Here is a 138492-nt window from a genome sequence, read left to right as displayed (position 1 = left end):
AGAAAGAAAGAAAGAAAGAAAGAAAGAAAGAAAGAAAGAAAGAAAGATAGGAGGGAAGGAAGGAAAGAAAGAAAGAAAGAAAGAAAGGAGGAAAGGAAGAAAGGAGGAAAGGAAGAAAGGAGGGAAGGAAGGAAGAAAGAAAGAAGGAAGGAAAGAAAGAAGGTATAAGATAGTAAGTGAAAATTCTGAGTAATTGTAATGATCAATCTAGTTCTCTACGACTGATAATGAAACACTCTCCATGGATAGGTAGGAGAAGGGTCTATGGAGGCAGAATGCTGCACGTGTTGCCAGACAATGTCCCTGTCTCAATTTTTTCTGTTTAATTTTTTTTTACGGGAGATGATGGGAGAGGGGGGAGAGGGTTAAGGAGAGGAAATATATTCAGAAATAATTATGATAAAAAATTAATGGCATCAATAAAGCTTGTTTCAAAAAACTGAAGGTAGATTGAATGAGACTTATTTTCTATTGTCTTCTCTTTTTTTTCCCCACACTCTCTCCTTGGGCATTTTGAAATATGAGCAGCAGCTTCTGGCATTGACTACCACAGTCACTGCTACCTATGGCCCTGGTGATGCATTGAGACAAGCCCCAGTGCTGACATTTCAAATCCCAACCTCACAACTTTTAAGTGTGATGGGATCAAACAGTGGCTTCAGGGATACATTAAAGCTGTAACTGTATACCAGAAATCTCCCTAGAAGACAGGAATTGTACACCAGGAAAGTCATAAGAAACATTCTTTCTTTTCAGGCTCAATGGTTCAAGCTGTGTGTTATTTAGAAGATAAAGCAGCAAATAAGAGCCAACAGGTTTTTACTAATAAATCACAAACTGTGTTTCTGGATTGCTTTTTTTCACAAATTGAACTAAAAAATATTAATTTCAAAACTCCATATGTGTCAGGAACTAAGAAAAACATGGAAAGATTTGTATGAACTGAGAGAATAAAACAAACAGTTGGTACAACAATATAAATGAAAATATCACTAAAAGTAGTCAAACTGAGTAATTGGGAAAAAACGACAATAACAATGAATAGGGAATGAAATGTACTTCTCGCATATTCACTGGGAGATGGGGGCATTGTTACAGCGATCAAAGAGTCTGTTATTTTACTAAATGTTTTCCTTTGTTACCAGTGGTGAAATGGATAAAGCTCTGAACTTGGAGTCAGGAACACCTCAGTTCGAATTCTGCCTCAGAAACTCACTAGCTGTATGACCCTGGGCAAGTCACTTAATGTCCCTGGGTCTCAGTTACCAATCTGTCAAATGATGATGAAAGTGGCACCTACATCACAGGGTTGTTATGAGGATAAAATTATTTAACTTATGTAAAGCACTTAGCAAACTTGAAGACATTTAAACAAATGCTAGTGATGATTATTAAGGAAATGATCAATGAGCAATGATGAAGCTGAAAATGACTGTGATTAAAATGACCATGATAATGCTTTTATGAAATAAAAACAAAGGCATCAACAACTTTTTAAAACTCCATATGGATATATTTGTGGTAATTATAATTAGTAGATGGCTTTGATTTGGTTGTATGTCTAAAAAGTAGCTAAGTTAAATCATGACAGAAAAAAAAAAGCTTGAATAGTATCTCCCCTTAGCCCAACTTCCAATCCTGTTTTCTGTCCCCTGGGGGTAACTTATTGTTAGGCTGTGCTGAAAGAGAAAGAAAAAAGAAAGAAATATTTTCTAGCATGAAAAATGGTGACAGTGTTTTATACCATCGTATGTTGCTCTTCTTCCAAACTTCATTTTTTCCATATTGGCTTCAAATCCTGCCTGAAAGGGAACATAAATAAAGCTGAATGGCTAATGGACTAAAAACACTTATGATCAGGTTTTCATAACTAACGTTATTGATAGCTTCTCTTGCACATGCTCTCACACACAGTGCAATTTTCATTTCTAAAGTAAGATTTAGAATCCTATTTGCAATAAAAAAAAAAGGCTAGCAAATGCAAATAAAGAATGGGAGAGTGAGGCACCATGTGAGGTATTCGTCAAGGAAAAGAAAATGCCTCTTTTCCAGAGCTGAAAGTCTAGAGAGGGGCTTTAATTGTGGAGCTACTGATTACCCATTTCTGAGATAAACGTAGATACTCTTTCCTTGTCCCCTTAATCAGAGTTTGAAAGACCGGTTATCAATACCCTGAAACGAAAATCAGCATTCTATCCTATTAAGGTTACATTAACATTTGTTTTTGCCAGTCCAAATAGATTTATGTGTCTGTGTGGCCAATCAAAAAACAAAAAGCATGAATAACACATTGAAAACATAACCTAAGAAGAGATTGACAAGATAGAAAGCATTCCAGTGCTTACCATAACTCTCTTCATATGATATTCCTGGGGATGTACCAATATTTTTTTTCTTTAAAGATTATATTCTACCCAGGACAGCAGAATAAAATTTATCAAAAGTCGGGAATTTCAATTGGCTTTTAAAACGTAAGATTTTCTTGGGAATTAACTTCAGACCATACTTTTATCATTACCATTATCATAGTCATTACAACTAGACCTCTCAGGAACTGTTAGTACAATTTGACGTTAGAGGTGGGGGTGGGGGAAAGAACACAGATTATAGAAAAGGGGTAAAGGGAATAGATAAGGTAGTTTGGAGGAGGTGTAGCTGCTCGTTCTTTATTTTAATCCTTTTTCTGTCTTGTTGAGAGAAAAACGCATCCTATTTTATATGAAAAGTAGTTCCTAACGAAACAGAACTAAGTGACAATAGAAGAAACTTTAAACCTGTGGCAATTTCACATATAAAGCATTCTTTTAATGAGTGGCACAATGCTGTAGTGGATAGAGAGGACTGTCAGTCTTGGAGTCAGAAAGCCTGAGTTCAAGCCCTACCTCGAACACCTAACAGGAGAATATGCATGTGCAAATTTCTTAACCTCTCAGTGTCCTGGGCAACTTTTGAAGATTTTAAGTTATAGGCAATGGCTGATTTGCATCAGTGAGGGAGTAAGTTCTCTGTACTGATGAAATCAGAAACCCAAATCAAAAAATAGCACACACTTTTTTTATTAGTTCCTTTGATATTCTTGACCTTTTGTTCTTTCAAATGAATTTTGTTATTTTTTTTCTAACTCAGTAAAATAATTTTAACTACAAAGGTCCTATGAAGTAAGATTCTAATTGCATCCAGAGAATGAACTGATAAGTAGAAGTATGCATAGATGATTTTCCATATATATATATATGGAAATTCCTTTTAAATATATAATGAATTGAAAGTTGCACATAATAGATTTGTTGTTTCATGTGCAATCATCTTTTTTTTTCTATTCTACTAGATTATGGAAATGCTTGTTTTATTTTTTAAGTTCAAAGTAAAACACACACACACAAAACCTTTTAAGTAAAGTGAGATCTCCCTCCCTCAAATTATAAACGGGATTGGTGTTCTAGAAGCTTATAAAGGTCTTTGTGGGCAACTTAGGTGGTTACATCAAGGAAGAAAAAGAAAATAAACAAAGTAAAAATTATTCAGGAGGAAGAAAAAAATATGCCTAGGAAATTACACAGGCAAAATATATTTTTTCTTGATTTTATTCTGAAATGAGCAAATAACAAAGTAAAGCAACATTCTAGTTGTGGATAGAGATTTTCAGAATCAAGGACACCACTTGTTTTGTGAACACAACGCTCATGTTCTGCTTCTGATACATATTGGCTGTGACCTTGGCCAAGTCATTTAATCTCTCTGTCCTCAGGCACTAACCCTCTTAAAAACTGCTGTATAAGTTGCAAAGCAGATGGTGGCCTGCATGAGCGCAGGGAGTATCCTCACCAAGAGATTTCTTTCTTCCACCAAATGAAGTGAGGAAGAAGGAGAGGGAAGAGAAGGAGAGGGAAGAGAAGGAGAGGGAGAGAGGTGGTCTCCCAATTCACTTTTTATAGAACAGAACAGAGGTGGGCAAACTACTGCCTGCACGTCAAATTCTACCTACTTCCTGTTCTTATAAGTCTGCAACAATGGTTTTGATACTTTTATGTACAAAAACAGACATTCTGCCAGATTTGACCCTCAGGCAATAGTTCAACACCCCCCCCAGCCCCCACCCAGGTTCAGACAGTGGGGCTGCTCTGATGAAAAGTCTGCTCCCCAGAGTTCTAATCAGTCATCTTCAGCAGTCCCCATCACAGGAGGTGTCTATGTAGTTTAACTAGGGCTCCTGTAGGGATGGGGAAGTACCCCCTCAGATTCCTCGAAATGTAGTTCCATAGTTGATAATCTCATCAGACTGATTAAGGAACTCATTAAATTGACAGCCTCCCTCCCCACCCTTACATGTGCAAAGGAAAGGTCCAGTGCTTTAAGAAATATGAAGAGGGATAAATCACTTTAAGCTGGGAGGGAAGAGGGGTTATCAAGAAAGTCATCAAGGAAGTATAGCACCTGAGGTAGACCATGCACATTTTCTAACTGGGTAACCTATAGATGCTACTGTGCAGTGAACTCAGGAAGTCAGATTCTTACTGGGAATAAAATGTTTTTCTAAGGGGGCAGTACACCAAAGTGTCTTAAAAGCTAGCCATGTTTTAGGCAGAACAAAATGAGCCAAAAAATATATAAGATCATTCATCTAGAGCTGAAAGAGACCTCAGAAGCCATCTAGTCTAACCCCTTAATTTTACAGTGAAGGAAACTGAGGTCTAGAGAGGTTAAGTGAATTATACAAAGTCACACAGGTAATAGGCCTTACAGATTCGTTCTGAACTGTTACTGACCAGCGCACTCTCAAGACTTCTCAGAATCAGAGCACCACTTGCTTCAACAAAGCAGTTCACCTGTACCATGGGCAGCTGAAACTGGAAGGGACCTAGCAGAAATACCATATCCTAGGAGTTTTTAACCTGAGCATCCGTAAACTTGTGTGTGTGTTTTTAAATATATAGATACATATGTATATATGTGTATATATGTATGTGTATATGTATATGAGTATATGTTTGTGTGCGTATATATATATATATAAAGCTTTCAGTGTAATTGTTTTTTTAATCTTATATATTTTATTTTATTTTATGCTTATTAAAACATTATTCTAAGAAGGAGTCATGGGGGAAAAACAGGAACCACAATCATTTCAAAACATCTTGATGGACTAAGAATGCAGAAAGCTTCCAACCATCTGGTGGCCTAATAGTGGAAACTAAGGAGAAGTAAAATATAACTATGCAAGGGCACAGTAAAGTAGATGATATTGTCCACTGTTGTGACAACTATTTGTTGTCATTGGATAAACTCTGCCTGCTGCATGGCAAATACTCCTCCAAAAGCCCTTCCCTTCTCCTTGGCTGATCTTTCCACCCCCAACCTTCCTCTCCTGTGAAAGATATTACTTATCTATCCTAAGTTGCTGCAGAATGCTGTGATCAGCTGTTTGCTCTAAGTGGGCCTGAAAAATTATAAAAATCAAATCTGTACCTTGGAAAACTGATGCCACCATCACTGTCAGTAAAAACAGCCTTTTTTGAGGCAACTAGGTGGTGCAGTGGATAGAGCACCGGCCCTGAAGTCAGGAGTTCAAATTTGGCCTCAGACCAAACACTTGACGTTTAACTGGCTTATGACCCTGGGCAAGTCATTTAACCCCAATTGCCTTAAAAAAAAAAAAGTCTTTCTTAGCATGCTAATAATTTTTTTTGTTTGTTTTTTGCTTTCAGGTTGGCCTCCTATCTTTGACCCACTGTCATTGGACCCCGCCACTCCAACTGACAGGTATGGCTCTCCCAAGAGGTCTCCCAAGAGAATTACTCACCAGAATTCATGAACATCACTAGACTGCCAAATGGAGTCCATAACACAAAAAAGGTGAAAGAACTAATGATCTAGTCCAACCTCTCCATTTGGTGCATCCAATAAAGAGCTGGTCTTGGAGTCAGGAAGACCTGAGTTCTCATCTGACATTCAGACACTTCCTAGCTGTGTGACCTTACATTTAACTTCTCTTAACCTGTTACCTCATCTGTAAATGGAGATAATAATAGCACCTTCCTCTCAGAGTTGTGGAGATGAATGAGACAATATATGTAAAGTGCTTTGCAAACTTCAATGTGCCATGTAAATGCTAGTTATAATCATTTTGCAGTTGAAGAAACTGAAGGCCAGGGAGGTTAAGTGCTTTGTCCAAATGACTTTTCCTCATTGGAGTTGGGATTGCTGACTCATGTTGCCAATTTCAGCAGACTCTATTTTTTTAGAGGGATCCTTGCCTCTAAAACGTTTCATAGGGGGTGTTGGGTCTGACACATCTCTACCTTGTCCTTGACTACCTCAGCCTTCTTTTTATTATTACTTGTCTGTATGTATCTCAGCCTTCTTTTCACTGATATCTTAGACAGAATCTTCAGGCAGAATGGGCCGTGTCTTATAGCGAGGCTAAGGGTCTGCACCTAGCATGTAAAAGCAGCAGTGTTTACTCCATAAACATATCAAGAACCAAACGTGTGTTTACAGAATAACATAATCAGCCTTTGAGGTTCACCTAGGTACCCTCCTGAGTTTGGAGAGGAAATGAGTTAGTCTGGACCATCAGGTTTTCTTACCATTTTCCTCGAGTCCTGAGTCCTTCTCTAATTCCATACTAAGCAGAGTGAAGGAGCAAGAGCAGCTGATTGATTTTTCAGGGGGCAGATTGCTATGGCAGGGAAATAGATAGATCCAACTTCAGGCTAATTTATGCATGCCAAGCAAAGAATCTTGACCCAATGGAAAGAAAAGAACAGATTTCCTATTGCATTTAATTTTAATGGCTTCATTGATGTGTTCTTACATAACAAAGGTAATTACTTTTAACCCAGAAGAGGTAATCAACCGGCCCTCTTTGCTCCCACCCACCCATCCATAGAGATTCATCAGTCACCTACTACTACCCTACAAAAGTTGGTTGGTTGGTTGGTTGTTGTCCTTCATTCTCGAAGGGGACCAAAACCACATCACTATGTTGGAGTCAAGGTAGAATGTGTCTGATTGTGGCTGATCAGACCAACAGAAGCTCAGAATGCCATACCACAGGTCAGGCACAAATAGTCCACATGGACATTTGGAGTCTCTAAATTTTGTGCATCTCACATTTCTTTTGAACTGCTGAAATTCTGTTTTGTTCATAGCACACCAAGCCTTTTTTGATGTTCTCTCCTTTTGTAACCTCATCCATTCCCAGCCACTTGCTAGTAGTGATTGTTTTAATCTTTGTACTTGTGTCTTTGGAGCCCAGCAATAGGAACTGGCACATTGTAGGCACTTCACAAATAATTACTGATTGAGTGATTGATTGACCAGGACAAAAGTAAATCCATTACATTATAATGAACATCTCCATAATTAGTAGTTTGGTTCACAGATGCCACTGCCCAATATGGGACCCATATTCAAAGACTTTCAAGCCTGGTTTAACATTGTCAGAACTTGAACTCAACTGGTGTAGCCTTCAAAAAGTCATAATCATTTCCATGTAATGATGAGACATCAGAGTTAGACTTTTCTGAGGAATAGTAAAATAATTGATTTAAAACATGTCAAAATTGTAAATGACATACAACTACATTATTCTTTTTTATTTAGCTTTATTATAAGGGAATAAAAACTAATAAAATGTATTTCTGAGGTATAGCAAACTTGGGATTATGTGGAATGATAGTTGAGAGCATCATGGTTATTCCAAGACAATGAAAAATATAAGCATTTACTTCCTCTTGGCTTTGAAATATAGAGATCTGTACTCAAACATGTGGACTCTTGCCTTCATGACAGTAGCCAAGTAGCTTACCCTCTCTGGACCTCAGTTTTCTCAGCTGTAAAATGAGGGGTTTAGGATAGATGACCTGTAGGGTCCTCTCATCTCGAAATCTATAATTCTATGAGCCTAGTAACCTCTTGCATTTTTATAGAATTAAGGGGGGGGCAGAAACTATAGAGATCATACAGTCAAGTTAAGTTCTTTCTTTTCACAGATAAGGAAATTGAGGCTAAGAAAGGTTAGGTGATATGGTGAAGATGGCACAAGGAGTAAATAGCAAACCGAAAATTCCAACCCTGGTCCTCTGACTCTGTTGCAACAATTATAATAGGCAATGTTTAGCACTAGGCACTGAAGATATAAAAATGAAACTAGGAAGTCCCAACCCTCAAGTAGTATATAATCTAATATGGGTATAAAATAAATACACAGACAGGAATGATACAGCTGCCAAATAGCTATCCCTAAAACACGAATCTAACCATATCACAACTTCAATCAAAAATATTTAATGACTCCCTATTGTTGCTAAGATAAAACAAAAAGTCTCAACCTGGTATTTAAAGCTCTCCACAGTGAAGTTCCTACCTATTTTTCTAATCTTATTTCATGTTATTCCCCTTTGCACAATCTCCATTCCAGTCAAACTGAATATTTCCTTGTATATGACACTCCATCTTTCACCTCTTTGCCTTTGTTTAATTGGTCCCCCATGTCTTTAGTGCATGCCTTACTCACCTTGGTCTCATAGAATGCCTAGCTCTCTTTGTAGCAAAGTTCAGCTGCCACATGCTTACATGAGGTAATTGGGCAGTTAGATGGTACAGTGGATAGAATGCCAGACCTGTAGTTAAGAAAAAACCCTAAATTTGAATCTTGCTTCTGACACTTAGTAGCTGGGTGACCCTGAGGGAGTTAACCTTTGTTCATCTCAATTTCCTCATCTGTAAAATAAGGATGGGGGCAGCTAGGTGGCACAGCGGATAGAGCACCGGCCCTGGATTCAGGAGGGCCTGAGTTCAAATCCGGCCTCAGGCATGTAACACTTACTAGCTGTGTGACCCTGGGCAAGTCACTTAACCCCATTGCCAAAATAAAAAAAATAAAATGGGGATACTAACCTACCTCCTAGAGTTTTTGTGTGGATCAAATGTAATATTTTTAAAGCGCTTTGGACAGTACCTGTCGTAGAATAGGAACGCTATAAATTTTAGCTATTATTATTGTGATGGTAATGATGATTTTTTTGATCCCCTCCTCTAACCACTTCTCTTCTTGAAATTACTATGTATTACTTTGCATGGGCCTTATGTTTTATCTGTCAATGTTGATGTTGTATGTATGTAACTATACTTCTTGAGGGCAGGGGCTGTTTCAGCTTTTTGTCTTTGTATTTTCATTGCCTGGTATAGTAACTTGTATACAGTAGACTCTTAAATGCTTATTGGATTGAATGAAATACAGATAATGTGATAGGTGCATAGTAAAGTCCAATTATGAAAATTTTCAGAAAGAAAAGATCCTTTATATATGAGAGGGTCTTGTACAACCCAAGCTGGGTCTTGAAGAAAGAAAAGGACTTCAAAAGGCAGAGAAATGGAAGGAAACCATTCCAAGCATGGAAAAGGGACATCATATACAAATGCAAAGAAGTAGGGATTGGAAAGATATACTGGAGCATGGCAAGTTTTCTGGTTCAGCTAAAAAAGGTTGCATAGATATATGTAGAGCCAAATAAATAGCATCAATATGTAAATATGCATATAGTCAAGTATATATAGCCTACATATATGTATATATGTATGTGTGTGTATGTATCTGCATAGCCAAAAAGCTAGACAGAAGGCAGTTTGTGAAAGGCCTTGAGTATCAGACTGAAGAGTTTTTTATTTGATAAGTTACCCACTGGAGATTTCTGGGCAGATGTGTGACATGGTCATACCTTTACATTAGGGAGATTACTCTGGAAGTAATGTGAAAAACAGACTAGAGAGGGTGAAAACGAAGATGCAAAAAACTATCAAATAGTCTAGTCAAGAGACAATGAGGGTCTTCTCTAGCATGGAATAGCGGGCACATGTGCAAGAGGTAGAGTCAACAGAATATGACAACTTATAGAAAATATATGGGGAATAAAAAAGGGGGAAAAGTTTAAGATCATCTACAGGCTTTGAGAGGGTGGCTTTGAGAAGGCAGGTACCACTAACAGAAATGTTCACTCTGTTAAAATCTGACCCTAATCATCTCCTGTTTTGACCCTTCTATTTTGTAGCCTAGTGTCAGTGATAACCAGATGCCATTCAAAGATGTTTTATAGGAGAAACAAGACTACAGTTGTGGAACATGGCTGTGCCCTTCTTGCAACAATACACAATGGAGTCATTTGTCAAAATAAGAGCACATGAGCTCAGGGGAAGGTCCTGCCCCTCGTGCCAGACATATATATTGCTGAGCTGGAGAGGAAAGGCACAAGCATTGATTGGAAGTCAGTCAGTCAACAAGCAGTTACTAAGTTCTTACTCTGGGCCAAGGGCAGCTAGGTGGTACAGTGGGTAGAATTCTGGGCCTGAAGTCAGGAACTCATCTTCCTGAGTTCAATTCTGGCCTCAGACACTTACTAGCTGTGTGACCCTGGGCAAGCCACTTAACCCTGTTTGCCTCAGTTTCCTCATCTGTAAAACGAGCTGAAGAAGGAAGTGGCAAACCATTCTAGTATCTTTTCCAAGAAAACTCCGAATGGAGTCAAGGAGAGTCTGGAACAACTAAATGACAGCAACTCTGGGCTAGGAATTTGCTAGGCACTGGGGATACAAAGCAAAGCAAAAGATGGTTCCTTTTCTCAACATTTTAAGGGAGGAGACAACATGAAAACAACTATGTACAAACAAGGTATAGGATAAATTGGAGATAATAAAGTGAGGGAAGGCACCAGGATCAAGGAGGATTGGGAAAGGCTTCCTGTAGAAGGTAGAATTTTAACTGGGACTTGAAGGAAGCCAGGGAAACCAGGAGACAGAGATGAAGAGGAAGAACATTCCAGGCATGGAATATAGCCAATGAAAATGTCAGGAGATAGATGTCAAGGAAAAGTCTTACATGTTACTAGATTTCAAAGTATAAAAGTGCAAGGGAGTAAGGTATAAGAAGACTGAAGAGGTAGGAGGGAACCAAGTTACAAAGGGCTTTGAACTCCAAACAGGATCTTATATTTGATGCTGGAGGTGATAGAGAACCACTGGAATTTATTGAATGAAGGGGGGAGGAGGTAATATGGTCAGATCTGTGCTTCAGCAAAATAATTTTGATACCTGAGTGGAGGTTGGACTATAGTAAGGAAAGACAAGGCAGGGGTTGACCCAAGTATGCCATTAGTTCAATTAGTCAATAGTTATTTGTGCAAGTATGAGGGGATGGAACAGGGAGATGAGAATGGCAGAGGAGAGAAAGGGGTGAATATGAATCTTTACATACAGGTGCTATAAAGACATGACAGCAATTTATTTTCTTAATTCTTTTATAAAGAACACTCATAGTGTTAAAAAAAAACTTATCTTCTTTTAAAGAACTGTTGTATTTTAATTATTTGTTTAACTTCCTGTTTCCCTACCTAATTTTTTCTTAATGATGAATTAATAAGTATTTATTTTAAATTTAGCTAATAATAGAAGAGATACAAAAGAATGGTAAGACATGATCTCTGACTCCAAAATCAAAACCTAATTATGGGGATAAATATGAAATAGTAGCAAAAAGAAGAGACAATATGATTAAATGCTAAAAACTTTGTGATAAATAAATTATTTAAATTATCTTGTCTTCAGTTTGCCCACCTATAAAATGAGAGGTATTGAACTTGATGACTTTAAAGTCACTCCCAGCTTTAAATCTATGATCCTAGGAAAACTGCTGGTCACTCTTGGTTTGTAAACTATATTAAGCCTCCTTGAAAGTATTTTAAAAAAACTTTTTTTAAAAAAGCACATTTAGACAGCTTTATTTGCATAAAACCGTGTGTGTGTGGGGGGGAGGGGTGTGTGTGGGTGTGTGTGTGTGTTTTGATCTGGACTTGTGCTTTTATTGGTTTAGGAAACTCTTCAGTCAATCAGTTTACAAGCATGCCTACCTGTGCTAGGTGTTAGAGATACAAAGAAAAGAAATAGTCCTTGTCCTCAAGAAGTTTACATTCTAAGGGAGACTTGGAGTGGGCAACAACATTAACACATATAAGAATACACAAAATAATTTCTAGGTAGAGGCACTAGTTGCTGGGGACATCAGGGAGGACTTTTTTTTAGGGGGTGGCATTTAAGCAAAGCATTGAAGGAAGCTGGGGATTCTAGAAGGCAGAGATAAGGGCATATCATATTCCATGCCTGTACAAAGACACAAGGATGGGACTCTCGGCAACAGAACTCCCTCTTCATTATGCAAATTTGCCACTGCTCTGCCACTTATACTTTTATTTATTTATTTATTTATTTATTTTTGGTGAGGCAATTGGGATTAAGTGACTTGCCCAGGGTCACACAGCTGGTGAGTGTTATGTGTCTGAGGTCAGGTTTGAACTCAGGACCTCCTGACTCCAGGGCTAGTGCTCTATCCACTGCGCCACCTAGCTGCCCCCACCTATACTTCAGACAGTTGCCTGTGGCACTGAGAAGTTAGGTGACAGTCTCCAAGCCAGTATGTGTCAGAGGTAGGACTAATTATAAATTGTTGTGTAACCATTTGGTGGAGCTGTCTGGCAGGGTTTGGAAGTTTAAGGTAGAAAGCAAAAATAAAAAAAAAAACTCACTTCCTTCTCTGGCCCCCAACTTTAGCATACAGGCATCTCTACTTTCCCTGAACTATACCTCTTACCCCTAGGATGCAAACTGATTCCCTATCATTCCTCCATGGAGCATACCCAAGGATGGACCACAGCAAGGCTCATCTGTACCCATTGCCTTCACCAGACTGAATAGCTAATCACTTTAGCCTAAGGGCATAAAAACTCCATATTCAATTTAATTCTGATTTTTTTGCGGGGAGGGGAGTAACTTTGTCAAAACCATATATTCTCTCTCAAATTTTAAGCACAAGAGTTCCTTGTGCTTAACCTAACAAGAGTTAAGCACAAGTTGGAGGAACTCTCACTTCAATAGTCAAACATAAAAGTTATATTTTCATTTTTGTGCAATGCAAACCCGGCTTTTTCCCTTACAGTTTCTCTCTGCCCCTTCCTCCCAACCAAGTTCACAATTAAGGAAATATATACCTCACAGAGAAGGTATAATTTTGTATCAAGTGTAAGCTAGCTTAGTGCTTAGTACAATGCCTGGCACATGGTAGGTGCTTAATAAATGTTTATTGATTGATTTTAAATTAGTACACATCAGGAATTATGAATAACTTAAAGAACAAAGGAAAATCTTAGACTAAATGACTACCATTTTCAGACAGATGGGAAGGAGAGTTAAAACACTTCACCGACTTTCATAGAGCTTCTGGACCAACAAATCAGCCATGGCCCTATTTAGGGATTTGAACAAGGGAGTCAACAAGAGATGAAGTGAACAACTGCCTATCACATCCAGTCTCTATTCTCCAGACTCCCATTGCAGAATATTTGTTAGATTTATTTTTACCTTAAAACTTAATATTGTAATTACTGTATTTAGAGAAAGCCTGAGATTTTTGTGCTGGACTTAACAGAGTCAGTATTTTGTTTTTGGCAGCTATGCCTCCTGGGTCGTGTGCATCAGGTAACATCATAGAAACAAGGGGGGAGGAGTCTCATCATTTCTGTCCCCACAGAATTCTGGAGGGGTTTGGTTGAGGGAGTCCCTGAATCAGAATTAAGGAATACAGAATGATGAATTTGGATTTAACAGAAGTTGAAAGGAATTTTCTAACCCCAATTGGTATAATTGGCTAGGGTCAAGGACCTAGAACGGAACCAGGAGGAAAACCCTTCAAAGAAATAGATTTAATCTTAGTCTGAGGCACTCTGCTGGCTTTTCCTGGTTACTTTGGAGAGGTGTGGAGACTCTAAGGGCTCTGAAATGCACTAATAGAATTTAGCTCTCCATTGCCAGGCTTAGGAGTGACTACGTATCTGGAAGACAGAAGAAAAATGTAGCAGATAGCCTTGAACAGGTCGAAGATAAGCAGATGGTATCAAAGTGGAGCTCAGCAACCATGAGATGGATACTGACAGCCAACAGAAAGCAGAGATAGAATGCCAAGCACAATGACCGTTTTATACCGTCCCTTATTGGTAGTATTTGGAGCAGCCAGGTGGCATTGTGGCTAGATAGCTGGGTCTAGAATCAAGAAGAGCTGAGTTCAAATCCAGTCTCAGACTTAACAGTTATATGACCCTGGGCAATTCACTTAACCCTGTTGGCCTCGGTTTCCTCATCAGTTGGACATGACTGAAATGACACAACAACTGGTAGTATAGTAAACTATGAAAGCATGTACTTTTGTGTGCATGAAAGAACTTTTCTTGTAGCTTAGTTCACCATGCTTTTTGATAAAATGTCTCTTGCTTCGAACTGATATGCCCTCTGGTTGGCTGGTAGAAGTAAACATATCTGTGGAGGCATGCTAGCTCTGAATTTGAGTGGATGCTGACTCATAGAATGCCTTGAACCCAGGAGATTTTCTCCTGACCACGTAATAGAGATCCCAAATGCTACATATTATAATGGTAACATTATATGGCTTCTAGGTGGTACAAGAGATAAAGTGCTAGACTTGCTGTCAGGAAGACTTGAGTTCAAATCCAACCTCAGATATTTACTATGTGACCCTGGGCAAGTCACTTAACTTCTGTCTGCCTCAGTTTTCTCCTCAGTGAAATAGGGATAACAATAGCACCTGCCTCCCAGGGTCACTGTGAGGATAAAATGAGATATTTGTAAAGTACTTTGTATGTCTTAAAACATTGTATAAATGCTGGTTATTTTCCCAGTGTTTAGTACAATGCCTGGCATATAGTAGGTGCTTCATAAATGTTTGTTGACTAGATAACATTAATATTTATTGTGTGTTGAAAAGTTTTTACCACATGATTAGATTTCTTTTCTGGGGCATATGGGGTGTTCAGGGAGGACTAGCACCTCTAGAGCGTAGGCTTGCTGAACCCTTTTCAGGGCTGCTCATCCACCTTTGGTGTCTACCTTTCACCCAACTCTCACCTGCGGCTCCAAGAAGCCGTAACATGAACAAAAGACACAGCCCGGTAAACCCCATCTTGGCATATGAGCTAAACCAGAATAAGGGTAACCAACAGACCTTAAACCTGTTGGTGAGTTAGGGGAATGTCTACCTCAAACATGTAAACAGTTTCAGCAGTGGGATGGGTGGAATGGGTGGAATGTGAAATGCTTAGAGCTTGGTCAGGCATCAAAGATTCGAAGGTCATCTACTGTATCCTGGGCCATCGCCAGACATCTTGACTTTTGTCCTGCCACTGGACTTTAATAACTCAAGAAGAGAGGGTGAAACTGATGACTTTATATAACTCTGCCTCACTTAAATCCAATTTGTTGTGCAAGTCAAGACATTACCCATGATGTTGTTGGGTCATTGGTCCTCTTTGAAAATGAAGGTGAACAAGGGTACTGAGAGATGAAGTGATTTCCCCCAGGGTTACACAGTCAATATTCATCAGAGATAGGGATTTCACCTAGGACTCCCGGACTCCAAGATTACCCTTTCTATTCATTATATCTTATGGAAGCCATTCGGTCATATGAAATAAGAAAGGATTAAATTCCAGCATATGAATTGTTGAGAATCAGGTGGAACAGTGTATAGAGTATTGAACCTGGAGTCAAGAAGGTGTGAGTTCAAAAAAAAAAAAATGGTGTGAGTTCAAATCCAGCCTCAGTCACTTATTAGCTATGTGACCCTGAACAAGTCACAACCTCTGTCTGCTTCAGTTTCCTTATCTGTAAAATGGGGTTAATAATAGTATCTACCTGCCAGGGTTTTGTAAAACTTAAAGTACCATATAAATGCTAGCTATTATTATTAATAAATCAGTCTCACAACCAACAAGGGACATTGTTTGACCTTCACCCAGAGAAGCCTTCACGTAAGATAGATAGCCATCTTTGTATGCTTCATCTGCCTGAAGATAGGAGACTAGAACTGATGACCACTTGAGATGTCTTCCAACTCTCAAAATCTAGCCCAATGGTAAATATGTGTTGTTGGAAAGGCTTATTGAACTACCATAAAAGAAGGGATGGTGGTGGTAAATCAATCACTGGTAGCTAAGGAAGCTTGTTCTCCCTTAGCACAAATGAGAGTTTGACTGGATCAAGTTACTCCTCTTTTCTCTTTTGTTTGCTTGATCTTTCTGAAGAGCTGGGCAAATCCTGTCATTCTTGATGAATTCTACCTAAGAGACTTTTAAGTCCCAGAGTGAGGTGAGTTTCTAAATGGAAAGGTTTTATGCAAGGTGGAATATGTCTCCTTGATGCATGATAGTACCTATCTCACTAATGTAGGCTCTGAGACCAGGAGTCCAAGAGTAATTTGTTCAAATGAAATAAAACCTATTAGTCTTGCCAGAATTCATCTGCTCCTTTGCTTAACACCAGCTAGATGATGTAATCTGTATCTTTCTTGTTTACAGGGGTGTTTTCTGTTTCAAAGAGGCAATAAAACCTAGGAACTGCTGTTAGTTCAAAGTACACAGTCTGGCCAGGGATAATGAGGTTACTACCTGGGTTTTAATTATAAAGGAAGCAAGTAAGACCAGAGCCCCATGAAAGAGGTAATGATGAAGACAGAAAAGCTGTTTTCTTCACGAGTGTTCCAGAAGGACTGAGAGGCTTACTCTATCAAGAATGAAGGATCCTGGATTCAGGGCTAGCCTTATGAAAGGACTAAGACATTTTTCCTCTTGTAAGTTTTACACTTTCCTTCAGAGTACAAAATTACCTTGTCTGTGAGAAAATGACTTTCTGGTGACTTGAGCCTTAATGGATCTCAAAAGCCTTTAGGTGACACACATGAAAGATTATTACAAGCAATTTCTTCTGTCCTAAGGGTTAATATCCAGAGGAGACACAGGACACCATATAGTGTGTCAAAATCCCATAAGCCCTTGTTTCTTTTAAGAAAGGTTATTTGCTGAGTTGAGTCATATTATCTAGACAGAATTTGGTTTTCATTTTAATTTCAACATTTTAAAAATTATGTCTCAGAAAAAAAAAGGAAGGCATGCTATTTTTTTTTTTTAGTCAGATACTTTGAAGTGAATAGGTCTATTTACTTCATTAAGGCTTAAGAGTGCCTGACTTTAGAGGGGGTGGGGGACAGTGGAAATGCTCTGGTAACAGAAAGCTGTTGAGTTCATCTATTTATTGTATAGAATCATCAAATCTAGAACTTAATTTTAAAGATTATTTAGTCTAATGCTTTCATTTTGCAAAGGAAGAAACTGAGGCTCAGAGGTCTTGAGTATCTTTTGGAAGATCAGAGAGTTTAGCAACAGAGCTAGGACTGGAGACCAGGTCTCCCAACACACAGATTAGTGCTCTTTTCATGTCAATCTGAATGACAATTATGTCTCACTACTTCATGGAACTGTATTGTACTCATTTCACCCACAGAAATCACACCCCCTTTTGAGAGCTTCTGTTGTCAAAAAAACTCATCATCCCTTTAATCCTGTATATAGCTTTTCTTTGTATATATTTGTTGACATGTTTCCGCCATTAGATTGTAAGCTCCTTGAGGGCAGGGACTATCATTTGCCTCTTTTTGTCTCCCCAGCACTTATCATAGTATGTGGCACATAATAGGTACTTGATAAGTGTTTATTGGTTGATGATTCATTTATCCTGTGACCAACCCAAAAGTAAGATTCTCTGAAATGATTCAGGCTAGTTCTCAGATGACAAACAGTATTTTCTATCACAGTATTTTCCAGCTTTATAGAACCTGCCTTGTCCTCCTGTAGATGAGCCTTTGAGAACCCAGAGAGCCCTTCCTCCTATTATGTGTCTTCAGAGGAGGACTTTAGAGGAAGGGGTGACAGTAATGTGTAAGGAATTACAAAAAAACACCAGAAGAACAAGTGGGAAGCAGTGTGGATATATAGTGAAAAAACCCTGGATTTGGAGTCAGATAATCTGGGGTCAGCTTCCAGCTCTGTCATTTCCTTCTGTATGACCTTGGGCAAGTCATTTAACCCCTCTATGAACCTCAATTTCTCATCTATAAAATAAGAGAATTGGGCTAGATGACCTTTGAAGTGTCTTTCAACTCTAAGTCTAAGACCTATGGTCAGTGAGATCTTTAATTTTTCCCCCTTCTAGTTTATTGTGAATAAATGTTCTGCCTTGGTCCCCCCAAGTTCTTATTGTGGTTCTACCCTTTCTTAAGGTTTTCCCTGAATCTTTCTTTACTGCCTCAATGGGGATAAATAGCTTAAGTTCATTTTTTTTTAGCTTATCTTATTATTCTCATCTGCCAAATGGCTATTGTATTGCATTGTATTGTATTGTACTACTTAGTGAAATGACTTAAGTGCACCAAAGCTTCCTGATAAATATCACTACAGAGGCAATATTGCTATTCATAAATTTCAAACTTCTTTTGAGCAGAAATCTGGGTTCTAAACCAATCCTTTTTTTCTCTAAAAAAAAAAACAATCAATTTTTTTCTTTTATTGACTGACTTTCTTTTCTTAAGTTGTTCAGTTATTGCCTTCTCTTTTATTTACATTATTACTAGAATTTGAACTATGTTATTTCAGTAACTTGCTTAAAGGTTCTTAAGTCTGATTTCTAAATGTTAGGAGCTTTATAAGCAGAAAAAAGATATTCTTCAAACTTGACATGAATCTCCCACCTCCATGCATTCACGCAATTCTGATTTTTCTGTAGTTTAGAATCCTTAATGAAAAGCCTCCATATTCTAAAGTTTATAAGTGTTACAAAGACATATTAGTATTTTGTATTTCTGCGTGGTTCAAAATCAAGTTCAGGAAACCATTTATTAAGTGCTAAGCTATTGTTTTCAAGGCACTTGCTTAGCTGTTGGGGCTGCATAGAGCCTCCCAAACAGCTAGTCCTTACTCTTAAGGAGCTTACATTATGATGGAGAGATGATCACGTACACAGATGAGCAAATACAAGGTTATTTGAGAAGAGAGAGAACACCATTACCTGGGACGAGGGGATGTGAACCAAGGAAGGCTTCACGGAGGAAATGGTATGTGAACTGAGCTTTGAATAATGATAAATAATCTGACAATCTTTGGTAAGAAGTGAGTGTGTTAATGGCATAGAAGAAAACTTTTGTGAATGCATGGAGGTGGGAGATTCATATCAAGTTTGAAGAATATCTAATGTTCCAGTTTGGCTATGATATAAAGGTGTGAAAGGGATCAATAAGAAATAAGACTAGAAATAAAGACTACAGCCATATTGTGGAGAGGTTTAAACGACCAGTTGGACAGTCTATATCTTATCCCAGAAGCAATAGTGAGCCAATAAATGTTTTTTAACAGGGGAGTGATATGGTCAAATCAACACCTTAGGAAGATTATTTTGGTTGGTGTGTGGCAGATAAATTGGAGAGGAGATGGAAGGGAAGGAAAGTAATTTGAAGGCTATTTCAGTAGTCTAGCTGAGTGGTGAGGAGGATCTATACTAGGCTATTTGCCTTGTGAGCATAGTGAAGGTGACAAATATGGAAGATGTTGGGGAGATACATTGGCCAAAATTGGGAATGGATTAGATATAGCAATTGATGGGGAAGGAAGAGTCAAGTATGATTCTAAGTTTATGAACTTGGGTAACTTGGAGGAGAGTGTTGTCTTCAATAGAAATAGGGAAATATGGAGAAGGAGAAGTTTGCTAGTGGAAGATGATGAGTTCTGAATTCAGACATAGTGAGTGTGAGATGTCTCAAACATCTAAGTGGATGGATAGGCAATTGATGTCATGGGACTGAATTCAGGAGAGAGTCAGATGCTGGATATGTCAATCTGGGAACTGTCTTCATAGTGCTGACAATTAAAACAATGGAAACAGATGAGATTACCAAGGACTCTCCCTTGGTGTAGCAAGCGAAAAGAAGAAAATTCCAAACAACCTCAGAAAACACCTAAAGGGGTAAGAAGATTCAGCAAAGTAGACTTAGAGCAATCAGACAGGTAGGAAAACCAGGAGAAAGCTGTATCACAATAGCCAAGAGAGAAGTGGATTTGGGTGTGTGTTTGAGGGTTGGTGGAGGACGGGATAAACAGTGTCAAAAGTTGCAGAGAGGTCAAGGAAGATGAAGATTGAGAAAGAACCATCAGATTTGATGGGATTGTATGCAACAGGAAGAGAATCACTAGATAGAGAAAAATTACAGATGGTGAGCATAATCATTGGGGCAAGTCTCCAGCCTGCTGATAGGAGATGGAATTAAGGGCACAAATATAAGGGGTTAGTTTTAGCAAGCAGAAAGACCACCTCTTCCTCAGATTCTGAAACAAAGGAGGAGAACATAGGTAAAAATCCAAAGAAATGTGAAAGTATTGAGTGGGGGAAATAATGGAACTTGTGAAAGATGGCCTAGGTGTTTTTTTCACTAAAATAGCAAGTAAAATCATTGGCTGAGAGGCAAGGTGTTGGACATGGCATTGGGATTTTGAGGAAAGAGGATATTCAGAATAGCTACTTTGGGATGCAAAGGGGTTTGAGATTAAGAAAACCTTCCTAACAATTCAAGCTGTCCAAAAGTTGAATGGGTTCCCTCAAAAGGGAGGGGATTTTTCCCTCATTGTGGTGAGACTAGGGGGCCTCTGAATTCCTTTTCTAACCATGAGATTCTGTGATATTCTAAATCTTGTGAATGACAAATCTGGGACTAGAACCCAGGTCTTTGACTCGACTAGCAAACTATGTGCATCTGGTTTTAGCTCATTAGTGTCTAGCTTTTTTTTCTTTTGGTTAGGCAATGGGGTTAAGTGACTGGCCCAGGGTCATACAGCTAGTAAGTGTCAAGTGTCTGAGGCCAAATTTGAACTCAGGTCCTCTATGCCACCTAGCTGCCCCAATATCTAGCTTTTTATCTTCTTTATTTTTATTTTTTTGTGAAGAGCTATAATTTCATCAGTGTAGAAAGATCAATGATGAAGAAATTTTGTCCACTTATGTAGGTGAACCAGGGCTCTCCTACTTATAGTCTTAGAGTTTTTTAGACTTGGTTGGTTGGTTGTTGTCCTTTGTGCTCAAAGAGGACCAAAATGACAACACTATGTCGAAGTCAAGGTAGAGTATTTGACTGTGGCTGATCAGACCAACATGAGGTTGGAAGACTACCACAGGTCAGGCACAAATACTCCATGTGAACACTTAGAGTGGATATGTCTCTAAATTTGCACATCTCACTTTTCTTTTGAGCTACTGCAATTCTGCTTTGCTCACAGAACACAGTGCTTTCTTTGATGTCGGCATGCCATGCTGGGTAGTCCTGTGCCAGTGTCTCCCATGTCTCACAATCAATTCTAAAGTTCTTCAGAGAGACTTTGAGAATGTTCTTCTATTGCTTCTTCTGACCTCCACGTAAGTGGTTGCCTTGTTGAGTTCTCCGTAAAATAGTCTTTCAGGCAACTGTACATTTGGTATTTTAACAACAGGGCTAGCCCATCTGAGTTATGTTCTGTATAGTAGAGTTTGGATGCTTGGCAAATCAGCTCAAGAAAGGACTTCAGTGTCCAGTACCTTATCTTGACAGACTACGTATACGTACACACACACACACACACACACACACACACACAATTATATAGACTGTATATGCACACTTAGAGAGTTATGTAGACTATCGACTTACAGCCTATAGAGTTTTTTGGATCACTAAGTAACTTGCCCATGGTCATGCAGTCAGTATGTGTTAGAGGCAGGAATTGAACCCAATACAATTCTAATAAGAATAATTCATATTTCTCTGACTCCTTAACAACACAGTCTTCTTCTTCTCCTTCTCCTCCTCCTTTTTCTGCCTTTCTTTGTATCCCTAACACTTGGCACAATGTTTGGCACATTGTAGGTACCTAATAAATGCTTATCAACTTGTCTTGACTTTCTCACAACAACTAGGTGAGGTAGATATTACTAATATTATTTTCATTTTTACAGATGAGCAAATTGTTATCTCAAGTAAGTGACTTGCCCAAGGTCACAAGGCTGATGAGTAACAGAAGTGATGCTAATCAAACTGTGGTGATTATATGAATCTGATTTAACATTCCTTTTTTTTTTAAAGTATATTTTCCCCTTAATTTCATGTTTGAACAATTTTAACTTTTTTTTAAAAAATCTTGAGTTCCAAATTCTATCCCTTCCTCTCCTCCCCCATTCCTGAGATGGTAAGCAATTTGATACAGATTATATATGTATGATCATGTAAAACATTTCCATATTAGTCATTTTGTACAAGAAGACTTGAATGTCAACAAAAGAAAGAAGAAAGAAAGAAAGATAAAAATGATATGCTTCAGTGTATATTCAGACAATATCAATTCTTCCTCTAACATGTTTCATCTTGAGTCCTTTAGGATTATCTTAAATCATTGTATTTCTGAGAATAGCCAATTCACAGTTCTTCATTGCATAATGTTGCTGTTACTGTGTACAATGTTCTCCTGGTTCTCCTCACTTCACTTTGCATCAGTTCATGTAAGTCTTTCTGGGTTTTTCTGAAATCATACTGTTTATTTCTTATAGCACAGTAATAATCTATCACAATCACATACTACAACTTGTTTAGCCATTCCCCAATTGGGCATCCCCTCAATTTCCAATTCTTAGCTACCACAAAAGAGCTGCTATAAATATTTTTGCACAAGTAGGTTCTTTTCCTTTTCCTTTCAATCTCTTTCAGATATAGACCTAGCAGTGGTATTGCACAGTTTTATAGCCCTTTGGGTATAGTTCCAAATTGCTCTCCAGGATAAGATCAGTTTACAACTCCACAAACAATGCATTAATGTCCCAGTTTTCCTGTATCCCCAATACGGGAAACTATTCCCAATACGGGAAAATATTGAACATTTTCATTTTTCAGCATGTTAGCTAATCTGATAGATGTGAAGTGGTAACTCAGAGTTGTTGTAACTTGTATCTCTCTAATCAATAGTGATTTAGAACAATTTTTTTCATATGACTATAGATAGCTTAGAATTCTTTGTCTGAAAACTGCCTGTTCATATCCTTTGACCATTTACCATTTGGAGAATTAATTGTATTCTTATACATTTGACTCAGTTCTCTATATATCTGAGAAATGAGACCTTTATCAGAGATATTTGTTGCAAAATTTTCCCCTGGTCTTCTGCTTTCCTTCTAATTTTGGTTGCATTGGTTTTGTTTGTGCAAAACATTTTTAATTTTATATGATCAAAATTACCTATTTTATATTTTGTAATTCTCTCTATATCCCATTTGATCCTAAATTCTTACCCTAACTATTGATCTAACAGGTAAACTATTCCATGTTCTTCTTATTTGCTTATAGTATCACTCTTTATGTGTAATGATTTATTATTCTTGATGAGACCTAGAAGGCTTATTTTAAATACTGTACATTTTAAATACTATAAAAAAAAAAACAATACTGTATACCCAGTAGACTCTCAAGATTAATTAGTGTTGCTTAAACTGCATGTGTGGCACCACATGACATTTAGGAATAAGAACTGAAAGACAGGTACAGTATTCATATATATCAATAAGAACCAAGAAAGAAATTGTTTATTAGTTAATGTGTTTGTGTGCATGATTCATTGTTTTGACAACTAGTTCATAAACTCCTTCTGGGCAGATGTCCTTACAACAGGATTTGAATAAAAGCTTGCTGAATAAATAAAACATTTTTTTTTAAATAAAGACTAAGTTCCACTGTCTTTCCATTATTTCTCCTCAACTTTACTTTTTCCAGTCCTTCTCCCAAGCTTCAGACCACCACTGAAGAAAGTCATTCATTTCATCTAGGCAGGTAGGTAGAGAGAATACTAGACTTGGAGTTAGAGAGAACTGAGTTCAAATCAGGCCCAACACTTTAACAAGATGTGTGATGCTAAACAAGTCACCTAACTTCTGCCTACCTCAGTTTCCTCACCTGTAAAATGGGTTTTCTGATTAATAGCATTTACCTTTAGTGCCATGAGAATCAATTGAGATAATCATTGCAACATACTTTGCAAACGTTAAAGTGCTATATGAATGCTACATATTATTATTATTGTAAAGTATGACTATGAGGTATAGAGGAGATGCAATGAGAAGTGATCAAATTTAATAAAGGAAATGGGGGGGTAAAGAAAATAAAAGTGGGAGACTAAGGTGTATAAGCAGAGAATGGAGGGAAAGGAGATGAGAATAGAGTTCAGAAAGGAGAGGAGAAGGGATAAGAAGTGACCAAGTGGACACAGAGAAGATGAAAGGTGAGGAAAGGAAAAGTGGAATAATAATAATAATAATAGCCTTTTTATAGCATTCTAAACTTTTCAAAGCACTTTATATGTCAGTGAGGTAGGTGCTAAGTGAAGATAGGAGGGGGGGCTGAAAAAGGAGAGTCATTCAAAAAGCATTTATTAAATACTTGCTATAAGCAAGGCATTATATAGCTTATCCTCTAATGGTGGAGAAAATAGGCAAATAAGCTTGTACCTACAAGATAGTGTAAATGGGAAGCAATTCCAAAGGGAAGGCACTAGAAGACTTCTTCATTCCCTCTTAAAGCCAGTGCCTTCCCTCTGTTGATTATTTCCTATTTAAATCTTATTTGTTGTCTCCCCCATTAGACTGGGAGCTCCTTGAAAGCAGGGCCAGGCTTTTGTTTTTTGTTTTCTTTTGCCTTTCTTTTTTATCCCCAGCCTTTAGCACTGTGCTTAGCACACTGTAAGGCTTAGCCAACAGTCAAGAAATATTTATTAAGAACCTATTATGTGCCAGGCACTGTGCTAAGCACTAATATGAAAGACAGTTCTTGCCCTCATGGAGCTTACAATCTAATCTAACACACAAAGGAATGCTGACAAGTAGTTTGGAGGTTTATGAAATCAAAAAAGGCCAAAATAATTAATAAATAGATTTTAATTGCTTTATAAATTATAATTGATAAGCGTTAGTTGACTTAATTAATGTTAGTTGAATGGTTGGGGGAAGGGAAGAGACAAGTAAAGGCCTCCTGAATTAGGACATTATAGAAAAGTAGAGGAATTGGTGAGAAGGGAAGAGAGGGTATAATTTGGTGGAATGAATGTTCAGCCTGGGCATCGAGACAAGAACAAGGGCAGGCAGGGGACGCGCCCTTGTTCAGCCTCCTAGGGCCAGAAGCCTTTACGTTAATGTAAAACCAGACATGGGTAATATAGTAAGGTAACAGTGGGCGCAGGCGCACCTTTCAGCTTTCCTTACACCGCCCCCGGAACCCAAGTCCTGGAGCCTGGGGCTCCACGGTATCCGGAAATAGAAATCGAAGGCACTCACTTCCGCCGAGGGAGGCGAATTCAAAGGGAACTTCCGCTTGGGCAAAAAATGGCGGCCACCCTTGTAGACTCACGTGTTGGCGTCGGGAAGAAGAAGAAAAAGTTACGGAAGAGGAAAAGGGTGAAGATGATGGAGGCGGCTTTGTCGTCGGAGTCGGAGCCGGAGCCAGAGCAGGGGGGAGACAGCCCTGGCGGCCGCCGCGGTAACGGGCTGGAGGCCTGGAGGGCTTCGGGGACTGGGCTCCGCGGGCTCCCGGGCTCGGCAGGGCTCCGGCACTGGGGAGAAGGGTCGGAAAGGAAGCTGTGTCGTGGGGGGCCCGGGCTCCGAGACCCCGGGAGGTGGTGCGAGGGAGGTGGGGACGGCCGCGTGGCTGGGGGGTGGGAGAGGAAACGGAAGGGGGAGTGAGGAGAAGGGAAGGGGAAGTAAAGAGAGGGAAGGGGGGAGGGGGTCCTGTGTGATGGCCTCGAGATTCCAGACCTGCGAGAGACCCGGGGACTGGAGGAAATGGCCTGACGCCGCCAGTTATTTCGACCGCTGGGCCAGTTGGGCTGCAGTGGACAAAGTACTGGACTTGGCACAGGGAGGATCTGAGTTCAAATCCACCTTTAGATGCTTACTAGCTGGGTGACCCTGGGCGAGTCGCTTAACCCCTTTCACTCTCAGCTTTCTCGTCTTTCGAATGGGGGTTAATGATAATAGCTCCCATGCCTGGAATGCACCCTTATTCCCATCTCACAGATGGCTCAGGCATTATCTTCTACTTGAAATCTTTGTTGATTTCTCCCCAACTGCCTGTTCCCTTTTCCCCAAACTATTTCGTATTTAATTGTTTTGTATGTAGGAAGGGTGTGTGTGTGTGTGTGTGTGTGTGTGTGTGTGTGTGTGTGTGTGTGTGTGTGTGTAACTGGATGGCATTCTAAAGGGGGTGGAAATATATAAAACTATATTTAACATATATTGTTTTGCATGTTCTCACCCCCCCCCCCTTGCATGGCCATTAGAATATCAATATCCAGGTGATATTGTTTCAGGAATGTAAGCACTTTCTTGAACAGTGCCTGGAGCATAAGGATACATAATAAATACTTGTTGCATAATAATATGTATAAGTGCTTTGAAAATTTTTAAGCATTGTATAAACATTAATGGTTGTTATTATTAGCCACAACACCCAGACAGGGCCTTCCCTGTCACAGAAGTTTTGGGGGAGATATCAGCGATGACTATAGAAAGAATTAATCCTACTTTTAATAGCTTATATGTAGGGAAAGATGAAAGGAGAGCCAGGGAAAAAGTTTTAGGGACCAAATAAACTTGTGTACAAACACATATCCATGTAGCCTTGCTTAGGATTCTCTTATTTGCTCATTTATACACTTGAGACATGTGTGATTTTTCTGTTATGTATCTTACCTGAATGTTATATGTAATGCTCATTTATATGCATTTTTTGTATAGAAAATAGATTGGTGCTTTTATTATCCCCATTTTCACAGATGAGGAAACCAAAGCTGAGAAGTTTAAGTGATTTGCCCAGGGTCACATAGTAAGTGTCTGGGATAAGATTTGAACTTGAGTTTTCTAGTCCCAAGTTTAGCACTCTATTCCATTATGCCATATAACTGCTCATACTTGGGATTATGAAGAGTAAAGGAACTTAAAAGTCTTATGGGGGAAATTCACTTTAATGTAGAAAGCATTTATTAAATACCTAATGTATTCAGAACAGTGTGTAGGGAGAGAGATCTAAAGTTTAGGTGATTGAATGAATGAAAAAGTATTTATTAAGCACTTACATCATAGGAGCATTGTGCTTAAGCACAGGGAATACAAATAGAAAGAGCAGGGATAGTTCTTTCCCTCAAGGAGTTTACTTATACAATACACATAAGCAAAAAGAAGTGGGAAGCAAAGAGAAGCTTTGGTCTGGAAAGTTATCCCTTTAGGGGAGTATGTTGGCAAACCCCATTCTGCTACAATAGCAGGCTTGATTTCATCCTCTTTGTGGTTACAGAAAGAAGGCTAGTAAGTAGTAGGAAGAGGGGCGTGGAAGGTAGCATGTGAACAAGGTAGCTGCCCAGTAGTAGTTGGACAAGACTGTACACCTTTCAAAATCAACATGTACGAAGTAGAATTTTGTTCTCCACATACAATCAGTTCCCAAATTTTGTTGTTCTTATCTCCATGTCTCTTACATACATCTACTCTTTACTAACACAGCCACCACTCTTCAGGCCCTTATCATTTCTTTCCGGGACTGTTGTAGCAGCCTCCTAATTGGTCTTTCTGTCCCACTACAGTCTTCCATATAGCTGGCAAAAAGCACAAATTGGACCTTGTTACTCCCCTACTTAAACTACTGTGACTCTCAATTAACTCCAGAATCAACAATTAGAAGCTCCTCCCCTGAATGTAAAACATTTATTAAACACCTTTTGTGTGCAAAGCATTTAGCTAAGTTTTAGAAATGCAAAATAAAATGGTCCCTTCTCTCCCAGAGTCCACATTCAAATCCAGAAAGAGACTGTAGGAAGTATCATCGTTGGGCCCATCAGTCTTTAGGGTGTACCAGCAAGTCAGATGATAAAACATCTTCATTTAGGCAATTCAGTAAAATCATATTTGTTTAGCTTTTAAAACACTTCACAACCTGACTCCGTCCTCAGCCTTATTAGACCTTACTGCCTTTAGCCTTGTTGCTGTTCCTGACCTGATACTCCAGCTGTCATCTTTACACAGGTTGTCTGTCTCCTGGTGACTGTAATGTACTCCCTCCTCATTCAGCCTCTTGGAATCCCTGAGTTCCTTCAAGACTTGAAGTGACGACTTCTCTATGAGATCTTTCCCGGTCTCATTGTCTTCCTCACTCCTACCTCCCCTAGACTAGTGCATTCTCCTTCTTAAAAGTTTACAAAGTATGTATTTTGTATCTTTTGTATGTGTTTATATTTGTGTGTGCGTATTGCCTGCATCCATAAGAATGTAAGTTTTCCTTTGCTAGACATATACCCTACGGCAGTCAGTGATAAAAAGAAAGGCCATATATACACCACAATATTTATAACAGCACTTTTTGTGCTTTGTAGCAAAGAACAGGAAACAAAGTAGGTGCCTGTTGTTTGGAGACTGATTAAAAAAGTTGTGATATGTGAATGTAATGGCATATTACTGTGTTGTAAGAAAGGATAAATATGAATACAGAAGATGGAAAGAACAAGTGCAAAGTGAATTAAGCAGAACCAGTAAAACTTTATGAACAGTGACACTTAATCAATGGAAAGTTCAATAAAGCATTCAAAACTGAATGACCTCCAGAATAGAAATGAGCAGGCACCTTCTCCTGCTTCTTTGTAGTGATGGGAGGATGATGGGGTGTAACGTTGTATGTGATGTCGAAACTTTTCAGCATATTGGCTAGTTTCTTTTTAAAAAACAATTCTTTATTATAAAAAGATAGTTCTCTGGGAGTGGATGAGGGAGGGAAATGTAGATATATAAAACAAAAAAATATTGATAACATTTATTTTCAAAAAAGGAATGTAATCTGTTTTGAGGGTAAGGAACTATTTCACTTTTGTCTTTGTATCTGCAGACCCTAACAGTGCCTGGCACACAGTTGGTGCTTAATAAGTACTTATTGATTGATTGTATACTTCTATTATTAGCTGTGAACTTAGACAAATATTTAATTTCTCAGTTGGTTTTCTTATTTAAATTATAAGAAGATCATGATTCTTTTATTTATATGTCTCACCTGAATGTTATAAGTAATGCTCATTTATATGCATTTTTTTAAATATAGAGAATAGACAAATCACCTAGAATTTAAAAAAAAATAATAAGAGGGAAAACAAAATAGCTTTTTACTGTGTTTCATTTTTAGTTCATGCCAGATGTTAAGTTTGGAACAATCAAAATCTAGCTTGCTGTTATTTTCTAATTTTCTATCTCTCTTTTGTTCTCCTGCGAAATTTTGCATTGATTTGTCAAATATTTATTGAGAATAAGAGGAGTTTGTTAAAGCTGGTTGTATAAGTGACCCTGAGTTCTTGAAGCTGATCTCCCCAGTGGAATTCTAGCTCTGGCAAGTCCAACCAAACTGGAAAATTTTCAAGTACAGCCCCAGTGATGGACTGTATTTCTGTTTTTCTAGGACCAGCCTAGCTAAGTTTGAAGAGGCTTATCATCAGGTTGACTGGAGAGTGATAAATTTTTCAGCCACATCAGCTCTTGAAGACACCTCCTAAGCTGTATTGAGCTTGCAATTTGTGTTGCTAGAGGGAGTACTACATTGACAAAACCTCGAATATCCGAAATGTTGAAGTAAGAAGAGGTGGCAGAGGTGAGGCTTCTCCCCCTCCCACCACCCTCCCCTCTGGACAAAATTCACTATTAAAGACATGCTTGAGGTCTTTAGAAAATTTGGGGAAACCATAGATCTGTTTGAGGATCAAAAAACTCCCAACTCATTAAGAATTACATCAAGCTCTATTGTTGTTCTAAAATGCCTTCTCATGTTTTATCCTTCAGTTTTTTATGACCCTGTTCTTCTACTAGCAAGCCTCAGTACTTGTCTCATTAGCATGACCAACTAGATTTTATTTTTTGCTCTTGCTATCTTTCCCTTCTGTCCTGGGCCCCATCTTTTGAATTGAGATTCTTTCTTGCCATGTTTCAGCAAATGGCATGTAACCCTTCTTTAGTGTTTTTTTTTTTTAAGTTTTACAAGTATACACTATAGCAAATAGAATAATTTATATGTTATAGAAAATATGTAATCCTGGTCTCATGCCAATTATAGGAAAGTAGGTCTTGTTCTTTCTTAAGTTCCATTTCTTTCTTCACTTCTAAAACTTTTCCATGGTTAGCCAGTTCATTCCTATTTGGGTTAGATTTTAATTCAGTTTAAGTTTTGTTTCTGATGTATTCACTTTGGCAAAGTTATTGTTTTACTGTCAGTATGCTACCCTGATATCTTTGTGACTACCCTGTAGTGTTACCCTGGAAAAAATAATAATTGATATATGTGTATATGTCTTTCTGTCTCTCTTGTCTGTCTATGACTATTGTTCTATGTAGACAAAGTGCCAGAATTGGAGTGAGAAAGGTCTAGATTCAAATTTGACCTTTGATGTTAATCTCTCTGAACCTCAGTTTCTTCATCTGAAAAAATGAAGAAAATAACACCAGTAAGACCAACTCAAAGGGTTCTTCTAAGGTTCTGGAGAAAGAAAGTACATACATTTAAAGGTAAACACATTACATATATTTTTTATCTTTTATGAGCTTTACAGCAGCTCTGTGAGTCGGTAGTAGTAGTGTTGTTATCATCATCCCTATTTTTACAAAGAAACTGAAGCTCGGAGTGAATAAGTATCAAAGGTAGGGTTTGAACCCAGGTGTTCTTTACTCCAGTCCAGCATTCTGTCCATTGAACCGTACTGTTACCTTTACTGTCTGGCCTCCTAAGAATTCTGCGATTGTATGAAGACCAAGGAAGTAGCCTATGCCATCTTCTCGGGGAGATGTAGTGAACATTTTTTAAGCACCTACTAGGAGCAGGGCTATTAGCTGTGTACACTGTTTGGTGCTGGATATAATATGAAAATATATAGTTTTAAGGAAATTGTGATGCTTGTGCTTGGAAATTGCTTCTGGGCTTTCTTGGTGAAGTTACCTTCTCCACCTATATCCCCCTGGACTTCAAGGACCTGTCTTTAGGTACCATGTGACCCTAGACCCAACATGTCCAAAACAAAACTTTTGATATTTTTCCTGAAAATCTTCTCTCTTCCAGACTTTTCTATTACTGTCAAGGGCACCCATCATCCTTCCACTTACCCAAACTCAAAATGTAGGTATCATCCTCAGTCTCTTACCTAACATATCTAATCTGTTGCCAAGTCTGTAGATTCTACCTTCATAATATCTCTAGTGTTTGACATAGCTGCCATACTGGTAGAGGCCCTCATCACCTCAAGCCTGGACTTCAGCATTAGCTTTCTGGTTGGTCTCCCTGCATGGTCTCTTCCCTACTCCAGTACATTTCCCACTCAGCTGCCAAAGTGATCTTCCTAAAGTTCCAGTCTAACCATGTCACCCATGTACTCAATAAACTCCAATACCTCCTCTTACTTCCAGAATCAAATATAAAATGCATTTAAAGCCCTTCACAACTATGCCTCTTCTTGCATTGCTAGTGTTACTACACTTTACTCTCTTCCATGTATTCTGCAATCTAGTGACTCGTCTTCTTGCTGTTCCCTGCTTATGATATTCCATTTCCTGACTCTGACTCAATCCCTTTTCGTTGGCCTTCTGCCATGCTTGGAGTGCTTTCCCTCCTCTTCTTCTACTCCTGGCTTCCTTTAAAGCTCAGCTTAAATCCTACCTTCTGCATGAAGCATTTCCTGGTCCCCCTTAATTCTAGTGCCTTCGCTGTGAGATTACCTCCCATTTAACTGTATATATCTGGTATGTACATACTTGTTTGTGTGTTATCTCCCCTATGAGAATATGAGCTTCTTGAGGACAGAGGCTGAGTTTGCCTATCTTTGTATCCCCAGTGTTTAGCACAGTGTCTAGCACACTGCTTAATAAATGTTTGTTGATTTATTGCCCTTGACTTGACCAGGAAGCCAGATTTCTATGATTCCTTCCTAAACTGAGCTGTTATTTTAGCTGTGTCCTTGTTTTACTTCCTTTGGTGTTCAGTTGCCTGGTCCTGGGATGACTGGACACCTGTTTCTTTCCGGCCAGCTGATGATTGCAGTGATGTCTGCTTCATTTTTGCATCATTTTTCAGACAGCATATAATAACATTCTCTTTCACATGGCCTGACGGCATTAACATTTTATAACATGTCACAATAAAAGTTTCCCGAAGAAATGATTGTCATTAACCTTAAGCAAAGCCCCTAAAAATACTAGACACTCTTCAGGATCTCCACAGAAATTAACTAGCATCTTTTCCTGCTCTTGTAATTAAAATGTGCTTTTCTGTAAATAGTAGTATTGGAGAAAATCTATCTTTTGGTTTTCTGTTTAATTTTTTCATAAGACAAGTACTTCTAAAAGAGTTTCTGACAGCGTGTGAAGTTAAAAATTAATGTATGCAAAGACAATTGAGGATAAAAGTAGAACAGAAATGATGTAAGAAGAGCGTGGGGAGTAACTTACCAGGCCCTTGAGATGAGTTAATTGCTATTGTTGGGCACTGACTTAGCTTCTTAAAATTTCTTGGCCAAGGCAAAAAGGGACAACTTTTAAGTTGTGTAATGTTTGTTGGCCTGCAGAGACAAACTTTTTTCCAGAACCAAATTCAAAGAAGAATATGTTGTATGAGCCCTTGTATAAATGGTGAGAGTAGAGTGAACAGCATCTACCAGTATGATTTTACAGAAGACATGGAAAAGTTCCTTGGATTTATAATCTTGAATTCGTCTTAATGTTATGAGGGCATAACATTAAATTAATAAACTCAGTCAGTAAGTTCAGAAACAGTAGGTTGCAGAGGTCTATCTTTTGAAGTTAGTAGCAAGGACTTAGAGCCCCTGAGTACTGTGCTTTTCTGGAAGGTTATGGTTAGACTAGAAGATTGCATCTGAGAACATTAGATTGGGAGTGAGGAAGACTTAGGTTGGAGGTCTAGCTGTGCCCCAACTCATGCTGTGACTGTGGGCTGTTTACTTTATTTTCAGGGGTCTCTTCTCATCTGTAAAATGAAGTGATGAAATGATTTTAGAAATTCTGTAAGTCTTAAGACCTTGAGGTCCAAGGGAAAGTAGTTGAGAAAATAAAGATCAAGGACTTTTTTTTTCTCTCTAGCTTGTATCCAGCTTTATCCTTGTATTAACGAGGATAAAATTTGGGGAGTCTAGGGGAATGGGTAGTGGGCATGTCTGTTAGAAAGTTTTTACCTATGTTATCTTTCATTAAATGTCCTTTCTCAGATACTTAAAGTAAGAGTTGTTTTCTTTAGATACTAGTCTTTCTCTAGTTGCTAATCTTGAGCGGAACCAAAGTTATCATTGTGGTATATTAATATAAGAGCTGGACTCATGTTCTTGCTTAGCTAGAAGCCATGGCTGTGAAAAGATAAAGCTAACATCTTCCTTAGGAAAAAAAAAATTTTTCTTTTAAAATATATATGTATATACATGTCTGTTAAAGACTGTCATCTATCATAGACTGTTTTAGCCTGAAAAAATTAGGGTGGGGTTGGGGCATGCAGTACCAGTTGACCACTTTTTCCATTGAAGAATCTTAGTATGACTCCTATGGAATGTCTGGTTTTAAATAAGACTGTGTTTTGATAGGAAAGAACACTGGACCTAGAGTTAGAAAGACCTGAGGTCAAATTTGCTTCAAGTACTTATTAGCTGTGTGACCCTGGGCAAGTCATTTAACTTGTGTCTAATTCAGTAAACATAAAATGGGGATAATAATAGCACCCATCTTGAAGGGTTGTTATGAGGATGAAATTAGGTAATTTTTGTATAGCAATTGTAAACCTTAAAATGCTATATAAATGCTGTCTACCTGAAGTAAAATAACTTCACCCCTAATTAGATGAATAGATTGACTTGTTCCGTAGGTTTATTTGTGATTGATTTGTGATCATTTGCATCTTGGAGAATGTTTACCATATACCACTGTTTTAGTTTTGGAGGTAATGAGATGCTGCTTTTGAAATAGTCAGTTTGTATTACTGCTGCTTTAAACCTGTGACTAATCAGATACAATAAAACTATATCATCAAGGCAGAGGAGAATGTTTGTTTTAATAAGTAATAGTAATGACTGATGTAGAATATTTAAGATTTACAAAGTACTTTACATACATTATTTCATTTAATCATCATAATAGCCTATGAGATTTTCCTGTTTGCTATAGCAGAAAGACATTTTAAATTCATATAATATCTGTACCATGTTGCTTAGACACAAAAATGACATATCTCTATTTTGTACCATTTAAGTTTGGAATTGAACATCTCTTTTCCTCTCAACTCTTATTTTGGAATTATAGTATGCTAGAAATCTGCATACGTATTAATAGACTATATTGAGATTGTCACATTTGGTCCATGTATGTTTCCTATACACTGAATGGCTCATAATCTTCATTGTAACCCATACCTGAACAGGAACTTTACAGCATGCTGGGCAGGTAGTCATCATCCAGCCTTTGCTTAACTAACTCAAGTGAATGGGATCCCACCACCTTCCAATGTAGCCCATTACTCTTTGGATAGCTCTAATTTTTAGGAAGCTTTTCCTTACAAATCCAAATTTGCGTCTTTGTAACTTCCTCTCATTAGTCCTAATTCTTTCCTCTTGGGTCATACAGAACAAAGCTAATTCATATTAAAAATATTTGGAGATATTTCTGTAAGTCTTCTTTCCAGGCTAAACAAAATAGCCTTTCCTTATGTACCATGGTCTTCAAGCTCTTCACCATACTTTCGACTCTCTGCTGGACATTCTCTAGCTTTAGGTTGTAGTTCCAAAACATGGCATCCAAAACTGGATACAGTAATTCACATGCCAGCTAACCACAGCATAGAATAGAGAGGATCCATCGCCTCCTTAGTACCTCTCTTAGTGCTGCTTAAAATCTGCTTCATTTTCACACCAACTGTTGTCTAGCCATGCTTCCTCCCTTTTGGAGTTGTGAAGCTCATATTTTTAGTCCAAGTAGAAGACTTTACTTATCCCTATTAAATTTCATCTTATTAGATTCAGCCCAGTGTCTCTGGTCTTTCAATATCTTTGAATCTTGCTTCAATTTAGAGCTGATGGACCCTTAATCAACCTCTTCTTTTGCAGATGAGGAAACTTGAGGACCATTGCCCCAAGTCAAATCGATCTAGGCAGCAACTTCAGGATTTAAACTCTAGTCCTCTCATGCCAAACCTAATGCACCTTCTACTGCATCCAATGTGTCCAGCTATGCTTTGCAGCTTTGGGTCATCTGAAGATTTAATAACCATGTCATTTATTCTTTTATCCAATTAATTGATGAAATGTTTAATAGCATAGGACCAAACCCATATTCTTAGAGCACTGTGCTAAGAGACTTCCTTTCAGCTTGACTTTGAAACATTGCTATCTAAGGTTAAATTCTAAACCATAGATCATTTTGGGGGCCTTTTGCAGTTTTAAGTTTGGCTAGATCGCCTGATTTCTCAAGCGTGGAGGTCCCTCGAATCTATAGAATTTGGAGAGATAGTCATGGGATTGTAAAGTTGCATGAAGTAAGTTTGTCTGTCAGTAGAGATTTATACCTTTATAATTTAAAGGGACAGTGGGCAGAGTCTTAATCCTTATATCTCAATAGACTAATCAAGAAATTATAGAGATCTTGTATGTCAACAAGTTGTGTGATGTATCTGTAATTTCTTTAATTAGTTTGGGAAGTCCCATTGCTGATTATAATATTAAGTCTTAGAAATCTGCCTGATACTAAGAGAGGTTAGGTTACTTGGACATGATCATATACCTAGTAAGCTCAAGAGGCAGAATTTGCACCCACATCTTTCTGACACCCAGTCCAGCAGTCTGTTTGGTACATCATACTGACTCTTCAAAGCCTCTCCCCTTCTTACCTTAACAGTCTTTTTACACTTTACTCCCTTCTACACACTGTGATCTAACTACAGTGGCCTGCTTGCTCTTCCTGAAACACAGTACTCTGTCTCTTGTCTCCATGCTTTTGTACTGGCTGTCCTCTGTGCCTACAATTTTCTGTACCCTCTCCTCTGCCTCTTTAGTTTTTGGGCCACTTTCAACTCAAATTCTACCAGCTCAAATTCCATCTCTTGAAGGACTTTCCTTACCCCCTAAGTCCCCCAATAGCTTTCGCCTTCCTCTCTGAAATGACCTCCTGTCTATTCTGTATATATGGATTTAGTTATTTACATGTTGTCTCTGCCACTGGAATGTGAGCTCCTTGAGGATGGATACTGGTTTTACCTTTTTTTGTATGCGTGGTGCCCAGCACGTAAGTAGGCACTCAATAAATGCTTGTTAACCGATGCCTCTCATTGGAGAGATGCTTTTTCTCTATCAATCTCTCTTTATCTTAATTCTCTATACATACAATTAAAACTGTTAGAGTATAATTAGAGTGATTGAGGGTTCAGGGTAAGTTAAAGAAGAGATGATCATTTTCTTTTTTTTCTTTATTTTTTTAAGGCAGTTGGGGTTAAGTGACTTGCCCAAGGTCACACAGCTAGTAAGTGTCAAGTATTTGGTCTGAGGTCAGATTTGAACTCAGGTCTTTCTGACTTCAGGGCTAGTGCTCTATCCACTGCCCCACCTAGAGAGATGATCATTTTCAACTTTAGCTCTAGGATATCTGTCCCATAGGTAGAAATATAAACAGTTAAGTACTGATTTGTTAGATAATTAATTCTGCCCCCTTGATTATAGATTCATACGCTGTCATTTAAAGGTTGTAGTATTCCCTTTTTAATTCATCAGTTATTACTGGAGAAGTGTTTAGCCATACTGTTTTGGGCATGTCATCAAAACCCTAAGGTACAGTTTCTTCATTTGTAAAATTAAAGGAGGTAGGCAAATATGAAAACTTAGGTTTTATAATGGTGAGTTGACCTGTGTGGTGTAAAAGTTTATTGTAATGTCTAGTACATATGTATGTGGGTGTGTATTATACACACAAACACACACACACACACACACACACACTCTCTCTCAAATTTGGTTAAAATCCATCAACTCAAGTTATTGACTAGAAAAACAAATATGAAAAGTTTAATAGTTAATTAGTATACAGTTAATTAAATCTGAAGTATTTCATTATGAAGATATTTCTGAGTTATGAAATAACTCATGTCTCAAATGTAGGAAGTTGATATGTTTCTAAAGGTTTAGCATGACATAAATAACTTTAAGAGTGTACTAGTCAGGAAAAAAACCAAAAAATTCCACTGCTACTAAATCAAGCCAGGTGAACTAAAATAGTGGCTATGATTGTCTCTAACTCTACAACCCATGTGGAAAAAATGAGCAATGTTAATTCCATGTGCTTTGGATAATTAAAAGACTGAATCGTTCTGGGTGCACATATGAAAAATGACTTGATATCATATCACTTGATAACCATCCAGTTAACTGTGTCCTGTCAGGCATTTTTACATTTTTGATAAACTTCAAAGCTGTATTTAGGGTGTAAAATACTAACAGATAAATGTGCTTTTCATTTAACTCTAGCCTACACAATCGTTCGTATTTTGTGTTGCTTAAAATAGCAAAGAAACATGCCCAAGAAATGGAGTATATCACCATTCTACTTGAAAGATTTAGGGGTTTATAGGAAAGGCTCCAGGAAACACACTACTTATGCTATATCTCCTGTAGCTCTGCTCAAACAACACATGAAATGACGTCTGAATTTAACACTGTTATCCCATGGTGGCACTTCAGTTATATTTCTGGTAATTCCATGGAATCTGGATGACTTCATGCCTTTCAAAAGAAAAAGTTGAAATTTACAGCAGCCATTAACTTTAAACATCTCAAGTTTAGCAGTAATTGGTAGAAGAGACCATGTGACAAGATCAGAACACTTTGCCGTAGTGATGGTAGTAGGGGACTATAGAATCATAGTTGTCACTGTAGATACTTGCAAGTATCAGATATTGCAAAATATTAATTAGAATACATATGATGGAGTGAGGTCCTGAGTTCCTGTTGCTAGTCTCCAATTGCTTTTTGGATATTTTCAATTGAATGTCCCAGAGATGTCTCAACTTAACATATTATTATTTCTGAACTCATTATTTCTGTCCAGGATGCCACCGTTCTTCATGCACCCAAGTTCTCAAACTTGTCTTTTCTTTGTCTTCTTGCTCCCTTTCATTCTACATGTGAAATCAGTTGACTAGTTTTGTCATTTTTGCTTCCAACTTATCTTTTACATTCACCCCCTTTTCTCTACTCACAAAAGCACCCTAATTCAGACCTTTGTTATTTCTCACCTTGACTATTACAGTAGGCTCTAACTGGTCTCCCTGCCAGACTTTGCTAAAGATAGCTGCCAAAGTGGTTTGTTTAAAGTGCAGATCTGACCAAGCCACTGAGTAGCTCCTCATTGCCTTTACTGTCAAATACAAACTTTTCTGTTTGGCTTCTAAAGCCCTTAACAATTGGGCCTTATCTGTTTTTCTAATCATATTATACATTGTTCCCCCTCTTGGACCCTGTGTTGTCAAAGCTGGTCACCTTGTTGTTCATTGTGTGTGGCACTCCATCTTCTTTATCTGGGCCAGTGTACTGTCTCTTGCCCCTTTAAAATTTTGCTGATGCACTACCTTCTCCCTGAAGCCTTTTCTGATTCCTTTAGCTGCTAGTGACCTCGCCACAAAAAATTTACCATATATTTATGTAACCGTCACACCAATAGTATGTTAGCTTTTTTGGGTCAGGGGCTATTTTCATTTTTTGTATTTGTATTCCCATTGATGAGTCCAATTATCTACACATAGTAGATAACTAATAAGAGCTTATTGATAAGTCTCTACTACTTTTTTTTCCCCATTGATAAATTTGTTGAACAGCACAGCGTCGCTCCACTAGAGACCTCCTTTCAAGTTGGTCATCAACCATTTCTGAACTTAACTAAGTTGACCACCAATGATCTAGCCCATATCTCTCCATATTTTAACAAGAATACTTGTCAAATGCCTTGGTAATATCCAGGAAAATCGATTTATGTCATTCCCCTCATGTCCCAATTTAGTTACCCTGTCACAAAAGGAAATGGGGTTAGACTGTCATCTTTTTTTTTTTTTTTTTGATGAAGCCATTGTTTGCTCTTTGTGATCCCTGCTTCTACATGTTCATTAACCATGTGATTAATACATCCTAGAATCTTGCCGAAAGCTTAATTCAAGCTCACTGGTCTATACTCCTTCTTCCTTTATTTAATTTGGGGGACAGGACCTGGGAGCCCATTTACCCTTTTCCAGTCCTGTAGTGCCTCTGTTATTCTCTGTGATCTTTTGGGGGGGGTTAGGGCAGGAACAGACAATAGTCATTTTAAAAAATTGAATTACTTTTTTTGTTGTTAATTTAATCTTCAGCAAACACAAACAGATCAATATAAGAAGAATGAAAAAGGATTGCATATGAACCCACCAACTTCTGTCAAAATTTCTCCATTTATGTCTCCTGAGACCTTTTGTAGTTTTTTCTTAAAGTCAGGATCGCTGACTAAAGTCAGTGCCCTGATCAAAGGCCTGAAATCTTTTAAAGTTGTTTTCTTTTACATTATTGTGGTCTTCATATAAATTATTCTCCTGGTTTTACTCACTTCTCTCTTTATCAGTTTATACAAGTCTTCCCAAGTTTTTTAATCAATTTTTATAGTTGTTGTTTCTTAAGGTACAATAATATTCCATTACATTCAATTGCTACAGTTTATTTAGCCATTTACCAATTAATGGGCACTCATTCCCTCCCCCCACCCCCATTTTTCTGCTACAACAAAAATTTCTGCTATAAATATGGGCCCTTTCCCTTTCATTTTGACCTCTTGGGGGGCATATGCCTAATACTAACACCAGGTTAAAGGGTATGTACAGGTTAGTCTCTGTCATCTTTCAAGGATCACCATCAGTAGCTCAGCAATCAGATTTAGAACCAGAAGTGAACTTGGAGGTAGTATAGACTACCTCTTTTACAGATGGGAAAATTGAAGCATGGTCTATATCTAGTTAACATACCCAAGGCACACAGGTATGTTAAATGGTAGCATTCAGATCTGAATCCATGTAGCATCTCCACTGTACCACAGTATCATTTTCTGTTTTAAATATTTCAAGTGCTATCACATGGATGAAGGGTTATACTTGTTATGTTTGGCCCCAAAGGGAAGAATAGGGAGCAGACAGTGAAAAGTTAAATAGAGTTGGCTCCTATAAAGAAAAACGTCTTTACAGAGCTATCCAGAAGTAGAATGGGCTATATGGGGAGGTGAATTAACTAGATAGAGGTCATTGGGCAGATGCTGGTTTATTGCTTAATGGAGGTATTATAGAAGGGATTCCTGTTCTATTTATTTATTTATTTATTTTTAGTGGGGCAGTCAGGGTTAAGTGACTTGCCCAAGGTCACACAGCTAGTATGTGTCAAGTGTTTGGTGTGAGGCCAGATTTGAACTCAGGTCCTCCTGACTTAAGGGCCTGTGCTCTATCCACTGCGCCGCCTAGCTGCCTCTATGGAAGGGATTCCTGATTGGGTATAGGTTGAACTCAGTGACCTCAAAGATCTTTTTAAACACTTGGATTTCTTTGAAACCTGGTTCTTCCGTGTAAAAATAAAAGGTCTTTTCGTTTAGTTTTTCTAGTTTAGTTTTGTACAAACCTATGTTTAAATAGAATACAACTGGTAAAACTGATTAAAAGAAAGTATGTAAGCTAGAAAAACATTTAATCTTAGTTTAGATAGTAGGTTTATCTGTCTCTTGCAATGCCAGTGAAGATGGTCCATGACACAATTTCAGAGAAAAGTAGAATGAAATTTCTTGTTGCTTTGTGAATCGTTTTTTCTACAGACAAAACCTCAGTGTCTTCCCCTCTTAGTTTATTTGTCTGAGACTATCTCTCTCTGTCCCCGCTTTTCCTTGCTATTCATTTCAGAAATGGCTTGAAGAAACTTCCTCAGCACCCAAATAAGGTAAGGGCAGGGACATGAGGAGATGATTGACTTTTTCCTCTTTCTGTACTTTCCTCCCCATAAATAAACAGACAAACAAAACAAAGCACAAACTTTTCATTTTTCTTTTTCTTGTTGTCAATATTTGCTCAGAGTTGTAGGAGTAACAAATGTGATACAAATCCTTTTTTCAGGAAGTGAGCTTAAGTAGAAGATACGTATTTTCTTTTCTAGTTTGTAACCTCTCTTCTTCTCCTCTTCTTCCCCCCCCCATCTGGAAATAGACCTAATTTTTTATATGGGGAATTTCCAGAAATGGATGGCAAGAGGCAACTATTTATATCTAAATAACACATTTTTGAAAAAAAAAATGTTATTTAGGAAACAATAATTTAGTCATTATATACAATAACTGTTGTTTGTATACAATGTATATTATAACTAAATAGTTTAATTATTGTATACATAGGGAGTATGGGGCAATGGAATTGGAAAATAGGCTTTTGAAAATACTGAAATATTTCAAGGATCTATGATTTCATAGGTAAGAGTGTTTACCAACACAGATTGTAAACCTTCTATGTCTTTGTAGACTGAGTTGCTATGGTAGAAAAATCAGTTATATAGTTTTCAGCTGCCTAGTGGTGAGCTCTCCAAATATAACTATGCTGGCCCTTAGATGAGTGACATGTTTCTCTGTTCCTTGGCCTGTACTCAAAACCTTTCTTACTTTGTATCTTCATGGCCACAGACTAGGATTTTAGTTTACAAATATTGAAATATTGGGCAACTAGGTGGCACAGGATAGAGTATGGGGCTTGGAGTCAGGAAGACCTGAGTTCAAAATAGGCCTCAGACCCTTACTAGCTTACAAGTCACTTCTGTTTGCCTGTTTCCTTATCTGTAAATTGGAATAATAATAGTACCTATTATCAGGGTTGTTGTGAGGATCAATTAAGATAATAATTATAAAGTGCTTAGCACAGTGTCTGGCATATGGTAAGTGCTCTATAAATCTTAGTTATTATCAATATCATCATCATCATTATTTGATCTGTTGAGTGATCATAAAGTTTTGGGTATAATGTGGAAACATATAAGTGGGTATGCTATGCACAATGTCCCAGACATTGTCTCAAAGATAAATAACCTTGATTTGAAAGAAGAAAATGAGATGAGAGGAGGGGTAAAGATATGGGGGAAGAGAAAGGTGCAAGAGAGAGAAATTAAGCATTAGATGATATATAGTCTTGAGTATTAAGCAACTTTTGCAGTATAGCTGGAAAGGACTACTTTTATTCAGAGTCCATTTGTGAATTGATCAGGACAAAACACTAGGTGTCAGTGTTGTAGTTTTAACATTTTGCCAGAAACTGTCAGGGATTTTTTTTACTTTGAGGCACCAGAATATACCTTAAATGATGAACATGATCTCTTAATGGATCACTTGACCTTGCTACTTAAGAAGAAGGGAAAAAACCTATTTACTTTTTGATTATTTCTTGTCTGGAAAATGTCCTCTTTGACTGTGGGAAATAAATATTAGCAAATTAGTTAGCCTTATGTTTATACTTAAGCTGCAGATTGTGGCCTTTAGTTTACTATATTCATAAGTACTTAGTAGAAAAAATAGTGTTTGAATTTCACTTGTCCGTGTGAATTAAGAGTCATTGCAGAAAGGTTTCTCACCAGTAGGCTTCCTTTTCAGGAGTGGAGAACCTACAGCCTCAAGGCCACAGGTTCCCCACCCCTGCTCTAAATAATTAACTTTTGGGGCATTTACCCCATGAAATACACCAAAAAAGACCCTCATTTCATTTGAAGAGGTCAGGTTGAAGCTGTTCAATGGCTGCTTCTCACCCTTGTTCTTTCTCCTAACTTGATGCTGAGCTTGACTATTGCTCTTGCCAGTTGATAGTCTGATTGCGTGTAGACAGCTAATTCTAATAGGGCTCTCACATCAGTAACAGGTCCTTTCTTGTCATTGAGATATAGTCAGATTCATGCATTGGGATGTTTGGCGCTCACAGAGCCCAGCAACTTCCAACTCTCTTTTGGTAGATTATTATCTGCCTAGGTAAAAAGCAGAGAGATGTATATTCCCCATGTGTGTTAGCTGATATCATGTAAAATACCTTGTTCGGCGTTCCCCTTGATAATCATATCTCTCTGTAGAGGGTGAAGTCCTCATGATATACCTGTTTAAGGGTGATACATATTGATTGCATCAAGCCTCAGAATGTCTCAGGGTTTCTTCAATAAGATCTGCAATTATACAAAGGAAATTAGTCCAGTGATCTCTGGGAAAAACTAAATGGAGTAAAAACTGCTTATTTTCCAGGATATGACAATATGTAGTTTTAGAGTCAGTCCATTGAGTACAGAGGTACAAACCCTTTGGGAAAGGTGCTTTATTTGGACAGCAAACTGCCCCAAATTGAATGGTAGGAAGGGTGGGAGCATGCTGGATTAAACTTGGGAAATTGCAGTCTTTTTAATGATGCCCAACTACTATCCAGTGGGAGGAAAAAAAAATCCTTCTTTTTAACAGTAATGTTCCTTTGGTGTGGTTGTATGGCTACACATTTTAGAACAACACCAACACTGAAAAATTGGAATTGCAGTGGAGAGATGCACAGTGGACACATCACCCACAGCACATTTTCGATGAACGGTGTGCAGAAAGTGGTATTAAGTGATATAGGTGAGGAAAAAAATTGTAAAAAGATGTGGGCTGGTCAGGTAATTTGAGGGTTTATACATGAACAGTTCATGTTACATATGGTGTCCAGGAGAATTTGTAGGAGTACATTGGTAAGAATTATACAGAAGGTTTCTCCCTGTACCTTTAGAGGGAATGGATGGAATAAAAGGTTCATTGCAGTTTTATAGTGTAGATTGTGAGATTTATTATTATTTCTAAGCAAGGACTAAAACTGCATGATGCCAAAAGGTTCCATACCGAAAAGTTAATAAATGAATATCTTTTATTCTAGAACTTAAAAATAAAACCCTGGTTAATGGGATTTACTGTCATTTTAGTTATTCTCTAGTAATATCCATTTTAAGCCATTAGCATTTGGTAATTATTACTAATACATGTATATAGCTGTAACAAAAACTACTTTAACTTTGTGAATTAGATATTAGTTAGATGCTGTATCACCATTTATAATAGATGAAGAAAATATGGATCAGTAAGATACTGCTGATTTTTATACATGTACATGGTATAAAGCCCAGACTCAAAATCATAGAAAGACCTGAGATGGACTTTAGAAATTATCTCATTTGACTCTTCCTCTCCCTCTACCTTCTATTTCCATTTTACAGATGAAGGAACTGAGTCCCAGAAAGATTAAGTAATTTACTTAAAGTCGAACAGCTAGTAAGTGGCAGAGCTTAGAGCCAAGTCTTTTGACTCAAGTCCGGTGTTCCTTCTGCTACTTCCAAAGAGATATACAGTATCATTTTGTATCTTTTTTAGTAAGTTGGCTATAATTTGGCATTGTGATAGTGGCTCTGGGTAGTTTTCTTGTGGAAAGTAAAGCATAACTGAATGGTTTTATAAAACCAGAAGTTAACTAATATTCATATGGGGTGTTAGGATTAATAGCACAGAGAAACCTTTGTTGAAGAGTTTTTAGACGTCCTTTTTGTTTTAGAGAAAAATCAAAACTTACTGTGTTGGGTACGAGATGTTGAATGAAGACTCTGTACAAGAGTGTTAAGAGCTGGCTAGTGACACAGAAGGTTTGGAAAGAGCCCTGGCTTACCTTTCATTATGCCAGTCTCCTTTTCAGCTCCAAGATGATGACCAAAATGTTAATCAGTGTTACCAGATTTCATTTCCAATCTCTTACCAGATTTCATTTCAGACTAAAATCCTTAGGCAAATATAAACAGAAGTAGAATGTTCTCCAGCTGGGGAGCAATTTCTGCTTCATCTGATCTCAGAGTACTTTATGCTCACCTTAAGTGGTTGTCACACATTCTTATTTTCATATATATCTACCTACCAAGCTGAAAACTCAAGGGCAGGAACTAAAGGGGATTTAATTTTTTTTTTTAACTTCACCAAGCCCTTGATGGTTGTCAGATGAACGAATGAATGAATTTTCATAACGTTTACAGAAAAAAAAATAAGTTGAAGAGTCTTATATCTAAAGTACCTCTATTTTTTTTTTTAAGTGAGGCAATCAGGGTTAAGTGACTTGCCCAAGGTCACACAGCTAGTACGTGTCAAGTGTTTGGTCTGAAGCCGGATTTGAACTCAGGTCCTCCTGACTTCAGGGCCGGTGCTCTATCCACTGCGCCACCTAGCTACCCCTGGAGTACCTCCATTTTAACAAACATGATGAGAATAGTATATTACAAACAGTCAAATTTAAGCATACCTGGCAAATGTGTTTGCTCTAAAATATTTTCCTTCTCTGGTCAGAAATACAGTTTCCTCATCTAACAAATTTAGCATCTAACTGTTTTCAATTGTGCTTTATCATTTTCAACCATTACAAGACAACTTCAGGGGGTATAGCTGATTTTCCACAGCTGCTCAGAGATTTCTGATCTTGAACTTAGACTGTCTGCTTCCAAATGCCTTTCATAATGGACTACATTCCTTGAGTCTTTACATAGGACATCAATGTTTAGTATGTTTTCTTCTCTTTTAAGGTTCTGTAGGAAGTTGGGAAGTTGCCAAAGACCATTTTTCTTCTGATGAAGCAATTGAAGGTGATAATGAAGATGATACCATAGCTTATGACAAAGAAAATGAAAGTGCAGCAGACTCTAATGTTGGGACTAATGCAGGCTGGGCAAATGCCATGGCTAAGATTCTTAACAAAAAAACTCCTAAAAGTAAACCTACTATCCTTATCAAAAACAAAGAGCTGGAGAAGGAAAAAGAGAAAGAAAAACAAGAGAGACTGGAGAAAAGAAAACAGGTATGTCTTACAGCTGTCATGTACATTAAATTATGTCTACTTCATTTCTTATCAGTACCAAATTATTTCTTACAATGTTTGTCTAATTGACGTTATAGTTTTTACTTACTTGGTAAACACAGTTTTGAATGCAACTAAATTACCCTGTTGATCATGTTGGGTTTTTTTTTAAAATCTCCTTCAAGATTAAAAAAAAAGTCCAAGAAAACTTGAAATTTGTTAGTTTTAAGTTTATAAACATATAAATGACCCAGTTTAGAGCTAAAATTTTAGTTCCTGGCAATAAATAAGTTATTCATTGAGCTGTGCATATGTTTCCTGAACTTGATTATGAAATGGCCTTTTGAATTCACTGTGTATTCCAAGGGATAGCAGGTTGGTTATTCTCTTGAGTTGAAAATGTGTTTTGTAAGATTAATATGTGAGGTCCCACAAATCAAAGGTGGCTTGCAATTTTGTTAACTTGACTTGTTCACTGCTAGATAAACTTGGACAGAGTCTGCCTTTCATTACATCAATGCCAGTAGAAGTTTAAAAAAATGTAGTTCTTTGATCAGAGGCCAAAACTAGGTCATAAACTCATGAATTTATATTCCAGTGGCTATTATAAATACACCATAGTTTTATGAAGATTTTTAAAAATCTCTTTCATACTTGATGATAGTTGACCATGTAAAATACTGAATTTTCCAAAAGATGCTACTAGTTTTCTATTGAGGAAAGACAGCTTTGCACTGTTGTATTGGAATTATGTAAAGAGTCTCCTTATGGTAATGTAAAGGGCTATTACAAAGAAAGCTGTATATTTTAAAGACAAAAGAAAATTAGAAAGTTCACAGGGTCACTCAGAACCTCAATGCCTTGGTAAAGTGTCTGGCCCTTTGCCATATTATGTTTATAATACCAATTGCTGTATTTGAGAGACTATAGTGGCAGAACTCTTACATCTTACATACAGAGGCTACTCTGAATTTGTTATTCTGTTAGACACAACCATGGGCTCGTCTTCACTATAGTTTTTTTTTTTTCCAAACAAATTTTGCTTTTACATTCTTGCTGAAGGGAGTAGAATCTGAATCTCATCTTGCCTGTCAGCTGGAAGAACATTGTGTTGGTTTGTTTTGTTTTATATCAGAATCCATCATTACCTCAAATTCCATCGAGGGTGAGAACAGCTTGAAAGTTTTCAAGGTTAAAAGAATGAGAGACAGACAGCCCTTCTTTTGCTATGTGCTTTGTATTGTTAAAAGATTCGTTTATTCTCATCATGGAAATAGAATAATTGATCTCCAAAACTGGGGACAAGGTGGAGAAGCCTGAAGGGCCTTTCTATCTTTGTCTTAGTTTAATTTATAAAGGGTGGCTTAGTTTTAAATGTAAAATGTCTTAAGTTTCCAGAGTTTTATCCATTTGAAAAACAGTACAAAGTAAAGTACATTTGATTTTTGACCCATCCAGGTCTTTGTTCCCTTCATCAAGGCAGATGGTTGAAATTTGGTTGTATCATGGAATGCTATATGTCAGTTAAGTGGGATACTATGTAATTGGGATGGGGGTGGGGAATTAGTATGCATTACTTCGGAGAGAAATCAGGCAGATAGGGAGAGGTATACTTGCCAAAAATGTTTGCCACCTTGATGTTGTAATGGAAATTTAGTGTAGAGTTCTGGTTGAAAAAGGTTTTGCTGTGGATGTGAGGTCCTTCAGATGCTTCTGTTTTGAATAACCTTGTACTGGTGCATCAACTGGAACACTGGAATGCTGCAAATTTTCCTGAAAGAGAGATATAACAATTCAAAAGAGTTGGGCCTTATTATCCACATAAGAAAGACTTAAGTGGATGAAGAAATACTATTGACCAGATGATGACATACATTTGGTTGGGCAGCCTATAGAGCTTGTCCATCAGGATATATATCTAAGACAGACAGTACAGATGGACAACAAGTTGGAGCCAGGGTTGAACAAGAGGAGGCTAGATTGCCTATAGGATATTGCAAAATCCTTTAGTGAACCCAGGTTGCCATAGAAACAAAATCCTATCTTTTTAATACTAGCATTCTTGCTATACTACTATATGACCATAAGACAAAGAATATAGTTGGTTATGAAGAATTTTTAAGTGAATATCATACAGGATAATGGGGAGGTGAGCAGGCCGAGACATAACAGTTGCTGAAGAATAAGAAGCCAGTGATATCATGAGGGAAATGTATGACAAGAGAAGATTGACTTTTCACCTTGTGAGGGCAAAGAGGAGATTTGGACAACCAGAAGTTCCCAATGGCACCCTTGTGATGTCAGAAGGAATTAGTAAAGGTCTCTGGAACATAGAAGGATCTCTTTGTGGTAAACTTATAGGAGGAGACAGAAGTCTCACAGGATGAGCAAGCGTGGGTGTGTTATAATCTGCATTGTTGACGTGAACTTTCAAGTCAGAAATACCAGATCCACTTCAGTTTTTCACAGTTGTAAAGTACTTATGATTCTGAATTTTGATGAATGTCTAGGCTGGAGTTTTTACCCTTCATTGTGGTATGAACCTTTTGGGCAGTCTGGTGAAAACTACAGACCCTTTCTCAGAATAATGTTATTAAATGCATATAATAGTAGGATTACAAAGGAACTCAATTATGTTAAAATACAGTTATCAAAATATTGGGGTTAAAGCAAGCCAACTCGTGGACACAGGTTAAGTATCCCACCTTAAGTCCTTTTTGTACATACTTATAATTATGTTTTATTTAAAACTTTGATGAAGAGTATGACTCTTGATCCTCTAGTAGATATAGGTGCCCTGTTCTCAGATCATCCAGAGGGCTGCTGAGTTGATGTGGGGTACCTACCTCACACCCTGCTCTGCCTTGCATGGCTGAATATACTGGCAACCTTCCAGGCCCCTGCTGTCCAAAGAGGCAAAGGCCCTGATAGAAACTCACTTGAGGTCTTTGTGTGACACAGCTGAGTGCTTACCACAGGCCTTGTGAGCTGAATCCCTAAAAATGCAGTTTTTTAAAACCTCAGCAGCAAACTAAGCCAAAGTGATTTATTACCCTTGTCCCTTTTCAGAGTATCATATCAAAGTATGCTACACTTTCAAAAATGTCTAATGTTCTTTCACATAACAATATTTATAACACAGCTTGATAAGAAGAGGGAATGGGAAATGATGTGCAGAGTGAAGCCAGATGTTGTCAAAGACAAAGAAGTAGAGAGAAATCTTCAGAGAATTGCTACGAGGTAAGAAAATGTTTTCGTGCTTTTTAAAAATAGATATATAAAAACTAGGGCAGGTAACCGGTTTCTAATTAGATTTAACTCTTAACAAGTGACTACCAGGAACCAAATGATTTATACATATGTCTGTTTATTTGGTACTGGATTTAACCAAAGATTTCTTAAGTCTTATGAAAATATTAGAGTTTAGACAAGAATATATAATTTGCTTAGTGCTCACTTGCGTAAATGATCTTTTACTTTTTATCATGTTTTCTTCTCTTGAAATGGATCACCAAATTCATACTACTCATCTTTTTTCTGTGGATTATGTTCATAGTAAGCACATACTTTTTATTATTTTATTGTGGGTATAATGACAATTATTTTAATACAAGTGAGAGTCACCTTTCTCATGGACCCTTTAAGACTGGTTAGAACTTTAGAGTTCATCTCTTTGAAACTCTTCATTTTATATCTGAAGAAAACTGAGGCCCAGAAAGTTTCAGCAATTTATTTAAGATTAATAGTAGGGCCAGGGTTCTACTCCTCACATTGTGTGTAGAACACCCATATTGATGCTTGCTCTAAGTGAAGCCAGACTTGGAAGTTGCCACTAAATGGAAGGGCTACTCACAGGTTCTTCTTGTACAGGCAACTGAATTGGCAAAGTTGGTTTTATTGTGCATCTGAAAAGAAACATCTTTTAATGAGATAATTACTCAACCATTTTTGCCTTGGGGTAATATTTCAGCACTTTTAGGTTTGCAGAATTACAAAGACTTTTCTTAAAACACATCTGCTTGAAAGGTAATGAATTATTATTAACTCCGTTTCATAGATGAGAAAACTGGGGTACATATCTAATAAGTGTCAGAGTGGTAAATCAAACCTTAGTCTGCCAACTCAGTCCTGTTCTCAGTGATACACTACATTGCCTTTCTCATGCAGTGCTTATGAGGAGTGAAAACAAAGAGGTCACCATAAATATAATTTTAACTTATACATCAGAAGTTAAGAACTTAGTAATATCCTCCAAACTTAAGTTATCATTAATTTGATACTTGGTAACTTCATTGTGAAGATAGAGACAAGAGAGGATGGTATAAAATAGTGTTAAAAATACAGTTTTTAGAATAAAAAAATGAAAAAGTCTAAAAGCTTGTAGATTACTCAGAAGCGTGAATATACTTTGTGTCATGAATACTGTCTTGAAAAAGAATTCAGAGAAGCTAAGCAAGAAAATTATAAAAAAAATAAAAATAATGAGACATCTGGTTACTCAGTAGTAATTTCAGAATCAGCTGTTTCTGTGTAGTCAAACTGCTTACTAGTTCGAACAGAGTTCAAAATCAATAACAAAACAGGGAGAAAAAGGATAAACATGAGATGATGATAACTCATAAAATTATGTTGCACCCAGTCTGATTAAACCAGCTATCAACTGAGGATTGAGAAATGGCCAAAAAGATGACTACTGACCATCACAGTTTCTTAGAGAAATTTAACAATGCCATACAGAAATCACAAGAAGGAGGCTGTTCTCAAAAACTATTTCAGTCAGCAAACACATTTCCTTGCCAAACACATGGCAGGTCAATTCAAATGTAGAAACTAACTTTTTTTTTTTTGTAAAATGTTGCAGAGGAGACTAACAGATTGTATCTTCTCATGCTAAAAAAGGTAAAAAAGTGGTTATGGGGACTATGAGTCCGCCAGGAGGTTGATGTGAGACCTCATCACAAGAGTTTTTATAGATGAAACTGAAAGGAGGGTTGAATTGAGGATAAGAAAGAGACAGTAATTCGAACAGATCTGCCAACATCTCAGTCATCTATCTCATCAGTGATAATAGTACAACCACTACATTTTTATTCTACTATCTCAGTACCTGATCCAGTAGGTCAGTGACACCTAAGATGAGTGGCTGGAAAGGGACACCCACATACCAAAGAAATCTATTCTGCAGGAGACCCAGTTTTAAGGACATAGTTTTCTAGATTTCTTAAGCCCAATTTTAAGAGTGAAAAAGAAGACAGAAATTGTGCTTCCTTTTTACTTCTCCCCCTCCCCAAAATGGCAAAGAAGACACCAGGCTTTATGCATACTTTCTCATCTTAATAAAATCTTTTAAAGTGATCTATATATACATTAAGGATATCCTCAGTGAAAACATGAGAAGAGAATAGAAAGGCTTCAACAGACAGAGTCACAATGCTAAGACGTATGGAGAACATGAGGTCTTGCTGTGTTTATTTAATTTTTACTTCTAAAAAATTGATTTGGTGCATCTTTAAAGGATCTCCTCAACCAAAATGTCTCCCATGCATGTGCTCAAATGATAAATGATTGTGTGACAGCCACTGTAGTGAAATCTCTTGTCACTTAGCATAGATGAAGAATACGTATAGTCTAGATTATGATGTGTGGTTGGATGGGTAACCATTAGTATATAGGTTAAGTTCTATAAGTTGTTAGATTGCTGGGCCAAGAATTGAATAAGTAGCAGGAAGAGAAGCTTAGGTTGCATTATGTTGGGGAAAATGCCTACCATTTTTATTAATCTCAATCTTGTTATAATTCACGCTAGTTATTGTTATGGATTATGTTTATGACAAGGGAAAGGGTAGGAGGGGAAGAGAAGAAAGTCATCATATTTGTAGTGTCTACTATGTCAAGCGTTGTGTTAAGCACTTACAAATATTATCGCATTTGATCCTCATGATAACAGTGCTAGTTAGGTGTGATTATTATCACCATTTTACAGATTAGGAAACAACAGAGGTTAAGTGACTTGCTCATGGTCTCACAGATAGTAAATTTCTGAGGCTAGATTTTTTTTTGTTTTTGTTTTTGTTTAAAAAAAAATTCCTGAAGCTAGATTTGATTGCAGGTCTTTCTGACTCCAGGTCTAGAACTCTATCTTTTGCACCACGTAGCTACCTCTACAAAACGTACATACTACTTGGGCTGACCTGCTGCTGCAGAAGTCCCATTTTTAACTCTTGTATTTCCTTTGTTAATTCTCTGATTAAAAGAATCATGTCAAATCTGGAAATGATTGAGAATTGCAGACATTGGGAAAACCAAAAGGCATGTGGTAAATGTAAGTAGTTTACAGAATGGTACCAACAGTGGTTTGTACATGAAAACTGAGGCAAAATACCTCATTGAGTAGATATTACTGGAAAAGGTCATAGACCAATTGTATAGAGTAAATGGAGGAATGGATGAATGGATGAATAATGAGTCAAGAGTAACAGATGAATGATCTCTAGGGCTGTCCTCATATCCTGGACATACTATTAAATAAATATAGTGCATCCTTTGGGGCATTAGAATCAGCCTTTGAAAGATTTATATGATGACATGGGTGATAATGGCACAAGATAAGAAGGGGTCGTGGACGGATTGTGATTTGTGCTAGAGTGGAGCTGGAATCTATAATGATGAAATGCTTTTTCCTTCCATTTATTCATTCATGGAACTGTTGAAATTTTTTTTTTCTTTTTTGAGGAAAAGATTTCCCTCCTTTTTCTTTCTCCATGCCTTGTTTGTAAATAGAGATTTTTTTTTTTGGGCCATCAGTCAGCCAACAAGCATTTATTAAACACCAAGTATTTGTGAAACTGGAGAAATAGCAACCACAAAAGAAGGTATTACCTGCCCTCTTGGAACTTAATTTTCTATGCAAGAGACAACATGTGTGTCATAAATATAAACAAAATAAATATCCAGGCAGTGTGAAAGTGAAGTGAAGATGTTGTCATCTGGAAGGATCAGGAAAGACCTCACAAAGAAAGTGCAGCTGGAGCTGAGCTTTAAAGGAAACTTGGGATTCTGAGAGGTGGAGGTGAGCAAGGAATGCCGTCTGTGCGTGGAGGATACTCTCTGCAAGGGCATGAAGATGAGAAGATGAGACTTAGAATGTCGTGTGTGAGTAGAAAGAAGGCTGGAGGATTGGCTAGACAATAATTTACATAAATGGAATAATATGTAGTTATCCTGCTCTGCTCCTGAATCTCTGAATATCAAGAAGATTCCTGTGACTACTTCCTCCAGTTGGTAAATTCCTCACAAAACCTCCATGTTGAGAAAGTGGTCAGGCTAACCATTTCCATTTATAACAGGGGAAACCACAAAGACATATATAGTATAGACAGAATGAATGTAAAAAAAGATTACAAATGCACGTACAGTAGTTAAATACAAAGTACTGAGAGGGAGAGGGCACGAGCAAGGTGTGTGGGGAGGAGGATCAGAAAAGCTTCATATGGAAGATGGAGTTTGTGTCTTGAAGGAAGAAACCATTGAGGAGGGAATTCATTCCAAGAATTAGAGATAATAGGGAGCCATTAGGGTTTTTTGAATAGGAGAAAGTGGCATGGTCAAACCTTTGCTTTATGAAAAAATCACTTGGAAAGTTGTATGGAATATAGTTTGGAAAAGGTGGCAACATGAGATAGCAAGACCAATTAGGAGCCTATTAGCCTAATAGTATAGGTGAGAGGTGATGAGAACCCAAAGTAGAGTAGTAACCAGTTGGATAGAGAGAAGGGAGTGAATACAAGACTTACTATGGATGTGGAATTGATGACATAAATAGTAACTGAAGTGATCCATTGCAGCAGTGGCAGCTCATTTCCCTTGGACACAGATTGACCCAGTAAGAAGAATCCTCAGAAATGATTTATAAAAAATGATTTCATTGACATCAGAAAAAGAAATAAAAACACTCAAGTGGGGAAAAAAAAGACATTTAAGTTAAAATTTAAACAAGCACTTTAAACTACAGACCACATTTATTTCTTTGAAATTGTGAAGACTCATCTTTTTGAAACAGGTGTCCCCTGTGATGCTCTAAAGTTGTGAATTTTGTATTATTACAACTTCCAAAGGCTTAAAGTTGGAGATGGCCTAAAGGATGGTGCAGAAATTCGTGGTTGACTTAAATAAGCTGAAGCACATATTTAATAAAGACTTTGCTCAACAAGTTGTATGTAGGAAACCAGTGAGGAAATGTGTTTTACCCCATGGTTCAGACCTACCCATCCTCATCCTCTCAGGTGACTGGCTCACACAGACTAGATTCAATTCTGGGGACCTGACCCAAAATGGTTTAATTTTTCTTGCTTGTTAATGTCTCATCAGGATTTCTCCAGGAAAATCTCTAAAGAAAAGCTTATAGATGTATGACTCACGTGTGGATGACACATGAGTCTCTTTTCTTATAAAGGTACACAGTGTATGATAGGCTTATTGGGAATGGACCAATTCCTCAACCAGAGAAAATGTATAAGACAAAAAGGGTCAAAGGGGAGCAAGACATACAGAGATATAAAACACTTGAATAGTCTTGTATCTAGCTCTCCAGAAATTAGAGACCCTTGTAGGACTACTGAACAGGTATTTTTTATTCACCTCATAACAATCTGAGCAATCTATGTTAATTTTTCATGGAGGGTTGGCAGGGTCCAGATCTCTTGCCCATGCATGGCAGCCCTTCAGCTATAGAATCCTCCTTAAAGTATGCTGTTCTGGAAGGTTTTTTCCCTCCAGTTGTCTGGTGCCCAGCTCTTGGACTCAGGACTGTCCATTAGGTATCCATTCCAAGACTAAAAAAGTCCATTTCTCAATGACTCTCATCACTGACATCACTTAGAAAAGGAAACAGAAAGGTAGCTGGAACTCAAGGTCCGAGAAACTCTAATATCTCTTTTCTGTGGCTAACCATGTCTACCATGGCCATGTGCTTTTGCTCTAAGTCACCTTAGGTGTTGGAATGGGGAGGTAAATTTCTTACTCCTCCCATTTCCAAAACTCTATTCTAAAAGTCTCAGCAAGGGGCTAGGAGGTTGTCTAGTTAAATGAGAGGTGTCCACTTCTGACAAAAGTCTGAGCTCTGTAATCATAGTAAGTGGATTGGAAAGACTTATCAAATTGTACATGGGTTCTCCTAAGCAACCCTACTGGAGAACATTGGAGTGGGAGGTTGGTCTTTGGTCATATGGTATAAGCAGGTAAATAGATAGACATATCTGTTTGCCATAAAATATAAAAAATATCTAGAGAAAGACCTTAAACAAAATGGAAAAATATTGACAAGAATCACTAAGAATGACATGGGGTTTGTGATTGACTTTGGTATAGAGAATATCCATGTCTAGAAAGTCACAGACCCATTGAAATATTACATAACTCTTCATTTACTGTTGATAATGAATAGCCTAATGTTAACATACAAATTAAATTCCAGCATAATGTTTATACTTTGAAAACCACATAATTGATCCTAATAGTGATTTTCATTTTTAACAGCATCAGATTTTGACTTGGAAAAAATGGTAGCTAGAATTTAAAAAAAAGAAAATACACCCAAGTACAGTTTTCTGGTTGTAATTGCCTTTTATTATTACTTAATTAGAATGGGGGGATTGCCTAATCCACAGGGGTGTGGTGCAGTTATTCAATGCTGTTCGGAAGCACCAGAAGAATGTTGATGAAAAAATGAAAGAAGTTGGAGGTTCTGTGAGAAAACGTGCAAAGTTGATGTCAACTGTCACCAAGAAGGATTTCATTAGTGTTCTCAGAGGAGTGGACGAAAGCAAAGACAGCAAGAGTCCCACAGGCCAGAATCCAAAAGATAAACAGGTAAGAAGAGTTTGCTCTCTAAAGTGAATGCTTTTGTACTAATGGATAAGATTGACTCCTCTGTCTTGTGGCACTCTAAATAAGTACATGTTGCCTAAAGACATTAGTGCAGTAATAAATATGAGAACTTCCATGACAATGGAAAATGTAACCTTATTGTCATTAATAATACTATGACAGTTACTACCCTCCCCGTCGTGCTTAGTGGACAGTAGGGAAGGATATGAAATATATACATTATAGCATCAAATTTTTAAAGCATTTCCTTGCTCTTTATGCCTATCAGTGTAAATTCATGATGCATATGCTAGCAATTATTACCGATAAGTACAAACTTATAAGCATACTGGATAAGGTACTGAATGCCATTCCTAATTTTTAGCATTTTGGGGGGGGATTTCTGATCCCATACTAATTTGTATACCCTTTCATTGGCTTTTTAGGGAGATTATCTTCTATTGTCAGTAAGAAGTAGGTGTATAGAAGTAGCTGCAACATTTGATTTCAGATCCATGAATTACAGGGCAACTTAGTTTCTCGTTGCTCTTTATTTAAAAAACAAAATGACAACATTGTAGACTCGTGCAGTTTGCTCGTTTAGGCATACAGAAGTAGATACACAAAAGAGCCTCTTTTTTTTTAGTATCTTAGGAAATAACTCGGTAAATAACTTAGAAAAATAAAAGGAGTTGAGTTCTTGGAGATCATGATGATAAGTTGTCCTATATTGTTCATCAGTTAGATTATGAGTTAAGATATTTTCATAGATGTTTGACATAGGGAAAAGTGTTAGAAGTTTTTATCCATTTACCTTAAAATAACAAACTGGGTTCTGCAGGCTTGTTACAAAGGCATAATACATATAATTTTGATTATTATAAAAATATTTGACCCTTAGTAGTTTGCTTTCTAAGTCACATAAAATGAGTGCTTCGAATACATGTTCCTATCCAAGAAGTTGTACTTTTAAAAATTATATTTTAAATACATATTTGCATTTATATTCTGACTTTGATGTGCTTGGTAGTAATGGAACAGTTCGTCTGTCACTAATCCACTACTTTGAGCTAAGTGCTTTCTAATGCCAACAAGAAGCACTTTAATCGGTTAGGACACTGTCATGTGTTTCTGTCATGTGTTTTTTGTTTATGTTTTGATGGAGCTTGCTGAAACACTCTGTGGCACAAAGAACATTTAGGAATTTCATGCAAGCACAATGTCAAAGTGTTTTTTAAAGTTCCTTGATTAAGTTACCATTTGGCTTAATTTTTTGCAAGCATTTCTCAACTTTTAAAGTCTGTCGATCTTTTTAATTTAGAAAGAACAAAATTGTATGTTTATTTAATAGAGGTACCCACTAGTACTGTTATTGTAAAGTGACTATCAACAGTCATTATAAACATCACCTTTGAGAATTTATAGTTTTCATTACCCAAAATTGCAACAGACTGAAGATTTGTCAGTGGTATTTTTATTGAAAGATGTAAAAAAAAATCATTTGGAGTTGTAAGAAAGGAGGGAGTGAGGAGATAGGATTTCTAAATGTTTGACTTTTCTTTTTTCCCTTATTTAAGAATAATTTAAAAGAAACTTTTGTTCCTGCTTTGATATTCGGGATTTTTTTTTTAGGGCATAAAATACAGATTTTTCTCTAGCAAATATTTTGTGTTCTATCATACCATTGACATTTTATCTTACTTCCTTATATACCTACCCCATATTCTCTCTCCAAGTTATCACAAGTATGATATGGCATGGTATGGTATAGTTTGGTTTGATATCAAGGATCAGGACAAAATTGAGATGAAGGCATATTGATCTTGTGCTAAGGGTCATCTGTTTCCAGTTTTTCCCTCATTTCTTCCTCAAATACTTTTATTCTGATATAATAGCCATAAAGTAGAAACCAAATTCATTTTCACTGGTTTTACTTGTGTTTTTTATGTCTCATTTAAAAAATAGGATAATATTTTTGTGACATTGTCACAGTATTCATTGAAAGAATTAGTTTCCTCATCAAGAATTCTCTATACCAGTGCAGTCATTGGTGCTTACCCCCCTCCAACTTCATCTACTCCTCTGCTCCCATTAAAAAAAAAAAGTTTAATGCAGTCTTTGTGAAGAGTGGACTTCAGGAGTTGATAAAATTTAGAAGAGAAGGATTGTTTAGCATTGTAGATCATAGTATCATAAATTTAAAACTGGAAGGGACTTGAGAGGTCATAGGTTCCAACTCTCATTTTATGGAAAAGGAAACTGAAGCTCAGACATTAAATAATTTGATAGGGTCACAAAGCAATTAAGTGGCCAAGATGGAATTTGAACCCAGGTCTATCTGACACCAAATCTAGTGGTTTGTCTATCACACCAATAAGTTAGGGCCCAGTTGAAGTTATGTGTCAAGAACTTGGCACAGGTAAAATTGACTCGTTTTTTCCAGCAATACTCAGAAGCTACTTAGCAATAGAAACATTGAATAGTAGGGGGTTACCCAGGGATGAGAATTTGGCTTTTGAGCCTGGCAAAAAGTGTGTGAGTAGAGGAGTGGGGTGTGGAAGGGAGACTATCAAGGTCAAAGAACTTTAGGGTAGTAGGCAGTAAACATTCAAATGACTGACCACTTTACAAGTGAAGCTGTTTGGGAATAGGAAGATGGGTTGGGAGAAGAAAGATGAACCATGAGACTGAAAGGTAAACAGTAGGAGGTTGTTGTCAGAGAGTGGAATTAGGGGTTAGAAATTTTAGGCCAGATGAGGGCAACTTTTAGAAAGAAAAGAATGCATAAATATAAGGAAATGGATCTTTAACTCTGGTCCAGGAAAGAGAATGAACCAACATTATGAATCCTCCCTGGAGCTTTCCCTTTCCTGTATTTTTACTTTGAGCCAACAAGCATTAATGAGGTTTACACCTTGCCACTGGGAGCATAATACCTCAATACCTTCATCTCCCTGCTGCCATTACTTATAAAGAAATGCTACAGTGAGAGACTTTTGTTAGTTATGACAAGACTGCAACTCCAGTGAGATTTTAGGTTGGAGGTATGGTACAGGTTGATCGAAGAATAAAGAATGGCTTACAGAGAGTGTTCTGGAATCACTTCCCCGATCATTGTATAAATGAACTGCTATTATTGCTTTATAGCAAAAACACTTTTCTTATAGTAATCCTGTGTGCTACATAGTGAAAGTATGATCCTTCCCACTTCGCAGATAAGTTACCTGAAGCTCACAGAGGTTTGGTGAAGTTAGCTGTGAAAAGCTTTGTTTCAAGCCCAATCCATTATACTGCACTGCCTATTCTGGGGCATCTCTAGATAATAGATGATATCAGACTATGCACAGTTTTCTAGATTTGCTCTAGTACAATAGCTAATGTGATATAATTACCTATTGTAATTGTATGTGATAATAACTATAATTACCCAGTCAGTTTTCATATTAAATTCTTTTATGGTATGGAGATGTTATTCTGTGCTGTTTCACTGAGAGGGAATATTTTTGAAATATGTTGCTCACCACACAGGTAACCTTTCTTACAGTCCTTGTCAGGGTACTTCAGTCTTCATGAAATATCTGGGAAATATGGTACCCAGATACAATGGCAATAGAAAAATTAGTGTACTCACCTATTGCAACCCTCTGATTGGTTAGTATAAAAACCCATAGATAAGGTTACAGTTCATGCCTTTCCCTTGTCTCCTTGGGCTGCCCAGATTCTGTGGAGCACCAGGCAAGAAGAATGACACAGCTGCTCACTGTGCTTGGATGAGCTGGAGCTCACCATCTTCTACCTTTGGTTGACATACAGGCCTTACCATTCATTGCCCCACTATGCATGGATATCACCATTTACCCTGCTGCTCTCCCACCAGACCTCTAAGCAATCCCATCTGAACTCCCATTGGCACCCATAAGACCCATAGGCTTTGCCATCTGCCCCACTCATGCATCCTTAGGATTTCTGGATCTTTCCATCCACCCTGCAGTTGAATTCTGTTATGTGTTATCTCCTCCTCTGAGAGCAAGGACTATCTGACTTTTTCTACTTCTATCCCTAGTACTTAGCAGAGTACTTGGCACATAGAAAGTGTTTTTAATAAATACTTTGATATTCATTCATTAACTTTGCATCAATTCCTATGAGTCATTCCATACTTCTCTGTACTCATCATAGTATTCATTTCTTATAACAGTAATTTTGCAATACATTAGTGTACCACAGTGTGTTTGGCCATTCCAAGATGGGCAGCTACTGTCTATTTTGTTTCCAGTTCTTTGCTGCTATAAAAAGTACTGCTATAAATATTTTGATGTATATGGAGCCTTTTTTCTGTTATTTTTGGTGTATGTGTCTAACATTGGAATCTATGGATTATAGGGTAAGAACATTTTAGTTCCTTTCTTTGCATGATTCCAAATTGCCTTTTAAAACATTTGGACCAATTTACAGTTCCATCAACAGCACATTATTGTGCCTCTTTTTCTGCAGCCTCCAACATGTATTATTCCTATCTTGTCCTCTTTGCATATTTTCTGGGTATGAGGTAAAACTGCATAGTTGTGGTGATCTGCATTTCTCTCATCAGTGACATTGAGCATTCTTTCATATGGTTGTTAGGAGTTGAAGACTTTTTTTCATATCCTTTGAGTTTTATCTGTGGAGGAATGGCCCCAAGATTGGTTTTTCTACTTATCACACACATCTACTCTTTGTGAATGTGTTCCTGGTCTATAGGTCATATGTATTTGTGTCATATATTTGTTTTTGGTCTCTTCAGTTTTACTTTATTGTACCTGCTGGAACAACAAAAGAAAGAGTTTCTATTAAATATTTGCTTGTTTTCATTTGAAGTCAGAGACCCTTTGCAAATTTTTGGGATCCAGATGGGAGTGATTACTTTTCTGGGAATGTGCCAAAAGCTTTTTATTTCATAAAATTAGCTGTTTATCAAGGTATTTCTTAATCCTCCTGAGACTAGGATAATAATATGTTCTGAGTGTGTGTGTGTGTGTGTTTCTTTTCCATACTACTGTATGTAGATATTTCTGCAATGTTATCATGCATTCATATCATTAGAAGCCTTAGTGGCAGAAAAATACAGAGTATTATCTTTTAAAAGTGATATTTTACTAAAAGTATATTGGTTTTGTGAAGGAAGTATCTGGTATGTTTTGTTACTCAGAGGCAGTTGGAAAAAGTATTAAGCTTGACATCAGAACAAGTTGTAGCTCCTAAAGTGAGTCATGTCCTTAATCCTCTTAACTCTGTTTCTATAATGTCTCTCTTTGTAATAATGAAATATCAGTGTGTTATCTACATAGAAATGTTTTGAGGATAAAAGTTTCTTGAAACTTTTTTAAGTACCCATAGGAATTTTTAGAGTAGTTTAATGGTTTTGATGGCATTAACAATAGACTTATGTGATCTCTTGTGAATTATCATGAAAAGAGATGGTGGATAAAGATTGTAATAAGAATAATAATGAAAGTGTAGTAGCTGTCCATTAGAATATGGATTTTCCCTTTTAACTTTCAGATACTAGTAAGTTACTTATCAGGAGGAATAAGTGAGATACGCATTGGAAAAATCTTTTGATTTGGACTTAGAAAATTGGTTACTATCGTGACTGGGCAAATCACTTAACTTTGTTGGGCCTCAGGTAAATGAGAGGAATGAACTAGATAGCTACTAGGGTCTCTTCAGACTCTAAGTCTTTGATCCATTGATTGATAATGACTAAAAAAACATTTACTTCATTTTCTCATACGTCAAATTGCAAGTAAGGTATAAGATAGGAAATAATTTTTGTTGGTGTCTATAGTTAAATTGCCATCAGGCTAATCTTCAAGAAAAAGTTTTGGTAGATTTTTATTTTGTTTTATTTGATATTCACTCATAAATAAGCACTATATTTTTGGGCATTTGAGTATGGTGGAGGGTGTGGAATACCATGTATCTATTGAAACATTTGAAAAGATTTACACAAAAGATTGTCAGTTTTTAAATATCACTAAGTCGATGGGTATGGATTTAACATTCGTAAACTATTTTGGGAACAAGAAACTAAGGGTTAAAGTAAATAGAGAGACACTGAAATTACTCCAAATCTAAAGATACCAGTTTGACTTTCACCTAAATCATTATTGGAAAAAATGGTTTATTATATTAATCTTGACAGATCTTTTCCATTTTTCATTTGTTTGTTGCCCTCCTAGTATCTTCTTTAAATGTACTTGGGATTATCTGGGCCTGATTGGGTTCCTGATTAGAGGATCTCAGAGTTGGAGGGGGCCTCATATATTATGTTATCTAGACAATGGGTTGATTGAGGCCAGCAAGCAAAGAATGGCTCTTAGTTGTATTTAAAAATGTAAAAATCATTCTCTGGTAGGCCACCTTTAGCTCTTGGGCTGTAGTTTGCTGATCCCTGATCTAGACTAATCAGCAATCCCATCTTTAGCATCTCTGGCAAGCGGCCGTCAAGCCTCAGTTTGAAGACCTGCAGTGAAAAAGAACTGCATCCTGAAGAAGCCCATTCTACTCAGGACAAGTCTCAATATCACTGCTTGCAATGAGATACTACTCATAATCTTCTAGCATACTTGTCTATGATATCTTATAAATGAATTTATGTTTGAAACCATTGTTGATCTTGGCTGACAAATTTGTCTGTCAAGGCCAAGGTGTTTTTTAGGCTTTTGGCCTCCTTTTTGTGGTTATTTTTTTGCTTCATTTAAACTGAGGAAATTGTAATAGTTTATGACACTTTTATCCACTTTTTCCATTGTACTTGCATATACAAGTAACCACAAAATATTAAAGAACTAAAGAAATTACTCCAGCATATTAAAATTACCCAATGTGTTATTATTGATAATAAGCATAGATATCTATGTATGTGTATGTGTGTGCATGCATACACATGTATATGTGTACGTCTCTATGTATATATTATTTCTTTGTTTAAAATATTCTTTACGATATTTTGAGTGAACCAATTACCATCAGTCAACTTCAGACTCTCAGAATATTGATGGTTGCTTGATTCCTCTTTATCTGTTGAGGAACTCGTGCTAAAGTCATCAGATAATGATAAAATCTCTTAATATTTCTCCTCAGAATTAGTTACTTCCCTTAGTTCTCTCTTCAGTAAACACAGGAAAGTCTTTCCAAAATTCATTATACTGTAAGCTTCTCAAAGGCTTTTTGTAAAGTTCTCTTTATAAAGTTACATAATACAGTGCAACAATTTGCAGAAATACAACAACTAAAGCAAACTGTTGCTACTGACTCAAACTACAAACTCCACTTAGATCCTAGTGTAGATATCCCAGGACTCTGTGTCCTCAGATCCTAGGAATACCAGTGCTTCCAGACTACCAGCCTTCTTAGGAGCCTCACACTTGCAGTCATCATCAAGAAGAAGAGGTCCACCGTCCCTGCCATCACCCACAACTGCTAGTGACTCTTTGGTAAATCTAGGAGCTTCAGACTGTGCCCTACTTCTAACATGATTGGGAAGCCACGTTCAGGGAAGTGATCCTTTTGGAGATGTAGGCTAGTAACTTTTTGCATGTGCTGGGTCTCCAGACTCCTTATCAGCCATTGCTTCTGGAGACCAGAAAAGAAAGTTCTCGTTATCAAAGTCTTTGACATCAAATAATTTAGTATTAAAATAGGTTTGGTTTTTTTTCGAAATGGGAATACCATTACAGAAAATGCATTACACTCTGCTCTGCCACTGTGGCCTATGGGTCACTGAGCCTTTTCATCTGTTTTGCAGCTGAAATCTTCTGTGTGTTATTTCCTCCTATTAGAATGTGAACTCCTTGAGAGGAGGGTCCTGTTTCATTTCTACCTGTATTGCCAGAGCTGAGCACAGTGATTTGCATGTAGTAAGCACTTAGTAACTGCATTTTCATTAATTCTTTTTGTTTGAGCTTTTAATTTTCATTAGATAAGTCATTATGTATATTGTTCTCTTGGTTCTACTTATTTCACTGTATCATTTCTCACAACTTGTCCTGTATTTCTCTCAATTTCTCATTCAATTCGTAATTTCTTATTTCATAAGAATATTCCTTTATATTTATATAGCCATGGTATTTCACCTGTTACTTAATAGGTAGATGCCTACTTTTTTTTTCTTTCTTTTTGGTGAGGCAGTCAGGGTTAAGTGACCTTCCCAGGGTCATATAACTAGTAAGTGTCAAGTGTCTGAGGCCTGATTTGAACTCGGGTCCTCCTGACTCCAAGGCCAGAACTCTATCCATTGCACCACCTAGCTGCCCCAGATACCTACTTTGTTTATAGTTCTTTGCCTCCACAGAGTTGTTACAAATATTTTAATGTATATTGATTCTTTGTCTCTGTTATTTTATTTGCTTAGAGCATGCCCCATAGAGGGATCACTGCATCAAAGCATATGGGCAATTTTAGTTTATTTTTTGAAAAATTACAAACTGATATCCAGAACGATTGAATCACTTGACAGCTCTACCAACAATGTATCACTGTGCCTTTCTTCCCACAGCCCCTTCAACCTTTTAATAAGTTGATTTAATAATATGGGCCCCTGGTTTAAAAATAAATGAATTGGTCATGGAGGGAAATGAATAGCAGAACAAGACTCTAGTATAGGTCATCTGGCTAAAAATCTGGCACTCTTTCTATTATACTATACTTTATAGCTGAATATTATTCAGAGAGATTTATGTATGGTTGATTTGGGGAGGAAGAGGATAGAAAAGATAATTCGTATTGCATCTGCTGTGTGCCAGGCAGTGTGCTAAACACTTTACAAAAATCTCTTTTGATCCTCAACAACCTTGGGAGATAGGTGCTATTATTACCCCCATTTTAGAGTTAAGGAAACTGAGGCAGAGGTTAAGTGACTTGGCCAGGGTTACATAACTACCAAGTGTCTAAAGTGGCATTTGAACTCAGATCTTCCCTACTCCAAGCCTGGTGCTGTATCCACTGTGCCACCTAGTGCCTCATTGAGACAGTGATGACACATACTTCTTAGGCATGTGGCAGAGAGGATTTCTTTTCAGATTGGACTTTTTAAGCTTCTGTCATCCTCCCAACTTTGAGATACTGTGGTTCTTATTTTGTGACAGTAAGGGAAATATATTAACTTTTTGGTGCTTTCAGAGTTCAATTTTCATTATTTGGTAAAATACATTTGTCCAGAATATGTCCTTCCTTGGTAACTATAAATAAATGAAGGTGTGGTATATATTAGAATCTGCTGATTAGGTCTTGTCAACAATGATTTACCACTTTGAGAAGCTGAAAAATGTACATTGTGTTCCTTTAATTCATTTTTCCTAATAAGCATTTTTAGTCTTATGTCTTGGTCAACCAAACAATATTTTTTTGTCTAAATTTGCCTTACTTGCTCTTTCTTTAGAGATCTAAATTATCTGATTTGAGTGCAAGCTAACATCAGTACATTATTTTTAACTGCAGGATTTTCTAGAAATATACATTAAGGATTTTTGTTTTTGTTTTTGTTTTTTTTTTTTTGCTTTTTGGTGAGGCAGTTGGGGTATGTGACTTGGGGTATGTGCCCAGGGTCACACAGCTAGTAAGTGTCAAGTGTCTAAGGCTGGATTTGAACTTAGGTCTTCCTGATTCCAAGGCCGAAGCTCTATCCACTGCACCACCTAGCTGCCCCCTACATTAAGGTGACCATCAGGTCACATGGAGTAATCATCAGAGACAGGATATGAACCCTGATTCTAGAGCCATTTTACTCTATACTTTGTTATTCTATCACATTGATGTACCAAAACTTATTTAGCCATTCCCCAGTTTATGAGTACTCCCTCAGATTCCCATCTTTTGCCATCTCAAAAAGAGCTATAAATATTTTTGTATATCCTTTACAGTTTGTTTTACTTAATAGTCATGCCCTCCTTAATCTACTCTTCCTTTAATTCTCCCTACTTCCTCTCCTTTTCTCTCCTCTTTTCCTGTTAAATAAATGGATTTTGGACATTTGTGTACATGCGCACGTGTTCTTTGACTGCTTCAGATGAGTGAGATGTCAGTTGTCAGCCACTTCCCCTCACCTCCTCTTACTTGTTTGTGTAAATATTTGCTGGTTTACTCTGATTATGTGAGATAATTTTCCCTTACCTTCCTTTCCCTTCCCCCCTAGCATATTCTTCTTCCTTTTACTTTCCATTCTTTCCTTAAGATCATCGAAACATAACAGAATCGAACTCCCTCTGTGAAACCTGATATTGATAAGAGTCGAAGGGGACACGTGTATCATCTCTTCATATTTGAATGTAAGCAGTTTATTCTTGTTTAGTCCTTTTCATTCATGTATTTTTTTTATGCTTCTCTTCATTACTGTGTTTGAACTTCAGAATTTCTCCACAGCTTTGGTCTATTCATAAGGAATGCTTATAAGTCCTCTGTTTTATTAGAAATCCATTTTTCCCCCTGTAGAATTATACTTAGTTTTTCTGGCTAAGTTATTCTTGGCTATAAAGCCATATCCTTTGCCTTTTAGAATATTACATTCCAAGTTCTCTACTGCTTAATAGTGACGACTGCTAAATCATGTGTGATCCTGACTGTGGTTCCTCAGCACTTGAATTCTTTTTTTCTGGCTACTTGAAGTATTTTTTTCTTTTATCTGGAAGCTCTGGATTTTGATTATGATGTTCATAAGAAATTTCATTTTAGAGTTTTCATTCATGGGTTTCTTTCAGGAGGTAACCAGTAGATTCTGTTTCCATTTTTCCCTATGGTTCTAAAGAGATCTTGGCAGGTTTCTTTTAAGGTTTCTTGAATTAAGATATCTAGGCCCCCTTCTGTTTTTTTGGTCATAGTGTTCAGATAGTCCAGTGAGTCTTACATTTTTTTTTATCCTTGATCTGTTTTCTAAGTCACTTGTTTTTGCTATGAGTTACTTGATATTTTCTTCTTTTTTTTCATCCTTTTGACTTTGTTTTAATATTTCTTGTTGCCTCATAGAGTATAAGGTTTCTATTTGGTCCATTCTAAATTTCAGAGAGTTTATTGCTTAGGCAAGGTTTTGAACTTCATGTGCCAAGCTATTAATTCCTTTTCCAATCCTTTCTTCCGTAGCTCTCATTTCTTTTCAGTTTTTTTCCCTTAAGCACTCTTATTCCATTTATAAAAACATTTTTTTTAAACTCTTGCTTCATATCTTCCAGGAATTCTAGTTGAGTTTGTGCCAATGCTGTGTTTTTCTCTGAAGGATTGCTTGTATATGTTTTGAAGTCATTCTCTTCTGCATTTGTATCTTGAGATTCACTGCCACTATAATAGCTAATTATGGTGGGTTTCCTTTTTTGTTTGCCCATTTTTTTAGTACACTTAGTGATTTTGGACTTGATATTAGGGCTAGGCCCTGTGGAACTTCTGGAGGGAAGGGCTGGGATGTTTCTGTTCCTGTTTTCTTGTGGTATTGAATATTACGTTATTTCTAGATCATAGGGATAGGCTGAGGACTTGCAAACTTTTAGTACTCCCATAGGGGTCTGATTCAGGGTAAAGTTTGATTGCTGTTCCCCTGGTCTGATAAGTCCCTGACTTGGGTTTGGGTCTGTGTGTTTATCAAGTTCTGATAGTCTCCACCTCTTATCAGCCAGCTGGAAAATTGTTGGTTCAAAGAGGCAGAATTGCAGGCTCCCCCTTTGGTTTGGATTTCCTGCCTTGGCTATTCCTCTGTTGGCTGGGCCAGATTCTGGAAGTAAGATCTTGCTGTAAGCTTGGGGTCTAAGCCACACCACTGCTACTGCTGGCTTCTGAACTTTCTCCTTTTTTCAGTACATTGCCCAGGACCTCCTTGCCTCAGAAAGGCAATACCACAGTTCTGCTTCTCTTCCCCTGAATCTACTCAGGATTGGGTAGTAGGCAACATAGCTGTCATTTGATACCTATCACCATTGTAGTTCCTGAGTACGGTCTAGAGGTGCCCTGGTATATGTCTCAGATCTCCTTTTGTTCTGGTTTCCAGCCTTTCCCAAGCATCTTAAGTTCTCCATAGATCAGGTGTTTCTGCCACTACCCTCTTCCCAGTCTTTGAAGACCTGTCTGTCTCTGCCAGCATGGGCCAAAAGACTCACTATGACTTTTTCTGAATTTCTTCACCACAGTTTGATCTGGCGCATTTCATAGATCTGTTTGGGAGAGTTGTGGACTGAAGCTCAGCTGCATTGCTTCCTTCTACTCTACCATCTTGGTTCTTCCCACTTTCCACTTTTTGCATTATGCTTTCCCCCAACTCCAAATATTCAATGAAGAAACTGTACCTGGATTCCCAGTGACAGTAAATAAACATCATTGAGAAGAGTTGAAGACATAAAAACTACAACTGATCAAAGAAAAAATGTTTATTAAAGAAATATGATCATACTGTGCATGAAGTTTCTGAGAATATCACTGTCATGTTGCTAAGCAAACTCCTACCTTATCACTGTGAAAACCTGCATAGGCATTCCCAAGACCATTTAGTACTTAGGGCTGTTGCTTGACTCTGTTCAGCATTCATCCCATCCTCCTTTTGCCTAGGACTTCCCTAGCTCCTGTTCCCTCTAGTTCTGAGCCTGTCCACTGAGACTTTGCTCCACTTATTTCAGTCCTATTCCTTCACAGATACCCCTATCTTCTCAGGGCTGCCTTAATTTCTGGGTTCATTTCAGTCCCTCAGGGTCAGAACTCCTCAATTCTGACTTCATTTAAGTTTGGTCTTTGTGGTCCTTTGACCCTTCGTTGCCAAATCAAAGAGGGGGCAGTACCCTTATTAAGTACAGGTACAGAGACCCAAAAGTAATAATAAATTGTCCATTTAAGGCTTCAGAAGTCTCTTCTCATACAACTGTTTGGCATTCTGGACATCATCTGATTAAGTTTTCTGGTCTAAGTGCTGTTCAAGCAGCGTCCAGCAGACTGTCTTCTTATAGAGATTCTCCTTCTTGTGTCCACTCTCCTACAAGATCAATCTTAACACAATTTTTAAATTACCTTGCCAATAACCAGGGCAAATAAGGAAAGTTAACTCAACCCTTATGTCTCCATTATTATAAGATCAAAATTGGAACCTTGGCCAATTGTCATGTTTAAGAAACTCAAATTAGAAAAGTAACAGAAAGATTAGAACCTCGCCGTACACTCTGTATTACTTCTAGTTTTATACCTTGCATTAATTCATCATTCATATTCCCCCATCAGGAGGATGACATTCCACTAAGGAATGAATAACAGACTCCAATGCATAGTAATCAATTTTAAAACAGTACGTATCAATAGTAAAACAATTCCAACTTCTGGTCATATACAAATAAATAATCCTTAATTAAAATGGATGCTTCTTTTAAGGCATTTACAAGATAGGCCACAAGCCATTCTTCTTTTATCATTAACTAACATAAGATGTCTTTTAAAGGAGACTTGGTGACCATTTATTTGGGATGCTGAAGATGGGGTTCTTTTCAACTACCAGATGTCCCCTGAAGTGCCTTCTGATTTTTGTTTCTCTGTGTGTCCAAGTGTCATTAATGATCCTTTGTTTATATTAAGTAAACATACTTAACTCTAGTGAGAAAATCCTTCAGAAAATACCTTAATAAAATTAAAGATTCCCTTTAAGTGTGTGTATGTGTATAGTTCTATGCTCATTTATATGTTTGACAAATAATGGATTTTAAAATATTGGGTTTTCTTAAAATAGCATGCAGTAATACCTTCATTGCATCTTTCTTAGTATTTTCTCCTCAAATTGTCTTCTATTTACATGTGTACACATTGTGTCCTCTTACTAAAATGTAAACTTTTTGGGGGGGGGGCTAGTCAGTGGGGTTAAGTTACTTGCCCACGGTCACACAGCTAGTAAATGTTACATGTCTGAGGTTGAATTTGAACTCAGGTCCTCCTGAATTCAGGGCCGGCGCTTTATCCACTGCGCCACCTACCTGCCCTAAAAGGTAAACTTCTTGAAAATAAGGTATTATCTTTGTATCTCCAGTGCCTTGCATGGTGCCTTACATGTAAAAGTTACATAATGTTTATTGAATTGAGTAAGGGAAGAGATATTTAATAACTGCTTATTGTGTGGCAAGCATCGTCTTAAACACTGGAGATACAAATTTAAAAAACAAAAAAACAAACAAACAAACAAAAAAACAGTTTAGCTGCAGGGTAGAGAAAAAAGTCCAGATGTCCTTAAGGTGTAGCAGCAAGTCAAATGACTGTTTGTAACTGTAAGTCCTGATAGGCTTCCATTCACTGAAAAGCTTGAAGTTGGTGACTCCCAGTTTATCCAGGTGGTATGAACAGGGACTCTTAAGGGAGAGGCAAAGGGAAGACTATCCCTGAAGCTAGTTCTTCCTTCCTAGCTATCCTTACATATCATTGGATGAAAGAACCACTCCTAGGAGGCTGAGGGAGATGTATTATCAGCATAACATCAAACTCTGTGTCAGATTTAAGAACTGCAAAGCATTTGTGGCATTTAAAGTTTTATTTGGCATTGTGTTTGACCTGTCTCAATTGCTATTTCATTTTACTTTAGAGAGGTATCTTGATCTTTTCAATCTATTGTCATTCTTATTAAGAGAATATCATCAATAATGGATTGAGTTGATGCCCTCTGAAAGTCAGCTTTGAGAAGCTGAGCCTGTGAAAGGCAGTAACTTATCTTAGGACCCACACAACAATAACATGAATTGTGACCCTTTGAAGAAGGGAAAGAACAGGCAACAGTAGAAATCAATTGTTTTTCTTTTTTGTATCCACAATAAAAGAAACATGTTTTCAGTAGTACTGAATTCTGAACAAGGTAGAGTTAGTTTATTTTAAACATAATGTTATATTAGGAGCTCAGAGTCACAGGATTTTAGAACTAGAATGGACTTGTTCTTGTCTGACTTCCTCACATTACAGATGAGGAAGCCAAGCCCCAGAGAAGCAGTGAGTTAGATAGCAGAGTAGCATGGCCATGACTATAACCCTGGTTTCCTGATTTGTAGTCCCATGTAATTTCTACTCATCATCTTAAGTCTATCTATACTTATATTTTTAAGGTACTGCCTAAATTAATATAATTTGGAGGTGTGTTTTTCATCCTGGCCTACCCTGCAGGGCCTCCCACCCCACCCCCACCCCTGAGTATCATCTACTGAAGTCTTCTGTAGCTTTCTTGGTACCTTAGTCAACTTAAAATAGAATCTGGGAAGTTATACAAACAGTAAACAAAAAAATGAAGCCAGAATGGGCTTATTGCCCAGAAAGCTAGCTAAGTGCAACAGGAGGGCAAAAATTAAAAGTAGGTAGAGGGGAGAAAAGGACAGGAAAAAGGATCTAAGGCAATTGGAAAACAATCACAGAGTACTCTTTGATAGAAAAATTTTGCTGGATCTGCAGTTAGGATAAGATCTTCATGAGGTATCACAGAAATTAAAAAAAGCCCCTCACACATACTCCCATACCTCTGCACCATTAGCATTCTCACATAATTCAGATCCACCATCCCCCTACACATTTTAAACTAATGGGATTTTGTACTATGTTGTTACTTGTACTCATTGATGTTTATTGTTGAATGTAGGTGTAGTTAATACCTATTTTTTATGAGTGTTTGATTAATAAAGGGAGTACCATATTTATATGGGGGTACCATATTCTGAAGAGGAATTATCAGAGTATATTTTGATGCCAGAGTTGACAGTAGCTGTAAAGTACTTAGTAAAATCTTGTAAGGGGTACTAAAGCTGATTTAGCGAATATTAAGAACCAGGTTTTTTTTTTGTTATTTAGAGCAAACTGGATTATACCTTAAAAAATGAAAAGCATGAACATTTTTTGTGGAATGAAAACATAATGAAATTAACTCATATTAATTGCTAAATATAGAAGTGGGTTTATTGCTGCTTGTCTAGCATTTAATTTTATTTTTCCATTCATAGCAGAAATGAATTTCTTGTTTCATGAAAGATTAATAAATTAAGCCCAAATTTGTGTTTTCAGTTTGCTTTGCCAAAATCTATGTGTATGAACAAAAACCTTTTATACTATGAAGCAGAAAGAATATTGTTTTGGGTGTCATTGATGAACGATTTTTTTTTTTCGAAGTGTAGGCTTCATCTTTTCAATAGATATAAACTGCTTATATTATTCTAATTAAATATTTATGTAAAACCAGGGCTGGAGGGAGGATATTATTTTGTGGTCCTGTAGCATCTGGCTTTCATTTAAGTCCTGCCTGGGTTTGCTTTTCAGTTGGTGTTACAGCAGAGTCATATCGGTTGCTTGAGGTCAGTGAGAATCTGTGTAGTTTTTTTGTTTGTTTGCTTTTAAAGCAAAGTTTAAGCATAAAGCCTGCTAAATTTTCACTATAACCTTCTACACTTAGTTGTTAGGACAATTTCCCATCTGATGGAAGCAAGTACCAGTGTGGTTTAAAGTCCTAGTATTGTTACTTTTCTTCGAATTCCTCAGCCAGTAGTAAATCATATGATAATAATCTTAATTCTTTTAGGTCCTACTCTAAGACTTTATAGTTTTCAGTGTTAGAATCAGTAGCTTGAGTTTAACTTTTCCTTTAAAAATGAAAAAAGGAGGGACAAAAGAAATTCTCGCCAAATTTTAAAGTATTAAATATTAAAGTAACAAGATCTTTTTGGGATTTTACTATATTACTCTGTATGAACCTTTTTGTGGTATAAGATGTGCCATGAACTTTCCAACATATATTAGGGGAGGAAGTGCCCCCTTCCATCTAGCCATCTGTATGTCCATGTTGTATCGTTTTCTAAGCAAACTTTAGGCTGCTGTGTACACCTAATCTATTCCGCTGATCAACCTCACTATTTGATAATTAGCTTTAGTTTGAGATCTAGTAATCCTAGATTCCTGTTCTTTCTCCACTTTTTTATTATTATTATTTCCCTTGTGCTTCTTGATCTTTTGTTCCTCCAGATGAATTGTGTTATTTTCCTTTGGTAATTTGATTGATATGTTAATATTAAATTAATTTGTTATTATTGTCATTTTTATTATACTTGGTATGGCCTGCCCATAAATGATTAGTATTTTTCTCATTATTTAGATCTGTGTTTTCTGTAAAAAGTAGTTTGTGGTTGTAGTCATATAGTTCTTCTATGTCTTAGTAGGTAGACTCATAAGTACTTTATAAATTCTGTAGTTATTTTGAATGAATTTTTTTCTTTTGTTGCCAGGTTTCGTTGGTAACATACAAAAGTTCCAATGATTTATCTCTTTTTTCCCCCTGGAACTTTGTGTATTGTTTCAGTTAATTTTAGTTGATTTTTCATAGTTGCTGGATAGAGCATCATATAATCTGCAAAATAAAAAATAATACTTTTGTTTCCTCCTTGCTTATTTTTCCCCCTCAATTTCTTGTTCTTGTCACTAAAGCTAGCATTTCTAGATGTATATTAAGTAATAGTAATTAAATAATAGATGTGTATTAAAAAATAGTTCAACCTTTCAGCATTACATATAATGTTTCTCTTATTTTTAGATGGATACTGTCAGGTTAATGAAAAGTCTGTATTTCCATGCTTTCTAAGGTGTTTTAATAGAAATAAGTATTGGATTTTGTCAAAAGCCTTTTTTTTTTTTTTACAGCAACTATATGTTGGTTTTGTTACTAATAAAATCTTATGTTTATAATTATTATTCTGAACTGGCTATGCATATGTTGTTGCAACCCATTTTTGAACGTTTTATCTAATTTTTTACATCAGGGATATGGGTCTATAATTTTCTTTTTCTATCCCTGATTTAGGTATTAAGGTTTCCTACCACCACCACCACTACCACCCCCACACACACATATCATGGAAAGGTTTTGGAAGGGTCCTTTTTCCAATTTATTTTTTTCCAAACAGTTTGTGTAATATTGCAATTAATTGCTCTTTGAATGTTTGATAAATTTTACTTGTAAATCCCTCTCGTTCTCTCCCCCTCCCTCTGTTCCTCCCTCTCCATTGGGAGTTTGTTTATTGCTTATTCAGTTTCTTTTTCTGATGTGGGTTATTTAAATAATTTGTTTCTTTTACATCTACTTCATCTATGGTTGTTAACAGTTTTGTTACCATGTAATTGGGCAAAGTAATTTCTGAAAGTTTTCTTTATTTCTTCTTTGTTATGTTATTTCTTCATTTTGTTTATGATACAATTTGGTTTTCCTCTTTTTTTAAACTGAGATTTTTATTCTTTTATTAGTTAAAGAAACCACTTCTAGGTTTATTTATTACTTCAGTTTTGATAAACTATTTGATTCTCAAAATTTCTACTTTGGTGTTAAGTTGCTTTTCCAGTTTTTTTTTTACTTTTTAGTTATATATCCAATTTACTTATTTATTCTTCTGTTCGTGGAAGTATTCAGAGTGTAATGCTTAATATTTATGCATATTATATTTCATCTTATTAGCTTCAGTCTGCCACTGGGATCCTTTAGGACTCTAATTCTGTCTTCTAGTGTATTATCTGTATCTCCCAGCTTTTCATCATGTACCAATTTGATATGCATGTCATCTATATCCACGTCTGAGTTGTTGATAAAATTCTTGAACAGAACAAGACCAGGAATGGTTCCCTGGGGCACTGTGCTGAAGATCTACCTCCAGGTTAACATCAGTCCATTAATTATCACTCTTTGAGTTCAGTCATCCAACTAACCTTCTTATCATGCATTCTATATTTTTCTGTTTTATCCATGATGATCTTATGAGAGACCTTGCCAATTGCCTATTGAAATCCAATACTATATTCAGCATATTTCTCTGGCTTATTAGTTTAGTAATCTTGGGGGGTTATTGTGAGAGGAAAGCAAATAAGTTATCTTAACTTGTTTTTAATGAACTTATTGTGATTCTTAGTGATCACCTTATCTCTTTCATGAAATACATCAGAAAATGGAATGGGTAACATACATTCTAGATTTGGGGGGGGGGTAAATTTGTAATGATTCAGAGGAAGGATAAGTAGGATCTTATGAATTAAAATTTACCAGTAAAGTAAGTCAAAAAGAGATGGGAAACTCAAGAATGAAATTCTGAAGATAAGGAAATAATTCCAATAACAGGATGTGAACAAATGAAACATATCATAAAATACAATCTGGGTTAACATTTCAGAATTGAGTAACTAAGTTACTATCCTATTACTTCTGGACCACTCCCCCACTCCTGGAATTAAACTGAGGAACCTCTTCTCTTCCATTGATATCTTAATCCTTTCTCTAGGGAAAAGGGTACATCTTAGCTGCTGAAGAGCTTGAGGTGACTTGTGACTGGAACAAGACTAAATTAAATTAGTCTTTATTATCATCCTTAATCCATTTCTCAAAGAAAAGATTATAAGGTCCTTGAGGGCAGGGATTGTCTTTTGTTTCTTTTTTATTCCCAACACTTAGCAGAGTATCTGGCACATAATAGGAGTTTAATAAAGGTTTATTGATTTGTCCTTAACCATCCATCACCAGCTTTTTTTAAATGTATGTGTGTGTGTGTGTGTATAGATTTAACATTCTTTTTTTTTTTAATTTTGAGTTTTGAATTTTCTTCTTTCCTCTCTCCCAACTATCCCTCACTTATTGAGAAGGCAAGAAATATGTCAATCATATATATGTGACATCATGCAAAACATGATTCCATATTATGCATGTTACAAAAAAAAACAAGAAAAATAAAGAAAATGAAAAAATTATGCTTCTTTTGGTATTCTGAATCTGGAGGTGGATAACATTTTTCATCATAAATCCTTCAGAATTGTTTTGCATCATTGACTTGATCATAAGTCTTTTGTAGTTGATCATAGTATAATATTTCTGTTACTGTGTACATTTTCCTGGTGCTGCTCACTTCACTTTGTATCAGTTTATATAAATCTTCCCATATTTTTCTTAAACCATCTTGCTCATCAGTTCTCTTTTCTTATAGCACACTAGTGTTCCATGAAAATCATATACCATCACTTGTTCAGCCATTCCCTGACTGATGAGCATTCCCTTGATTTCCAGTTCTTGGTTACCACAAAGAGAGCTACAATAAATATTTTTGTACATATAGATCCTTTTTCTTTTTCTTTGATCTCTCTGGGATACAGACCTAGTGGTGGTGTTGCTGGATCAAAGGGTATGCATGGTTTTTAGCCCTTTGGGCATAGTTCCAAATTACTCTCCAGAATGGTTGGATCAGTTTACAACTCCACCAACAATGCATTTAGCGTCCCAATTTTTCCATATCCTCTCCCACATTTGTCATTTTCCTTTTCTATCATGTTAGTCAATTTGATAGGTGTGAGGTGGTACCTCAGACTTGTTTAAATTTGCATTTCTCTATGGGGATTTAGAGTATTTTTTTTCATATGCCTACAGATAGCTTTGATTTCTTCTGAAAACTGTTTGTTCATGTCCTTTGACCATTTATCAATTGGGGAATTACTCCTATTTTTATAAATTTGATTTCAGTTCTCTATATATTTGAGAAATGGGGCCTTTATCAGGGAAACTTTTTGTAAAAAAAAAAAATTGCCAGTTTCCCATCACCAACTTTCTAAGGGGTATTTTCTAGGAACCTGGAAAGGACTTTAGAGGAAAATATTAATTTCTTATATCCTTAGAGACACTAAGAAAAGAGGTTTTTTAATATACTTCCACAAAATCTAGAATGAAACTCAAATAGAAATAGCTCTCAAGAGCCACATCTTGACATAGAAAACCACACATTAATATTATCTTTATTGTTTTGTACTTTTATTTATTTTCTTAAACATTCACCAATTAACATTTTAATCTGGTTCAGACCGTAATCAGTAGTTTTGCAGGCCACTTGCCACCTGCAGCAAGTTTGACATCTGTGGTCTAGACCATTGGGTTGAAATTAAAAAGATGAAATTTGATGGATAACTGAACTTGAGATTTCATTGGCATACAGAATTTCTGAGTGAGGAAACTTCCATTACCAATGCGACATTTAGATGTTAAATGACTTGCCCAGGGTCATATAGCCAATATGTATCAGAGATAGAACTGGAACCTAAGTCTTTCTGGTTTCAAGACCAGTTCTCTATCTACTAAAATTGCCTTTGAAATTTAATAAGGAAAGTCTTAGATTTGAGTACACACACAAAAAAAAAAACAAAGCCCAAAACTTACTAAGCAGAAGATGAAGGGAGCATGTTTAAACAGGAAAAAAAAATGTGGTGTTTTATCTCAAAGATAAAATATTTTAAAATGTAGTCTGCAGATTCATTATGAGTTAATAAAATGATGTAGTAATCCAAAAAAAATAAGATTTGAGGTTGCATTAAGAGAAGTGTAGCTTACAGGAATAAGGATTTATTAGTTGACTAGCTAGGTAGTACAGTAGATAGAGCACTGGCCCTGGAATTAGGAAAACCTGAGTTCAAATATGGGCCCCAGACACTAGCCCTGTGATCCATTTTCCTCAGTTCTGAAATAGGACTCCCCTAGCCCACAGGGTTGTTGTGAGGATCAGATCAGATTAATATTCACACAGTGCTTGGTGTGTAGCAGGCAGTTAATAAATGTTTGTTTTCTTCTTTCCTTTCTACTTTGGTATAGTGTGAACTCACTGGAATATGGTGTTCAGTTCTGGAAGCTGGAAAATATTCAGAGAAAGACAACCAGAATAATTAAGGACCTTGACTCTTGCTAGATTTAAAATCAGAGGACTTGGGTTCAATTTCCAGGTCTTCCATTTACAGCTAGTATGATGTTGGGCAACCTTTGTAGGCTTCAGTTTTCTCATCTGTAAAAGGGATTGGACTAGATGATCCCTCAGGTTTCTTCCAGATCTAAATCTGTTTTCTGTATAAGGATTGGTTGAGTGAACTGAGATTGCTTAGCCTGAAGAAGAAAATACTCAGGAAAGGCCAGTATTTTTGAAGGCTGTATGTCCCTTGTTCTGTAAGAGAAATTAATTTGGTTCGAGATTGCAGAACTAGTAGTAGTTTTCTTAGACATTACTGAGAAGGCAAACTTAGACTTGAGCTCATGAAAAATTTCCTAACAATTAGAGCTATCCTAAAGTGGAATGAGCTGCCCATGGAGGATTGTGGTTTACCTCTCACTGGAGAGATTTAAACAAAGATTGATTAATTATTTGTTGAGGATGGGGATTTTTTTGGGAGGGGCTTAGGTTGGAATAGATGTCTACCAGGGTTTCCTTCTATCTTAAGTTCTACGATGATATGTTCCTGATGCATATTTATTTGCATACTTCCTAACTGTGTCTGTGTTGAGAAACCTCATGTGATTTAAATTGATGTTATAGCTGCTGAAGTTACATTGCTTTGGCTGTCAGTGTACATACTGTAACCCTGAACCTGGGGGGAAAAGTAATTATGAGGATTGTCTTTAGAGATAATTTACCAGCCCAATGATGGAACTAGTTTCATTACTTTTTAGCTACTGTACAGTACATTTTCCTCCTACTGAGGCTTAGAGTCTCAGAATTGCAAAATTTTATTGTTAGAAGAAACCTTAGCATGCACCTAGTGTAACTCATCACTAGAAAAGAATCCCAACTACAATATACTCAATAAGTATTCTTTGAGTCCCTCTTTGAAAAATCTCCTATGACAGGGAACTCACCGTTTCCTGTGACAGCATCTCATTCTTCTTTTTAGACAGCTGTAATTAGTAGGAAGATTTTCTTGACGTCAGGCCTAAATTAGCCTCTTTGCAGTTTCTATATCTTGCCTCTATTAGCATCTTCTGGACCCAAACAGACCAAGTCCAATTCCTCTTTCATGTGACAGCCCTGCCTGTCAAGGACTTGATAGCAGCTATCATATGAATCTTCTCCCAGCTATACTTTCCCAGTTTTTTTTTTTTTTAATTTTTTTCCCCCAGTTTCTTTAACTGATACTTATAAACATAGACTCAAGGTTCTTTACCCTCTTGATTGCCCTACTTTTTAGCTTCTTAATGTTCTTCCTAAACTGTGGTCCCAGAACTGGACACAGTCCTCTAGATGTCTCTCTACTTTATGCACCTTCCTTGGATTTCTCTTGCCTTCCTTCCTGACACCTGAGCCCACAGACCTACTGGCACTCAACTTTGAAAGTTTAATCACTAGCTGTGGATTTAATCATTTGTCAGCTGATGTGTTAGAGATGTATCTTTTCATGAAGTACCTTTAAATATTGAATATCAGATCTTTTTGTTGTTGAAATAATATAAGGAAGAGAACTGAATGTTAGCTGAAATCTGTTTTGTCATGTCACCTAAAAGAAGGGAGTAAGTCACACATAGGCTTATAGGATTTGGACCTAGGAGGAACTTTGGAGACCATCAAGTCTCCCCTCTCCTTACCTTCCAGGGAAGTTGCCTTTCCTATCATCTCCCATGTAGCAGCAGGGAGTAGAGCTAGCATTGAAACTCCGGTCCTTGGAATCTAATTTAAGTGTTCTTTCTACAACATTAGGTAAAATGTAAGGTTTTTGCTATTTTATTCTTCATTTTCACATCATGAACCTCTTTGTCTTATATAGGCATAGTACCCTTTTATGTTTTTGTATTGGTTGAATTATGTAGCATCACTTGGAATTTAAATTCCTAGTCCTTCTCTGATATTTTTTCTAGTATTCATACTTACTAAATACAAATTCTCAGGATGTCATTATAGTGTTTGTCACTATTATACACAAGTCTCAATTCCTAGAAATATGGAAATATAATAAGACAGGGATTTATACATTTAGATTTAGAATGAGTGGTGGTAGTGGTTTTTTGTTCTTTTTTTTTAAAGGCAAGTATAAATGAAAGGAAACTACTAAGTTGATATATGGGGAAAGGGGTTCAGATCTTTGTTTTTATCAGTGTCTGCAGCTCCAAATCCAGAGGGAAACTCATCCCAGTGCTGGTAGATACTTGTTCTGAAACTTGTTTTTGAAAAATTATATGGGAGCACTATGAAAAGGCAAGATTTACCTAGTGAGCCACCATGTCAGGGCAGCTATTGAATCCAGACCTTCCTAACTCTGGAGGCTTGCCCTCTCATCACTGTCTCCAAATTATAATATCACTTCTGCTTTAATCGTGACAATGCCCATCAACCACTTAAAATTTTCATATTTGGTTTGGGAAATTGGTATTTGGAAAAACAAATATCCCTTTTAAATCTTCTAGCCTTCTACTTCATTGGCATGTATCTTTGACATAGGAAAGGTGTGTAAAAAGAGAGTCAGTTTGGTCTTTTTCTTATTTGCCCTTGTCATATTTTTTGTTAGATTAGTAGTGCTACATTTATTAATTTAAAACTGAACAAAATTTTAGCACTAGTGAATGAGCTCCAGTCATATAATAATTGCTAGAAAAAAATATTTTACTAACCTCTTTGGATATAAATTTACACTAATTAAGAGGACTATATTTTTTAAAATATCTGCATGCCTAGAAAATGTTTTCATCTTCTTTGTACCTAATATAGAGTGCAGCCTTTGTAGCTTTGTAAAGACTTTCTTTCTACCAAGTTTTTGATAAGTTGTATTTCATAAATAACACCACAAGGTGGTACTATTGCATCACAAAATGGCCCATCTGATTTCTTGGCCTCTGTAATAAGGTAGAATTTGAATGCTAGAGACAAGATGAGGAATTGCCCTTATTTAATATATCGTTGTTGTTCATCTCAGGTTAATGTAATTTCCAAGTTTGTTCATTGAGCAGAAGCAAGTTTGGAATACACTGATATTGATATGCTGAATATTTAAAAAAAAAAAAAAAGTATGACCCCAAATTCCTTTGAAAACAGCTTTGTTTCATGTAGTTCTGTGCTTGGCCCAGGTAGTGAGGTTATAATTTAGAAAAGGAGATTTAATTCACAAATAAAAAAAATACATAAAATGTTTAATGTGGGCCAGATTAAAAAGACTTTATTAACTCCATATTTTTGTTTAAATAATGTGCCAGAATTTTTTTTTCTAATGAATTAGCACATAGGGTTTAATAAATGATATCACGAGTCTATTTTGATTGCCAAGAAAGACTTTAATAAAGGAAGCTTGACTAGGTTTGATTCTTTAGTTCATGAAAAATAAGTGCTTTGTTTCCATCTGTCTTTTATTGGATTATTAAAAATAAGTTTTATTAGCATATAGGCTTTTTTATTTTTTTGCATGTGTGATCATAGGATACAAATAAAGCAAATTTCAACAATTTGTCTGTTACATGTCTATTGTAAAAACTGTGTGGAGTTTGTTTTGTGGTTTGGGTTTAATTGCATTTTCATTTCTGATTGTTTTTTATTTTTCCAGGCTAAAGGGAACTCAGAGCAGGGCTCAAGCTGGAATATATTGCGTGATGACTTTATGATGGGAGCAACAATGAAAGACTGGGATAAGGAGAGTGATGGAGCAGATAACACAGAATGAAGCTGCAGAAGTGACTGACAAATGACACCATAGAGAAATTGGAATTCTTGATAGATTTATTTTTCTGGATAAAAGCCATCTAAATGAGTTTTGCAATATAAAGATGGTAATGCAGATTCTGTTTAAAGAAAAACAACAGACTACCTTTATTTTCACAAACTTCAAAATTGTCCTTTCACTTAATTTTTTCTTAGTCTTCATCACAATCCAAAACTATTGTCCAAAACAGTTCTAATTTTTAGCATTTCCCCAAAACATTTTATATATCAAAATAAAACTCTGCTTCTTGGTATATTTTGCCAAGTTCATTACAAGTTTAAATATTAGTTGTGAGTCTTGGTCTGTTCTTGCATTTCCAAATTAATAATATACCTAGAAATGTTATTATCCACAGGTAATGAAGATGACCTATATTTAATTTTTAACTAATATTTACTGCATACATTTTATGCTTCCACAAGTTAGTATGTGTGTGCTTATTCTGAGTAAACGTCTTTTGTATTTAGTATCATTTTTCTTTTAGAGGGAGTCAAGAAAAATATAGGTAATAAAACAAAGTTAGAACTGTAGTTTTGGCTTTGAGTGATTCAATTTGAGAGCCATGGAAATTTAATTAAAAAAAAAATTACAGACCTGCAAGTCAGGGATTCTTTTTCATATTATTCTCTAGGTTTATTTTAAACATGAAATCATTTTGGAGATAGGACTGCCGTTGTTTCTGTTCCCCCCCGCCCCAAATCACATGATGTCTTGAAGAGTAGGTGATTTTTTTTTGTTTGTTTGTGGGGGTTTTTTTGGAGGGGGGCAGTATGCTGTTCTTTTTTTCTTACTCTGGTTTGGGTAAAGGAAGGAAAGATTTGACTTATAAGGTATGTTGTAAAACTAGAAATATTGATGTAATTCACTGTATATAGTAACTGCAAAGATTAGTAATTTGGATGATATTGACATCAAATATTTATCAAAGATGGAAGATAAGTTAGGATTGAATCTATGTGGTTTAAAAATATTTATGAAATTGTCTTATAGGCCAGTTTTTGTATAGGCCAAACACAGGGCTATACTATGATGATATTGATGCTAAATAATTAAAATTAAAGCTCACACCTTTCATTTCTCTTAACAAACAGTAAAGTTCAAGAGTATAAGTTACACTGATTACTCTTTCGTACTATTTTGCCTAACTTTTGTGCAAGATTGTACTTTTGAATGGTTTATTTGAGAATTTGTGAAGGTTTTGTTTACCATCACAACCAGCTTTTATAAAAAGAAAAGAAATTAAATCAGAGGATTCAGGGTTCCTTAATGAAATATGTAACAACTTTGGTCAAGTTAAAATCCATCCCATTCTCTATTATTGCCCACTAAGAATAGTTCCTTTATTATCCATAACATACTTGCATCTGGTATATACTGTAGCATACTCTTTCAAAAAAAAAAAAAAAACTCTTAAAGCTAATAGCAGAAATGTTTACATTTTCAAGCTTATTAGAGTGTTAAAGATACTAGATATCTAAAGACACATTAGCACATGTCTTGATATTTATTATCATAAAGTAATATACACACCCAGAATATCCAGGGCTAAACTTGGCAAAGCTCAAGATGCCTTAATCCTCACTTCTGATCACTTAACATCATTAAATTGTGGAACAGGTATCTTGTTAGTATAACATAAGCAAATATACTGTCACTATTAATATAACTAGAATTCAATAAGTAAAATTATGGAGTCCTAATAGCAGTTAACATGGCACAGTTAATGGTGTGTCACTTTCCTTATAGCACCCAGAACTTTATGTTTTTGTTTTTTAATTAGTCTTTTTAAGTTCTTGAAGTACATGGTTTCTCTTATGCTACTAAGCTCTTAAAGTAAGCAAGTATTCTGTAGAAAATAATATTAATATGCCAGAAGCTGGTCAGCTTTAATTTCTTGTTCACCAAAAAGTTGTTTTGAAGGAAAATGTCAAGAAGCTGTGGTTCTCTTTTTCAAAGTGTTAAGTAATTGTGCAGCTCACCAGCAAGGGAGAGGATCATTTTTTGGAAATTGTATTCCTTCACATTTGAAGCAGATCTTAATCCTTAGAAATCTCCCCTAGAAGAGGGCAGAACATGCTATGGTGCTAGTTTTGTCTTAGGTTCTTAATTGCTTTTTTAAAAGGAGAATTGATCTGCCACTTACACATAAAGTATACCAACTAAGTAAAATAAGACATCTCCTGGGTGGAACACACACACACCAAGTACATGAACAGGTCTTACCTCAAAGACTGAAAGTTTTCTGCATTTGTGTAGATTGGTCAGAAGACTACCTGGTATGAAAATGAACCTAGCAATGGATGTCATGAAAAAAATGAAAATAGAGCCAAAGGTTTTTTTAGCTATTCCCATCTGTATCCATGCCACAAAATTGTATTTACTAAGGATTCGAATTCAGTCATTAATCATAGTGGTGGGGAGGGGGAATGAAATGGCTACATTTCTTTTTTCATAGGAAATGCTTTAGTTACCTCTAATGCTTTAGATACCTTTTATAAATCCATTTTTATTGTCACACTTCAGTGGCAGATTGTTACAAATCATTTATTCAGCTGAATATCATAATGTTAGAACCACATTTCTTTTTGTACTTGTTTAGTTCAGCTTGGTGGTAGAAGCTCATTTATTTTGTTGTTATAAAACTTGAGGAAATAACAACCATAACTTTCAAGTTATGCTTGTTTTCTTATTCCTTTGCCTATATATTTACAGGGAAGCATTCTCAGCATTGAGTGTCAGTTGATTACTGTTAACTTATTAAGCAATAATCTAGAAGTCTAAATAGTAATGCCTTTTTTGGACATGAAATATGTTTCGAACAAGTCATTTTGGCAATCATGTGGCAGATTGTCCAGTTACACATATAGAGGCAGTGTGGCGTAGTGGATAGCAGGCCGACTTTGGAATCAGGAAGACCTGTGTTCAAGTTCTGTCTCTGGCACATAGCTAGTTATGTGACCTTGGACAAATCACTTAACTTTTAGTGTCTCAGGCATTTCTCTAAAACTTGAAGTTACAGATAAATTAATTGCCCGGTTTCATCAGTGGACAGAATTTACATATTGGGAAATCTCTATACAGATGAATATACGGGTCTTGGACTAGCTTTCTAATTCCCTATCAAAAAAAGACAAAAACTTGACAAAATACAGTTGAAATTACTGGAGTACTGAATTTAGTTTCAAATTCCTTACATTACTACATAAGTCCAATGTTAATAAATTTTTTAACGAAAAATATATTAGGAACAGCTTCGTTAGCATGAAGCAGAACATTAAATAAATCAGAAGGCACATTGGTAGGTAGGGAGATTTGAAGGTAAGGCTGTCCATAAAGACAGCTAATATGTAGCCATATGTATTTTCCTCCCTGTTTATATTAATTTCTTTTTTGTAAAACTTTTCTTTCTAAATATCAGTACTAGTAAATTTGTTGAAGTTTAGTTCCGTGTGCACTTGGGTTCTTTTAACTAAAACTTTGCTATTTTGGATCCCTGATCATCCTTTTGACTGAGCCACTCTTTGTGGAGAAAAAAGAACCAATTTGCTTCACTTGTAATTCCTTTCTGCACAGAAGATAGACGGTCCAACCTAGGTAAGAGGTTTGGAAATAAAAGCTTCAGTGATATACTCTTCTTCCAAATCGTTTTCCAAAAATTAATGAGAAAGATACATATATATATGTATGCATACATGCATTTATATGTGTGTGTGTGTATGTATAAAATTAAGATCGCCATCTAGAACCGTTAGTGGTAACTTAAAACAGTATCTGTCCATGAAAAGAGACCTCACAAATATAAATTCAAAATTTCATAAAACACTGACCAGCCCTCAGATTGGGTATAACAATTAACATTTGTAATGAACAAAAATTAAATCAATTTAAATTCTTTGTAAATATGTGCTAGAAAATAAATTCAGTGTTAATGTTTCCTGCGTGTACAGCTAAGATATTATCATTTGCTGTATTTGCATCACTTAAACCTACTGATAGGTCATTGTTTCACAAAATATTTAGAAGTGGTTATTTTTTGTTCCTTTAAAATTGTCATATGTATTTTGATAAATGAGCAAATATTTGAGGATACATATTGCTGGATTTTTGCCACATTTGTTTTCATCCTTTTAAATGGCGAATATTAAATAGGCTATTTGGACAATATGCTGACATCGCCTTACTGAAATTTCTTTGTGGAACATAAAAAGTTATCACAGTATAGTCTCTACTGGGCTTTAAGCAGGATCATGTATTTGTTTTGTTCACCTTTGTTATCCAGACTGTTACTGAATATGTAGATTACTCATTACACATCTAATTGGTTCTCTATATTCTGTCCTTTGCAAGTCACTTTATAAGTTATACATTTTTTGTGTTCTAAAACATGGTTCTTACAGTCTTTCATATTTTTTTGTTTGAAGCATATGTAAATATTCCACCACACAGTTCAGATGTGGATTTATTCTTTTTATCCTAGAAGGGGTTTTAAAATAATTTGTTATACTTAAATGAGTACAAACATCAGAGTAACATTATGGTACATGAAATTAACATCTTCAAAGACAACATGGCATAGGAGTAGACACTTGGTCTCAGAATCAGGAAGACCTGGGTTCAGAAACCATACCTTTAACACATACTGGGCAGTTAACTTCTCAGTGCCCTAAGCAACTCAATTTAAGTTGCAGAACAGTTACTGAAATTTTATTGGCGGAGGAATTTTCTTTACCAAGAGTTCTCTACACTGATGAAATCACAGGTCCAAGGCAAGAAGAAAATAATTTTCACGAGATTATAGACTTAGAACTGGAGAAGACCATAGAAGTCATCTAACCCTTTCAATTTACAGATGAGGAAACTGAGGTCCAGAGACATTAGGTCATTTACCAAAGGTCACAGAGTTATTAACCAGCAACATAGGGAGGCCAGTCCAGGCCCTCTGATCCAGCATTTAATGTTCTCTATCCTACATCATAATGCTCATGTAAAGACCAACATGAACCTTATTTTTTTTTCCAGTCATTAACCACAATTTAAATTCCTTTAAAAAAAAAATTCCCTGACTCAAGTCTTAATTTCTACTGCAGTTTGTTATGTCAAAAACTGCATGAAATAAATAGGCCATCTCCTGGAACTTGGAAGGTTTTTTTTGTTGTTGTTGTTTAAAGGGAGCTTTTTGTTGGAATCATATTTGTTATAGTGGGATTTGCCCTATACTTGAACCAGGGAATGGGATACAGCAGATTGTCAAGGACTAGAATGAATAAATATGACCTGTAGCAACCTTTTTCACATATGTTAGCCTCACTTTGGGGAATAGTCTTAATTGAGGATATAGAGTTCACTTTCTGCTCATACTTTAATGGTCAGTATGATTGACACATGTCCCCATCTTGCATGTCAGTTATAGGTAGGGGGAATATTTTAGGGCCTGCAGATATTATGAGAGACTATTTGAGGTGAATTGGCAGCAAGACTGAATTTTGAAACTGAAGAGAGAACCATTCTGTGCCTACAAAAAGCTCTCTCATTCCCTCCCCAAGAAAACAGGAGTCTGAATTATGGCCAGCTGGGTAGATGAATCTTACTGACTATTCAAGGCAGAGGTAGGCCCTGTAAGTTTCACTCTTGATCTTAAAATCTGTTATACTTTGCTGCAAAAGAGCAAGGTTTTTCTGAAGTTGAAATTCTGATGGGCACAGAGTCTCCAGCCAGCTTTGAAAATAGCATTTTCTGAAGTTTTTAAGTGAATGATGCATTAGCTAAAGTAAGGAACGACATTAAAGATTATGAATTATATATTCTAGCAAAGTATAACATTTAACTTTTTTTTAAAACTAGAGAATTTGTTCTAGTAATAGTTGGTATCTTGTGTTTTGCTGAAGATTGAAGGTTAGGTGAGGCATTCAGGTATGACTTGGTAACAACTGTTAGGTACAGTACCTTTGAAAAAACTCTTTAAAGCTGGATTTTTTTCTTTTATGATTTTTGTTTGAGGTTTTTCCTACTGGCCACACCTCAAGGAGGTCCTTGACACAAGGACCAAGAAGTAAATATATATATTTTCAAATACATAGTTTCAAATACTTTTTCATGCTCAGCTATAGATTCTTTGGGTCAGAATACAAAGGATTGCTTTCATTGTGCTTTTGTGCCTTTTTTGAAGCTCTTTTATACAATCCATTCGTCTTTATCTACTTTCCCCCTTATTTTCTTCTAATATAGTAACTGAATAAATATCCTGAATGTATAATTACCTTATCTTTGGCATTTGTTTTTTTTTTCTTGAACTTGATTTTTATCCCGTACAGTCTAGATAAATGAATACATTTTATGGAAATGCTGCTTTTCTACATATATTTAAAACTATTTTGATTATGTATGCAATTTTGACTTTTGACTCTGAAATATTGTGGAGACAGAGTAGGATGATGGAAAGAGTACTGGACTTGGAGGAAGGAGACCTGACCAAAAGCAGATCACCTAAGCTTTCTGAAGCAGTTTCCACACCTGTAAAGTGGGGATGCTGTTTGTATTGTCTACCTCACAGAGTTAATATAAGTAGACACTATTTTGTCTTTGTCAAAAATACAATGAAAAATGCAGTTAGAAACTATGGGGTTTTTTATGTAGCAAAACAAATGAATTTTTGTGCCATCAAAATGCCTTATGAAGTTTCAAGGAACAATATTGAAAAATGGTACAACTTTATCAGTTGTATTTAAGGTCTCTTGTACAGTTTATATTGAAGGAGGGGTGTTCAAATTTTTGCCAATTATTTTTAATTATTTCCCGAGTTTAGGATTCATTGTTTCCATGATGTGCAGCATTTAACTCAAATCATAGAAAGTTAGAGCTAGATAGAACCCTAGAAATTTATTTAAACCTCGTCTTTCTTCTACATCCCCTAGAAATACTATGCCAAACTTAAAATTTCCTCTCTACTCCAACAGAAATGATACCCAGAAACAGTGCAAAATGGGAGCTACCATGCAACAGATAATAGACCCTGTGACTTCTGAACTACCTTCCAGCCACTGGATCCCCATGTCAACATTGAACTTGAACCAAAGAACAGTTATTTAGGTCTTCTGAGAGGTTGGCTCAGTTGCGGGCCTCAAGTTGTCCAACAGCTCCACTCTGTCCATCACACTCTATATCATACAGGGAATACAAGTGTGGGTTGCATTTTGGGGCAAGAGAAACCCCAGAAAACAAAAAGCACAATGAACAATATTAACTTAGCTTAAAGTGATGAGGTGTTAACCACATTTGTATAAATAACATTTTCTCCAACCTCTGGATCATTACACTGCATTTCTAATGTAATCGGTTCATAAATATCAAAGCGGGAACACCACATTTGTATGGGGTCAGGACCAACTGGAGTTCTCAATGGGGAGACAGCTGAGAGCTGTGTCCCGATGCGTGGGTGGCCTCTGCAGCTGTTGATCCATCCTTGAGCTGCTTGGGGGTTGCCTCTTTGCTCTTGCAGAACCAGGATTTGGCCTTAAGTCAGTTCATCGCCCAGTGTGGAATTGATAAAAGCAATGGATTGACCTCAACTCTCAAAATTGCAGTGAAACAGCCAGACACAGCGGTGACTGAAACATTGTGCAGTGCCAAACACAATCTCAGAATCTTCCCTAAATGATGATGTTTAGTTTTGTACAATATCTGTCCCCTTAATGTGTTGCAAATGTAAAAATGCATCCTCCTAGGACTCGGGGTGAGTGTTTTCTGTGGCGTGTAAGTAGAGACAATCACCACACCAATATTCTCCTTTAAGTAAGAGTGAAATTGATTTCATGTATTTAGTTGTGAAATAAATTATAGGTTCCATATTTACATCTGGCATTGGTAGCAACGTTAGTAATGTTTATTATTTTGTGTCATGTTAGAACAAGATGCTTGTTGTATACATTAGGTTTTCCTAGGAATTTTTGCCATAGGTAATTAAAAATGAAACCTATGTACTTTTCAAATTGTTCCAAAACAGAATGGAGAGTTAAACATTGTATCTTAAGGTTCTCTCCCGTGTGTGTGTTTTCCTCCAGACAAAGTAATTTTTTGAAATCCCACATCGTTACTGAACAGCGCTTACAAGGCTCCTCTTTTGATTTGGTTTTAGGTATTTGTTATTTTAAAATTTTATCTATTTTGTCAAAATAGATGGACTGTTGGATAATAAGAAATTTCTGACAGTGAACAAGAGGCTACTAGGTCAACCTGAAAAGGCAAGTCTGAGGCTTAGAAGGGGAAAAATATATCAGGATTCCTCGATAAGTCATTGAATCAAATAACAAAAAGACAATTTAAAGCTGCTTTTGATTTTTTTCACCTCATCTGTCAGGGAGGCAGCCTCGACCTTTATTTTTGGAACTTCCACATTTAAATTATCCTTTTTCTCACCCTTGATCACTTAAGGGTTGATACAGGAGGTACCAGAATTGACACTAACTTGTAGGTACATTTTGATTTTGTGCTTTGCATAATCAGTTGTAATTAAAATGGGAAAGGCAATTTCATTCTTTTAACAGCTATTTTTTAATCACCTATGTACAAGTACTATGATAAGACCTTAGGGAAATAATTAAGGTAATTAAGACATTGGTCCTTGCTGCTCATGGAGTGGACAATCTATTAAAAGAATATGACCTACACACATACTACACAATGGTACAGTGCAATAGCCATAATGCAGAATATACTGTCATAAAAGTGGGGGAAAGTATAGTGTGCTCTGGAGAATAAGGAAACTATAGAAGTTGTGGTATTTCAGATGAGCCTTGAACGATGAGATTTTGAAACGTGGGGAAAGGAGAGCACTTTAGATTTAGAGAATGGTGTTAGCAAAGAGGGAGACAGGAAAAAAATCTTGCCTTCAGTGTCCTTATCTTTCTTCAAGAATCGGTTTAGGTACTATCCCCTGTGAAACCTTTACTAATTACTCCTCTCACTCCCAGTTAGTACTCTCTCCTCTCCCTTAAGTTACCTCATTTTCTATACATGTACTCCCCAATAACAACTGAAAGAATTGTTTTGGTTTTTACCTTTATATGCCCATAATCTAGGGTAGTGTGTTGAACACAGATGTTTGATAAGCATTTGAATTTAATTGATATATACAAAGATTGGTTTATAATCCAGTCAGACTGAAGCGAGTTGCCACCTTTGGGTAGATGGTAGTGCCTTATATAGTAGAAAGGCAGGCAGTGGTGGGGTCAGGTTGTGGATGTCCTTGAATATCTGGCTAAAGAATTTTTGATGCAGTAGGCAAGAAGGGGTTTTTGAAGAGCTTTAAATAGATTGACCTAATCAAATCTCTTCATTAGGAATTCTGTCAGCGATAGAGGGACTGAAGGTGTGTGGACTTGTCTTTCAGAGGTAGTAATGAAAGTCTGTACGTGGTTTGTGGTGATGGAAATTAAAGAAGAGAAGAGGTAAGGAATGGGAAAGATTAGAGAAGCACAGTTGATGGGACTTGCTAACTAATAGGAGTTATATTTGACTCTTTACTTTTTTCACCTTTAAAGTCAAAAGTTTTGATCATGGGTGACTGGGAGAATCAGGAGGTACTGGACAGAAATAAGGGGAAATGGTCTGTTTGGGGAGAAAGATATGCTCTGTTTGGGGCTTGTTCAATTTAAGATACTACTGGGATAGCCTGAAAGATCACAAGGTCATCACTTAGGGGGAGGAGAGACCTTAGAGTCCATCTTGTCCAAGCCTGTCATTGAGCCGGTGAGAGGTCAAGTGATTCACTCCAAAAAAAAAAAAAAAAAGCAGACCAGACCCCCCTTCCTCCCCCGCAAAAAAAATCACTTCACAGGACACTGTGGGAATAGTAGGACACATTAAGCAATCTTGGAAACTGGAGTTCTGAAGAACAAAAACAATTCTTGCCAATGCCAGCCTTTGTCAAGAGCTCCAAAAAGTTTCAGATTTCTATTGAACAGTGTGTGTCATTTGGAGTTAATGGGATCTGGGTGTGAATACTGCTTCTGCCATTCACTACCTATATAACCTTCATACATATATATATACACATATATGTGTATATGTATGTATATGTATATATGTATGTGTGTATATATGTATATGTATCATTCAGGACCATCCTTCATATAACCTGAGTTTATGGCCAGCAGAAAAAACAAGGACAAGAAAATGGGACACAGTCTTTGTAAAAAAGAAAACAACATCTTTTATTGTAGAAACTTACAATTTAGGACTTAAAAGGCTTATGCAACCATATGTCCCATGTTGAAGGCTATTAGTTGTTATGTAATCATCCATCTTCTTTTAAAATCTTTTTTTACCAGATCCCAATCTATGCTTATATTATTAATAACCAAAGTACTACAATTGAATCTTCTGAGTGTTCTGACATAGGATAATTACTATCACCACTCGAGTGATGAGCATTTATCTAGTGAAAAATAACCAGCTTTAACTGCTATTTTCACATATGTACTAAAATGAAACAAATTGCAATTAGGTTAGTATTTGAAGACCCTCAAATTTAGTCTATGCAGATTAAGATGGTGAGATTCCTTGCGAGTAAGAATTTAGACAGTGAGCTATTTTTTTCTTACTCTTCATATTTTAGTGATCCATGCTAAAGTTTATTTTCTGTAAACAAAGGAGCTATATTCCAAGCTTTGGAAATAATTTGAAATATAATTTTCAAATAACTTATTGAGACAGGCCTATGCTTTTTGTAAAAGTTTTTTTTCTATTGGTGGCCAGAAATTAGATTGTGTGATTTGGTAACTAAAACACAGCCTTGGGGTACTATAGTTGTGTAAGCATGTTTAGCTTTTTAAGTGTAGTCAATAGAGTCAGAGAACCTGTGTTCAAATTCCAGCTCTGTCACTTCCTACTAGTGTGGCCTTGTGCAAGTCACTTAACTTTTCAGTTTCCTTATTCCCTACCCCCAATCCCCCTCCAAACTTCTTTATTAGTATTAAGGGCACCACCATCCTCCCAGTCCCCTAAACTTAGAACCTAGATGTCATCCTCAACGTCACACTATCTTCCCTTCCCCTGCCCCATATCTAATGTGTTGTAAAGGCCTGGCAGTTTCACCTTGGCCACATCTCTCAAATGCATCCCCTTCCCTCCTCTCATGTTGCTACCACCCTGGTACAAGTCCTCATTACCTCATGCCTGGACTGCTGCAATAGCTCTACTGGTGGGGCTACCTGCCTCAAGTCTCTCCTTTCTCTAATCCATCCTCCATTCAACCACTAAAGCATTTTCCTAATGTGCAGGCCTAAACATATATGCCCCCCACACACACCTGTCCCCCCCTTACTCAGTGACCTCCAGTAGCTCCCTATCACCTCCAGGATCAAAAACAAACTCCTCAAATGTTTAAAGCCCTATATAACTGTCCCCCAAATACACACACACACACACACACACAGAGGCATCTTTAACATCTCACATTCTACACCCTTCCACATACTCCTCAATAGAGTAGCACGGGCCTTCTTGCTGCCCCAGCAAACAAAACACTCCATCTCTTCTCTCTAGGCATTTTCATTAGCTGTACTCCATGTCTGGAAAGCTCTTCTTCCTCATCGCTTCCTTCAAATCCCAACTAAAATCCCATCTTCTACAGGAAGCCTTTCCCAACCCCTCTTAATTCTAGTGCCTTACCTTTCTCAATTATTTCCTGTTTATCTTGTGTATTGCTTGTTTGTGCGTATGTATTTGTCATCTCCCCTATTAAATTATAAACCCCTTGAGGGTAGGGTCTTTTGCTTTTTTGTATCCCCAGTGTTTGGCACAATCCCTAGTACATAGTAGACATTTAATTAATGTTGATTGACTTATTGACTCATCTGTAAAATCAGGTTGGACTAAAGCAACAGTTCTTAGCGTGTGTGTCTGTGTGTCTGTGTGTGTGTGTCTGTGTGTGTTGGACTTCTTTGGTGAAGCTTAGGGACCTCTTTTCATGATAGTTTTTAAATGCATGAAACAAAATACATATAAAAAGAAATCAATTATATTGAAATATGCTCATATTTATCTTTCTATCTATTTATATATGCCCTGGACTAGATTATCTCTAGATTCCCTTCAAGCTCTGAATCTATAACCCCATAATCTATAACCTCATGAAGTTTCTGCCCTGCTACCCTGCATCAATTGAAAGAGTTTTCACATAAGGAATTTTCTTCCCCACTGAAGTCTAAGGTCTAAACCAAAAATAACAATAGAAATAATTTTTATATTGCGTGTTTTGTAAACTTGCAATGATAAAATACACACAATTAGTTTGTGGGTCTTTTAAAAATGTTATAGTGCAGAACCTATCACTTTTTTCCTCTAGGTGGCATGATTTAAGCTGTCATTGAATCAACTGTTTCCCCCAACCCTATGAATGGCTGGTTTCTTCACACTCAAGCCGGTCAGCTTTCAGTTGATAAGATGCAATTGCTAAAACCGGCTGTGCTGCAGTAATTCAATTATTTACCTCGTTCAGGTACAGTCTTAGTCATTCCACTGTGAAGAGATGAAGTGTTCTCTGAAGAAAAGAATTTGTATAATTATCTCTAGTAGCTATACCAAACATTTGAGCAGGTGTCCCAGGGCTTTTGTGTGCTGTGCTAGAGGTAGGGTCACCTTAATTTGGTGATGTCACTGTTTTCAATGTATTTCTTTGGTTAAGATTAAGTTGCTAGCATCCTTTCTGGAAACTGCTGACCAAGCCATTCAGGCGAGATTATTGTCTTTGTATTTCACATTTGGGTATAACCAAACCCATTTGGATATAACCAAAACAATCTAAAGAGAGACCACAAATTGTTGAAATCCCAACCACATAATTTTTTTAAGTTAACAGGAAACACAAGCCCTTTCAATTTTGTGAAGTAACTTCCCAGGTGTCTCTGGTTTTGTGAAGCAGTTACTGTTTATTAAAAAGGAAAGATCAACATGTGAAAAGACAGCATTATGGGGAGCTGAAAGCACCAAATGACAAACAGAAACGTTCTGTTCTTTTTCTGTACCGGCACTAAAATGGGAAGAGGGAAAAGTCTGATTTTGCTCTTCAGAATCTTAATTGGTTGCTCGTTTTCTAAAATTTAAAAGTGAATTTACCAGAATGGGAATAGACGAATCAGCAGGAAGAAGAGTGTTTTCTCCAGCTGTGGCATGAGATTGCTGTCAGCCCCTCTCCCCTACTTCCAGTTCCCATTTTGCAAACTCTTGAATAAGCCTCATTCTGGCTTCACCCACCTCTGCCTTCTGCAAGAGGTTTGTGCTCATCGATATCAAGAGTCTTGTAGAGGGATCTTCTGGGCCTTTGTGTCTTTGTGTTGATCCAGATTTATATTCATTCTAAATAGTTAAAGAAAAAAAAGTCTTTTAAAAGTAGTCATGGTAGTAGTTATTGGTGTATCTTCAGCACCAGGAATTGGGGCAGAATGGAGGGGAATTATGAACATACATTACTCTCAATCTGAGTTTCCATCTTACTACAATTCTTTACCATCTATTTTGAAATGGTCAGGAAGTTGTTGTTTGAATATAGTATCTCTGTCATAACAAGATTATGTGAAAGTAATTGGAAAATGAATGTTTTACATTCGCCACCTAGAACAAAAGTTCATCATGTAATCTTTCTGTCTTTATACCATGTCCTGAGAAAACGAAGAAGTGAGAAATGATAGGTATGGATTCTTTCCAATCAATGGCAGAGTTAGTGCCCCTAGGCAACAAGAATTTAAATGCCTTAAAATATATATAGTAAAATTTAAAAAAAAAAGTAAAATTCTTTAATAGGAAATTGGCTTATTGCACTATTATATTTATAAATTATTTTAATTTCAATTCATCAAACATTTAGCACCTACTATATACCAGGCTGGAGATAACTAAGACAAAAACAACAGCAACCACTCAGCTTCTGCCCTCAAGCAGTTTATGTTTTCTTGAGAAACAACATGTACACAGAAACTGTAAATTAAATACAGAATTAAAATATAATCCACAATTAAGATTGTTTAATTTTATTTTGAGAAGATAATGATGTATTATAAAGGAGAAACTGGATTTGGAAGATGAAAGAAAATCGAACAATAACTTATTGTGATTTGAATGAACCAAAATACAAGAAAAGGAATTTGAGAAAAGTTAACAGTTATTCAGTAAAATTCTTGACAATACACTTTCCCCTAATATGGAAATAATAGTGTAGTATGTTATCTACGACAATTTAGGTCAATGGGACAGATAGAACAGGGAGAAGAAAACAGTGATCAGTGTTAACACAATCTGAGGGCCCATGGAAGCACTGAGTTTAATAGTGACTGGGGAGACACTGTAAGTTTGTGCCTCCTAGTAGCAAACCTGAAGTATATCCTTTACTGTTAAATACTTTGATGAGTCAGGACCTGGCAACTAGTATAGCAGTGATGAGCAGTGTGGGAGTACCAAGTGGAAAGTCAGGGCAGATGATTTATAGTCAGAGAACCTGGGTTCAAATCTCGGTTCTGAACTGGAGAAGGTCACTTTGAACTTTTCTGAGCTCTGGTTTGTATAAAGTGATGGAGCCAGGACTAAATGATCTCTGCATTCTATCTGGTTTTAAATCTATGATCTTTTGATAGGTTTAGCAGGATTCCACTTGCTAACTTCTTTCCTTCTCCTAATTTGAGGGTTCCCTATGCTCTCTGGGGGATCTGGCACTCCCTCCTAAATAATGAATCATCCACATTCGGGTTGCTCTCTTCTCACGATGATTAGTTTTCTCTTTTATGTAAAGATTGCTCTGAGCTTTTGTTTTTCGGCGAAATCTATAGCTCCAATTTGTTTTTAATCTCTAATTATTAGGCAGAAAAAAAAGGCAAGATATAAAATGATGTCATCCCTGTATGTGAGATGATGGCTATGTTAATGGCTATATTACACAATCTAGAAACCCTAATGAAATGTGTAGCAGATAAAATGCACCAAACATGTCCATATATTATTATCTCCAATAAAAAGGTATAACCAAAGGATGGGCTGACACACTCCAAAAGTCATATTTGTATTAGTTGTGAAAATAATCTGATTTGTGTTTCTCTGCATCATTTACCTCCTCCATTCCTTATCTTGCATTTCTCTCTTCTCCTTATTTCTCCTCAATGAAGGCTCTACTCTTAGCCTTGTTCCCTTTCCCAGTAAGCAAAATCCAGGTATTTCTGTTACTAAATGTGTCATTGGCCTTCCGAAATGAGGGAGAGGGACATGGGGGTAGTTAAGTTGAGGGTGTGAACATAGTGTAGTGATAACCAACTCCTTAAAAAAGTTGACTGTTTGGTCATAACCAGTTATTTCTTACACACTCATGTGTCATAGTGCCCAATATTTTGCTACAGGTTTTGTTTTATTCACTTCACTTAATTTACTAGTAGACCAAGGGTGGAGAACTTCTGGCCCACAGGCCTGATTTGGTTCTCAGTGGGAGAGTGTTCTGTGGACTGTGAGGATTTCCCCTTTGGGGCACTGTTATGACCATCTCATTCACCACAAGCCTCTCTGAAGAGTTATTAGTAAGCTAATCATAATTTTAAAAGGTAGCAGTAACTTGCTCACACTCTCACAACCCAGATGAATAGCAAGGCACAGTTTACCTCCCTGTAAAACCTTAAACCTATTTTTAAAAAGGCCAGATTTTTCCTGCTGACCCCTGTCCCTCTGGCCTACCTTTTCCTCTAGCCCCTATCTTCCTTTGACTCTTTCTTCCTTACCACTCTTCATCTAACCCCATTGTCTTCCCCTTAGACTGGGAGCTCTCTGAGATGCCTTTTTTTCCTATTTGCCTTTCTTAGTATTCCCACTGTGTAGCACATAGTAGGCACTTAAATGCTTGTTGATTTGATTCTACTGTGACCATCCTTTAATTGGCTGCAATATGGAACTGAAATGCATTCTGTAGTATTTGTTGATTTATGAAATAGTTTTATATGCGTACCATAATCTTGTTTTTTAAAAGATGAGCAGAATGTCATTTTTCCTAAGAAAAAGTCATTTTTTTCACTTGTGTGGTTCTTAATTGTTTTTTGTCCTATAGATTTAGTGACCTTAAATAGAAGAGGGGAAAAAAAAATCTACTCATACATTTAGACCATTTATACAAAGAGCATTTCATTTTGAATTTTACATTCTGCAGGCTGACTTGTTTTCCTATGGATAGCAACCCATTGGAAGTGGATAGTGTATTAATGTTTTAATTGTTCTTCAGCTGTCCTTTCTGAGTGTACCACCTTTCCCCTCCCCGAGTATCTGAACAGTTTACAGTAGACTCTCAAATGTTTTTTAATTGAAAAACTGACTAGCAGCTTAGAACAGTAGATAGGGTCAAATGAGATAATATTTGCAAAGTGCTTTGTAAACCTTAAAGTGCTATGTAAATGTTAAAACTAGTGTTATTAGCAGGATAATCTGTAAGCAAGAATTTAAGACTACCTAGTGCTTAGCATAGTGCTTAGCAAATAGTAGGCACTAAATAAATGTTTATTGAATGATTTCTGTATTCTCACATTAAAGGATTATCTGTATTCCTTTGCATTTATCAGGTGCCAAGATTTATAGTAAAATTTAATTAGTTCAGTAGTTTAATAATTTCTTTTTTTCTTCCCTTTAAAATCACTATGGGAACCTTTCAGAATGATTACAAATGAAATTGTTCTTTCATTAGCATTAGGAAGGACCCATCAGCTCACCAACTCCTCTCCTTCCTTGATCAATAAGGTTAATGCTGAAGGATAGCAATGAGTAGTTGTTTTGACATCAAACATTTGGTTAGGCTGTTGTAGGAATTCCAGAAGACCTAAGTGAATGGTGCCATTTAATGAGCAGGCAAAAGCTAGTGAAACAGCTGCACCCTCTTGCACTCTGATCTGGAAAACACAGAATTCAGTTTCAAGTTAAGTTACAAGAGACTTAAATCCTTACTGCTTTGCAGGATTTTAATGGTAAACTAGCATCCCATTCTGGGCATTTCCCAGTTCTTTCTCCCATGGACACAAATAGATACATCCATGGTAATAGTATCTTTTCTACATGGGTACTCACAAGCAAATCACAAGCCAGGTTGGGGGGGAGGAGATGACTGGGAAATCCATTGTTATAGATAGATTTATTAAGTGCTTACTCTGTGCCAGGTACTATACTAAGCACTGGGCATACACATATAAACAAGCAAGACAGTCTCTTCTATCCAAGAACTTATATTTTAATGGGGGAAGGATAATGGAAGTGAAGGGGAGGGAAACTGCATAGAGGCATGGTGAGGAGAGAGCTGGGAAGTTGCATGGGGGCCTAGGCTCCAGCAAGGCAGCTCACTAGTTGCCTGTCAGGGCTAGGGGATCCAGGGACTGAGATCAAATGGGTTGAAGATGGTGGCCAGGGGTAGGCACTTAATAAAATAATTAGATGATAGAATACTCTATTTTATTTGTTTTTTTTAATGTTACCTTTTTCAACACGTGAAATAAATGAACTGCATAGTGCCCCATCTCTATAATTTATCTAATTTCATTGAGTGATCAATTTTGGGAAAGGCACTACTGGGTGGTGGGACTCTTTTCAGTAGGTCTCCATTGGTAATAATGAGCAAGTATTCACAAGTGAAATTGAATGTCATTGTTTTTCACTGACATTTACCTAGCCTAATGGTTTCCTCATTTTATTAAGAAAATGAAGAAGTCAATATTCTATGACTGTTACCTGCAGTCACAGACTACAGTGAAAATTATAGAGAACAAAGTGGCCACAGAGCCATGACTTTAGATGTAATTTTCTTCAGAGAATGTATGTACTATTTTCACCCTAAGACTGAGAAATTGAGCGTGATTTAATAGAAAGGAGAGAGAGATCTCTCAAGCAGAAGTTCTGAACCAGCAGATGAGAATCTGCCCCTAGGTTCTGAAGCCTTTCTTGCATGGGAGGACTTCAAGATGGTTGCCAAACTTCCTTCTCTGCACACTCCCCTCTCCAGTTTACTGGGCTTCCCAATACGGAATGGATGACAGCCAGATGTAGCACCCACACCTCTGTTTTGCTGAAGAACTTTACTGTCAGCCCTACCCTTTCCTTCACAACTAGCTGGTATGATAAGGTGCTATTTACCTCCCCATTTTACAAAGGAAGTAACAGAACCCAGAAGAGGTTAAATGACTTGCCTAAGGTCATACAGCTAGTGCCTGAGGAAGATTCAAATTTGAGTCTTCCTAACTCCAGTTTCAGTGCTCTGTGTACATATCAGGAATTTAGTAAGTGCTTGTTGATTGATTATGTGGTCACAAAGCATTATTGCTCGTGCCAAAATGGACCCCTTTTCCCCAAAGCAACTGCTCACATCTTAATGCTTTATGACCTCAACATAGTGAAAGGATTATTGTTTCATAGTTGCCTGTCTTGAACTGCCTACCAATCTCAGTCTCCTCTCTGTTATTTTTTTGTTTTGGTTACAGGGTGGTGGCAGGATCTCCTTTAGCTTACTGGCTACTTTGGTCACATGCCCTTCAGGCCCTATTCATATCTAAAACTTGAATTCTAAAAGCTGTGAATAGTGCCTGGTTTTTCTGTGTTGCAAGGAAGGAAAGTATTATTTTTTCAAAGAATGGGATAGTCCCCTTCATATCAGGGATGAACCTTCCTGAGTGATGGAGCCCTTCCTACCTGAATGACCTCTTTAATTATTATCTAACTGAAGTAAAAAAAAAAAAGAAAGAAAGAGAACAAGGTTAACTGGAAGAATTTTATCTTGCATTTCTCCAAAGGAAGAGACTGAGGCAGAAAATGGCAAGCTGTGTGCAGTGCATTGCAGGAGATATCCAAGTTAGAACTCAAGTCACCAGATGAATGCTCATAGGAAAAACAACAACAACAACAAGAACAACAACAACAACTGAAGGACAAACTCCTTGGCCAGAGGAGGAGGTGAAGAGTGAGCCGAACAATGGATTAAGCAGCAACTAAGGAGAATGGTAGGATCTAGGATTTGAGATAGGTGAAGACACGCCTTTTTTTTAGAAGTGCCCTGGTTAGTGGACAAGAGAACGGTTGGGAGATTGAATTGTAGATAGACCAGAGTATGCAAGGTGAAACGTCTCTTTGTATATACATATATGTATTTCTGTGCAAATATATGTATATATTTATATACACATGTGCATACATAGAAATATATATTTGCCATGAGGATGAAGGACTCAAATTTGAGAACAAGCTATGAAGCCCTGACTTTCAAAAAGACGGTTTAATAATGTAAGGTAAATACAAGCCTAACCTTCCAGGAGAACCGCCTAAAGTTATTATATAAAGTAAATGCAGTTAATCATTTTTTGTAAGGGCTGTTATACTCATACACTTCTCCCCTACCTCCTTCAATCCCACACCCCATCAGCGCCTCAGAGAGACTCAATAGCTGGGGGTAAGAAGGAAAAAAAAAAAAGAAAAAAAAAACGGGAGGACTTCTGACTGCAATCCCAGCACGTCACTTTGTTGGAGGCAAACACGTGGTGCGAGGAGAACTTATAAATCTCCCCTCCCCGGCAAGATCGTGATGTTATCTGCTGGCAAAAGTTTCCCTCTGAGCTGAGCTAAAGGAGGAGAGAGAGAGAGAGAGAGAGAGAGAGAGAGAGAGAGAGAGAGAGAGGGAGAGAGAGAGAGAGAGAGAGAGAGAGAGAGAGAGAGAGAGATGGAGAACAGAGTATAACGGTCTTCCAATCCATTCAGGAAAGAAACAGGGGTTGTCTGGTAGAAAAGGAGAGAAAAGAAAGCGGGAGAGACTGTTTGGCTTTCCGGGTGGCAAGTGCTGGAAAAGAACACAAGGAAGATTGGTCAAGCGGGCCAAAGACTGAGAGAGGTTGGGGAAAGGGGGGAGGTGGGAGTCCAAGGGAGCGAGCAAGGAACCCACCGAAAACAACCCCCACGCCCCTTAGGAATAAAGTATCTCCCCCACCAGTCCTTCCAAGTCACTGCGTTTGCCGGCGGCCAGGAGGGGAAGACAGCGGCGGCGGCGGCGGCAGCGGCGGTGAAGGCAGCGTTGGCGGCGGCGGCCCGGGCAGTGGCTTGTTTGTAGCTGGGTTACAGTTTGGTTTGGAAGAGCAGAAGGAGAAGGAGGAGGAGAAGGAGGAGGAGGAGGCGCTTGAAGGCAGCACCGGCGGCTGCAGCTACAAAAAGTAACCCGGGCGGGGTTGGTGCACGCGGCCCGGGGTGCATGCAACAGCTTGCGGCACCCGGAGCGAAGATCGTCGCCGCCTTTGCTGCCCGCTACGGACAAGGACGGAGCGGGGTGGGAAGCGAAGCGCACCCCGCCTCCCCTCGGTGTCTCGGGCTCTCCCCCAACACACACGCGCGCGCGCGCGTACACACACACACACACACACACACACACACACACACACACACACACACACGTGTGCGATTCTCGGCTGCTCCTCCAGCCGCGGTGTCTGTCTTCTCTCGCAGAGACATCGGCGCCCGCCGTGGAAGTGGGGAGAGCTGCTGCTTGTTCTCTACCCCCCCCTTTTTTGATTTTTATTTTTAATCTCTCTTCCCCCTTCCCAATACCCATAGCATCCTGGAGCACCCCTTTCTGTCGGGTTGCTAGCTGCCAATCCTGGGGCCTCTCCATCTCTCTCCCCACTTTGGCTGCAGGAGACCAGTTCAGGTTAGCCCCTTGGGGCTGAACACTGACACACTGAACCCCGCGTCCTTCGGCTCAATGATTTCTGCCTAAGAGACTTTTTCCTTTTTTTCCCCGTCTCCTTGCCCTCGCCCCACCAAAAAAAAAAAAAAAAAAAAAAAAATCCAGAATTCCCCCTCACTCACCCAATTACCCAGCCCATATTTATGCTGCCACCCTTCTGAGCACTCACATTTTCTCTTTTTTAGACAATTTGAGAGATCAATTGGTCATTATTTTTGGTTTGTTTGCCAAGTTACATACTTGATCTGATTTTTTTTTCTTTAATTCCCATCTATTCTCTATTTTGAGGATTTACCCCCTTTTTAACTCCCCCCTTCCGATTCTTAAAAAAAAAAAAATGCACTACTATCTCCTAAGCGTTTTCCTGACCCTGGATCTGGTCACCGTGGCGCTGAGCCTCTCTACCTGCAGCACACTCGACATGGATCAGTTCATGCGCAAGAGGATCGAGGCGATCCGGGGCCAGATCCTCAGCAAGCTGAAGCTCACCAGTCCCCCTGAAGAATACCCCGAACCCGAGGAGGTCCCCCCGGAGGTGATCTCCATTTACAACAGCACCAGGGACTTGCTCCAGGAGAAAGCCAACCGGAGGGCAGCGGCTTGCGAGAGGGAGAGGAGCGACGAGGAGTACTATGCCAAAGAGGTTTACAAAATAGACATGCCCTACTACTCGGAAAGTAAGTGCTGCGTTTATTCTTCTCGAGTCCCTAGGATCTGGCGGTGCCCGGCGCTTTCCAAACTCCCTCTATCGTCTTCTCCTCTCCGAGTTCCATCTCAGCTCAAGCTATCTTCCCCCCATTACCTCCTCTTCCCCCACCCTTCCCTGCCCAACGATCCTTTAGAGTTGTGCTCGAGGCAATTTCTTTGTACCTTTACTTTCTGTTTTTCTCCTTTCCCCTCCCTCTTCTCTTCCCTCCTTTTCCTCCCAATCTCCCTCAGCTGCGCTCTTCTTTTTTCCCCTTCCCTGAAAATTCATCACACGGTCCATTGGCAAGGAGGCAGCCCTCCTCAGCAACCTACGATCCTCTCCCCAGGGGCAGAGCTGACTGCAGAAATCTTGGTAGGTTTATTTTCTTTGAGCGGAAGGTTTGTTACCACATCGGTTCTTGAATGGTTAAAAAAAAAAAATTGGGGGGGGGAGAGGGCGAAAATTTGCCTCTTCTCCCCATCCCCCGCCCCATCGCTGGTCTGACTGCATATTTCTGATTCCGTCTCCAATGTATCAATGTTTAAAAATTATATCTACAAAAAAATACATCTACCAAAAAAAAAAAACCCAACAGATATCAGTTTAAACTTTGTATTTGACTTCCTCAATCCCTAATGCATCCCTTACCACCAGAAAATGAATTCACGTCCCCCCCACCCTCATTCCCCCTCCAAAATCTTGTAATTTCACTTTTTGGACTTTCATTCATAAGGAAATGGGAACTTTTTTCAGTACTTGAGTTTTAAGTTGTCTTTCCCCCTAAATTGAGTGCAGCCTGACCTCTCTTCCCTTGCCACTTACACTCATTTGGTCTTATTGTTTGCTTAATGGTTTAGTAGAAAATTCCATTTTTCTTAATAGGTTTGTAACAAATCCTCTCTTTTCAACCTTTGTTGCCTGTGCTAACTCCCTTTTCCTTTGCTCTCGGCAGTTGTTTTGATGATGCATTCCTAAATCTAAGAGGGAGTAAAAGAGCCCTCCCTGCTCCTAGACTGTGCAGGGTTGCCATATCCTCAAATCCATCTGGCATACAGTAGTGACTGGAGTGAAATGATTTATTGTGGAGTTCTTTGGTGGGGGGGGCGGGGAGAAGAAGGGAATGGAGCAGTTAGCTTGAAATGGATTCAGAGCGCTTCTTTAAAAATGCCTCCTGTGATACCTGAGAGGGTTAAATACCAGGAAGAAGCAAGGGGGGGGGGGGTCCTTCAACATTACTGTATTCCAAATCCCAATCCCTTTCCGTTTCATTGGCTACCCATTTCTCTCCTCCCCTTTCCATGCCCTATATACTTGTTGGCCGCTTTTGCAAAGTCTCTGTGTCTTGCCTAAATAGATAATACAGCCATCTTGGTAACTTTATCCAAGAGTTTCTAATTGCAGGGTGGTGCATTTTTAAATATATTTATTTTTAGTTTAACAAGTCGCTGCTTTGTGGCTTGTCATGTCTTGTAGGTGATGGTCTCAGAATGACAGCCAGTGTGTCTGAACCTCAGCCTTTTCGGCAGCCTTTCTTCTGCCGCTGTTGTCTCTTTTATTGTGAAATGACAACATAAGGTTCGGGACACTCTGGCAAGCAGGATGATTTTATTATTGTAATTATGGCACCCTCTAACAACAGCTGTGAGGAATAAGCGCCACCCTTGTTATCCCCAGGGAAATAAGCCTTTTTTACTTGAGTTGGAGCCAACGGGATATTCGGGAAGCAATGGCATTGCAAGCTGCAGCAATACCAGGGAGACTGAGTGAGGAATCAGGCTAGCTTTCTTTTTCTGGCACGTGCAGCAGCCCTGCTGGTACTTGGGTGGACAGACGAGCACACTGTCTGGTGCCTGAACAGGTCGTGCTTTAGGCGTTTAGCAACGAACGCGAAAATAAATTGCTCTCAATTCTTGGACACGTCTGTAACCTGTAACCAATTATTTTGGAGATACCAGGTTATCTAAGAAGAATGTGTCGACCCAGGGTTCTTCCCAGTAGAACCTTGGATCTAAGAAGCTAAGGGCACAACATCCCAGTTACCTATTTCCCATATAGCTGGAGGAAACCTCTGGTTTTAGAAAGAGGCCAGTTGCATGTTATATAGGTTCAGTTTAGGCAATACCTTCCTATAAAGGACCAAATTAGGTATCTAAAATATTATCAAGGCATTCAGAGGTATGTCTATTAACTGAGAAGGTAACATCTAATCCAGGTATCTACCAATAGGGCTCCTCACAGCAGTTTAGAAGCAGGTCCTATAAGTAGCACATTGGGTACTACTGTGTAAATACTAGATGATTTTATAGAAAGTAGGTTAACTGATTTTCCAGCACTTTCTAGTTATGCTGGATTACATGAATCTTTCCGAAAGAAAGAAAGAAAGAAAGAAAGAAAGAAAGAAAGAAAGAAAGAAGAAAGGAAAGAAAGAAAAAGAAAAATAATGAAAGAAATCACCATTTTTTTTAAGGAGTAAATTGCAAGCACCAGCATTGGAGAACCGACCAGCTTTCCCCATTTAGAACTTTATTACATAGTTTTTACTTCTTTCATTTCTGAAGGGAGTCGTGGAGTGGAAAGGGAGGTGGGGAAGGAGACTGGCATTTCTTGCAGTGAATACGATGAAGGTCAAAAGCTGTAGAGATGAAGGCATGGGAAAGATCACTGGCTCAGGTTTTTTTTTTTTAAACCACAAAGTTGTTAGCGTTCAGTGACTGACTTTGGCATAAGTATTACAAATATGGTCTAATTATACTGAGCCAGCTATATATCACTACAGATTGCTGATAGCCCTTTGCAGGACATTTTATAAAGTTCAGACTAAATATTTTTAGCAATGTGGAGATTTAAAAGCAAAAATATAAGAGATATTGTATATGCCCTAAGGCATATTTTGTCTTAAATATTATCCTTGGCCAACTGTACTATATAAATACAGTAAATATGAATAGAACTGGCCAGGTGCCAATCTCCTGGGATGAATTTTAGTCAAGAAGGTATGTATAGGATATAAATAATACTGTGTCAACATTTAAAGAAGGGCTCTGATTAGTTTTGAATTTATTCATATTAATCTTTTCACATGCTGTTAGTTTAAGGCTCAAAGTAGAGTTATGCTAAGGTTTACCCATAGTTTGCACAGAGGGAATAGGGGGACATCTGGTCCTTTTGACAATCCTTTTGAGATTCAAGGCTCATCTATTCAAAAGATATTGCAAAAGGCTTGAGAGACTCAGAAAGATTGCTCCAAATACAATAGGCTTCTTCATGTTTTTAAACTACTAACAATAAAAATATAACCTAAGGGCTTGGTAAATCAAAAACGTCTAAAACCTTTTTTTTCCTCTTTCCTCTTCTCTGATGCCTCCTTCCCTTTAATTGTAACAATCTCTTCATTTCTTATGTTGCTTTATTATAGTATAATACGGCACAATTCTTCCTTTACATTCATTTCAGATTACTGACTTTTAAAAGTTATCTTTTGTTGGTAGTAATTGTAATTAATACCTTATACATGTATATTTCTTTGCTATTTTTGAAGCATTTTCACCTGTTTTTTTTTTCTGATTCTTTTAACAACCCTGTAAAGCAGGCTGTACAGGTATGATTACCCCCATTTTACAGATGAATAATGAGAATCAGAGAAGTTAAGTCACTTGCCTAAGTCACACAGCAAACAAGTAGCAGACTTTTGCCAGAAAGAACTTTGTTCCTTTGGCTCCTTATGCTACCTTCTTTATACTAAGCCATGATGCCTTTTAAAATGCAGTTGTGCACAAAAAATACTTTAGAAATTGAATAAAAGGATCATTAGAAAGCCATCTTAGGTAAATGGGAGACTCTGAATTCTTTTTATGTAGCATGTTTTATTCTTGGGATCTTTACTTACCAAGGCCCTTTCCCATTCATTCAGTTTCACTGATGATCTCCTCTTAGGGAGTCTCAGTCAGCATCCATGTCATGTTAGTCAATTTTGGGAGGGAAAATGAAGACATGTCTTAGATTTTACTTGTACAGAAAACAAGCAGTTCATGCAAATGCAGAGTGAACACGGCCAAGCTAGGCACTGAAGAAAGTAAGTCAGTCATCACTTGGCTAATTCTATCATGTTGAATTGGATGGACTAAACTATACAGTCTGAAAAATCACAATGAAATTTCCTTTGTTATTGTTTCACATGAATTTTAAACATTTCCTCTTAGAAGTTCCCCTGCCTCTAATCTTTCCCAGTGACACTGTGGAATGCAGAGTGAGTGTCAATAATGTGGTAGGTTTAGGGAGTGGAGCTGAGCATTCTGTTTAGGAATACTGCTTTCTACATATAAATCGACCCTCTACTGGCCAACTGCCCAATGAAAGAAAACATTACTGACTGGACACAGAAGTATTTTTGGCTTTATCTCCAAGGCGTTGATTTTTCAGGAATTCGGAATAATTACTGGTATGCAATTGGCAAAAACTTCTCTCCTCCCCTTCATATATTGCATCATGACTCTGTGTTGTTACTTCCGTGCAGCCCACTCTTGATGGGCTTTAGTTTAGGTCACTACTGACTCAGGATCAGGATTTCTTCTCTTTCTCTCCTTCTCTTTTTTTCCCTTTCTCCTTCTCTCTTCCTCCCTTTCCCTCTCTCCCCTCTCTCTTGTTCTTCTGTTCTCTCTCTCTCTGTTTCTCCTCCTCTCTCTGTTTCTCTGTCTCTCCCTCTCCTCTTTCACTTCATCCAAAGATGAAATGCATATTTAAAATAAACATAATACTTTGAAACTGAAATAATGAGACATTTTGCAGTGAGGCATTAGGGAGGCTGACTGACTTGGCATGCTCTCCAGCTTACAGTAGGGGCTTTGAAGTCTGAAGACCTAGGTTTGAATCCTGATTACTTTCTCATTACCTATGTCCTTGGGTTACTCCCTTAACCTCATTTGGCCTAAATTTCCTCATCTATAAAATGAGGGAGTTGGATGAAATGAGTTTTAAGGTTCCACCTGGATCTAAATCTGTCATCATACAAACTACTAGGAAATCTGACTTCTATTATGGAAACAAATACAATTTACTTTCTGGGGCTAGAAAGATGATTGTGAATCCTTGACCAGAGCTGGGAGCACTTATGTCTCCACAGTGACCCCTACAGTCCACATATAGCATGACATTTTGAGGTTTTCAATTCCCAGAATTATAGCTTCTAGAACTGGTAGGGACTTCAGAGGCCACCTAATAAATTCCCCTCATTTTACAGGTGAAAAAAAAAAACTGAGGTCCAGAGATGCAAAGTGATTTGTCCAATGTCAGTTACAGAGGTGGAATTTGACCCTAGACTATTGCCCTTTTCCCATCTCCTCTGGAGACATTTGGCATGGTTATTTCATTTTTCATATAAAAATACCCAAACATACCAGACTATTTTCACAGAGGAAATTGGGATGTGCCAAGAAGAAGATCCCTACATCCAGTTGTTGGCTGACCTGAGGAATCTGCCCAACTTGGGCCCTTGACTCTCAGGTCATTAATGGCTTCAGGACTAGAATACCGTTTAGAGACTGCAGGGATAATAGATTAGAGAAAGCAAAGAAGCCAAATGCAAAGGGGTCTTCAGAATCCCAGGAAAGATAGAAAGATTTTGGTGTAAAAAGACCGCTGATGATGCCAGTTCATTTTAGGGAAAGGCACAATCCATCTTGAAATAATGGAAGGGTTGGGATAGGGGAAGCAGATTAGAGTTATTCTTTGTAGCTCCGAAGGACAGAATTAGGACCTGTAGGTAGAAATTATTGGGAAAAAGATTCTTGGTTCTGTATAAAGGAAAACTTTCTAAAAAATTGAGCTGTCTACCAAGAGAATGGATTGACCTAGCTGGTGGTGGATTCTTTTGCCACTGGAAATGTTCAAACAAAGGCTCTAGGGCCAGTTGTCAGAAATTTCTATGCTGGATGGGGATGTTGGACTATATTATGACCCTCTGAGATCCTTCCAACTTAAAGGTTTTAAGTGTTCTTTTTTTTTTTTTTGAGGAAGAGGGGCACATTGTACTTTCATTGGTATAGAGAAACTCCTTCTACCAATGCAGATCAGCAACCGATTTGCAACTGATAGTCTCTTTAGAGAGTTATTTCAGGCACTGAGAGGTTATTAATAATAATAAATACATAAAATATTGATTTACATAGAATGTACTATGTGCCAAGCACTGTACTAAGCACTTTACAATCATTATCTCATTTGATCCTCACAACAACCCTGGGAGAAATGTGCTATTATTTCCCCCATTTTACAGATGAAAAACTGAGGCAAACAGATGTTGTGACTTGCCCAGGGCCAGTCACACAGCTAGTAAGTATCTGAGGCCAGATTTGAACGCAGGTCTTGACTCCAGGTCTCTGCTCTATCCACCACGCCACTTAGCTAAGCTAACTTACGTGTCAGGAAGTAGGACTGGAACCCAGTTCTTCCTCACTTTGAGGCCAGCTCTCACTATCCATGCTCCCCATTGCCTCTGTATGACTATAGTAATTAGAAAATTCATTCTATTCCTCTCTTCTCCCCAACCCAGAATCCTTCAGAAGGTGAGCTTTTAAATAGCATCCCTTTCAACTATCTTGATGTAATGTTTCAGAGACTGGTGTGAACCAGGAGAGATGGTTTGGATTTGCCAGATGTTCCTTCTGCTTATGCTAACCTTCTCCTCAGGAGTGTTTTCCACATTACAGACTGGGAGTTAAGGCTCTGAACAATTTGACAAAAGGAGGCCCTGGCAAAGATAAACAAATGTTACCATTGTCATTTCAAAACTGTGTGTGGTGTGTTTTCATTTTTTTTAAACAAAGGTATTTTTAACCTGAGAATTATATGTTCTCCAGATATCCTCTCTCTCTCTCTCTCTCTCTCTCTCTCTCTCTCTCTGTCTCTGTCTCTGTGTCTCTCTCTCCCTCCTCCTCCTCTTCCTTTTCTTCCTCCTCCTCCTCCCTCTTCTTCTTCTTCTTCTTCTTCTTCTTCTTCTCTCTCCCTTTCTCTTTCCTCTGTCTCTGTCTCTTATTTAATAATATGTTAGGGATGCTTCAACAGGTTTGTTTAGACTGAAAAGTTTGCCTTGGTCATTTGTTTAGAGTAAGCTTGCATTCTGCCTGCAACCACAAGCTGTTTTTTATTTCTTTTTTAATCTTCAAATGTCCAGAAGTAGATGTCAAACTACAGCATTACCAGTTTTCTTCCTGACCTGTCCTGGCTGGCTCTGTTTCCTCTGAAAAGTCCCCCTTGACTTCTTTCCCATAATTCCTCAGTTGCATTCACCCTGGCTGTTATTATGAAATACCTGCATGTATAGCAATTAAACATACACTTGACTTAGACCCAGAGTACGCCATGCACAAACCTGGAATGCTTTCTAACATCAGTTTGGAAGGAATTGGTACAGTAACCCACTGGGCACTGTTTGCAATGTCAGGCCTTCTAGCTCATTTTCTGTATTGCAGTCTCTGCTTAGTAGGAGCACTCTATCTTGGATCAGTGAGATACGTCTCAGGTTAAGAATGCCTTTGACACTTGCAGGATGAAAGGGATTTAGGAGTGGCAGAGAGAGGCAGAAAGGCCAGGTCTAGTCCTACCTATAGTCCTGATGCCAATGAAGCTGGTAAGAATTTCCCTTCAACTCAGAGGAAGGAGGGGATGGGTTAGTTGGAGGATTCCAGGAACAAGTGACCATGTGACCAACTGAGGACTGTCTTTCCCCTTGTTATTAAAGTCTTTTCATTCCAAGTCTAGAGATTCCAATAACCTTAGATTGACTCATGGTCTGGGGTTTAACGTGTAGCCTAGGAGATTGAGGAATTTGGCACTCCTCCTCCTCCCTAGACTGGTTAGCTGATGGGTCAAGGGAATAAACTAAGTAAAGTGGAAGAGTTATTAATATTAAGTGCATATTCACTCAAAAATACCATATTCTTTAAACTCTGTTCTTAGAAATGAGAATAACAGGTCATGAAACTTGGCTAAGTCTTTGTGCCTATCTCTCCCTGCCTCATTTTACCCCTCATTAAGTACAGTTAACTCTTTCTTCCCTTCCATTCAGAGATAAGGAGGGCATGGGTCATTGAAATCTCTGATTTTATTCTTTAATTGGAAACTTCTTCCTCCTATCATTTTACCACTTTTGCTAACAGAGCAAAACTGGTTACCTTGACTTTAATTTTTCTCTTGGATTCCTCATTGGTAATGGCATTGGTTCACTTGACCCACCAGCATTTATTATGCCTGGGCAGGGCACAATACTCTTTGCTGTGGGAATTCCCAACCAAAGAGAAGGCTCCTTCTTGTCTACCCTCAGGGAGCCTTACCACCTATTTGAAAGAGCTAACAGTAGATGGAATGTAAAAATCTAGTAATCTGGCAACAGTAGCATCTAGAATTGCAGTGAAGCCAATGCTTTTGAGCATGTGGTAAGCTACTGCCCTAGAGCAGTCTTAGCTATGTGACATGCTGGGATGTCCCCAATTATCTCCAGAAACTTTGAAAGGTCTCACATAAAAATGAATTTAAATTCATATTAATATGCACACCTTTAAATGTATGCAATAAAGCCTGTCCTTCCCTTTGATTTTTATGTGTCAGGAAATAAAAATAATATGCTAGGAGTTGTAGCCCCAAGGTTCTGACCTACTGCCCAAACCCTCAATGCCTTGAACCTTGAGATAAAAGCAAGGAGTAAACATTGTACACTGTATAAACATTATCTATCACCTTGATCAAACCTTCCCTCCCCTCGCCCCAATAATTCCAAATCCTGACAGAACCACAATTAAAAAACTTGAGATGGTATGAATCTGGCAGTTCAGGAGGCCACAATCAGTCAGTCAACATTCATTTTACAGTGCTTTTTGTGTTTTTGGTTGTGCTCTGCCTTGGAAATACAGAGACCAAAAACTTAAACAGTCCCTGCTCAGAGGGACATCATGGTCACTTCCAAAAGCCACTGGTAGCCAAAGCTACCAAAGCTAGATCAAAATCTAAGCTGGAAGTTGGTGATGAAGAGGGGAAAACCTATTGGAATGAGTGAAGTTCATGAAAGGGAGAGATGGAGTAAGAAGGTTCCCAGGAAAGAGGAAAGGGAAGATATAATGGAGAGTCAACCCAGGAAGATCAGAGAGGAAGACTAATTTTACTAAAATTTATGGTCACATAGTGCTTCAAGATTGGCAAAATAGTTTATATATGTCATCTAGTGAAGCTGTTATTACATATACATGAGTTTATTCAAGCTTCACAATAATTCTGTAAGGTAAGATACTTCAGGTATTCTTATACCCCTAGTAGGAAAACTGAGGCTCTGAGAGGTAGTTAGGTGACTTGTGCATGGTTATATTGCTGGCATGTCATAAGAAAGGTGATATCATCTCCAAAGAGAAGTTGAAGCTATTCCTGTTTCAGTTCACATCTCAATTGGTCTATTATAGTTTTTTGAAACCCCTTCATTGGCAGTACAGATGTTTCCCTATCGTGGGTTGGGGAGGTATGAAGTCCTGAGTCCTTAGGTGTTTGTATTTGTTAGTGGGAAGGAAAACATTCTTCTCTACTTCAATGGATCTAGGATCTTTTAGTGTGAATACAGTGTAAAATCTGTTGGTAAAAATGGAAATCCATCCTTAATCTCTTATCTTGTCCATATCTTCCAATAATTCCTGCAAAGGGAGTACAGTCAAAGTGTTGAGCCTCACCTTCTCTTATCTCCTGACCTCAGGTAGGCTAAGAGTGGAGTAATGCATGGACATCTGTTACCCTTTCTTTCCCTGTACAAGGAAAGCTTAGTGTAGGTCAAAAGAAAACTTGATAGAGGTAGTTTGTCCAGTCACCTTTGGATACTTGACTAAGTCATGTGTTAACAAAAACAGAAATGGGTAGATTGAATTTCCCTTCGAGTAGAGAGAATTACTGGAATCAGGGAAAAAAAGGGGGAAATGATTGTTGGATTTTGTGAAACCCCAACCATCTGAAACGAGTTTTAAAACATATACTAACCCTCAAATGCAGATGTGCTTATGTCCATGTTCACAATGAGGATTTGTCACTGTTTTTTTCAGTTCTTTTCAATTTTCTGCTTTTTTTTAAAAGATAAATTTGAAGCAGATTCAGATGTTTTATGCCTGAGGAAAAGACACTGTTTTTCCCAAAGGAAAAGAAAAACATACAGCAAGCTACATAAAAATAATGACTAGCTTTTATTTATTTTTTAAATGTAGCATCTTTTCAGTCTCATGAAAACAAACAAACAAAAAAAGGAGGCAAATGGTGTGACTTAGATCTTGGCTTTGTTTGTTTGGCTCTTATTCTCCATATCTAACCCACACTACTCTGACAAATACCGCATCTGTCTTGACAAGCTAGTTCACAAATAACCATTCATTCATAACTTCAGGCTGTTGTAAGAATTCCTATTTGTTACTTAATCTTGTGATAGGGAATGAAAACTTTGGCTTCGAAAAAGGACCCTGTCAAGTGACCAAAAGTGCATCATCTTTACAAAAAGTCAGGAGGGAAATCTTTTTTGAAAGAGGATCTCATGCTGTTGTGGATTAAAAAAAAATAAAATAAATACACTGAAGAGCATTAAACCATCTCTTGTTGCTGGAGCACAAATTGGAATGTTCTGGGAAAGATCCTTTAATTGTTAAGTTTTGGATTCACTTCAGTAATTGTAATTTCAATGGTTCTTGGGTAAAGTCTATCTATCAGTGATTTTTCTCTGTACACCAAATGTAGCAGTAAATCTGTCATTTTTTCCATCTTGGCTTTTCCTACTTATACAATCATTTATTCTCCCATTTTGGCTGGTATCTTTATCTCCTTTTTTTCCATTGGTTTCATCTCACAACTCTGCTTTGAATTCTCAAGCTAGAAAAATAATGCTGATATTTTATTTTTTCTTTGTTCTTTTGTTTGTTTATGATTTGTAATTAAGCAGCTATTTCAGCTGGTTAGTAAAAGACTGCTAATTTATTCTGGTTGTAGATTAGATGGAGATGTAATACTCACAGTTTGAGGTAATTTTCTTGCAGAAGGTAGATGATTTGGTGAAGGAACTGACAGGGGAGGGGAGAGAAGAAACAGAAGTCTTAGTCCTCAAAATCTTTTCCTTTACCATGTTGACTTTTGGAAAAAGAGTAAGGTTAAGTCATCAGAAACAGAAAGAATGCTTAGAAATAGTTTGTCACCCCTTAAAAGTGTGTGTGTATGTGTAAGTGAACACCCTAAAAAAAACTAATGCATAGCTGTCACTTTTCCTTGCCTTCCCTTCCATCCCCCCCCAATATATTTACACACACATACATACATACATACATACATACATAAACATACATGCATATTTCTTCTCAAGGTCTAAGACAGTTGCTTGGTGAGTTGCCTTTTTTATGTCTCTCTGCTCAAGCCTATAACTTAGGACTTGTATCTGTGAATGTCCTGTTCTGGATCTGAGCCACATTGGGGGCAGGCACCTTTGATCACACTGACTTGTGTGCTAGTTTAGTCATATAGATGTTTATCAGCCTAGAATTATACCTGAAATTACTAAGTGTGTCGATTGAGCTCTGGGCGTGGGGTCAGAGCCTCTCAGCTAATCTCAGCCCTGCCACTGATTCACTTTCTGAACTTGGGCATGTCTCCTTGCCTGTGGTTTTTCTGTTCTACAGAATGGGAAGAATGATGTTAGCCTAACTCTTAGGGGTGTATTTAAGGATGATCCTATTGTTAGAGAGTGTCATCATCAAGCTGATGAATAACAACTAAAAAAGAAGACAGAAGCCCCATGGATGGGGTGAAGTATAGTGTTAGTAATTTTGTGGTACTAGCACACCTGTCCTAGATCACTCACTTGACCAATGAATCAACAAGCATTTATTAAGCCCTTGTTATGGGATCAGTAAGCATTTACTGGGGCAGCTAGGTGACACAGTGGATAGAGCACCAGACTTAGAGTCAGAAAGACCTGAGTTTAAATCTGGCCTCAGACAGTTATTAACTGTGTGACTCTGGGCAAGTCACTTAATGCTGTTTGCCTCAGTTTTCTCACCTATAAAATGAGCTGGAGAAGGAAATGGCAAACCACTCGAGTATCTTTGCCAAGAAAACCCCAAATGGGGTCACAAAGAGGAGTCAGACATGACTTACTACTCAACAACAATAAAGCATTTTTTAAAGCACTTGTTATATGCTAGATAATGTGCTAGGTTCCATTGATACAAATAAAAAAGGGAGATTCTGCCTTCAAGAAACTTATGTTCCAGTAAACCAAGTTAGTATTGGATTCCCCCAAGTAGAACCTCATTTAATGTTGGGGCTTGGAGGAAATGGTAGTACCTGCTTTACTTTGTAAGATTTTTGTGTTATACTAAAAGAGATGCAGGGCATGTATCAGATCCAGAAAAGGACATTCACAGATACAAGTCCTAAGTTATAGGCTTGAGCAGAGAGACATAAAAAAGGCAACTCACCAAGCAACTGTCTTAGACCTTGAGAAGAAATATGCATGTATGTGTTTATGTATGTATGTATTTGTGTGTGAATATATTGGAGGGGATGGAAGGGAAGGCAAGGAAAAGTGACGGCTATGCATTAGTTTTTTTTTAGGGTGTTCACTTATACATATACACACACTTTTAAGGGGTGACAAACTATTTCTAAGCATTCTTTCTGTTTGTTGATGAGAAGAAAGGCCACAGATACCCCCAAATTTAGATAGCACTTTCTGTGGTAGCAAGGAACTAGAAACAGCAGATGTCCATTGATTAGAGAATGGCTAAACAAATTGTGGGACATAAATGTCTTAATAGAATATAGACTGTTCTCACTTTATGTAAATGGACATTCCTCAGATCTCTATATAAAGCGATTTTTACATAATATGAATTTACCCACAGATGTGGGGAAAGGAGAGAGGGAAGCAGAAAGGGGGCGGCACTCTGATGGAGGGAGGGGGCCAGGAGAGAGAAGCAGGAGGAGGAACATGTGGGGCAGGGCCAGCTACACTGGGGTCAGGCCAGAACCAAGAGGAAGAACACAGGGGTGAGGGTTGTAGGGAAGGCAGACATAGACAGCAGAGGATAGGGAACAGGCAGAGGCAGTCACTCAGGTGGATAGGTGAAACACAGCAAAGGTCTCCTCTCTCAGAAGGTCTCAAGTGGAGCCCCCCATCCATGAGTGGTAATGTCTCCATTAGTCTGTTCTTTTGCTTTCACTTCGAGGGATTTTTTTGTGGGGGGGCGGGAGGCTGTGGAGCTGAAGGGTATGGGGGGGGAGAGAGAGAGAGAAAGAGAGAAAGAGAGAGAGACAGAGAGAAAGCACAGTAAATACTGTACAGTAAAGTTAACATGGGTTTTTTTTTGGAATGCAGATTTCTTTTAGGATTTTTTATGTAAAGTAAAATTAGCATAATGCACATTTACATAAAGCAAGAACTATCTATATTACTGTACTGTAAGAAATGACTAACATGATGAGTACAGAGAAGCATGAAAAATCTTACATGAACTGATGCAACCTGAAGTAATCAGAGCCAGGAAATCAATATATTCAATGACAACAACATTGTAAAGAACAACCATCACAAAACATTCAAAAATGAAAGTTATAAAATATAAGTAATAAGGCTGTCTCTGAGCTCTGAGGAGACACCCCATCCTGGGAAGGTAGCAAGACCTTACCCGAGTCTTGATTGGCTCAGGGGAGTAAAGTCTCAGAAATCACCTTCTGGTCTTCTAAGTACAAAGCAGCCAGGAGGAGCTCAAGGTATGCCATAGTGCTTGTCTGGTGGATCATGATGGGTAGTTCGATGAGGGACTTTCACTCAACTGAATCAGTTTGAAATTTCCTCAGTGCCTATCCTTGTTGAACAACCTCCTTGCTATGGCTAAGTAAATCTCTTTTTGTTAACTTTTGAATGACCTACAAATGTCTCATTTTATTCCAGTATTGAACCTAAACCATGGGATTGGCCTGAGCCCAGCCCATCCCAGAGCAACAGTGAATTCTTTCCAGTAGCCAGAATACTATAAAATTGGATGCAGCAGGAGTATTGGGTTGGATTCCAGTTTAAATCCCATCTGTGATGGTTGCTTAACTTTGCTGGACCTCAATTTCCTCATCTGCAAAATGAAGACTTGAACTGGATGGCCTCTGAGGTTCCTTCCCATTATAAATCTATGATCCCATGAATTGAATTATTGAAGATACTGACTTCAATTCAATTCAGTTCATTTGGCTGCAAAGAGAGGTATTGATTGCCCTGTAGATAAGGAAAGGTTTTTGACCACCCTGTAGATCTATCTAATGGTGACTTTTCCAGGTTCTATTCACCTCTTAAATGTAAACTAAATTTACATACTTGACTCCTGTTTGATATAAGTTGTTAGTGGTTATCCTATCCTTGTGCACTTGGTGACTGGAGAAATTCTGAGTTCAGCTAATTAAAAAAGATTGTCTCTGTTCTGCAACACAGTAGACAGTGGCCTGAAGAAGGTGCTGTTTCCCAGGGAAAGGAGTTAAATCCCCCAAGAAATGCCTAATACAGGAGTTGGGGGAAAGTAGTATTAACTGAGCCAGAGTCCCGCTGACTGTTTCTTTCTCATTGGTTATTTTGTTTAAGGTTTGTATTTAAGAGAACAATTTTCAGCATCTCTCCTTCAAAGGTCAGATAGTAGTGAGAAAACTTTGTTTGACTTGTTAATCTGGTGAGGAGCAAACAGTTTATATCAGTGTAGCTTCCTGTCTTTGCTAACTGGTTATTTGAGGTTTTTTTCTCTGTAAGCCGTTACAAAAAGGATTTAAAAATAAACAATATGGTTCCTTATTGTTGGGAGCATATGTGAGCAGATGTCCATTGGTAGCAGCATATGGCAACAATATGGTAGTGTGTCTGATTGCAGAACAGAGAGTGACAGGCCTTCATTCATGCCCCCATAATGCTCAGATTGTTCAATCCCCTACACCTGAAATAAGTAGTATTCTGACTGGGAAAATACGATGCAGCAGATCACAGTATAGTACTGAAATCTTGTTAGCACAGTTAATAGCTTCAGCATATTGTTTAAGGCACTTGAGAAGAGAAGAGTCAAATTTCCCAGAACACTTCACCTCTGACTTATTCATGTTAGGCAGCATGGGCAAAGGAAAGATGATACGCTTAGATGTTTGTTGCCTTGGGCAAGTCACTTAACTTCCTGGGCCTCAGTTTCCTCATGGTAAAATGAAAATTTGACTGCATGGCTTCTGAGGTCCCTTCTGACTTTGGATTTAGGCTCCTAGCATATAAATTGTAAATTCTACCTTTGCTGCAAGGCAAGCCAGAGGTAAAAATCTATCAGATACTCATAAAGGTGGTCAGGATTTGTTTGAGTGATGATGTCCCAATCATATGCTATAATAATTATTTCCTAGAAGTCTGATTTTTATATTCATTAAATATAAGATGGACTTTTTCTGCTGGAGTGAGGCTTTGTGGCATAGTGGATAGAGAGCTATCCTTGAAGCCAGAAGACTTAGGCTTAAATCTTGCCTCTGACAAATATTGGCAATGTGACCCTGAGCAAGTCACTTTCTCAGTGTCCTATTAAACTCTCTTAAGACTATAAGTTATAGAAAAGATGCTGACCTGCATTATTGGAGGGAGTTTCCCCACATGGGAGTTCCCAATACCAATGAATAAACAGAGTTAGCTTATTACTCTTCTTGGCCTCCAGTGTTAGCAGTAGGACCAGTGGAAGTCATAGTCAGTAGATTTCAGCTCAATGTGAGAAAAAGTTTCTTAATAATCGGATTCCTCCTAAAATAGAATGAATTGAAATAATGCTTATTCTCAGAGGTCTTCAAGCAAAGGCTGGATGACCAACTATTTCAGGATTCTTGTAGAGTGAATTCATATATCAGGTAAGGGTTTTAGTAAAAATTAATGAACTCCATGGTTCTCTCCCAACTTTGAAATTATAAGATCTTTTCCTGTCATTAGAGAAAGTCCTTCAATCAGGGATGAATGAAAACCTAGCCACAATGGAGACAGTGTGGTATGGTGGGAAAAACACTGAATTCAGTCAGAGGGTTTGGGTTCAATTTCTGCCACTAGGTACTTATATGACCTTGGTGAGTCATTCTACTCCTTTGGTCCTTCCTTGGTTTCCTCATCTGTAAAATGTTGGGATTGGACTAGATGACCTTTAAGGTCCCTTCCAGCTCTGAATCTGTAATCCTATGGCACTTCTAAAAGATAAGGCCTAGTTGAACAAAAGATAGGTGATTTCAAAAATTTAGGGAACAAGGAAGTAGGCAAATAAAGGAATCACCCACTGTTAGAGCTGAAAGGGACCTTAAAGTTGACCATGTGCTTCATTTTGTAGTGACCTGCCTAAGGTCATAGAGTTCATTAGTGGCAGAACTATTAGCTATAATCTTCATCATTATCATCATTAATTTTCTACTTATTATAACTATTTTGGAATTTTTTTTTTACTATTTTTTACTAAGTAATGAATTAGGCATTTATACTTCTAGTGTTTTAGCCTTTTTAAGGCAAATGGGCAGGTATTTGGACTCAGAGCAATAGTTCCTGCTAAACTGAAGTTATTACTGTTAAATTTCTAATTGGGAGAAAATATAGACCAGTTTACCAGGTCTGACTGCTGTTCTTCAAAAGTAAAATATTTCATTACTTAGTAACCATTAGCATATGGTAATGTTATTTAATTCGTCACCTGGAGCTCCTAATAGCACTGGTTATAAAGCATTCATGCCTTCAGGCTTGTGGGCAATTCTGTTACTTGGCCAAGAAGGTATCTTATGCTAATAGAAATGATCAGTGTTTTCTTAGGATTCAGAAATTCAGGATAATGAATTTCTGGAGCAAATAATAGCTTGTAGATTCATTTGTAAATTGCTTTTCATTTGGAGGGGTCAAAGCATTTTAGACTCCAAACATTTACTTCTAAACTCTCTGCAACCTGGCTTCTGATCTTAAGATTCAACCATTCTCCCTAAAGTTATCAATGATCTCTTACTTGCCAAATCTCATGGCAATTCTCAATCCTCATCCTTCTTGACCTACCTGGAATTTAACTGTTTACCATCCTTTCTTGGATGTTTACCTCTGTCTAGGTTTCCATGACACCGTACTCTCCTGATTTTCTTCCTGTTTGACCACTCCTCAGTCTCCTTTGCAAGGATCTTCATCGAGTGCATGCACACTAATTGTGGGTGCCCTCCAAAGATCTTATCAGTTCACATGAGTTTAATAATAATATGTCCATTGGTAGCAGCATATGGCAACAATACGGTAGTGTCCCATCCCTCTAATCTTGGGCCGGTGATTGCCACGTGTTCTAATGTTGCAGCCTGGGCCTGACAGTTATAATGGGTTCAGGTGCTTTCAAACACTTCTTGATTTAAAACAGTATTTTTTATGTAGACACTTATGAGATCTATAGATCCAATCTTCACCCCTCTACTCAGCCCAGGTCCCACATCAACAACTGCCCTTTGGAGATTTCAAATACAGATACATACAAAATGCTAAAATACTAGGTAGTTATGGAAGACACTAGCAGGTGTAGGAATCAGGAAAGACTTTATTCAGAAGGTGCTGCTTGAGCTATATCTTGTAGGAGGAAGAGGAACTTTCTGAGACAAAAGTGAGAAGGATATGCATTGTTAAGCATAAGAAATGGTCAGTACAAAACATGAGAACAGGAGATGGAGAGAACATGTGAGGAACAGAGAGAAGGCCAATTTTACTGGATTATAGAGTGCTGGAAAGAGAGTAATTTATAATTGATAAATGAATAAATAAACATTTGTAGGATTGAGTTATATCTCAGAGAAAATTGGGTAATGTTCCAAGATCTCTTTGTGGGTATCTTGTCTACTTTGGAATGGAAAAGCATTTATTAAGGGCTTACTGTGTGCCAAGCGCTGTACTAAATTTTAGAGTTGCAAATAGAAAACTGAGGCAGTCTTCCTTGCTGAAAGCACCTTGAAACAGCTATGCAAAAGTAGAAAATTCAGGAGAATGATACAGCTAGGTGTGGAGCTGGCTGGCTGGACAATCTGAACCTTACATTCATTTTCTTTTCTGATCTCCATGAGAGTTCAGCTGTGCACAGGCAGGGTGAAAGGAAGAAGAGGATGGTGTTTGCTCCATGCTCTTGAGGCCAGTGAAGACTTTTGGCTTCGGTTGGGTTCCAAAAATGGGTGAAGGTTCAAGATTCAGAGAGAAACAATCTTCTCATTTCTACCCAAGCTGGTTTGCCAGATAATGACTACAGCTGAGGACTGGTTTACTTGGATATTATACTCTGCAATTTGTCAGGCCTAACCTCACTTCTAAAGAATCACTATAGTTTATTTCACAGCACCCTGGCCTGTGGTTTCCTCAGAAGAGCTGGCTTCTAAAAAGATGTATATTTCTCTTAATACTGGGAAACCTCCTCTGGGACTATGAGCCCTAATATGCATTTAAAAGGAAAAAAAAAGAAGAACCAGCTACCTAATTGATGCTGAAAATGAGGACATTTTATTTTCCTCTTCTTCCGTCGTATGATATGGACAATTCTGAAGCAATATCTGTTTAAGATAGCTCACTTTCTTTTTTTAAAAAATAAGTTTTTATTGTCTTATTTTTTGCATTGTTAGTATCTTCTCCCTCCCAGATAGCAATCCCATAAAACAAATAATTTTTTTAAAGATTAAAGAAAAGAATAGGAAAAAAATCAGCAAAACTGATCAATATATTGAAAAACTCTGAAAATAGGTGCATTGTATAATAACTTGTGGACCTCCTACCTCTGCAAAGGGGTGGAATGGAAGTGTCTTCTCATGTATCTTCTTAAAAGTCAGGCTTGTTCTTTATTATTTTCAACATTTACTTGAGAAAGAGAGAGAGAGAGAGAGAGAGAGAGAGAGAGAGAGAGGTTCATTCTGTTTGCATTGTGTAAAATCTCTCACTTTAATTTCATGTCATAATTTGAATCCAAGAGCCAAAAGTCTGACTTGCTGTCCTCTGTACAACTCATTTTGAAACTGATTTGGGGCCAAAACATTTCTTTCCTTTTCTTTTCTTTTCTTTCTCTGTCCTCTTAAAAGCAGCCCTTTCACTTTGGGCTAATTTCCTTTTCATCCATTATTACCACGGCAAATAGGTTGAACAATCAATCTATCCTGGTTACCTGAGCAGTATTTCTTCCTAGACACTCCTTCTTGGTTTGGGTTATGTCCTATCAGTCTATTACAAGGTCCCTGCTTTCAACCTTGTTAAAAATGAGAGCTCAGTACACTTCTCAGCTAGTTTGGAAAATTCAGGAGTGCATCTCCGTGGATGCAAGGGGGAAAAGCAGGAGCAAGAGGAGACAGCATCTACCATTTAGTGCTTGAGAACCAGAGCTTTTATCTTAGCCCACAGTCCAGAGAGAAAAATCTATTGACCGCTTTTAAATCTTTCGTGCAGTATAGCTGAGCAGTGGGGGTCTGCATTTCTTTCGTCTCTGTTCTTAGAAATAGTAATTGAGTAAAAATGTAAGTGACTATGTGCCAGGGGGCAGGCATCCAGGGTCAGAGTGAATTTCTCCATGCTGAGTGTGATTTTGAACACTCGTTAAGTGGAAACGACTGGTGCCAAGCAGTTCGAGGGCCATCTCTGTCATCTTGCATGAACTGTGTCTCTATTCCAAGGAGATGTTGGAAATGGTTTAGAAGGAGACCAGGACCTATGGCGCCTCTTGCTTTCCCGTCCCTCTAATCTTGGGCTGGTGATTGCCACGTGTTCTAATGTTGCAGCCTGGGCCTGACAGCTATAATGGTTCAGGTGCTTTCAAACACTTCTCGGTTTAAAACAGTATTTACTTTCCACCTGTCTAAATTATTTTGTTTGATTTTTGTTTATTTATTTATTTATTTATTTATTTGTTTTTTGTGGGAAAGATCTTCCTCATTAATTCCTGCTAACATGACCAAAAAGGAGAATGTCTTCAGAGGCTGGAGAGGTTCTCCAGGGGATACAGAAGTCCAAAGGGTAAACAATTTAGGAAGTATATGTTTGTGTGTGTGTTTGTGTGTGTGTGTGTGTGTGTGTATCAGTTAATAAACATTTATTAAGTGCCTACCACGTGCCAGGCACTGTGTTAAGTTCTGCAGATACGAAGAAAGGCAAAAGACAGTCCCTGCTCTCAAGGACCTCATAGTTTAATGCAGGAGACAACATGCAAACATGCATGTGCATGCATATACATACAAATGTATATTATATGTACATACATACATACATCTATCTCCATGTGACTTTAACCTCATCTGTACAATAAAAGTCTGATTAGATGATTCCAAGGGCTCTTCCATTTTTAACTCCAGTAATCCTACAGGCCCATGAATTAGTGCATCCACTTTGGTGGGTTTGGATTTTCAGCTGATTATTGAACAACTTTTAATGATCTCAGTTTATTGGAGATAAATGGCAGATCTGAAGATGCATATAAGCTTATTCAGGATTACACAGTGAGGGAGAATCTGGGCTCAGTGCTATTTTGCCCAGTTGACTGTCTCTCTTCCTCCTTGCCCTGAATATAATCAGTGAAGAGTTAACCCTGTTTTCTAGTCTGTAACACCCATTTCCACATGAGTGAGCAGATCACTCCCAACAAGGGTCTAAAGAGTGAGTGTACTTACATGGTATGGAGCACTGTAATCACTTGAGATCCCAAACGCAAGAAGTGGGTGCCGAGTTTAGAAGTTGGATCGGTTATGCATGGGACTAAATTCCCTTATCCAAGTGCGTTTAATTGGGGCAGCTGTGGAGCAGGAAGGGAATTTTGGAAGCTAAAGAGCAGTTCCCTGTGGTTGTGTTTTGGTCGAGACTTTCCAGCCCGTTCATGGCCAGAGTCCCATGCTGAGCATTCCCGCATTCAGTGGGCTGAGAATCTAGCCTTAGACAGAATGCAAATTCTAATGTCACAGCCAAAAGGCATTTTCAGGTCAACAAAGTTTTTTCTTACTGCTTAGTACTATTCTCTTCCAGGGGAGTTACCACAGGCAAAAATCTGACCGACTGATTTAAATGGGGACAATAATAGAAAAAAAAATCACTGCTAAATTAAATAGCTTGGGTGATTCATACAGTGCATGAGAGTCCATACACTAAAACCAACCCCACCCTCTTACCTTGAATTAGTTTTGTAGCTGCTCCTTACATGGAAAGATGAATCTGGCAGCCCAAGCAGTGAGAATTATGGGGTTTCTGACCCACTTTGTCTCCTGAGTTCAGCTCTACGGTATGGCTGCCCTGACTCAGATAGTTATTGTAGAATTTTGTCCAGTAAGCTGCTTTGAGAAATCTCCAAGTCTCCTCAGAGTTTCTTAGTTTACTGTGTATATATCTAAGTTGAAATATGAGAAGAAACAACAAAATAAGAAGCCCCAGGAAAAGCATCACTGAAATGAATTCTAGTTCAAATTCTACTGCAAACTAGATATCTAACCAACAATTATATATTAAATATGTATTATGCACCTGGAGCTGTGCTAAGCACTGGGAATATAAGGACAAAACTAAAACAGCCTCTGCCCTCAGGGAGCTTCCATTCTAATGGAGGGAAGTCAATTAGCTTTCACTAAGCACTTACTACCTTCTAGGTAGTGTTGGGAATACAAAAACAAGTAAAAGAGAAAGGAAAATAGTCCCTGCCCTCAAGGAATTTATATTCTAATGGGAGTAGGGTTGATTAGAAGGTACCCAGCTAGGGTGGGAGTGGGTACATGGTATAGAAAGTCTGTAGTACAGCCTGTAGAGGAATGAGACAATACTGCCCTGGAGTCCTTTTAAAATTGAGGGTCCAAGGAGGATCCATCCAATCAATCAGAGGGAGATTTGGGTATTTGAGTACTTCTGATGTGTGAATTCCATAGTTGGAATAAGGTTTCAGGATAGAGAGATTTCTGGGGCATGGTAGAGAAAAATCTGGAGTGAAATGGCTTGGATGTTCTTCTGAAATGAAGACTGTAGAAGGAGTTATACAATTAAGACAGGGGTCTAGGTAGAAGGAACTTCTAATATATGAATTAATATTAATTATTACTGACCCCCAATGCAGTGCCCTGTCCACTACATCATGATCCAAGACAGATCCACTCCAGGTGCCCACTCCTTCCCTTGTAAATAGTATCACAGCATTTCTAGTGTACTTTGAGTATACAATAGATGTAGGTCTAGGTGCTTCAGAGACTCAGTTTTCCTTATCTTCTCTTTAGAGGGGTGTCTTCTATGTGTTGAAAGTCTTGAAATATTAAATCAGTCTATTCCATTCTTCTACCCTCTACTTCAGCCAGGCCTGATGAGAAGCTGATATGATCAAACTTGTCTGAGTTTTAGTCTTAGTCCTTATGCGTAATTCACTGTGTGATCTTGGGTAAGTTACTTCAATTTTCTGCACCACATGGAAAGAGGGAATGGACTAAGGTCCTTTCCAGCTCTAACATTCTGTGATTCTACATTGTAGACCAGGATAGAGATTCATTCCCCAGAGCTCACTAACAAAGGATTGCCGCTTCTGCTCGCTTCAGAGGTAGCAAAATTGCTCGCTGTTGTAGGGAGTAGAGTGGTATCTGCTAAGTGAGTATCTGCAGTGGCCTATTTTCTCATACCTTTAATGTCCAGCTCATGGCTTCTTTGTGCAGTTGAGGATATATAGCTGGGATCAACTGGGCCTTTAGACTTGACTAATAGACCTTGAGACATAAAGGTTAGAAAGTACTATTGCTTGAAAGCCCAAATGAGACTGTGAAAGTAGAATATTAAAATGAGAGGGCTATACTTCAGGACCTCTACAGTACCTTTCAGCTGTGAATCCACGATCCTAGATGGGTCCTGAAAGCTACCAAGTATTTGCATATTGCCCAATGAGTAGGATTTCCACTGCATTCAATTCTTAAATTCCTAATAGCAAAGCATTGTCACTGAAATTCTCAAGCCAGGAGGTGGAAGTGAGGAAGGATGGATCGGGAGAGAGAAATGAGATTCCAATGGGATTCAGAACAGTCTAAAAGGAGATGAGGATGTATGTTGTTGCTTGCCTTGCAGTCCCTCTAATTTTGGACTGGTGATTGCCATGGGTTCTAATGTAGCAGCCTAGGCCTGGTAACTATAATGGTTCAGGTGCTTTCAAACACTTTAGTTTAAAATGTATCTGAAAAGGGGGGAGAGAGAGGAAAGAGAGAGAGAGAGAGAGAGAGAGCGCAAGCATGGGGATCAGCTAGTGAAAAGGCATGAGATATGGAGTCAGGGGATAGTATGTCCTATGTGAGAAATAGCAAAGAAGCCAGTGTTGGTCCATTATAGAGCATATAAAAGGGAAGAAGACAAAAAAAAAATTAGAAAGATAGGAAGGGACACGGTTGTAAAGTGCTTTAATGCAAAACAGGATTTTTTATTTGATCCTGGAGATAGTAGGAAGCCACTGGAATTTATTGATTTTGGGACAAGGGGGATGACATGGTCAGTACATGTGCTTTAAGAAAATCACTAGCTTCTGAGTGGAGAATGGATTGGAGTAGGGAGTCACAAGATAGGGAGACCAACCAGCAGGCTCTTTTATAGTCCAGATGAGAGGTGATGAGAGTTTGTACCAGGATGGTGACTAGGTAAGAAGGAAAAATTATATGAGATGTAAAGAGTAGAAACAAGAAAAGTGACTTGTTCAGGGTTACACAGCCAGTATGTAGCAGAGGCAGATTTGAACCTGGATTTTCCCTGACTGGAAGGCCAGTACTATACCCACTACATGATGCTTCTTCTCTATATTTAAAAAAGAAAAATAAACTTCGTTTCGGACCATTTTCACATGTAATTTGGTTTTTGTAATTAAGACAAGTTTATCATCTGTAATATGGCATAGCCAGTTTTGCCAAGGAGTTTGTAGCACAGTCTTATGTGTGGCTTAACTGTGTTAAAGAAATTAAAACTCTCTGTGCCTCAGCATCTACTTCTCTAAATATAATATAATATTGGAACCTTTCTGTAAACGCTCTTTGCTTTAGTGCAGAACACCTTGACCCTTGGGGGTCCTAAGTAAGAGCCACCATGGCCCTGAGAAGCCTAGAAATATCTCTTATGTTCTCTCTATGGTAATGATCTGAATTACATTTCCAGTTTAGCATAACTGAATCCCCCACCATTTGCCTAGAGGGAGCGCAGCTATCCAGTTTTCTAATCTCTGGTGTAATTCCACATTTCTCAGCCTATTTTTTTTTTTTAAGGAGTGTTCTTTATTTTCTCTGAGTCCCTTGCCAATGCAAACATCATGTACTTCATAGTCTTTCAGAATTCCGTATAAAACTAAGCCTTAGTATTCTAACAAACACTTATCAGGAAGATTATGTGGAATCTTGCTTCTTTAGACTGGTTAGAAAAACCAGAGAGATTGCATGTAACGGAGACAATGAGCGAGCGCATCCCTAATGCGATGCAAAGCCGGCAGTTCAACTTTCTGACAGGCCCTGAGCTCCTTGGGTTCCTTGGGTCTTACAAGTTCATAAATAATCATCTCTACAGCTTATTCTTAGTAACAACAGATGCTGCTCTTTTCCCATCCTGCTCTTTGGGGTCCTGGTAGGGGTGAGGAGTGGGGGCTGGAAAGAAGAGGAAAAAAGGAAAGCATTGTTTTGCACATGGCTGGACATCTGTGTTTTCTGAATTGCCCTGTTGTATGTATGATGCAACTGCTGGAGCTGTTTTGCTGAATATGAACTTTGTCCACAGACTAGAGCCTAAATTGGTTTTGGATTCCTCCAAAATCGAAATGGTCAGGCCATATTTTTCTAATATTTCCTTGGATCACATCTTGGGTCTCAAGCGCCCAGTACAGATTTGTATGCGTTTGCATATTCAGCGTAGATCGCTTCCCTTTTGCTGGTGTACCTTGCCTGTTTTCCCAAGACTGCTACTTACCTCAGCCCTTTATGTGCATCCAGGAAAGGAGGAAGGCAGCTCCCCATGGAACTGAAGCCAGTGTGGCTTCAAGGATCATTTACTTCAGTGTTATTGTTAGGAAGAGAACAGATTGGTTTTCAGAAACAAAACAGGTGAAGTACCATGAGCAGCCAACCTAATGAATAGCTATGGAAACTCCAATAACCTCATGAAAACTTGGACCAACTTTTAGATCTTGCAGAGTGAAGGTCGTGTATTTTGATCATCTGCCCTGAGGCTTAAGCATCCATTCAGAAACTCAGGAGGCCTGCCTACCTGTTAAACAAACTTTCATGACTTTGTAGACTAAGTTTCTGCTACTAATATGGCAGCAACATGTAGAGACCATGAATTTTTTTTCAGTTATGTTAAATTTAGCATCATAGGATTCTATATTTAGAGTTGAAAAGTACCTCAGGGACCACCTAGTCCAAGGGTGGGGAACATGTGACCTTCTAGGCCCTTGGGTGCGGCCTTTTGACTGAGTCCAAGTTTTATAGAACAAATACTTTTATTAAGGGGATTTGTTCTGTGAATTTTAGATTCAGTCAAATGGCCACACTTTAGGACCTAGCGGGCTACGTATGGCCTCAAGGATGCACCCCACCCCTTATTTTACAGATGAAGAAACTTAGGCTCTTAGGTAGTTAGTGGCAGAGGTAGGATTTTAAGTCCTCTGATTCCTGGCACAGTGCTTTTTTCCATTGAGATTTGGCATCCCCCCTTTTGTATAAGGAATTTTGAGTTAGCAGCAAAAAATAAAACACCAAAAAAAATTTTTTTTTTAAAGATGGATGAGTAGAGAATTCAAGTGTACCTGTTTGAATTTGGAAAACATTCTATATTTAGGAAAAGGGGTTTGTTGTATTCTTTGGAGAATTCTAGTTGCTGTTGTGTTTTAACCCACTTTGTTTCTAAACTGTCACAGTAAAAACCTGTGAAATTCCAGGTTCGACAGCAGAGTTCAAGACATTCTCCACTGGTATTAGAATCAAAAGAATAGTATTCCCTGGCTGCCTTTGACCTACTGACTGCATTCCTCTGTTTTTCCTATCTGTGGAAAGAAACCTAGAATCACAGACTCATAGATTTAGAGCCGGAAGGGCCCTTAGAAGCCATCTGGTTCAACCATCTTATTTCTCTGATGAGGAAATTCAGGCCAAGACAGATTAAATGATTTGTCCAATTGGGGTCATTCAGATAGTAAGTGACAGAGTTGGGATTTGTATATACTTTTATATATATATTGTCTCCTCAGACAGAATGTAAGTTAATTAAGGTCAGAGATGGTTCATTTCTGTGTGCTTACTGATTGACTGATTGATCCATTGACTGAACACAAGTTTTCTGTCTCCAAATGCAGTGATCTTTACGCTTGTACCATACCATCTCAGCACTGGCAGAGGAAGGGGAGAAGAAGTAATAGCATTTTATTAAGTGCTTAAGTATTAAGTACTACATGCCAGGCACTGTGCTGAGCACTTTACAGCTATTATCTCCTGTGATCCTCACAACAACCCTGGGAGTTAGATGCTATTATGATTCCCATTTTATAGTTGAGGAAACTGAGGCAAACAGAGGTTAAATGACTTGCATAGAGGGACACAGCTAGTCTATGCCTGAGACTGGATTTGAATTTTTCAGGTCGTCCCAACTCCAGGCCCAGCTCTATTTACTGTGCCACCTCATTGCTTCATTGGTTTTATTTTGATCTTTACCCTTAATTAGATGTGATTTTGGGCAAGTTATTTTATCTCTCTTGACCGCACTTTCTCTATAGAGTGAGAGGGTTAGATTAAATAACCTATAATGTCTCTTCTGAATTTATGATTTAAAAGCACTTAAATAATGAAGATGGTGCCTCCTACTGTTATAAAGGGAAGTAGTATACTCTTGCAGATAGCTACTTTCCTAAGATGAATAATGATTTATTCAGGATGAGAAGTAAATATTAAAAACTCTTGATGTATATGTTTATATTCCTTTCACAGAAAGTGTCAGCCATTTTTTTTTTGCAAACTGGTTACTTTGGGTTATTATTTGTGATTACTTTTTAATTCACTGATGTTTATAATAGATAGTATAGCACCAGTCTCTATCAACAGGTAGAAGTTCTAGAAATTTTGATAGCTGTATGCTGGGTAAAATGACCAATAGCCTTCACACACCTTCCTTTTCACTTTAAGGAATAGTAGGTGTTCAATCAATATTTGTTGAATGAATGAGTGAATTGGTGAGTGAGTGAGGGAGTAATTGAATTTTATAATAGTAATAATGCATGGTCTTGCATTACCAGCTGCCTCTTAAACATCTCAGATTAGATGGCTAGTACACGTCTTAAACTGAACATCTCCAAAAAAAAAAAAAGAATTAATTATGATTTCCCTAAATCGTTCCCTCTTCTCAATGTCCTTATCCCTTTGTAGGACACCACCATCCTCCTATTCACCTCAGTGACATTTTTAATTCCTTACACTCTCATGTGTTCCCCCTGCCCTGCCCCCCTCCCCTTTCCAATCATTTGCCAAGCTAAGTAATTTTTCCCTGCACAGCATCTCTTGTCTATATCCACTACTTTCCTCTGACCTAGCTGTCATGTTGGTGTACCCTCATCACATCAAGTCCGGACTTTTCCATAGCCTCTGATTGGTCTTCCTGCCTGAATAGTCTCCCCATTCCAGTCCGTCCTCCACTCAGATGCCAAAGTGATTGTCTTTCCTAAAGCACAGGTCTGACCATGTCACTCCTGTCCTTAATGAACTATGGTGGTTCCCTGTTACCTTTAAGATCGAATACAATACCATGTGTTTGGCATTTAAAGCCATACATAGCCTGCCCCCTTTCATCCAATCTTCTTATGCTTTGTTGTTATTGCTGAGTCCTTTCATGACCCCATTTGGGGTTTTCTTGGCAAAGATATTGGAGTGGGTTGTCATTTCCTTTTCCAGCTCATTTTACAGATGAGGAAACTGAGACAAACAGAATTAAGTGCCTTGCCCAGTGTCACACAGCTAGTAAGTGTCTGAGGCCAGATTTGAACTCAGGACGATGAGTTATCCTGACTTCCAGCCCAGCACTCTATCCACTGAGCCACCTGGCTGTCCCCCTTACACTTTACTCTCATCCATATAGGCTATGATCCAACAACTTTGGACTGTTCCTTGTATAGAACACTCCATCTCTTTGCATTTTGACTGTAACCCATGCCTAGAATGCTCTCCTGCAAAAGGCTTTTCCAGGGTTCCCTGTCTCCCCTCTCCCATTGCTAGTGATTTCCCTTTGAGATTACTCCCAATTTGCCCTGTATAGATCTTGTACACACATAATTTGCCTGCTATCTCCTCCATTATAGCAATTCTTATTAAATAAATGCTTCTTGACTTGCCCAAGAACTTCATGGGTTATCAGGAACAGAGGGTCTAAATTGGCCACAACCCAGATTTTTTTTTTTCACCAGGCCATCCAGTCTTTCAGCCATCTTTTAATTGCTTATCTAGAGGAACTCTGAACACTAATCACCATGGCACTGCAGCCTCTGCTTAGCCTTGCTCAAGCATGGCTCACTTTTGTTGTTATTTTAAGTAGCATTCTTCATAAAAGCATATTATGGGCTCAAAAAGGCTCTGAGTCCCTAGGGCATCCCAGGATCAAGAGAGAAGCTGCTTGCCAGCCATTATGAAAGAAGAGAAGCCCAACTCCTGTGCATTCCCACCATGGATATTCCTGCAGGGACACCTAGATTAGACAAGTCTCCCTTTGGGAGTTCAAGCTGCTGTCAGTGGGGTTATAAAGAGAAATTTAGGTCTGTGCACTTGGGTCCTCAGCCAGACAGCCTAAGTATTTTTAGGGCTCTTCTTGTCTCAATTGGTGATCCCTGCTTGAAGCTTTAACACATGCGGCTTCACTGAAACAACTTTTAAGCTATTCTCCGGGCAGTGCAGGAGGGGTTGGATCTGTGTTACAGTCTTTAAACAGTTTTCTTCATAGCTAAATATCCAGCAGGCTGAGTAGAGGAAATTCAAGTCTAACCCTGGAGGGACCCCTGTTTAGTCATCTGTCTAGACAGACTAGTTCATAGAATAGGCCTCTCTTTGTTTCCTTTTCACTCTTCTAACAGTTGGTGGTCTTTTCTTTTAAATTTGGTGAAGATGTCACCCTTTGTATTTTTGATCTCGAGGCCACCAGTGACAAGCCAAGAAGGTGACTCATGGGTAGGAGCCTCCATCGCCTCTTGAGTTAGAAATTTCTCCTTCCTACAGACCCTTCAGAGCTTTTGACTTTTCCTTTCTCCCCTCCGCCCCTTCCGAGTGCTGCTCTCAGGCCATAGCAATATAAGAAGGTCATGTACACATTTTATAATGTCCAGTTTAAGGGATTTATTTAATTTAACTCCATATCTTCTGGGCGTGGGATGAGGGGAATTTGAGAAAAAGCAAATGGTATCCGAAAACTGGGACAAAGAAAATGTGGTAGTTACTTTGTGAGAAGAATATGATATTAGTGTCAGTATTTGAATTGGGTTGAAGACGAGTGGGGTGGAGAGGATAGGGTTACCCTGCTTCAATTTGCTTCTTATCAGGATGGCCTAAAACCATCTGATAACCTGAATTCGCCTTAAAAGACCGTGCATTTTGATGATCTAACTACTTTATTTCTCCTACTGAAATGTTACACAAGCCATCCCACATCCATTTACTATTCTTCTCTTTTCTCCAAGTTTTAAATCATCGCTTGGAGCCTAGTCCTGAAAAATATGGTCAGTACTCAGTAAAGTGAGGAAACTTACATTTTAGAGAGGAAAGCTATGGCATCTGCCCAGCAATCGGGCTGCCATGGACAGTCAGCCTCCTTGGCCTTAATAGAAAAAGCTAGAAAACTAGCTTAACTAGAAAAAAAAAATTGAGCAGGCTCATCAGCATGATAAAGGCACTTAGGAAGGGAATGAAGCTAATGTTCTGTATGTCAACGATAACATTTTTTCCACACTACTTAATGAAATGCCATGCAGCATAACTCTGTTATAACATGACTGTTGGATCAAGATATGCTGTAGAGTCACATCCCTCCATAGCCAGCTGCTTTGAGCAGTAGAAGCCTGATAGAACTTTGGATTTCAATCTAGAGGGAACCTTGGAGAACATTGAGCCTGAGTCCTCATTTTAAAGATGAGGAAACAATTCTCAGGGAAGAGAAGTGTCTTATTCAAGATCATACAGGTCAGATGCAGCAGAAGTGGGATTGGAATTCAGGCCTTCTGACTTTAAAGGTTTGCATAGCTGTACCTGCTTGTTTTCTAAGCCTGCTGTCCTCCCCAGAGCATTATAAGTGGGGTCACATTTTAACTAGTCATTCATTCCATTTAGTACTCCCCTTTGTTTTGGGAAATATTTTATTTTCCTAAGTATAGAAGAGACCAAAGTTCCTTTTTTAATCTCCTTTTTGTGTGAATTAGCTATTTGTATCCTCTTTCCTACCTCCTTGGTAGAGGGTAAGGGCATATACCAAGCTATTTCCTCCCCATCTTCTCCATCCTCTTAAACAAACAAACAAACAAAACTCAACAGGTACACATGTGCCACAACCCCTGGCTGTATCCTTTACCCTGTCCTTTGCCAGGTAGTTATAGCTCATGATGTTATTCAAGGGATATCACCCCTGCCCAAAATGTTTCCCCCATTAATTGCTGTAACTCTAGCTTTAGAAATCTATGCATTTGGGTTAAGCCCTGCTTTCTCCCTGGGTCCTTTTAAAACATAAATACTTGTGGAAGGGGGTGGGGGTGGTGTAACACAAAAAGCCAGTAATTTCTTAGTGTGTTAGTTTATAAAATATAGCCCTTCCAGGCTGGAGGGATCTGGGTCACCCTGTGAGTGCATGTTTCAAAAGATACTAAATGGGAAGGGAGGAGAAAGAAGGGAACGGCATTGTGTGGGACAATGAAGACGAACCTTACTTCAAAGCTATATCAACGTCTGGCCCAATGTGAATACCACTTCAGATGTACCATCCCATAGCTGGAAGCAGATTGCAGAGCTGCAGACCAGATATATCTTTATGTTATACCTATATGCTATAACCCAAGTCCCAAAGCCCATTGGTATGGGATTCTCTCCTCATTGGTGGAGATCAATGGGCTGGACCACATTGGTGAGAGAGAGAAGAGACCTAATTTTCAGTCTTTTTAGGTTCTTCTGGCATAATGGTACCCTCTCTTCAATGCCTATACATATACATATACATACATGTATTTTATATGTATATATGTTTGTATATATGTATATGTATAATTCTGCTCATGTTCCTAGGACTGGGCCCTCATTCATTCATTCACACCCACATACACACACACACACACACACACACACACACACACACACACACAACACTGTGATTTTAAAAAAACTTAAAAATTTTTCCATGTAGGTTTTAGCTCCCTCCCCCCAACCTTGAATATCCTCAAACCATTTGATTACTAATAGTTGAGGACTTAATATTACTTTAATTATCATAATAGTCAAATAAGAGAATGTTATATATTTTTATTGATGGGCAGATTACTTATTCTCTTTGAGCCTCATTTTTTCATTTGTAAAATGGGGATAATAATAGCTATGGCATTTATTTCATAAGGTTGATTGTGAAGCACAAATGATACAATGTAAAACAACTTCGCAAACTTTAAAGTATTACATAGCTGCCGGTTATTGATATTATTAATGAGTAGGATAAATATAAACCAATTTATAATAAATTCATAATGCTAAAATAACATAAAACAATATTAATAAAAATTAGTATTAATCCTTATGACAAGTCTAGAAAGACAGCATAAAGTAGTATATAAAGAGCTTGCCTCAGAGTTACAAAGACGTGAGTTCAATGTTGACCTGCCGACAGACTGCCCCTACCCAAGTCATTTAACCTCTCCTGCGCTCTAGGAAGCTAAGAAAGATGGTGTGGTGCAATGGAAAAGAAGGGAATTTGGAATTAGATTAAATGGGTTTGAATGCTATCTTTGCTCCCCAATGAGTGTCAGCAAGTCATTTTCACCTTTCAGGGACTCTGATTCCTCATTTGTAAAATGAGGGGGTTTGATCAGATGATCCCTAAGGTCTTTTCCAACTCTAAATCTATGATCTTTAAGCCAGAGTTGCAGAGTAGCTGTGAATCAGCATTGGTAGTGGGAATATTCCTTACTGCAAGTTCCCTTTACCAGAGGATTCACAGGTTGGGACAAAAACAACAGAAAGAAAACTCTACATTCTTCTTAATTCCTCTCTAATTCTCAGATTCAACCTATATGTTCTCTCCCCTTGTCCCCCCCCCCCATTCACATTTTGCCAGTGGGGAAGAAACTGTTTAAACAATGTAGAGTAAAAGATACAAGAGATAGGAGTATGCCCTGGGAAAGTTCTCTTAGTTTCTTCCCTTATCTTGGCATTTGTACCAGGAAAGACCAAAGTTTGCATTTCCGGCTCATGCATGATCTCATTTTGCCTTTTTTACCCGAACATTTTCTTTCTCCTTGGGTTCGAAGAGTGAGAAGTGGCTCATTCACTTTATTCAACTATTTAGACTCTTGTGCACTGTGATGTACATTTCCAGTAACCAGCTTACTGTTAGTAGCTAGAAATTCGAGGTTGAGGGAAAGCAAAGGACCGGTCCCATTTGAAGAGGTGCCAATTTGTCATTCACTCTGCTTATTACTCTTATTATTTGATCCAGAGTGCACTACCAAGCACATGCTTGATAGCAGATACCTACTCCCTGATAATGTGATGAGGACATGAAGATTACATGTGGTTGTTTACACTAGTAAGCTGAGTTTACGGTTATGGCATTCCTTGCCACAGACAGGTACCTTGGAAGTGTGATTTAATTGCTGGTAGCTTTCTGGGAGAAAATTTCAATTCCTCCTTATGCAGATGTCTGAAAACAAAACAGTCTTCTGATTTAATTGAGCTCAGTGTTTATCTCTTCTTTGGCTGGTGTGCTAGCTTAGCCTCCTTTAAAATAATTAACTCTTATTCAAACTTTTCATTCCTGACAAACAGCATCCTCTGAGTCTTCACCCCTCACTCCCACACCTGCAGCTCAGAGGTACTGACACATGAATTTGTATAGGGAAAGAGCTGGTCTTTGTAGACTACAGAAAAGAGTTGAGTGCAGGGGGAGATAGGATAAAAGAGATAATACTACCCTGATCTTTCCATTTACAAAGAAATTACTATACTGAAAAATGGAAGACATTAGTGAATGTTCATTAGGGTCAGAAATTTTTAAAAAGAGGAAGTTGAGAATGTCACATTTTTTTTTTGATGGCATGGTTTTTATTGGCTCCTTTGATTAGCAAACAGAGCAAATGTTTATAGAGTTGGAGGGTTTTGATATCTTTATTTGAATTGTACAAAGCAGCCAAAGGCGGTCTGGTGAGAGGCAAGAGTGAATATGTGGAGGGGCCAAGAAGGAACTGCGTTGAGCCTGGGATGCCGAGCATTCCAAACCTGTTACCTTCTAAGTGTCATATTTACCAGATTTTTGCTTCTTCTACAGATGAGGAGCAGAGCTAGGTAGGAGGGAGTTCTGGGGGTTGGGGCAGGGAAGATTTCTGTGAAAAGGAAAGAGTTAGATGAATTGCCCTGGCATTTGGGTAGCTGAGGTGGGTGAAAGTTTTGCTAGAAATCTGCCCTTGCTGGGAACTAATAGGAAAGGAAACAGATAAGAGACCTTGTGGGTAGAGGTCAAAGGCCTTTCCAGATTAACAGTGTGTGGCTAAATAGTAAAGCAATCTGGAAGCTTCCTCATTTTACTTTTATTTATTTTTGAATGAAAAAAAATGTACAAATTTGACTGTGACTCTTGTCATGGTCTTCACCCTGCTTCTGTCTCTGGTTCCCTTTTTATTTTTGTGGAGCCTGTATAGGTCCAGGAAGTAATTATTTAAATAAGTTGGTGCTAATGAACTGAATTCTTCATGAAAGGAGGAGTTGGAGATGGAGATCCAGATAGGCTAAATAGAACCCTATTTATCTATTTGTACAAACTAGTAAATGACAGAAACTTTGGAGTGGAGAAAGGGAAAAAAGTAGAACATTTTCAAATTGAATGAATTAAAAAATACAGCTGTAGCAGTCATGATAATACAACTAAGGTCCCAATTGGTAAGAATAATGAATCTCATGGAGTGGTCACATTATTTTAATTCGAACTGCATATTTCCAATGGGCTGACACCAATGACTGTATTTTACATAATTGTAACTTTGAATAGTGTGAATTTAGAACTCATCACAGGTTTTATTGTGCACACTTCTGAGGTCTAGCTATAAAATAGTATTAACTGGCACTTCGGATTTTCCAAGAACTTTACATATGGTATATCAGTTTCGAGGCAGCTAAGTGACATAGCTGGAGTCAGAAAGATCTGCGTTTGAATCCTGCCTCAGGTTTTCATTAGCTGTGTGATCCTAATCCGATCACTTAACTTCCTTCATCTTCAGTTTTCTCATCTGTAAAATGAGGATAATAAAAAGAGGTATGAGGATCAAATGGGATAATATGGAAAGTGCTTTGAAAACCTTAAAATGCTATGTAGGTATTATTGTTGTTGTTGTTGCTGCTGTTATTATATGCAATGACCTCTAGAGGTAGGTACTATAGGCATTATACTTAGCAGCTTATTTGAATTTTTCCTACCTGACCAATACCATTCTCTGAGCCTTACTCTTTACTTCTACACTTTTAGTCAAGAGGTACAGAGATATAAATTTGTATGGACAAAGGATTCCTTATTTCACAAATAAGTAAACTGAGGCTTACAGAGTTTAATTGTTATGAAAGCATCAATATAAAACCACTGTATTTTACTCTTAGCACCACCTCATCTGAAGAGCAAATCCCTCGAAAAATTCTTACAGGTCCTCATATTTCAATGGAGAAAACTGTGTCCTGTTCATTCTTGCCTTTATAATGGAAGTTCCCAAACTTCCAAGATATAAGGTACTTTTTTAATGATCTGAAAAATTTGAGTCTGTTTTTCATTTTTTAAAAGTGTTTGTTCCGTATCAACCACCACAGCACTGGACCAGCTATCACATGCAACACCACTTTTTAAAAAAGTCAGTTTGCATTCATGGTACTCAGGGCTGTTTTTCAAAGAAGGCTGGAAGCTGGAAACAGAGAGAGTTAACCCTTCTTGCTTTGGGAGTCATTGAGAGAGCCTTTGCTCAGCCACCATTTATTTTCTTCTCAGGGAATGTGCTTTAGTTAAGTTTCACCCAAAGTGGAATCGTGCCTCAGATACTTCCTAGCTGCGTGACTCTGGGCAAATTGCTTAACCGGTCTGCCTCATTGTCTTCATCTGTAAAATGGGGATAATAGTAGCACTTACCTTCCTGAGGATCAAATGAAATGCTATTTTATAAAGTGCTGTGCATACCTTAAAGTGCAGCATAAATGCCAACTATTATGTTTTTATTATATTTAATAGAAGATGAAACATTTTCAAGGTAAAGGAAAAGTTGCAGAGATCCCTGGGTTGCTTTACCTTTTGGTAGATGTATCCCAAGACACATTTGGACTTCAGGTAAACAATGACTGTAAAAAAAGTTTAATGACACTACCAAGTATGCTACTAATAAAATTATCATTTTTTAATCATTTGGTTGTGCTTTCCAATTAGAATAGGTGGTCATGTTTTTTTTTCTTCTATGAAAAAAGTCTTTCTTTATCAAATGATAATCAGTCTTCCTTCCTTCATTCCTTCTTTCTTTCTTTCCTTCATTCCTTTTCTTTCCTTCCTTCCTTCCTTCCTTCCTTCCTTTCTTCCTTCCTTCCTTCCTTTCTTTCTTTCTTTCTTTCTTTCTTTCTTTCTTTCTTTCTTTCTTT

The 138492-nt window shown here is 37.8% G+C and overlaps 2 protein-coding genes across 2 annotated transcripts in view; both read left to right on the top strand.

Moving 5' to 3' along the window:
- The first annotated feature begins 25301 nt into the window (after positions 1-25301).
- On the top strand, positions 25302-85387 carry RRP15 (ribosomal RNA processing 15 homolog). The gene is made up of 5 exons (XM_027871620.1): positions 25302-25477; positions 45630-45901; positions 49044-49141; positions 55567-55768; positions 81068-85387. The coding sequence occupies exons 1-5, from the start codon at positions 25324-25326 to the stop codon at positions 81182-81184; spliced, it is 843 nt and encodes a 280-aa protein (XP_027727421.1). The 5' UTR covers positions 25302-25323; the 3' UTR covers positions 81185-85387.
- Positions 85388-101575: 16188 nt separating this feature from the next.
- TGFB2 (transforming growth factor beta 2) overlaps positions 101576-138492 on the top strand; it is a 98000-nt gene continuing 61083 nt past the window's right edge. The window contains exon 1 of the mRNA XM_027871426.1: positions 101576-102619. Coding sequence (XP_027727227.1) covers positions 102280-102619 — 340 coding nt within the window. The 5' untranslated portion in view covers positions 101576-102279. The remainder of the gene's footprint in view (positions 102620-138492) is intronic.

The sequence above is a fragment of the Vombatus ursinus genome, unplaced genomic scaffold (genome assembly GCF_900497805.2).
Source record: "Vombatus ursinus unplaced genomic scaffold, bare-nosed wombat genome assembly UNPS02014798.1, whole genome shotgun sequence".
Lineage (NCBI taxonomy): Eukaryota > Metazoa > Chordata > Mammalia > Diprotodontia > Vombatidae > Vombatus > Vombatus ursinus.
Note: the sequence above shows the minus strand (reverse complement) of the source record. Positions and strands in the feature narration are given on the sequence as shown.

Bases quoted from the DNA above. Each gene is read 5' to 3' on its own strand.
- RRP15 (XM_027871620.1), top strand. From the start codon at position 25,324: ATGGCGGCCACCCTTGTAGACTCACGTGTTGGCGTCGGGAAGAAGAAG. The intron at 25,478-45,629 runs GTAACGGGCTGG...TTCTCTTTTAAG, and splicing joins CAGCCCTGGCGGCCGCCGCG to GTTCTGTAGGAAGTTGGGAA. The intron at 49,142-55,566 runs GTAAGAAAATGT...CCTAATCCACAG, and splicing joins CTTCAGAGAATTGCTACGAG to GGGTGTGGTGCAGTTATTCA.